At 48.7% G+C, this 140318-nt stretch overlaps 2 protein-coding genes and 1 non-coding gene across 6 annotated transcripts; 2 read left to right on the top strand and 1 right to left on the bottom strand.

The window, feature by feature from the left end:
* Nucleotides 1-4929: 4929 nt before the first annotated feature.
* On the bottom strand, nt 4930-5036 carry LOC131745680 (U6 spliceosomal RNA). Its single transcript, XR_009332413.1, has one exon. It is a non-coding gene; the product is annotated as a U6 spliceosomal RNA (small nuclear RNA).
* A 1123-nt stretch (nt 5037-6159) lies between these two features.
* Nucleotides 6160-24484, top strand: KLHL36 (kelch like family member 36). Of its 2 annotated transcripts, XR_010837674.1 has the most exons (6): nt 6160-6283; nt 8984-9062; nt 13524-14597; nt 16127-16284; nt 18359-19675; nt 24469-24484. XR_010837674.1 is itself a non-coding variant. In XM_059045503.2 (5 exons), exons 2-5 carry the CDS (start codon nt 9000-9002, stop codon nt 18912-18914), a joined length of 1851 nt encoding a protein of 616 aa, XP_058901486.1. In that variant the 5' UTR covers nt 6160-6283; nt 8984-8999; the 3' UTR covers nt 18915-20356. The 2 variants fall into 2 exon arrangements, 1 of the variants encoding a protein (XP_058901486.1); XM_059045503.2 differs by lacking the exon at nt 24469-24484 and having other exon boundaries at nt 18359-20356.
* Nucleotides 24485-46748: 22264 nt separating this feature from the next.
* Nucleotides 46749-116967, top strand: USP10 (ubiquitin specific peptidase 10). Of its 3 annotated transcripts, XM_067019807.1 has the most exons (15): nt 46749-46885; nt 53003-53585; nt 77376-77444; nt 84592-84652; nt 89436-90497; nt 99909-100000; nt 100502-100611; nt 101033-101088; nt 101332-101435; nt 103780-103879; nt 104670-104847; nt 108162-108327; nt 111219-111363; nt 112678-112743; nt 115940-116967. In XM_067019807.1, exons 2-15 carry the CDS (start codon nt 53571-53573, stop codon nt 116125-116127), a joined length of 2412 nt encoding a protein of 803 aa, XP_066875908.1. In that variant the 5' UTR covers nt 46749-46885; nt 53003-53570; the 3' UTR covers nt 116128-116967. The 3 variants fall into 3 exon arrangements, with proteins under 3 accessions (XP_066875908.1, XP_058899805.2, XP_066875909.1); XM_059043822.2 differs by lacking the exon at nt 53003-53585 and having other exon boundaries at nt 46755-46885; XM_067019808.1 differs by lacking the exons at nt 46749-46885; nt 53003-53585; nt 77376-77444 and adding an exon at nt 84062-84266.
* The last annotated feature ends 23351 nt before the right edge of the window (nt 116968-140318 follow it).

The following is a 140318-nucleotide window of genomic DNA, read 5'->3' on the forward strand; positions in this document are numbered from 1 at the left end:
AGTTCAGAGCCTCGGTTTTCTCATCTGTAAAGTGGGAATAACAGTAACATGGACCCACAAGGTACCAAGAGGATTCCACGGGTAATGGAGAGAGTGTTTAGCATGGGGCCTGTGCGTTTCCCACAATCAGCCTTGGCTCCCTCCCTCTCCCTCCTTTTGTTATTCTGTGTGTCCAGGTGATGCCTGTCTGTACTAGGGTGTTCCGCTGCGACATGTGCTTTGGAACTGAGGCTTGGAGAGTGAACATAACATTAGCCTCAAGGGTTCTTTGGTGACAGTCGCAACTGTTCCATCTAGGGCCAGCAGTCTCACAGGGCCCCGTGCTCAGAAAGGCCCCGCACTGGAGGTTTAATGCTCTACAATTGTTGTCTTGAAATTCTTAATAATTTTATCTTTTGATATTGTATTTTGTAAGCAAAGTCAAATGGGACAACGGAGCATGTTCTGGGGAACTTGGAACCTCGTTCACAGGCTCCATCTCTCCTCACCCTGCCCCCCAGGACCATTTCTTTCTTTCTTTCTTTTCTTTTCTTTTGTTTATTTTTTTTTTTGCGGTACGCGGGCCTCTCACTGTTGTGGCCTCTCCCTTCGCGGAGCACAGGCTCCGGATGCGCAGGCTCAGCGGCCATGGCTCACGGGCCCAGCCGCTCCGCGGCACGTGGGATCCTCCCGGACCGGGGCACGAACCCGTGTCCCCTGCATCGGCAGGCGGACTCTCAACCACTGCGCCACCTGGGAAGCCCCTCTTTTTTTCTTTTTTCTTTTCTTTTCTTTTTTATTTTTTTAAATATAATTTTGTTTACTTATTTTTGGCCGTGTTGGGTCTTTGTTGCTGCACGTGGGCTTTCTCTAGTTGCGGGGAGCGGGGGCTACTCTTCATTGTGGTGCGCGGGCTTCTCATTGCAGTGGCTTCTCTTGTTGCGGAGCACGGGCTCTAGGCGCACGGGCTTCAGTAGTTGTGGCACACGGGCTCAGTAGCTGTGGCTCGCGAGCTCTAGAGCGCAGGCTCAGTAGTTGTGGCGCATGGGCTTAGTTGCTCCACAACATGTGGGATCTTCCCGGACCGGGGCTTGAACCCGTGTCCCCTGCATCGACCGGCGGACCCTCAACCACTGTGCCACCAGGGAAGCCCTGGCAGATGGATTCTTAACCACTGTGCCACCAGGGAACCCCTGTTTCTTTTTTTAAATTGCAATATAGTTGATTTACAATGTTGTGTTAATTTCAGGTGTACTACATAATGATTCAGTTATACATATATAATGTATATATTCTTTTACAGATTATTTTTCCTTTTAGGTTATTACAAAATATGGAGTATAGTTCCTTGTGCTATACAGTAGGTCCTCGTTGGTTATCTGTGTCATACATAGTCCAGAACAGTTTTTGACCAGGCATCTTTGCCCCTGCCCGGCAATCACTGTCACCCACCGGGGGCCTGGGTACTGCAAGAAGGCTTGGGGCAGCCTCTGCCCTGCCCACCAGCTCACATGGCCCTAGGTGCCTGTGAGGGTCTGTCTGCACAAGTCCCACAAGTACTCCTGTGTCCAGAGGAGCAAGGCATGAAACAGCAAATAAGAAGCACCACAACGGGTCACAGGAGAGACTGCAGAAGAAAGGAAAAAGCTTTTTTCCTGCTTTATGAACAAACAGGGAACCACCTGGCCCTGGTTCCACTTGATGGGGCTGAAGCTCAGAAATGATGGGGTGCTGAGCCACTGACTAGGGGTACTTACCGAGACAGCCTTTGCGGGGATGTCAGAGCCTTACAAACTGGCGCTCCTCTGACGCAGCAACTTCGTTTTACCATCAGGCGTGGGTGCAAGAATGTTCACCTGTGTTATCATAATAGTGAAGGCAGCTGGGTGCGCAAAAATAAGGGAGGGTCAAGTCCACAATCCAATAGAAGAGAACTTACTGACACTTGGAAAGCTCCTGATATTTGCAAAAGGGGGGGGGGGCAGTTTCCAAAGGGCCTGGGCCACATGGAGTCACATGCATGGATGCATGGGGAACACTGGGCCAATCTACGCTTAAGTACTGACAGCTGTGCTCCTCGGGTGGGTAATGTTTTCCCATTTGTGCTTGTCTGTGTGTTCCAAGTTCTCTGCATGGAGCGCGCCTCACTTTTATCACGGCACAAAGGCAGGATGGTGCAGAAGGCAAGGTTAGGACTGCAGACGGGGGTGCCCAGTTCTGACCAAATTTAGAACCAAAACAAGTCTGATCATTGAAATTTGAATATTGGGAAACACTCGTCTTTTCTTTTCTTTTCTTTTTTTTTTTTTTGCGGTACGCAGGCCTCTCACTGTTGTGGCCTCTCCCGCTGCGGAGCACAGGCTCGGCGGCCATGGCTCACGGGCCCAGCCGCTCCGCGGCACGTGGGATCCTCCCGGACCGGGGCACGAACCCGCGTCCCCTGCATCGGCAGGCGGACCCTCAACCACTGCGCCACCAGGGAAGCCCCCACTCGTCTTTTCTAAGCCAGTTTGTCTCTGGCATGGGAACAAATACACACAGGACTGCCTAGGTTCCAAGCTCAGCTCTGCTCCTTATGAGCTCTGTGACCTTGGACACAGAGTTAACTTTTCCAGGCCTCAGTTTCCCCTTGTGTAAACAGAGGAAGTAAACAGTACATCCCTCAAAGAGTCCAGAAGATTAGATGAGTGAATATGTACAGGGAGCTCAGAGCAACGTGTAGCACATGTGAACTGTACAGGGGTTGTGGTGGTAGTGGTGATATTATTGTGAAAAACTACATAAGGGGAAAATATGGAGAGACAACAGTATTAATAATTATTTTTGGACAGTGCAGGAGTGAGTGGTTTATTTTTCCTTTTGGACTTTTCTGTATTTTCCAGATTAACTTAAACATGCACGACTTTTCTAATTTGAGAGAAAATGAGATGTAAAGGGAAAAAAAGTGAAAGGATGGTTCACCAGGTGGTGACAGGGAAAACAGGACAAAGTCAGCTTAGCCAAGCCTGCATATCTTTCAGGTCAGTGTCACGTGGGGATTCCTGAGCATGTCCCAGGCCCTTACTACAGGCAGTCCCTTCAGTTTGACCATCTTCTCATTCATATAGAACCCATCACCAGGAAGACAGACATCCATGCCAAGTTATAGGCTGCTAAAATATCGAGGGACTTCCCTGGCAGTCCAGTGGTTAGGACTCCACACTTCCACTGCAGGGAGCGTGGGTTCTTAGATCCCTGGTCAGGGAACTAAGATCCCGCATGCCATGTGGCACGGCCAAAATAAATAAATAAATACAATAAAAAATCTATAGCTAAATCTCTCTAGATAGATAGATAGATCCATGTATGCGTAGAGATCCATATATATCTTTATCTATATCTACCTGTCCTTATCCATATCTTTCTATATAGAATCTTTAAGTATAGCTATAAAAAAGAATACGTTCCACCCATAGCACTCTGAATATATCCCTAACACAGGACTGACCCGGATACAGTAATTGCTCATTTATTTGTTTGTCTCTCTCCCTAAAATCCTTGAAACTATCTTCTTTCTATCCCTGGCAACTACCACAGTGCCTGGCACATAGTAGGAATTCCTTAAAAGTCTGCTGAGTGAATTAATGAATGAAGAAATACATGAATTCATGTAACAGTGGAGATTTGCACGTCAAGATACAGACATAGAACAAGATGTGAGATTAGCTTTGTTGGGGTGGGAAAGGGTCAAGGAGGGGTAAAAGATGGGCAAGTAAGACTTTAAAGAGATACCTGAGGGCTTCCCTGGTGGCACAGTGGTTAAGAATCAGCCTTCCAATGCAGGGGACACAGGTTCGAGCCCTGGTCTGGGAAGATCCCACATGCCGCGGAGCAGCTAAGCCCATGTGCCACAATTACTAAGCCTGCGCTCTGGAGCCCGCGAAGCACAACTACTGAGCCCGCGTGCCGCAGCTACTGAAGCCTGTGCGCCTAGAGCCCGTGCTCACCAACAAGAGAAGCCTACCAGAGTGAGAAGCCCGCGCCCTGCAACAAAGGGTAACGCCCGCTCGCCGGAACTGGAGAAGACCCACGAGCAGCAGCAAAGATCCAACGCAGCCAAAAATAAATAAATAATTTTTTTTTTTTAAGAAAAAGGTACTTCCCTGTACCACGAAGAGAGCATTCTTTATTAAAAAAAAAAAAAAAAGAAACACTCTCAATCCTTGCCAGAGAAGGCAGGGAATAGAAAAACAAGGACAGAGATAAATAATTTTTTAAAAAAGAAAAAGGTACTTCCCTGTACCACGAAGAGAGCATTCTTTATTTAAAAAAAAAAAAAAAAAAAAAAAAGACGCTCTCAATCCTTCCCAGAGAAGGCAGGGAATAGAAAAACAAGGACAGAGAGAAGTGTTTTTGTTTGGTTTTGTAACAGCTTTATTTATTTTTTTAAACATCTTTTTTTTTTTTTTTTTTTTTGGTACGCAGGCCTCTCACTGTTGTGGCCTCTCCGGTTGCAGAGCACAGGCTCCGGACGCATGGGCTCAGCGGCCATGGCTCACGGGCCCATGTGGGATCTTTCCCAGACTGGGGCACGAATCCTCATTCCCTGCATCGGCAGGCGGACTCTCAACCACTGCGCCACCAAGGAAGCCCCTCATTTAACGTCTTTATTGGAGTATAATTGCTCTACAATGGTGTGTTAGTTTCTGCTTTATAACAAAGTGAATCAGCCATACAAAAACATGGAACGGGGCTTCCCTGGTGGCGCAGTGGTTGAGAGTCTGCCTGACGATGCAGGGGACACGGGTTCGTGCCCCGGTCCGGGAAGATCCCACATGCCGTGGAGCAGCTGGGCCCGTGAGCCGTGGCCGCTGAGCCTGCGCGTCCGGAGCCTGTGCTCCGCAATGGGAGAGGCCACAACAGTGAGAGGCCCAGGTACCGGGAGAAAAAAAAAAAAAAAAAAAAAAAAAAAAAAACATGGAACGCTTCACGAATTGGCGTGTCATCCCTGCGCAGGGGCCATGCTCATATTTTCTGTATCGTTCCGATTTTAGTATATGTGCTGGCGAAGCGAGCACAACAGCTTTACTGAGATACAGCTCATACCATATATTTTTTTTGGTTCTGGCGGCGCCGCGTGGCTTGTAGGATCTTAGTTCCTTGACCAAGGATTGAACCCAGGCCACAGCAGTGAAAACGCCACGTCCTAACCACTGGACCGTCAGGGAAATCCCAAATTCACCCTTTTGAATAGTACATTTCAATGTTTTTTTTTGTATATTCAGAGTTGTGCAATCATCAATACCACCTAATTTCAGAACATTTTTATCACCCTCCCCCACCAAAATCTCTTAACAGCAACCCACTCCGTTTCCCCCCAGCTGGTTAGCCCTGGGAAACCACTAATCTTTCTGTCTCTATGGACTTGCCAGTTCTGGACACTTCATATAAATGGACTCATACAATATGTGTCCTGTGTCTGACTTCTTTTACTTAGCATAATGTTCTCAAGGTTTATCCAGGCTGTAGCATCAGTTTGACAAGGATAGATCCGTGATGGTTAAACTCTTTCATTCCTCGAAAATTTATTGAGCGGCTACTAGGTGCCAGCCCTGGGGGCCCAGCCAGGAATAAAACCGACAGTAAACCTTGCCCTGGAGGGTTTTTAGTGGGGGAGAGAGACAATAAGTCAAATGAACAAGGAAATGATTCAGAAGATTAGACGGTGGTAAAAGCTAAGTGCAGCGGAAAGCTGGAAACGGGGTGAGGAGAGAGGGATGGTGACTTTAATCACGGGGTCCGCGAAAGCCTCACCGTAGGGTGAACGCAGAGGCCGACCGAGCTAAGGCTGGAAGGAGGTTTGGGTGCGACGGTGCCACCGCGATGGCCCCTCCCAGCACTCCGGTCCCCCAGGGCCGGGACCACGCCTGTCCCTCCACGCCGTGTCCCCGCGCCTAAGACGGCGGGCGACACCCAGTAGGCATTTCGCGGTGCGTGACTGTGAGTGGCCCGCCTGGGCCGCAAGCGAGTCCGGTGGCCGGGGGGACAGCGGGGCGAGGCGGGGCGAGGACGCCGCGCCCCCCGCACTCCCCGCACAGGCCCCGCCCGCCTGGGGCAGGCCCCGCCCCCGCGCCGCCAGAGCCCACCCCCTCCCGGCCGCCGCCATTGGCCGCGCGCGCCTCCGCCCTCGGCCTCGCACTTCCTGGCGGAGCCATGGCCGCGCACCCGGCTGGCGCACGGGCTCCGACGCCCGGGCCCCGCCGCCCCGCCCGCCCGGCCCCGCTGCTCGGGATCCCCGCGCCGCGCCCGTAGCGCGCCCTCCCAGGTGGGCCTCCGCGCGCGCCCCGCTCTTGCCCGGGTCGAGAGCCGCGCGCCGTCCGGGGGCCGGGGCGGGGGGCGGGCCTGCCTCGGGAGGGTCCCTGGCCCCGCGAGCTGCGACCCGGTACCGCCCCCGGGATCTCTTTGTGCTCGGGGGGCGGGGGGCGGACCGCGGGGCCGGCGGCGAGCGGAGGGGCCGCCGTGGGGCCGGGGTGGGTGGGGGGGAAGGGGGCCGCCGCCCCCGCAGGTGAGACAGGTGCGGCCTGTGCGGCCGGCCCGCGCGGCCCAGGTGAGGGAGCGTCTCCGCGTTCCGCCGCGGGCGCACCAGCTCCGCCTCCTCGCAGTCGGCTGGAGCCCGCCCGGGCGGCCGTTGTGCTGGCGGTTCCGCCAGGGGGTGCTGGGTCCGAGCGAGCGCCAGCGGCCTCCCCGGAGACCCTGCCGGCGAGACCCGGGACGGGTAGGTGGGTGCCGGCGGGCGTCCGCGTCCACCTCCACGACACTGTTCCCCCGAGCGCTGCGGTCGGGCACGTTCAGGGTCGAAACCCGGGGAAGGAGCCGGGAGAGGAGGCTCCCTGGGGACCCTCCCGTACGGAGACGCGGCCTCGGTTCCTAAAAGACCTTTTACGCCTCACTGGGGATCGCCACCGTCCCTGCGTGTGGCCTTGACCCCTCACCTGCTTGCAGAAAGCACAGGAGGCAGCTGATACCCACACTCCTGTAGCAGTGAGCCCCAGACCACTTGCCCGCAGACAAAAGGGAGCCTCCGCAAGGGGATACTCTCTCTAGAAATCTTGGCCTAGAAAAGAAAGCTCTTAGCACTGAAGGCAGACCTGAGCCCTGGCTGGCTGCCTGCGGTGGTGCAGACTGTCTGCTGTGTGACCTTGGGCGGGGCCGCACGGCCACCTGAGCCTGGGTGTCAGAAATGATGGTGGCTCCTGTCTCAGAGGGTGGACGTGAAACAAGAAAGTCAGAGGTGAACAGTAGGATGGCTGCTGGTGTCCTTCTCTTCCCTCTCTGAGACCCCCAGCGTCCTAGGAGCAGACAGAAAGGACAGGGGTGGGGACAGCTGGTCTTTGTCACGAAGTTGCTAGTTTGTCGAGAGAAATCGAGTTGTCCCTTCCTTCCCCCCAGGGAGCTGGCAGGGTGGACTGTGCCTGGATTTGTCCCCCCACCCTCCGTGGGAGCGCTGGAGCCCCCTCTGTGTGTCCCTGATTATCTTGACACAGAGCTGACTCCTTGTCACGTTGTGCTTTATTAGCAGAGGCTGTGTGTTCAGTAGGTAACAAATTGACTCTTTTCATCTCCGCTGGCAGGGAGAAGAATTCCTCCTCTGTCCCAGTATGTGACTTGTGCCCATATTGCTAGCTTAATCCTTCCTCTGTGTGCCCCCCATCCCCGAGGTCCCCCAAAGCCTGGCTCTGTGCTGTTAATGGGTTGCTTGACTTTTCAAAGCTGGAAGAAACCTTAACATCCCCTGATACACCAGCCCAGTCCATAGATTAAACCATGAAGTCTACAGAGGTTAACTTGCTTGTTCAAGTTTATCCTGCATGTTCCAGCCGGGGCATGGGCGCCCCCTGCAGAGGTTTCCTGCCTGTGGGCATTTTTTTAAATGGTCAAGTGAAATAGCCCAGGGATTGAGAGCAGGAAAGCCTCCTTAGGTCTGCTTCTTCCTGTGTGTGGTGCTGGGCAAGCGACTTCCCCTCATTGCTATCAGCTTCTTCCTTTATAAACTGAGGATAATAATAGTGCTGGCCTTGGGCTTCCCTGGTGGCGCAGTGGTTGAGAGTCCACCTGCCGATGCAGGGGACGCAGGTTCGTGTCCCTGTCCGGGAAGATCCCACATGCCGCGGAGCGGCTGGGCCCGTGAGCCACGGCCGCTGAGCCTGCGCGTCCGGAGCCCGTGCTCCGCAACGGGAGAGGCCACAACAGTGAGAGGCCCGCGTACCGCAAAAAAATAATAAATAATAAAATAAAATAATAATAGTGCTGGCCTGGTGGGCTTGTTGTGGGGATTAAATCAGTGAGACACAGAAAACACTTAAGACGGTGCCTGTGTCTAGAACGTATTTTATACTTGGTAGTCATCATTGTATCATATCCTTAACTTCATGAAATTTTAAAAGTATGAGATTCTTAAAGATTAGGCCACATTCAACCAAGCATCCCAGTGAAGGGCCCATGTCTGTCCAGTTTTGAAGCTGGACAGACTCCGGTTTGATTCCCAGCCATTCACTAGCTTTGTGACCTTGAGCTCAATACCCTCATCGATAATATGGGTTAAGTGACATCAGCCCTGCCAAATAGTTGTGGGAGTTTAATGAGATAGCACATGTCAACTTGGTTCCAGGGTCATAGTCTGAGTTCTGAAATGATAACTGTTGTCATTATAATCTTGATCTCTCAAAAAGGCCTAATTCAGCTCAAGCATCCAAAGGTAGGTACTTGTAGGAGGTGGGCTAAAAGACATGATGTTTTCGGATTTTAGGTGAAAAAGCAACACTTATTAAATGTTTTATCTGATTCTAACCCTCTGATTTTTCCAGCTCTCAGAGTAAGGGAGTTCTTTGTAGCACAGTTTTTTCTCCCTCTTTCCTCCATGTGACTGTTTCGCTCTTGCTGTCACTGATACCTGCCAGCAGAGCCTGCGATTCCTGAATGACCTCGAGTTATTACTACACGCTCAGAAGTCCTGTTCTTGTCGTAGGGCTGCGATCTTGTTTATGATGGAGGGAAGCCGGCAGACGCGAGTGTCTCGGCCGTACAAGATCAGCGAATCCTCAAAGGTCTGTGAATGGGTCGCTCACCACCTGTGCACGTTGCCAAAGAAGCGTGAGATTTTTCTAATGAGCTCATTCTTATTGCACAGACTGATTTTTTTGTTCTGGGGTTGGTGTTGGTCTCCTTAACAATGACTAGAGGTGGCACAGGCAAGGAGTGGAAAAATCAGAAAATCAGAAAGAGCCGGGGTGGGGGGTGCGCGGGGTGTTAAAAACACAACTTGACTCGCTTATCCCTCGCCTGGTATCTACAGGGCAGGGTGGACGCCGTGCGATTTGTGTTTCCACTGGGGCTCAAAACCTCCAAGGCTGTGTCCATGGAGAAGCCAGTCCCCAGCCCTATAGTGGGGGCAACACTGTGTATACCTGGATGTTAAGGGCTCAGAGTCTCCCCCGGACATGACCTTCTGAGACCCTAGGAGCCAGTGAGGGTGGGTTCTCCATGGCGAGGCTACCTACCTGTGGCCCACTGACTACATGAGACTCACCCTGGGAGACGGGGAGGGGGCAGGTGTCTCCTGAGAAGTGCATATGCCCGGCCCCACCGCAGAGCTGCTAAATTAAAATCTCAGGGCAGGACCTGCAAATCTGTTCCTTTAGCAAACTCCTCAGGTGACTTGGAGCGGCCCCTTTCCCCACAGCTGATGTAGATAAGGTTTGGGGGACCAGTTGGTGAGACAGCCCCAATTTACACCTGTCTCTTTATGAATATTAATAACACCCTTTTCTTTCTTTATTTTTTATTTACTTTTTCGGCCACACCGCAGCTTGTGGGATCTTAGTTCCCCGACCAGGCATTGAACCCTGGCCCTCGGCAGCGAAAGTGCCGAGTCCTAACCGCCGGACCGCCAGGGAATTCTTTAAGAGTGTCGTTTTTTGAAGATTAAATGTCATGTTTACCTTAGATGATGCATTCTCCACGGGGCTGGTATTGCTCACAGGGAGATGAAATGGGTTCTTAGGGGTCTGGAAAGAATTTTAGTCTTTTAAAGTATAAAGCTATACATATAATACACGCACAGATATATAGAATATATATTATGTGTTAAAATGACATGGCGAGCTATTAGAAAAAAATATCTTAAAAGCAGACTGAAAAAAAGACGAAGAAATACCATTTTAGATAAAGGGAGTTGGGAGCAGCCTATAGATAAGAGGAGAAGAAGACAGAACGAGGTTCTACAGATGTGTAAAAAAGAAAAACGGGGTGTAACTTTCCGGGGAGGTTGGTCCTCCTGAGAAATGCTCTCCTATTTCCATTTGAGTTGACTGAGAAGAGTCTTGCCAAAACCTGGCTTTATCTGCTGCGAAACCCCAGAAGGGTCTTGCTGCTGACTCAAAGGGGCTTTGTCTGGGAGCTTGGCTGCAGAGACAGCGTAGCTTTCTAAGTTTGACAGCACTAGAAATCTTTGTCCTTTCAAGCCAGATTCTGAGCTTGTCTCTCTCTGAATTGAAGCTTGTAGGAATAGGCTTCTCTGTCCCTTGGTTCGTTGTATTTATGTTCCTAACTATTTATATTTAAAAAGTGCCCAAATCATAATGTGCCCTTGATTTTCTAGACATTCAACACACCCAGTTAAAGAACATTACCAAACCCTTCCAGCCCCTACAAGCAAGACAGCCACTCGCCCACCTTTCAGCCCTGCAGTTTTGCCTGCCCTTGAACTTATATAAATGGAGTCAGGGGTGGGACCCCTGGGTGCCTGGCTCCTTATTCTTGTCACCTGCTTCTGAGGTTCACCCTGGTTGCTGCATGTGGTGGCAGATCGTGCCCTTCTCAGAGCGGTGGAATTGTGTGGCTGCTGCTGTTCATTTATCTGCTCTAAAATGTGTTGATCCACTTTGATGCTGAATTCTTTTTTATTTTTTTATTTTTTATTTATTTATTTAGTTAATTTATTTATTTGGCCGTGACGCGCAGCTTGCAGGATCTTGCCCCCTATAGTAGAATCACGGAGTCCTAACCACTGGACCACCAGGGAATTCCCTGAGTTCTTTTTTAATATAAGATACCCCATACCTGCTTTCTGCCCAGTGTTAGATCCTGAGTTTCTTCACCCAATTAAGGTGCTAAAGTAAGAAACCAAGGAATGAGCAGGGTTAATAACCACTGCAGAATGTTGCAGGTCGGAGTTTCTAAATTATATGAAATGTTGCAACTCAGTTACTGATGCCTGTTTAATGTTGGGAAGGCACGTTTGTCTGTTTTTAGTTCTGGTCTCTGCTGCTGTACTAAATAACCAGAAACGGGCTGTAGTCAAGACCCAGGTAAAGAATTAAACGTGCCTACTGAGCCTGGAGACCCAGCTGTAGAAACAGTGGCCGCCCTCACCCCTGGCCTGGCTCACTGCAGCAGGTGGCTCCCCTGGTAGCTGTCATCTGGGGCTCTCCCCAGTCCCTGCCCCTCCCCAGGGCTGTTTCCCTTTTCACACCATAGCCTGGGGGCGTGTGTGCCCCTATTTAAGCGGGGTAATTCCGGCACCCTCACCAGCTTGGAAACAACCAGGAGCCCGGGGTGGGCTGATAGCCCACCCGACGCCCCTCACTTGCTTCCCTGGGACACTAGCCTTCACTGTTCCTCGGCAGCTTGCCGCTGTAGTGCCTTTTTCATTTCCTTCCTTCAGTCCGCACCCAAGAGGGGCCCCAAGCCAATATGTGTTGAAGCCCAGACCAGGCCAGCCTGGCTCTCTCTCTGAATAAGCAGGATAGACGGAGATATCTGTGTATGGACCTACAAGAAACCATCCTGTAATGTAAGGTAGGAGAGCCTGGCTCTGTAAACTTGGAAGGGAAGGAAGCTTTAGGGAACGTCTGTTTGGTACCCTCGGAATGTGAGGACATTGCCCGAGACTGTTGAACAGCCAGAGCGACTGATGTGGGAATTGGCCGGCCCGGGAAGAACCACGGGAAATAAAGTGCCCCAATTACTAATGCATCGGAGGTGGAAAGGAACAGATTTGGAAGGGAAGAAAAAACCACCCCCCTGCCGTAGGACACATGTTGAGAAGTCACCCAGAAGGACCTGTGCACCAGTCACCCAGCTGCTCACACCTGCTGAGCCCTCACCCACCTGTCTTCCTTTCCACCACCACTTCCCCTCGGGCTTAACGCCCGCCCTGCCCCTTTCCCCAAACGGCCCTGAATCGCCCTGCTCCCTAGTTGATATTTCTGAATGGTCTGTTTTTCCATATGTTGAATTTTCTTGTTGTTTCTATAGGGAATAAATAAAGCAGTATGAAATATCCTAATTAGTTCTTCCAGGGTTTAGAAACCGTTGCCTGGGTCTGATTTTTCTTTGCATCTTCAAAAGCCCAGGGCAGGCAGGTAACAGTCAAGCATTGTCCACCACCCTGAATCTATTGAATGAATTCCGATGAACTCTTCACGTCAACTGATGCGTTAATTCCAGCGTAACGTGGTGATTCAAGGTTCGGGCTCTGGGGTCAGACCTAGGTTGAAATCCCAGCCCTGAGCCTCAGTCCCTGTGGGACTTGGGGCAAGTTTCTTAGTCTCTCTGAACCTCGCTTTTCCTCATCTGGAATAAGGGGTTATGAGTGACGTTCCGTTGGAGGGTTCCTGTGACGCTCAAATGAGAGTATGCAGGCCAGTGCACGGTGCGGGGTCTGCGGCACGTACAGCTCCCGGGAAAAGACGGCGTTCCTGCAATTCACGTACATTTTCTGGCAATGACTGTTGAAGCCGTGTTTCTGAAAGTAAGATTCCACAGAGCACGTTAGTCTGGATATATTGCAGAGTCTCTGGGACCCTCTGCCTCCCCGGGCTGGTCTCTCTCTGTAGCATCACCGTCGGCACGGTGACTCTGTGGCAACTGACGGTCACAGCTGCTGACTTTGCTCCCGCTGTTCTCGGGCCAGCTCTGTGCCATGTTCCGTCTCATGACCCCTCCCCCGCACCAGACCTGGGTGAGGCCACGAACCGAGGCTCATCTTCCCTTGTGAGGCCAGGGCCCGAGGCTCAGAGGCTCCTCGTGACTCACCCAGATCACGCAGCTGCAGAGCAGTGGAGCTGGGGTTGCACCAGCTTCGGTCCGACTTGAGAGGCTACAGCCCAGGCAACTTCACCCTCCCGATAGGACAGCGTTTTTGAACCTATGTGCCATGACCCACACACACTAAGAAGGAAAGAGAGACAGGGAAGGAGAGAAGGAAGGAAACTTTGGGGAATTCTGTTTACAAAGAAGGAGGAGAGAGGGAAAACGAAACAAAGGGAAAAAGAAAGATTGAGTTAAAATTTTTATTTGTAAAGAAGGCACGAAAGGAAATGTACAAGTACACGTGGCGCACGTACAGGGAAACAGCCTGATTTTCTGCGAGGTGCCCTGACACCTTGTTTCCTGTTCTCTCTCGTTCCACTGTACGTAGCGCTAGCTGGGCGGGCCCCTGCGGTGTGGGGGCGGGTTGGCGGCCCCCCGCCCCTCCTGACACGCCCTCTCCACCGCCGCCGCAGGTGTACCGCTGGGCCGACCACTCGAGCACGGTGCTTCAGCGGCTGAACGAGCAGCGCCTGCGCGGCCTCTTCTGCGACGTGGTCCTGGTGGCCGACGAGCAGCGCGTGCCAGCCCACCGCAACCTGCTGGCCGTGTGCAGCGACTACTTCAACTCCATGTTCACCCTCGGCATGCGCGAGGCCTTCCAGAAGGAGGTGGAGCTGGTCGGCGCCTCCTACATTGGGCTCAAGGCTGTGGTGGACTTCCTGTACGGCGGGGAGCTGGTGCTGGACGGCGGCAACATCGACTACGTCCTGGAGACGGCCCACCTGCTGCAGATGTGGACGGTGGTGGACTTCTGTTGCGAGTACCTGGAGCAGGAGGTGAGCGAGGACAACTACCTGTACCTGCAGGAGCTGGCCTCCATCTACAGCCTCAAGCGGCTGGACGCCTTCGTTGACGGCTTCGTCCTCCGCCGCTTCGGCACGCTGTCCTTCACGCCCGGCTTCCTGCAGAACGTCTCCACGCAGAAGCTGTGCGCCTACCTGGGCAGCAGCGAGGTGCAGCGGGAGTGCGAGCACGACCTGCTGCAGGCCGCCCTGCAGTGGCTGACGCAGCAGCCCGAGCGCGAGGCCCACGCCTACCAGGTGCTGGAGAACATCCACTTCCCGCTCATCCCCAAGAACGACCTGCTGCACCGCGTCAAGCCGGCCGTGTGCTCCCTGCTGCCCCGCGAGGCCAACTGCGAGGGCTTCATCGAGGAGGCCGTGCGCTACCACAACAGCCTGGCGGCCCAGCCGGTCATGCAGACCAAGCGCACGGCCCTCCGCACCACCCAGGAGTGCCTGCTGTTTGTGGGCGGCGAGGTCTCCGAGCGGTGTCTGGAGCTCAGCGACGACACCTGCTACCTGGACGCCCGGAGCGAGCAGTGGGTCAAGGAGACGCCCCTGCCGGCCCGGCGGAGCCACCACTGCGTCGCCGTGCTGGGGGGGTTCATCTTCATCGCCGGCGGCAGCTTCTCGCGGGACAACGGAGGGGATGCGGCATCCAATCTTCTTTATAGGTATGACCCCCGCTGTAAACAGTGGATCAAGGTGAGACTAAAGCCACATTATTTCTTTACTCTTGAGGACTTCTGATCTCCTTAACCTTAGCCCTGACTGCCCCCACCCCCTCCTCTCGGGCACTGACCACCACCCCGCTTCTGAACGGGGTGTGGCGACAGAGCGGCAGGCCGCGTCGTTCCCCTCCCCCGGTTGGGGGCGGTGAGGGCTGACCGGCCACCTTCTGCAGCGACGGTCGGCGTCCAGAGCGCCGCCGTGCAGTAGAACGTTCTTCACCTGCGCCATCCGGTCCGGTAGCCGCCAGCCACGCGTGGCAGCTGAGCACTGGAAACGTGGCCCGTGCGACCGAAGGACTGAGTTCTCCACTTTATTTCATGTTCACTAATTTACACCTGAGTGTAAGTGGCCACAGGAGGCTGGTGGCTGCCGTGCTGGATGACAGCGGTCTGGGAGGTTGACCCGTTGACCTGACACCCTCCCCGCGTCTCAGAGTCTCCGCTGAGCTCCTCTTTGGGACAGGTTTGGAGCTCGTCAAGGAGGCCACGAAGGCTCACACCTGGTAGGAGTCGTGGCCCTTCGGCAGGTGTGGCAGCTGATTCCGGGACAGGCCTGGGTCTTGATGTCAGACCCCGGTTCGCGCCCCAGCTTGGCTAAATCGTAGCCAGGGGTTTCAGACCGCTTCCTTGCCCGCTCCAAATTTCAGCTTCTCCCTCTGGAAACGGGTGGGGGGGATGCTGACCTTCCAGGGTCGGTGGTTGTAGCTCACGTTGATTGGCACATGTGCTCCTTTCCTCCCAAGAACCGGAGGGCCACCCGTGAAAGTCTTTCTCAATCTTTATATTCACACCTCAGTCTTCTTACTTAACTCAGTGCTTTTCTGAGCTCAAGGCTCAGAAGGGACTTGGATGACCTTTTGACTTTATTCTCAAAACTCTAAAACCAAGGTGTAAGTCTTGCACTTGCGCTAGAAGGAGGCTCCCAGCTTTGAAGCCCGTCCTTCAAACCTTCATAGCGGTGGCAGCCTGACATGCTCTCCTGCGGGACCATGTTCATTCGTGTGTTCTGCCTGGATGATTTAGAAAAGAAAGAAAAACACTTGGGTCTTCCATTGCTAATTTTCTGTGGAGCACCACTTTCTGCGCAGCAACACAGATGACAGTCAGCATTAATTTTTAAAATATCTGATTGTGGGCGGGGGGGGGGTGAGGGGAAAGATGAACTTTTATTTCAGGAAACCACTACATCAGCAGTTCTGACCTGTGTGTGCTGCAGAATTCCAGTCTACAAGGTCGGCCACGTGGCCAGACAGGTTTGGGGGAATGAATTCTCCATCCCCCTCTTGGGGATTCACGAGGTCTCGAGGGTCCTGGGGGCTCTGAGAAATCCCACCTACAGAGCCCCCCTTTCTTCAAGTTTGGCTCCCTTCCCCAGGCTCACGTGGCCACCACCTCCCCTTCCGGGGCTGTGCCTTCCATGGAGCATGTCTGGGGAGGCGGTGCGGGATGTTGACGCTGACCCGAGTTTGGGGAAGGGAAGGTACAGCTGTCTCGCCTCCGCAGGTGGCCTCCATGAATCAGCGCCGCGTGGATTTCTACTTGGCCTCCATCGAAGACATGCTGGTGGCCGTCGGCGGCCGGAATGAGAATGGAGCTCTCTCGTCGGTAGAGACCTACAGTCCCAAGACCGACTCCTGGTCCTATGTGGCCGGCTTGCCAAGGTGATTGGGGTTTTGTGGCAGACCCTACAGACCTGGAGGCTTTGGGGTTACAGTTGAGCCCACCTCCCTTTCTGGATATTTTGGCCTTCCAATTCCAGGAAGAATCTCCTGGCTTGTAAATAACAGCGTGGGGAGCAGAGGGCGTGGTTGTCAGGGCGCCTGTTCTGGGCCGTCGGAGTGCAAGTGTCAGCTCTGCCACTGAGACAAACATCCCTCTGTTTTTGAATCTCTTCACTTCCTGAGTTTCGGGGAAATGAGCGTCGAGTTCAGGGCGTGAGAGATTTACTGAAAATCCCTCTGGCTTTGGGCAGGAGGGGTGCAGAGGGTGAGGCTTCTCTGTCCTCCATCTGACCCCAGCAAGTGTCTTCACCCCACACTCTCTCTTTTCCCTTATCTGTAAAGGGGATGTGATGTCCGTACCGCTGTGTCAAGGTGTCCATTCACTGCATTTGTTATCGTCACGGGCTTAGCAGAGGTGCCTGCCATTTATTTGAGCAGCTCCCTGTAGGAGAAGCTGCATGGCTCCTCCAGTCCCCGCCCCTGTCCCCCACCCCACAGTAACCACCACCTTCAGGTAAAGGTTCCAAGAAGCCGATGAAGTAACACCCGGACACCTGCGGATAAGATGATTGGACAATCACGATAGTAGCTGTTGATCACCACGTGCCAGCCTGGGCCATGTGCTTGACGTGATGAGTCCCTTGATATCCCCAGTGATCCGGTGGGGTGGCTAATAACCCATGTAATTGATTACCCAAACCCGAATGACCGTGAACGGAGAGCTCAACCGTATAAATCCTGACCCTGTCCTAGGCCAACCAAGATCTGTGTTCTCCCAGGCTCAGGTCTTGTGTACCGTCCCACTTTACAGGTGGAGAAGTGAGGCTCAGTTACATAAGGATACCTGCCACTGTCACTTCCTCTCGGCCAGCCGGGGTGGTTTGTGTACCTTAAGTGCGACAACAGCCCCGTCGTTATTTTTTTCTAAGTGGGCCGTCGACATCCAGAGTTGGAATAAACATAATCCATGATGCTGCCGCCATTGGGGCACGCATGCCCCACCTTTGTTGCGTTTGTTTACTCATACCTTTTTTCATTCATTGACGTATTTGTATAACGAGACCTCCACGAACCCACAGCCCAACCCAAGAGCCGAAGACGTTGGACGGTAGCCCAGCCGCCTGGGACCCGTTTGCCCCCTGTGCTCGCCTCCCACCCGCTTGCTTCCCGCCTCCAGCTGAGGACTCACCGTCCTGAACGTCGTGACGCCATTCCCTTTCGGTTCCACCTTTGTGTGCACTTTGTTTGCTGTTGGTACTTTCTTTGTCGTCTTTATATAGATCTCATTTTTTAGAGCGATTCTTAGGTGTAGAGAAAATTGAGCAGAAAGTACAGAGGTTCCCGAGCGCACCCAGCTTCCCCCGTTGCAGTCGTAACTGGTACGTTATTTCCAGCTAAGGCACCAAAGTCGATACAGGAGCATTAACTAAGCTCTCTAGTTTACATTAGGCTCCCTCCCGGGCTTGTGCATCCTGCGGGTTTTGACACGTGCGTGACGGTGTGTATCCGCGCTGACGGTGTCGTACGGAACAGCCCCAGTGCCGGAAGAAGCCCTCGAGCTCCGTCTTTTCATCCCTCCCTGCTTCCCCTGGACCGCTGGCAGCCACTGATATTTACTGTCCCTTTAGGGCCGACTCTTCCAGACTGCCGTGTAATTGGAGCTGCACTTTGTCGCAGGCCCTGCTTGATGTGTGGTGGGACCGGGGCCACACGTGTGCCTCAGTAGCGTGGCGTTTCTAGTTCTCATGAGACAGATGCCGTCTTGTGCTGCTGTCTCCGCCCCGCTTCTCAGAGGGGCAGAGACAGGGCAGAGCTGGGATTCTGGCCCAGGCGGTCCGGCCTCAGAGCTGCCCGTGTGTCCCCCGCTCCCATCCTCACCACCCCCTCAGAGGGCAGCTTGTCGCCATTTTGCTGAGGAGAAGACCGGGTCCCCGGCTCACAGAGGCCCAGCCTGTGCGGCACGGAGCTCCCCCTCTGTCTCTGTCGGTCCGTCCATCCATCTGTCTCTCCACAGGTTCACGTACGGCCACGCGGGCACCATCTACAAAGACTTCGTGTACATCTCGGGGGGCCACGACTACCAGATCGGCCCCTACCGCAAGAACCTGCTGTGCTACGACCACCGGACAGACGTGTGGGAGGAGCGGCGGCCCATGACCACGGCGCGCGGCTGGCACAGCATGTGCAGCCTGGGGGACAGCATCTACTCCATCGGCGGCAGCGACGACAGCCTCGAGTCCATGGAGCGCTTCGACGTGCTGGGCGTGGAGGCCTACAGCCCGCAGTGCAACCAGTGGACCCGCGTGGCACCACTGCTGCACGCCAACAGCGAGTCGGGCGTGGCCGTGTGGGAGGGCCGCATCTACATCCTGGGCGGCTACAGCTGGGAGAACACGGCCTTCTCCAAGACGGTGCAGGTCTACGACCGCGAGAAGGACAAGTGGAGCAAGGGCACCGACCTGCCCAAGGCCATCGCCGGCGTGTCCGCCTGCGTGTGCGCCCTGAAGCCACGGCTGGAGGACAAGAAGAAGAAGGGCAAGGGCAAGAGGCCCCAGGACCGCGGCCAGTGACGCCGCCGCCGCCACCACCACCGCCTGCGGCGCGTCTGCAGACCAGCAGCCACTTGGTAGAATCCCGGAACCATTACTGACAACTTAGCAGCTTTTTTTACTTTTATGATTCTTGGTATTTCTATGACATCACCGTAACCGACTAAATATTCTGTATGACTTGACATATTATCTTGCTTGAAGAATTAAAGCGGGGCCCAGGCAGGGGCGACCCCTGTGTCTGTGCAGGGCTGCTTCCCACATCGCGAACCCCCATGGGTGACGACGCGCCCCCCCCGCGACCGTCCCGCAGAGAACAGCCAGGGCAGGGGTGACGCAGACGTTTTCCCAGCGAAACGAAGGGCTGCGGTGGGACATTGCAGAGTCCCGCGTCCACGCCTCCCCGAACCTGGCTGAGCCTTGAAGAAAACGGGTTCCTGAGCCCCGCCTCAGAATTATCGAGTCTGAAGCTACCGGGAGTGGTGTCGGGGGGCCTGGAAACTCCTTCAGCCGGTCCCCGGAATGCCTGAGCGTCGGCCGTGTGCGGAAGTCACCGGCAAGGGCGTCTTTACGGGCGGAGCACGGAGAGCCGTGCGTGACCGAGAGCGCCGCCGGCAGCCCGGCAGCCCGGCAGCCCGGCGGGCCCTGGGACTCCCCCCCACCGGGGACGTCTCCCCTCCGCGATTTCTCGCTCAGGTGGCTGCTGCTTCTGAACAACCCCGTTTCTCCTGGTTGCTCGTCTTCCCGAATTCTAAAAGGGGGCAGATAATCAAGGCAGAAAGGTAAAAAAGGGCGTCTTATTCTGTGGTCTGTGCTCTCGTCTTTTTACTGTTTTCTTTTTCCTGGAACCCGCTGTTGCTCAGATGACTGACGTGCTGAGCCCCACAGATCTCCATTTATCACTCAGGAAAGAAGAAGGGAGCCCGCAGAATGTGCCGTTGGTTTCTGTGACTGCAGCTCTGAGAAGCCGCAGGGAGCTCCCGCGCGAGTGAGCGAGGGCCCGTGGGTCCCCAGCATCTCCCTGGGCTCCAGCGCCAGAGCCTGGTCCTGGCCGTCCGCGGCCCAGCACTTCTGTGCTGGGGGCGGATTCCTTTCACAAGTCATGAGCTGTTTCCCCCTTCATTAAGTGACAGATGAGATAATGGCCAGGTCTCCTCCCAGGGGTTAAGCTCTCAGTCTGTATAAGCTGTGAAAGTGGACTCCGCACCTCCTCATGAGATCCGTGACCGGCCCGCAGTTACCGGAACTCAAAACAGGGGCGTGTGCCGTTTAAGGAGAGTTCCAGACTCGTGCCCAAGCCGCTGTGTCACACCAGGACGATGGGCGCTGGGGTGGGTTTTAATCACGAGCCAAGGGAGGCCTTAGTGATCTATACTGCGGCAGAGATCTGACTGCAGAGACGAGAACGCTTCAAGACTTACCGTTGACACTGCTGTTAGAATAAGAATCTCAGTTAACTTCTTTTTCCCTTTTGCGTTCCTCTTTACTACACTTCCTTTCCTTTCTCGCAAAGGTTTACTGTGATTTTGATTGGCCTCTTTCTCTAGTAACCAGGAGAGCTGAGAGCCACTTGGGAGTTGAAAGCTTCGGTTACCCAAACGATTGCCCCCTCTCGTGAGGCGGGCAACCTGTCTGCATATTTAGCCGGTTCCTTGCCTGTGGAAGTCGCTAAAGGCTTCCAGACTCTTGAGAGGTTCTGCAAGGCATACAAACAGTCAAACCCCAAAACCGCCCATCTTCCTGGAGCTCTTTAAAACAACATTTAGGTGTAGTAAAGGCTCTGAGGAGTCCTGCATTAACTGCTAACCCTCCATCAACCCAGCATTTCCAAACTTCATGGAGCCCGAGACCCTTCTTTTACCTCAAACCTAGTCCAGCCCTCCTCGGAACATGTTTTGCAGAACTACTGCCAATTTTGGGATAAGCTTGCCCCCTTCCTGTTCCAGGAAGGGTTTCGTCATTTGAAGCCCCTTTAGAAAGCACAGAACCTGTGCTCTGTTCTCCCCACCTCAGCCCAGGTCACGCGCGAAGAGGGTGGTCGTTTCGTCAGAGTCCAGGGGCGGGTTGGGCTGAGCACGTGTGGGAAGACCAGGCGTGCTCTGGGGAGCGGGGACGGCTTTGACCTTGGGAAGCGGACAGGCACGAGTTTTTAGCCTAAGCCAGTTGTACTTTTGACTTCCAGGACGCGTCCCAGGATAAGGGTGCAGAGCTGGCCTCTATTCTGATTTCCTTGTGCCTTGAGGGTTAACGACATACCATGTCCTGCACCCACTATTCCGTGATGTCTCCCTTGCCACCGTGAAGGATGTTTATGATTTACACGCCTTAGAATCTAATACGATCGAGGCGGTGTGTGCTCCCTTAAAGGTAGGGTTGATGAGGAAGTTTCCCTTTGGAGACCAACTTCAGATGATCGGCAGTGGCTCCACTGCGCTGAGGAAGGCTTTCGAGTTCACTGGGGTCCGTGGAGCGGAGCGTCGTGCCCTGTGAGCAACGCCCGCCTGGATGAGGGAGAGCAGAGCGGTAGGACTGTGGCGGGTCTCTGCTGTCTGTGGTCTTAAGAGGGAAATCACCGTGCTGTGCAGCGCCGCTAAGATCGGCAGAAAATGGTTTCTAGCCCAGGCGGGCAGGGCTTGGGGACGTACTTATGCAGGTGGCCATTAGAGCTGCAAAATCACGATAGTGTGATTTCAAACCGTGGTGATGAAGCCTTGGGTTCTCCTCCTGGCTGCCACGTTGAGACAGAAACAGCAACTTTTTCCATTATTTTGTCAAACTCAACGCTCCGAGCTGTTCTGCTAGAACTTCCACAATGCTTGGGTCATCTTACTTTGATCTTTCAGAATGAGCCTGGTGGGCTTTTATTCAGGTTCTGAGTTTTTTCTTTTAAAGAACCAGAGTTTTAACTTCATATGAGTGGTAGGTTTCGCGTTTGATCCTCACCCAAGTTGGAACCCCGTTTGCTCAAGCAGAGCGGAAAAGCTGAAGAATCCCCGTTACTTGCAGTGGTCTTTCCGCTGTTGAAAATACACAGAGATTATCTTAGCACCTTGCTTGGGTGTATGGCTCAATTCGTATTTTTAACATCCTGCTGCTTTAGAAATCGAGGGTACCAGGTAGGACTCCTTCTAGATCTTGATCTGAGCAGAAAACCTCATGTGTGTATTTATATTCTGAATGCCCCTCCCCTTGACCCTGAATGATAAGTCGGCCTGAATGATAGGAACCCCAGAAGCCAACCCTAAAGGGTGTTCCGTTTGGGATGGGAACCCGAACGCCAAAGGGGAGTGGAGTCCCTCCCAGGTCCCACTCTGAGTTCAGGTGGGTTCACCTGTGGCTCAAAGTGCCTGGCCCCTAAGCCAGGAGTGACCTTTGGGTGATTTGCAGCCGTGGGGGAAGGGAAAGGACGGCACCCCGCCACCCCAACCCCCCTGTAGACTTAGCAGCCTCCTCCTCCTCTTACCCTGGTCCTCCGTGCACGTGGCTCTGCCAGCATCTCACTTAGCTTTTGGCGCTCAGAACTTCTGGCTAGAATCTCAGACCACTGGTCCCAAACCTGGAGGGGTGGTTCCAGCCCTGTGGCGTGGACATCCTTGCCGTCTCCGTGGAGATCCCGAGCGTCTTCAGAGGGAAAGGGGCGGAGTCCCCACCTCCAGGATAAACCTCTGTCGTGTAGGGCAGCCCTCCGGGTGCTTAAGAGAGCCTGCCCTGTGTGTCCGCCAAGCCTGGCAGTTTTTAAAGTTTTTTGAAATGTTTTGATACTTTTTGATACCATTTGCTAATAACCTTTTGTAGTTGCCTGCCGGGGGTTCTCCACCTCCCCCGCACCCCTCGAGCTTGCGCTAGAGCGCTAGACAGCGGCAGGCGTCCCCGCGTCAGCGCCAGGGTCTCGCCCACCTCCCCGTGGCTGTGACTCTCCTCCGTGGCTGCGATCCGATCGATACAAGCTCTCGAATTGTGTAAGGGCCCACGTGGCCCGGGCGTGTGACTGTCCTGGGCCCCCCAGCTGAGCAGAAGAGCAGTGCTTAATGATGAGGACGCTCTAACGCCCGGAGATGTTGCGCATTTCTTCCCAAGGTCCTACCTCAGCAGAGTGTGCAGTTGAAAAGACACCTGAGGGCTGATCCATACATCACCCGTCCAGTACAGGTCGCTCCTCAACCCAGGGTGTGGCTGGGTCTTGATTCACTCCCGTCCATGCCTCCTTTTAAAGAGATATTTTAACATGAAATCCCCAGAAGCTGTAGCGGTGAACCATCCTGCACTTTGCAGAGTGACTGCCCTTAGTTTTGGAGGTCGTTCATTTCTTTTTCTTTTTCTTTTTTTTTCCCTTTTAACATGGGTAGAATTTGTGGCTTCTCAGGGTGTTTGGGGGTCTCAAGAAATTGTCTTTTGGTTGCCTTAGTTAAAAGAGTTGAATGAATGTACAAATTTTGGTGGTAGAGGGGGGCGGAGGAGAAGAGCCCTCCCGTGTCAGTTTTCTTGGAGAAAAGGAACTCCACTTTTCCGAGTTACTTGAGCCGTCATTACAGGTTTGCTTACGATGGAAGGAAAAGTCTTTTGGATCAACTGAAATCCATCATCACCACCAGCCCCCTTGCAAAATGAGTAAGATCTTTGATGATTAAGTATTGATAATTCATTGGGTATGTTCTGGCTACTCATGTTACTGAAATCTGTAATTACGTGTGTGCTCTTTTTTTAATTTGTTGCTTTTGTATTTGTAGTTGTATGACACCCACAGCTTTTCTGTGTCTTACCTCTTGTTTAATTAATTTTCTGCACGTTGATTTTTTTCCCCCCTCTGTTTTTAATGCCATAAAGAATATTCAATTCTCAAAACACATTAAACATGATTTGCCTGCTAGGGTCTGGCTTATTTTATAATTATATCCCTAGTCTTGTGTGGTTATTGTAATAATCTTCAGTCCTATGTTCTCTGCCGAAATGAAAAATAACCCCTTGCAAGTTGAGCCCAGATATAATTTGGAAATTAACCAGACTGCCTTTCAGTGTCGCTGCAGGCTGGGACTTTTCGATTCTGCTCTCAACTGTGCTTCTAATTACTGTATTTTACCAGGAATTTCATTCAGATCCTTGATTGCAGCCCCAAGTCCTGTGACCGGAACTGAAACTATTTGCTCAAATTTGTGTCAATTGGGGTAATTTGATAAGAAAAGAAAAACAGACAAAGAATGGGTTCCGTGTATCAGAAAGATACAATAACATTTCTGTAAGAACCGAGTCCCTTTACTGCCCTTAGGACCCAAGAAGAGGAAGATGGCTCCCTGCAGGCCCACCAGCAAGCAGACAAGCCCAGGCACGTTCCGGCGTGTCTTCCCCTAGCATTTGGCAGTTCAGCTTTTCACACCTGGAAACTGGATTCGAATTTGCCTCTGAGCCAGTGAGCTGCCCCGAATGGGACACCGGCTACCAGATGCTAAATTCGCCTGGATTCTTTCATTTCCAGAAGAATCTTAGGTTAGAAGCGATACTCCTCCCCTTTTCTGGATGAAGCACCCAGAGCTCGAGCTAATTATCTCACCCAAGTGCAGTTACCTTACCTCCCCGGCAGGTCCGCATTCGTCTTGGTTCGGGTCCTCTTGAACAGAGAGCCTTAGATGAGGACTTGGAGCTGGTCCTCACGTTCCCAGGAAGGAGGAAAAGCTGCTAATCAGGTGCTTTATCTACGGCTGAGTAGCAGGCTCCCGCCACGCCGTGGCTTAAAGCCATAGCATCAGTTATTTCTGCTGACAAATCTGAGAGCTGCCTGGGCTCAGGTAAGCAGCTCTCACCTGGGTCTCACACAGTCCCGGCCAGGTGGCGGCTCCTGGAGGCTCACTGCCCCTCCCCCTCCCCCTGCCCCTGCCCCAAACCACTGGTGTCTCTCCCTCCCTCCCTCCCTCCCTCCCTCCCTCTCTCTCTCTCTCTCTCCCTCCCTCCCTCCCTCCCTCTCTCTGTCTGTCTCTCTCTCTCTCTCTCTCTCTCTCTCTCTCTCTCTCTCTCTCTCTCACGGAGGGGGATGCTGTCAGCTTGAGGCCAGCGGGGCCCACCCTGTAGTGGAATCAGAGGAGGGCAGAGCGTCTGTGTCGGATCCCAGAGGCTCCCGCTACATCTGGAGCTGGATTTTAACCCGAGTCTGCCAGCTCAGACCCAGCTCTTTCAACTACCTGAAAATGATCACCATGTAAGTTCCCTGCATGGGATATTATGTCCCCAGAAGGCCCTGGTGAGATGCAAATATGTGAGCTGAGAGGCTAAGGAGGGAAGCCGTTACCTTTCACTCAACCACTGGCACAGGTGCCGTCCCTAACGCAGAATTAGCAGAGAGGCGGTCGGTGCAGGACAGGCAAGTCTGCAGGGGTCCGGGGCAGGGGAGAGTGAGGACCCAAGCCCATCTTTTCAGGCCCACCTACAGCTGTCCACACCGCGTGTCGGCCGAGGCCAAGGCCATCGTCTCAAGGACCTGCCTACGTCCTCCGTGGAGCTTGACGACTCTGTGCCCACAAAGCTGCCGCAGAGTCACTAGGTGTTCGCGTTGTGCCGGGCAGGCTCCGAGGGGGGTGAGGGGGGGATACGGTGGTGAACAGACAGCAAGACGTCCTCCCCGAGGACTTACATCCCAGTGGGAGAAACAGACCAACAAACCCAGGTCAGGTAGGGATAGAGACAGAACGCACTGAAACCCATCGAACTGTACCCTTAGATGGGCAGATGTTATGTGTGTGAATTATATCTCAGCAAAGCTTTTTTTTTTTTTTTTTTTTCAAACTCTGCACGGGGAGTTCACATGGCAGGTCGGGGGAACAAAAGGCGCTGAATGAGAGAGAGCTGCGGGCAAATGGCAGAGCGTCTGAGCAGAGGAGGGGGAAAAGGGACACAGGGCAGGAGAGCCATCCGGAGGCCTCTGCCATCACCGCCATGCGCTCCAGTGTTGGGGGCTGGGAGCAGAGACTCCCCGATAAACCCCCGTGGGAACACACCCCAGCTGTCCCAGCCCCCTGTTGCTGGCGTTCAAAACAACTGAATTATATTTTACAATATTGTAGGTCAGGAATTGGTGTGGGGCTCAACTAGGAGATATGCTACTGTCCCACGTGGCTTCAGCCGGGGCCCCTCGGTATCACAACCTCGCTTGTGTGGCTGCTTTGGAGGGGAAGGCTGGCTTCACCTGGGACCCATAACTTCACCCCTGGCCTTTCCCACAGGGTGGTCTCAGAGAAGGCTGAGGCGTTCCCGCCTGCTGGCTCTAGGCAGCCCTGTTCTAAGAGATAAGAGGTAGAAGCCGCCGATGTCCTTTTTCTAAAAATAACCTGCAGTAAAATGTACTCTGTGTGTGTGTATAGTTCTATGAATTTAAACAAATAACCAATCAACTATTCACTGCAAAAATTAAAGCCCAACAATGGGTGAATGGATAAACAAAATGTGGTCTAGCGAGATGATGGAATATTACTTGGCCATGAACAGGAATGGAGCACTGCCGGATGAACCTTGAAAGCACTATGCTAAGCTGAAGAAGCCAGGCACAAAGGACAACGTATTGTAGAATTCTGTTTATATGCACCGGCCAGAACAGGCAAATTTAGAAACAGAAAGTAGATTAGTATTTGCTTAGGGCCGGGGTGGGGATGAGACAGGATAGGGGTGCAGGAACTAAAGGGTATGGGTTTCTTTCTGTGGTGATGAAAATGCCCTAAGACTGACAAGGGTTGTAGTTGCACCCATCTGTGACTATATGAAAAGTTTTTGCATTGTATGATGTGTGAATTACATATCATTAAATGTGTTTAAAATATGAAAGCAGTAATTCACCCTGTTCTCTGAGTTTCCCGTGTTAGTCTCCGAGATAGCTACAGGTTGAGCGCCAGGATAGAAACCTCCCTAGCTGGGTTCTAAAACTGGGGATAAAATGGTAAGCATAGAGGTAAGTGTCGATTTCAGGCCCACCAGGGAGCAATTCTGTGTGTGCAGACCTCGTGGTCTGCACAGGGGTCCTCAAACAGCGGTGCCTGGATCAGCAGCACCTGCGTCCCAGGGAGTTTGGGAATGCAGATTCTCAGGCCCCGGCCCCGATCGGCTGACTCAGCCACGTGTGTTTTTCTGCAAGCCCCCCTGGAGAGCCTCACACCTGCTCGGTTGGGAATCGCTGCTCTCCAGAGGGTTGTCTCCTTTCTGCACCCAAAGGCTGTCCTGAGCTGTGAGTCGGCCAGATCCCCAGCGGCTGAGCCTGGTTTGCACCGGCCAAACCTGAACCAGGGGGCTTCCCTCTGGTTAAATACAAGCCAGCCCAGGGCTAGCTGAAGCTTTGAGCTTGAGAAGGCTGGCGCGGTCTTGGAGCAAACCCCTGCAGGGGCCACACACCTGCTGCATCCCAGGGAAAGTGAACCTCATCTGTGGACTTCCTGTTGGTGGGGGAGAGGGGAGGAGGCAGGAAGCCCTGGGGTGGGGCCCAACCCTTTGAATGGTCTCCAGCATCCGCTGGCTCTGGGACTTCATGCTCGGCTCAATGGAATCCCAACAGTGATGATTCATCTTCTCAGGGGTCACCTAAAGGCGCTAAAAATATATCACTCCTGCATGTAGTTCTGAACTTCTAAGTGCCCCAATGCTGCGGGCTTTCTTTTTTCTGTTCCAGGCTGAAATGCAAGAGACCAGGATTCCAGTCTGATCTTTGTAACTCATTAGCTTCGAAGAAGGCTGTGCTTGGTGCCTCCTCCTTTCAGAACGGGGACTAGATCCCACCTGTGTGACACGGCTGGGGCACGGGGCTGTGCATCACGAATGTGGGGTATTTCGTGGGTTTGTTGGTGGTGGTGTTTTTTAAGATTCTGGCCACATCCCACAGCATGTGGGCTCTTAGTTCCCTGACCAGGGATCGAACCCATGCCGCCTGCATTGGAAGGCAGAGCCTTAACCACTAGACCAGCGGGGAAGTGCCAGGAATGTGGGTTTTAGCTATGGCTCTGTCACATGCCACCTGGACAAGACATTTTATCTCTTAAATCTCAGTTCCTTACACTGTGGGATGAGATGTCCCTCAGGGTGTGACCTGCATCACCCTTGTCCCCTAAGCAGCTGCCTGAAGGAGCTCTGGCCAGGAAATTGGGGGGGGGGGGGGCTGTGGAGGTGAAGTCCCACTCTTGGAGATTCACATCAGGCTCCACGTTTGTATATTACAGCCTCTGAAAATCCCATTAAAGACATCTACCTTGGGAATTCCCTGACGATCCAATGGTTTGGACTCCACACTTTCACTGCTGAGGCCGTGGGTTTGATCCATGGTCGGGGTACTAAGATCCCACAAGCCGCGCAGTCAAAAAAAAAAAAAAAAGTTGCTTACCTGACTATAGATAACCCAGGATTTCTTGAGCTTGTTTGCCCCCGGCCCCTTCCCTGCTTTTCCCTCTGTTAATAACTTTAGAGACTTTATGTCATCATAACACCTCTTGGGGAATAGGAAGCTACAAGATTTCTGTGCCCCATCAATTCTGACAGTCAAAGATTCAGCGATTGTCCCATCACCCACTTGGAAAGATGCCACACCAAAGTCAAAGAAGATGGTCAGCTGATTTTTTAGGATTCCCCATGGAGGACGTTGGCTTGATGTGGTTAACTGTGTTTTAAGGTCTGGCTTTTAATTTTGCATATCTAGAATCTTGATCTGGTTAATGCATCTGTGATGGTTAATATTTTGTGTCAACTTGGCTGGGCCCCAGTGCCCAGATATTTAGTCAAACATGACTCTCAGTGTTCCTGTGAAGGTGTTTGAGCGTTCAGATCCGTGGACTTTGAGTAAAGCAGAATGCCCTCCGTTACGTGGGTGGGCCTCCTCCAACCAGGTGAAGGCCTTAAAAACACAGAGCCCAACCTCCCCAGAGCAAGAGGGAATTCTGCCAGCAGGCGGCCTTCAGACTTGAACTTCAGCACTGGCTCCTCCCAGGGTCTCCAGCCTGCTGGCTAACCCTGCAGATTTTGGACTTGCCAGCCTCCGTAACTGTGTGAGCCAACACCTTAAAATAAATGTCTCTCTCTATATATAGGTACACATCCCATTCTTTCTTTTTCTCTGGAGAACCCTGACTGACACGGCACCCGTAAAAGAACAGACTCAAGGAACTCGCTACGTGAGCCAGACTCTGAAAGAACTCAGCAAGGGGAACTCCTTCCAAGAGCAGACTTTTGCCGATGCGATGCAGCTGGTCACCCGCTTTACGGGAAAGAGAAGTAACCTGAGATAAGAATATATATAGATTCACAGACAGTGATAAATAGCTTCACTGGTTGGTCAGAGACCTGGAAGAAAAAGAGGACTAAAACCAAGCGTGTAGGTTTTTGTATCACGTGCGGTGTTCACTAGAGAGCATTCACCATGGAAGAGGCCACCCCAGTACTGACACAACAGGCATATGACCAGAGTAGCCATGGCAACAGTGACGAAGGCTGTGCATGGGCTCCATTTACCAAGACTCATCTAGCTGTTGCCACCAACACAGACCAGTGTCAAGCCCCACATATGGTACCATCCCTCAAGGAGACCCACATACCGCTCGGCGGCCGGTTGGTTACATCGGACCCCTTCTACCCTGGAAGGCTCAGCAATTCATCTAGACTGAAATTAATGATAATCCAGGTATAGGTTTGCTTTTTCTGTCCAAAGGATCTCTGCTAGCGTCACCATCTGATGGCCTACAGAATGCTTGATCTGCTGACATGGAATCCAACACAACATCCCCTTGAACCGGAAGATGCATTTTATAGGAAAGGAGGTAAGGAGGTGAGCATAGAGCCATAGGATTCCTGGTCCTATCACCTATACCAGAAGCTTCCAGCATGATAACATGACAGAAAGATCTTCTGAAAGCACAGTCAAGGTGCCAGCTTAGAGATGATTCCCTGAGAGTTTGGCATACCATCTCCCCAAATGCAATCTACTCCTCAACTCAACTACCAATAGAGTATGATGTGTCCCCAAAAGGTAGAGTACATTGGTCCTGGAAGCAAGGGACAGAGAAGCACATTTGGTCCTGGTTGGTACCACTCCCAGCGACCCTGTAAGAGGTGTGCTTCTCATCCCTCCAATTTTTGGCTCTGTGGGTCTAGAGGTCCAAGTTCTCAGAGGAGTTAACGTTTCCACCTAGGGACACGGAACAGTCCCCATTAGACTTTAGGCTCTGACTTCTGCCTGGTGGAAAACTTTAAAGGTGTGGGTTTTATGGTATGTCACTTATATCTCAATAAAGCTGTTATAAAATAAATGAGTAGGGCTTCCCTCGTGGCGCAGAGATTAAGAATCCGCCTGCCAATGCAGGGGACACGGGTTCGAGCCTTGGTCCAGGAAGATCCCACATGCTGCGGAGCAACTAAGCCCGTGCGCCACAACTACTGAGCCTGCGCTCTAGAGCCCGCGCTCCGCCACGAGAGAAGCCACCGCCATGAGAAGCCCGCGCACCCCAACGAAGAGCAGCCCCCGCTCACCGCGGCTAGAGAAAAGCCCGCGTGCAGCAAGGAGGACCCACCACAGCCAGAGATAAATAAATAAATAAATTTATTTTAAAAAAAAGAAAGTGATACATCAAGAAGCCAACAGTGTTTGTCTTTGAAAAGAAATGAGTTTTTCTTCTTTCTACTTTGCTTTACTCTCTTTAACACTTTGAGCTTGTGTTGCCTTCATAATTGGAAAGAACTAAACGAAACTGGCATCTCGCAAGTAGGATGGAGCCTCAATCTCCTGCCTCCGACCCTTCATCCCATTTGTTTGAGGTCATGGTCCTAATGGGGGTAATGATGACAGGTGGTTGGGAGCCCCTCCCCCTCTCCCAGGAGGCTACCCTCCCCAGAATCTGCTCATGAAGTTAACTTCAAAATCATTGTATAACGAATGTATCCATACTGCTAACAGCGGCCACACTATCTTATATGCAAAACACTTTTATTTAATCACAGAGCAAGCGCAGCATAGTAATTACCTAACAAACGGTAATTACGGTTTTATTATTTTTTTAAACTTCCACGAAAAGAAAGCCTCTTAAATTGGAAAGAAACAATCCATGTCACACAAGCCAGTTAGTCAAAAAATGTTTGTCTGTTTGGAGGGCCCAGAATGATCATGGTAACATCCACCCTTTATGAAATGCTTATCATGGACCAGGCATCACGGAGAACCCTTGGGGTGTGATGTCTCTTCACTTGCATGATGGAGATGCATCTCGTAAATCACGAGATTAGAGATGAAGACACAAAGACAGAAAATTTAAATCTCTTGTCGAGGGGGCAGAGCTGGAATTTAAGCCTTGGAGCATGTAGCTCAGAAGTGGGGTAATGTTAGCCAGCATGCTGCGTTGTCAGTACAGGTGTGTTCTTAACCTCTGTTCACAAAGGTACGTTGATGCAAACAAAGGAAAAAATGAGGCACTATGCCTCTAGCGGAGAACTGTCACTCCCTTGGTTTGCGTTTCTCTCTCCCATCAGACTGAGAGCAATCGGAGAGGTTCCGTTACCGAACACAAGCTTGTGTGTCCGACGCACAGTGAGGCCAAACAAACTGAAAGGCGTGAGTTTGGAGCAGAGAAAGGTTTATTGCAGGGTTAAGCAAGGAGAACGGCTAGCTCATGCTCAGAAAAACCCAAACTCACCAATCGTTTTCGGGGAGATGTTCATATAGGCAAAATTTGGGGGAAGGGCTGCAGGGCTTGTGACTTTCATCTGATTGGTTGGTGGTGAGGTAACAGGGCGGTGCTTCAGGACTCCTGGGCTCAGCCTGAAGTTACCATCCTCCACCTGGACCGGGACCTTAGTTCCGCAGAAGAGCTCAAAGACATTGTTATGGGGAATTCCCTGGCGATCCAGTGGTTAGGACTTGGCACTCTCACTGTCATGGCCTGGGTTCAATCCCTGGTGTGGGATTCCACAAGCCATATGGCAAGCACAAAAAGAAGAAAAAAAAATTGTTTATGTATATCCCTTGAGGAGGAACCAGGACCCTGCCCCATGGCTGCACTATTGTTTCTTGACGGCTCCTCCTTTGTTTCTGCATCCCCTCCCTTCCCTGATTAGCAACCATTTGGATTTGCCCTCTGCAACTCAGGGAAGGTCAAGGAGGCTGAATAAAGCCTATTTCCTACAACCAAGAAACAAGGGACACAGAAAGGGCTTATACCCGGGACGGCCCCACAGGATCCTGCTCCATGTCCTAGACTGTCCCATCTACCCAGCCCAGCAAAACAGAAATCCGTATGCCGTTCGGATAACATTGCCTCTCTCTCACCTTCCACAACAGTTGATGAGTTCCATTACGTCAGTATCTTTCAATTCTTTCCCCCGTGAACCAGCTCCTCTGCAGCATTCTGTTCAGGATGGCTTCATTGGGAAGTCTATGAATTTTCTCTAGCTTCAGGTATGGCTGTATCCAGGAGTTCACAAAGTGTCTCCAGCCTGGGATTCAGCTGCGGGCTCTCAACTAGCACCAAGTCCTCCTATCTGTTTGTGCTCCAACAGCTTCACCACCTTCCCAGCCCAACCCCATCCGTTTACCTGCCAATCCCTGAGATGTCTTTCTAAAATGAAAATGTGATCACCAAAAGCTTTCAGGGGCAGGATATCTTAACTCCTCTCTTGGCAAAACCTGTCATATGTCGAGCTCCCCAATCTCACCTCCCACTCTTTTTCCCCACGTGCCATATAAAGAAAAATTACCCCCAGTTTGGAACACCGGACGCCCTCAGGATCTCAAGTCTGCTCCAGGGTCATCTGACTCTCAAGGCGTCAGGAGCCCCCAGAAGGAGTCACAACCCAGATTGCTGGCCTGCCCGCTCCTGGAATTTCTGATTTGGTGGGCCTGAATTTGGGTGGGGCCTGAGCATTACATTTCTAACAATTCCCTGGGGCTGATGCAACTAGTCCAGGGACCACACTTTAAGAACCTCAGCTCTAGGGCAAATTTTTCCTGGAAAGAGCCAGATAGTAAAGATTTCCTGGGCCAGATGATCTGTGTTGCAACTGTTCAACTCTGCTGTTGCAGCAGGAAAGCAGCCAGAGGGGATATGTAAATGCATGGGCTTGAACGTGTTCTGTTAAAACTTTGTTTACATAAACAAGCAGCCAGCGGGCCTTATCGGACCCAGAGTTTGCCTCTCCAAGGAATGGTCATTCTGTTTGACTTCTTATTTATCATTAGGACCTACATTCTGTCAATTTAGATGTTAACTTGTAGGAGTATTAGTAAGTTACAAATGACTTTTGTCCCACAGAGATGAAAATGATTTACTTCTGGAAGAAAAGATAACCCCAAATGCTACCATTTTATCGCCTTGCAGGGCATTAACCTTTCTGCTTTGGACTTTATCATTTTTTTCCAGCATTCTTTCTCTCATTAACTATACAGACTCAGTGTCTTGTGTTCTCCTTTGAACCCACCCCCCGACCCTGCTGCTTTCCCTGAGCTGAGCGAACCTCTGACATGGGCTCACTATTTTATTTTCATGTCATGTTTTAACTTTTGGAAAATGACACTTGCACACCGACAATAATCATGTATTTATGGCACTCATTTGGTGGTACGTGACAAAATTCCAGTCCAAAGTAGCAGAAGTTTGAAGGGAGTGGGAGGTCTCAGTTCACGTGGAAATCTGAGTTGTCTCCAGTTTCAAGCTGCTGTACCCAAGGGCTCAAGAAATATTGTCAGCTCTCTCTCACCTGTGTCTCTGCCTCTGTCTTTCTCTCCCTCTCTCCATCTTGTCTCTGCTGAAATCTGCTTGGCTTCTTTTTTTTTTTTTTTTTTTAATTGAAGTCTAGTTGCTTTACAATATTGTGTTAGTTTCAGGTGTACAGCAAAGTGATTCAGTTATACGTGTATACATATTCTTTTCCATTATGGTTTAGTGCAGGGTATTGCATACAGTTCCTGCTTCGCTTCTAAAGAGGTGATTCTCACGTGACCACAGGTTGCCCACCCACTGGAAGCCTGGCATGCAGTGTGTGGCGCCATTGCAGTGCTGGTCTTTGTCTCATGGGCTCTGATATATCCTGGGAGCAATTCGATGGACCCAGCTTGGGTCAGGTGCCCTCGAGGAGCCAAACACTGAGCTCAGTTGATGAGAAGCATCCTCTGATTAGCTGGGTCCAGGTCAGGGCCTGACCCTGGGGTAGGGGAGCGCGGGAGCGGCCCGCCCCCAGGAGGAACAAGATGATTCTGGAGTAGGAGTGGGGTGCCGCCGGGCAGACCAGCATAATTCTTCTGTTACTACAGACGATTACTGTAGTCTGCTACTACTACTGCTGTTTCTACTGTGCCTGCGACAACAAAAAATAAAAATAATAATAATAATAGGGCTTCCCTGGTGGCGCAGTGGTTGAGAGTCCGCCTGCCGATGCAGGGGACGACGGTTCGTGCCACGGTCCGGGAAGATCCCACATCCGGGAACCGTGAGCCATGGCCGCTGTGCCTGCACGTCTGGAGCCTGTGCTCCGCAACGGGAGAGGCCACAGCAGTGAGAGGCCCGCGTACCACCAAAAAAAAAAAAAAAAAAAAAAAAAAAAATATATATATATATATATATATATATATATATATAATAAGAATAACAATACCTTGTATTTATGATTGAGTCCATGCTAAGGAGCCAGCACTGTGCCAAATGCTTGACCTTCCTAACCTGCTTCCCATCTCAAACAGCTCCGCATTCTTCCTACCGGCATTAGCTCCATTTCACAGAAGAAGACACCGAGGCTTGGAAAAGCTAAGTACCTCACCCAAGTTTACACAGCTGATAAGTGACAGGGATTGTGACCCAAGTCCATCCAAATCCGAAGCTTGTGTGGTTTCCAGTAGTGCTTGTGCTGGGGCTTGCAAGATGAATAAATTAGGAGTCTGCCAGGTTAGACTGGAGGGATTAGGGAACGGGGTTTTAGACAGAGGGAAGGGCACCGCTGAGCCATGGAGCAGTGGGAGACTGTGTGGAGACTGGGAACGCAACCCAGTAAGGCCATGGCCAGGCCAGAGAGCCTCACGGTAGTTCTCTGTCCAGGCTGCGTGTTAACACGCCTGGGGGGAGGGGGACTCTCCTGGTGGCCCAGTGGTTAAGAATCCGCCTGCCAGTGCGGGGGACACGGGTTCGAGCCCTGGTCCGGGAAGATCCCACATGCCGCGGGGCACCTAAGCCCATGCGCCGCAACTGCTGAGCCCGTGCGCCACAACTACTGAGCCTGCGCTCTAGAGCCCGCGTGCCACAACTACGGAGCCCGTGCGCCACAACCACTGAAGCCCGGGCACCTAGAGCCCGTGCTCCACAACAAGAGAAGCCACCGCATGAGATGCCCGCGCGCAGCAACGAAGAGAAGCCCCTGCTCGCCGCAACTAGAGAAAGCCCGCGTGCAGCAACGAAGACACGATAAGGACAAAAAAAAAAAAAACAAAAAAAAACAGCTGGGGGGATGGGGTGTTCATTAAACACACCCAGAGATTTTGATTGAATTGGTCTAGGATTGGGTCCCAGTGTCAGTATTTTAAAACTAGAAATAAAAGCAAAAGCAAAAACTCCTCAAGAAGTTTTCACGTAACGGCACGAGCGTGGTAGCAAAGTCCAGATTCTGCAGGCAGATGACTCTTGTTACCAAAGAGACAAGGACCAACACCAGTGTCAGAGACACTCTGGGACCCAGGTCACCTGGGGCCCTGTTATAGTGACAGATGGTAGCGTAAGCAGATACGTTAGGGGGGTCCCTTAAAGGAACGGCTTTCTTGACATACGAGAAGCCATTTTGGCCTAAGCCATTTTGTGAGCTAAGCCCGGCCACCATGCTTGCCCTTGACCAGGTCTCAGTCGTCAATGATCTTAAAAGAACACAGGAATGCTGGAATAGAGAAAAGGCAGTGACCAGCAGAGCCTTAGTTCCTCCATAAGGGATATACATAAAAAATATATCTTTGAGTTCTGCAGGAACGAAGGCCTCCACCCAGGTGGGGGATGGAAGCGGGATGTCGACCCACTTGACTTCAGTCGACCAAGACTTGGACTCTGTCGTCCTTGGCCCCAATTCTATGCCAAATCCTCCTCTGCTTATGGCCCTGCATGAATTGGCATATTCCCTTAGCTTCAAACTTCCCCACTTCGGCTCTTGGGGAGACACTGCTTTGGGAAAGATCCCTGGTGTTCTCCTTACTTGCTGCAAGTGATAATAAATACTTCCTTCTCTCCATCTTTGTCTTGGTTGTGTCTATTGACCTGACACCCACCAAGAGAAGAACCCGGGTTTCAGGTAACAGGAGGAGAGCTACAGAGCCCGACAAGGTGCTTGTGGGGGAGGTGGGAGCAGTTTTATTGCTCAGCACACGGGAACTATCCCCGAAACTCAATGGCTTTTCAGAGAGTAAAGGTGCAGACGCAGTGAAACTTGAGATATTTGAAGGCAGTGAGGGTAGAAGTTACGGCCAAGGTCTCAGGCATCCGACAGACCTGGGTTCAAATCCTGACTTGACCAGGGAGCTAGGGTAGGCAAATTCACAATTTACTCATCTGTAAAATGGGGCTAATGATAAGAGCTCCTCTTTCATAAGGTTGTGGTGAGTGTTACATAGGCCTATAGACACAAAATATCAACCCAGAGCCTAAGTAGTGAGTGTCATCAGGGATTACCACCCCTATACATGACTTCATATCCATCCCCTGGGCGATGAGGTCCTGGGGACTCAGGAGAAACACAAGATTATTTGCCCGGTGTCTCCACAAAGTCTCCTGCAGGTGAAAAGGCTAATCTTCTAGGCTCTGCATTTTATTTTATTTTGTTGGCCGTGCCACGCAGCTTATGGGATCTTGGCTCCCCACACAGGGACTGAACCCACGCCCTCGACAGTGGAAGCGAGCGCAGAGTCCTAACCATTGGACTACCAGGGAAGTCCCTAGGATCTGAATTTTAGTCCTTCAAAACATAAGTGCGGGGCTTCCTGGTGGCGGAGTGGTTAAGAGTCCGTCTGCCGATGCAGGGGACACGGGTTCGTGCCCCGATCCGGGAAGATCCCACATGCTGCGGAGCGGCTGGGCCCGTGAGCCATGGCCGCTGAGCCTGTGTGTGCGGAGCCTGTGCTCCGCAACGGGAGAGGCCACAACAGTGAGAGGCCCGCGTACCACAAAAAAACAAAAAAAAAAACATAAGTGCGTAAAATTCAACTAAATACAGAGTTGGCTAGATATCTCCATTTGCCATTAGGCAATCTTATTAAGGGACAGGAATCCTAGGAATATGTCTGTATCTGTGTTTTGCAGGTTGTTTGGTGCCACAGACAAAATGTTTGTGGCCCCCACACCACCCCCCAAATTTGTATGTTGAAATCTGTCCCCCAACATCATGGTATTAGAAGCTGGGGCTGGGGAATTCTCTGGCTGTCCACTGGTTAGAGCTCTGCACTTCTACTGCAGGGGCACAGGTTCGATCCCTGGTCAGGGAACTAAGATCCTGCATGCTGCGTGGCTGCAGCCAAAAAATTTTAAAAATTAAAAAAAAAAAAGGAAGGAGCTGGGGCCTTTGGGAGTTGATGAGGTCATGAGGGTGGAACCCTCACGAGTGACATTAGTGCCCTTATAACAAGAGCCCAGAGAGCTCCCTCCTGCTTCTGCTGTGTGAGGACACAGGGTAAAGACACCACCTATGAACCAGGAAGCAGGCCCTCACCAGACACGGGTTGGGACGTCCCGGGGGGCCTCCCTCACGTGGCTGGCAGTGAGTGCTGGCTGTCAGCTGGGAGCCCAGCCAGGGTGAGGACAGGGATTCTTTTTTTGTTTTTTTTTTTTTTTTAATTAATTAATTAATTATTTATTTTTTGGACAGAGATTCTTGATTCTCCTCCACAGGGTCTCTCTGTCACTTGGGCTTCTCACACCATGGAGGCTGGTTTCCAAGGAAACGCTCCAAGTGCTCAAGAGAAAGGCTCAGCTTAGGAATCTACACGGCATCATTTCCACGGGCTTCTGTTGGTCAAAGCAAGTCCCAGGGCCAGCTCAGGTCCAAGGGGAGAAAAGGAGACTCCATCTCTCTACGTGGAGTGCCGAGGATTGGCTGCCATCTTTAATCTTCCACACAGGTGGCTCTGAGGTGTCCACTCAGGAAGAAATCCCCATGGTGACTTTGAACGTGGCGGAGCTACAGGCTAGCATGCTTTCGAGCACATTTCAAGAGGGGGTGTGGCGGGAAGGAATGTTTTGGAACCAATGTATGAAGAGTCAAAATCTTGATGTTTGGAAGTAACAGTTTTCAGAGATAAAAGAGATCTTGGAAATTTGAGGCCATCCTCCCTGTGTTGCTAGAAAAGACCCCAGATACAGAAAGTGACTTGTACTGACTCTCAGGAGACCTGCATTCTGGTTCGTTAACTAACTGCTTCACGGATTCGGCATTTGGCATGTATTCACGGAACACTTTATGTGTCAGGCTGCTGCTCTATGCGCTGAGGATATTACAGTGAACAAAACGAATAAATATCTCTGCTTTTTGAGGAGGTCCCATTTCAGGGAGCAAGACAGACATGAAAGGAAATGAATGAATTAAATATATGGCTTGTGAGTGATAAGTTCTAAGGGGAAAAATGAAACAAGAGGATAAGCAGCATTGGGAAGGACGTTCCTGTTTTATCGGGGGCGGCCAGAGAAGTTGTCACGAGAGGGTGACCCTGGAGAAAAGGGAGGAGTGGCCACTAGGAAGTGGGGAGGGCATCCCAGCCAGGGGGAGCAGCTAGTGCACGTGTCCTGGGGCAGGAGCATCCTGGCCTGTTTGAGGAATGGCAAGGAGACCAGTGGGCTGGAGCAGAGAGAATATGGGGGAGAGGAACAGGAGATGAAGTGAGGCTGGACCAGCTCTCCTAGGGTCTCATAGGTCACCGTATGGACTTGTCCTCAGAGCGATGGGGACCAGCGTAGGGCTCTGATCTGCGGGGGAACAGGGTCCAGTCTGAGTGTTAACAGGATCCCTCTGGCTGCTGCGCGGACGGTAACGGAAAGAGACCGGGGTGAGACTGTAGCATATTCTATTAGTAGAGAATTGCCATCGTCCAGGCAAGGAGAGAGGGGCTAATTTTTCCTCTGCCTCTAACTAGCTGGGTGAGCTTGCCAAGTTTGCCAAACCTAGATTGTCCTGGAATGGGAAAAAGAGAATCTCTACTCAGGAAAAGACAGGAAGGTGGTTTTTGAAGGCTTGAAGCTGTCACCTCCCTGTCTGGAGAGGCTGGAGCTACCATTCAAATGTTCTCTGGGGCCCGAATTCTTCACGAAGTCATCAGGAGCTCGTGGAGGACTCACCACGTGTTAGAGATTCTGCCTCGTGTTGAGACTACAGTGGAAGGCAAGGTGAGCGTGGTCCCCACCTCCCCAGAGCAGAATCGTGATTGCTGGGGCTGAACCGGAAACCGGTGTGTGCTGGGACAAAACCATCGCCTACTCTCCTGCTCAATCCCATCAGCAGGAAGTGGCCTCCTTAAGAGGAGTCACTGCTGGGCTTCGTTGGTGCCGCAGTGGGTGAGAGTCCGCCTGCCGATGCAGGGGACGCGGGTTCGTGCCCCGGTCCGGGAGGATCCCACATCCGGGAACCCGTGAGCCACGGCCGCTGCGCCTGCGCGTCCGGAGCCTGTGCTCCGCGACGGGAGAGGCCACGGCGGTGAGAGGCCCGCGTACCGCAAAAAAAAAAAAAAAGAAAAAAAGAAAAGAAATTCTTTGATGAATGTGAAAGGGGAAGGTTTTGTAGGGGTGACTGAATCAAGAAACATGAAAGGGTATTAAATAGTGATGTCGCCACTTTAACTAATTAGTAATATGAATGTGTTGCAGTTAATGGATTAATCTACACGGTACAAGCTGCCTTTCGTCGTCCCAGTTGATCTCAGTATCTAACCCAAGAGGCAGGCAGGACGCACTGGCCTTTCCTGCTTATGTAGGAACCTAGTTACAGAAAATCAATGATTCCTTTGAGTTCTCAAAGTGACCTGAGGCCAGAATTAATGCACCCCAGACCAATGGTGCATCTTACCTTGTCTTATTCCTTTTCTTGAGCGCTTTTCCCCCTGGCCGAGGTCCTCTGGGATAGTGGCACCTGTTCTGTTATCTGGGGACAGTGGCAGAGACAAGGAAATAAGTACAACGGAGAAGGGAGGAAGAATGGTGCTGGCACTGTGCGGCTATTTTACTCAAGAAGAGACATCAACTATACGAGTTCTGCCACCAAGAATAGAAGAGCAAAATAAGGAGAAGAAATAAATGGGTGAACACACCGTTCAGGGAGCTGAGATGAGAGGCAGCAACCTGTGTTCCCTCCTCGGGCAGGTTGCTGGGCTGAATTTGATGTTGATGTTTAAAGATTTAACATATTTGAGATAACAAGCCGTGATGAGGGCCTCAGGGGGACAACCTGAGGTTCCCTTCCTTTCGCCTCTGGATGAAAAACCCTCAGAGTTGGTTTTATGAAGTGACACGGAGGGGAGAAGAATGTGTGACAATGGAAGCAGAGATTGGAGTGCTGAAGCTCTAAGCCAAGGATCTCCAGCAGCACCAGAGGCCGGATGCTTCCGCAGAGCATCTATTTGTTACAGCAGCCCTAGGAAACTCATACAGGCAGTATGAGCAGTGTGCCCTACTAGGCAGGTCCTTTCCCCAGGGAATGGGATTGCTCTGATGAGCAAATTTGGCTCAAGGACTTTTTACCCAGCCCTTCCCCATCCCCGCTCCTGCCCAGGGGACAGCCAGGCACCAGTCCAGGTCTCTCCCCACCGCCCCCCAGCTCCCTCCCATGATCCCTTTTGCTTCTCAGAGGACCTGACCGGACACCCTCATATCTCAATGGTTTTCAAGATTTCACCTTTCTTGCTTCATCTATTCCTTTTTCCTTTCTCTTTCTGTCTCAAATCTTTTGAAGCAAATCCCATACATCCTGTCATTTCACCTGTACGTATTTCAGCGTATATCCCTTAAAACAGGAAGTAGTGTTTTCTAGCATAATCTCAAAGCCACTAGCACACTCAACACATTTGCTGGTGAATAATTCTCTAGTCTCCTCTAGGCCTTACGTACACTACTAGGTTGTCTCAGAAATGTCTTTTTGAATGAAATAATGCCATGCCATTTGCGGCAACATGGATGGACCTAGAGATTCTCATGCTGAGTGAAGTAAGTTAGAAAGAGAAACAAATATCATATTGTATCGCTGATATGTGGAATCTGAAATATGACACAAATGACCTTATCGGCAGGATAGAAACAAACCCACAGACAGAGAACAGCCTGTGGTTGCCAAGAGGGAGGGGGCTAGGGGAAGGATGGGTTGGGATTTGGGGTGAGCAGATGTAAACTATTATATTATATATAGGATGGATAAACAACGTCTCACTGTATAGCATAGGGAACTATCAATATAGTCAATATCCTGTGACAAACCACAATGGAAAGAAATGTAAAAAACAATGTATATATATGTGTCAGTGATTGCTTTGCTATACAGCAGAAATTAACACAACATTTGAAATCAACTATACTTCAGTAAAATAAATTTGTGTGTGTGTGTGTGGCTGCCTTGGGTCTTTGTTGCTGCTCATGGGCTCTAGTTGCAGCAAGCAGGGGCTACTATTCATTGCAGTGCACGGGTTTCTCATTGCAGTGGCTTCTCTTGTTGCGGAGCGCGGTCCTCAGTAGTTGTGGCTCGCAAGCTCAGTAGTTGTGGCGCACAGGCTTAGTTGCTCTGTGGCATGTGGGATCTTCCCAGACCAGGGCTTGAACCCGTGTCCCCTGCATTGGCAGGCAGATTTTTAACCACTGGACCACCAGGGAGGTCCTCAGATTTCCTTTCACCTGCAAAATTATTGCTGACCCCCAGACTCTTTTGTATTTGTGTGTTCTATCTTATTGCTATTTACCACTTAGGAATGAAAACGAAGACATTTACAAATACGTATGGCCCTTTTTTTCTCATAAACTCATTGCATGCCAATGTAAAAAATAACATATTTTTAGTGAAACATTTTCAAAACAAAACATGTTGGTGAGAAGAGTGGCGTTATTTTGTATTTTTTTAAAGCTTTTTCATGTCAGCTGCATTCTCATACCTGCTTGTGACTTCAGCTGGTTGTGATATATTGCTTTGATTGAAGTGTGAAGAAAATCCAGCCTCACACAGAGCATGGAGTTGGGAAAGGGAGAGAAGAGTATTTTCCTGAAAAGTATAGTCCTCATAAGGAATGGCCTTTTTGAAGAAAAAAAAAGAAGAAAAAAGGAATGAATATTTTTCTCTGTTGCTCTGTGAAAAGCAGACAAATTTTTTTTTTTTTTTTTTTTTTTTTTTTTTTTTTTTTTTTTGCGGTATGCGGGCCTCTCACTGTTGTGGCCTCTCCCATTGCGGAGCACAGGCTCCGGACGCACAGACCTAGCGGCCATGGCTCACGGGCTTAGTTGCTCCACGGCATGTGGGATCTTCCCGGACCAGGGCACGAACCCGCGTCTCCTGCATCTGCAGGCGGATTCTCAACCACTGCGCCACCAGGGAAGCCCCAGACAAATTTTTTAAAGGAAAATGGAAAGTGGAATGTGAAATCATCTCTGAATTTTTCGTACACTGTTAGATTAAAGTACATTGGTCTATCTTGTACTTTGAATAGATCTTTTATTCATGCATGATTTTATAACATCCTACATGGGTCATTTGGAAAATATTGATTCAGTGAGTTATACACATCTTCCAAATGTTGAAATGTTCCATTAGTCAATATATTAAAAAAAAAAATCTCATTTGTTACTTTCACCACCAATCTCATCAGAAAAGTCCTTCAGTGTTGGGAAGCTGCCCAGCTCACAATGGTGGATACATTTCCTCAAATTCTAATTTTTGTTTGAAAGCTTGAATTCTATCATTGGCAATAAATCCTGTCAAATGCACTGAGCCTGTGCAAACATCACCTTCCTTTCCAAAAAGTCTGGGAATCATAATGATAATTTCCATCATTCATCGAGCCCTTGTTCTATGCTGAACGTCTTATTAAGCAATTTACATACCTTTTCTTGTCATTATATTCATTTCTACTACATTCCTGAAAGGTATTATTCCTCCTATTTTACCGATGAGGAAACTGAGGTCCAGAGAGGTAGGTACTCGCCCATGGTCACACAGCTAGTGGTACTCTTCTATACCATCAGAGTTTCAGAAAAGAATTTTCCAGGTAGGACAGGTCTAACTGAAATACTCTGACCCCTTGGGCCCAAGAGTTAACTCCTGCTTGTCAGAACATGTATCCATTGGTTCAGATGGGGAAATATGGGTGCCCTCTCAGGACATAGCCATCCAGGCTTAGCTCAAATGTTACCTCCTTGGAGAAAACTTACAGCCTCCTGGGATACAATAAAAAGTCCCTTATCACGTATTGATTGATAGTTAAAAACTGCTCAGCACCATACTCCATGTGCTAGATCCATTACTTTGTTTCCTCCTGGCAACAGACTTGCAAAGGAAGTGGTATTCTCCCCTATGTTAATTTCCTGTTGTAACAAATGACCACACATGGACTGGTTTACAAATTATTATTTTATAGTTCTGTAGGTCAGAAGACTCACTGGGCTAAAATCAAGGTGTAGGCAAGGCTTTGTTCCTCCTGGAGGCTTTAGGAGAGAGTCTGTTTCTTTTCTAACTTCTGGAACCTCCAGCATTCCCTGGCTCATAACCCTGCCTTCATCTTCAAAGCCAGCTGCTTAACATCTTGAAATTCACACCCCACCCTCTCTTACTTCTCTGATTGTCTGACCTTCTGAAGCGGCTTCCTCCCTCCTTTCTTTAAGGATCTTTGTGTTTATATGGGTCCCACCCACATAATCCAGAATTATCTCTTCATCTCAAAGTCCTCAATTTAATCCCATCTGCAAAGTCCCTGTTACCGTGTAAAGTCCCATCTGCACGGGTTCTGAAGATTAGGAAGTGAACTTTTTGGGATGAGGTTATTCCGCCTACCACACCACCTTTTACAAAAGAGTCATAGAAAGTTTAAGTAACCTGCTGAAATTCATGCAACCCAGTGAGTGAGGGACTCAGGATTTTATTTCTGGCCTGTCTCGACTCTGGGTTCCTTCCTTGGCTCTTAGTGCAAGTATGAGGGTTTGCTAAGGACTGCAGGGCCCACAGTGTTTGTTCATATTTTCCTTTTCACATTTATCTCCTTGTATTGAAATTATGTGGTGCCACCATGAAAAACAAACAGACAAACAACATACTGTTGGAATTCCCTGGCAGTCCAGTGGTGAGAGGACTCCATTGTAGGGGGCATGCTACGAGTCCAATCCCTGGTTAGGGAACTAACATCCTGCAAGCTACCCAGCGCGGCCAAAAACCCCCCAAAAAACAACCAACCAAAAAAAACCCAAGAGTGTTAACATTAAACAAACAAACAAAATTTGTGGTAATATCTCTGTAAGTGATTTGAAAATTAGAACTGGGTCTCATTGATCATAATTTTGACTTTTTTTTTTGGCTGACTTGGGTGTTTGTTGCTGCGCGCGGGGTGGGGGCTACTCTTCGTTTTGGTGCGCGGGCTTCTTATTGTGGTGGCTTCTCTCATTGCGGAGCACGGCTTCTAGGTGCGCGGGCTCAGTAGTTGTGGGACGTGGGCTTAGTTGCTCTGTGGGATCTTCCTGGACCAGGGAAGTCCCATCATTTTGAATTTTTGTTCAAGAACCTTTATGATGAAAATCAGATATCAACCATTATGTCACCAATGTGTTTTCATATCCCTCCCTGTCTTTCTCTATATGTAGGCAGAATTTTTCTGTGGTTTTAATCACAGCTTGGATACAGTATTGTATTATGTTTCCCAGATTCATTTTTTAATTTTTTTTATGGCCGAGCCTTGGGGCTTGTGGGATCATATTGCCCTGACTGGGGATCGAACCCAGGCCATCGCAGTGAGAGCGCGGAGTCCTAACCACTGGACCGCCAGGGAATTCCCTTCCCTAGCTTTTTTTTTTTTTTTTTTTTTTGCGGTACGCGGGCCTCTCACTCTTGTGGCCTCTTCCGTTGCGGAGCACAGGCTCCGGACGCGCAGGCTCAGCGGCCATGGCTCACGGGCCCAGCCGCTGCGCGCCATGTGGGATCTTCCCGGACCGGGGCACGAACTCGCGTCCCCTGCATCGGCAGGCGGATTCTCAACCACTGCGCCACCAGGGAATTCCCTTCCCTAGCTTTTTGTTAAAATTTTTTTCAAGCATACAGAAAAGTTGATGGTACCACTTGGATCCAACAACTGTTAACATTTTGCATTATTTACTTTCTCTCCCTCTATGTGTATTTGTGTGTGCTTATATAATTTTATTTTTTGTTGCACCATTAAAAAATAACTCAGGTATTATGACATCCACCCCTAAATTCTTCAGATGCCTATCCTGACAAAAGAACATTCTCTCATATGAGCGTGATATCATTATTATATTATGGAAGCTACCAATAATTCACTAAAATCATCTACATCCAAGCCATACTCAACTTTTTCCAACTGTCAAAAAATATTTACCAGGTTAAAAAACACCAGTAACCAATCAAGATTCACACCTTGTATTCGGTTAAGTTTTTTTTTTAAGCTCTTTTATTTTATTTTTAGAATTTCGTGTTGAAGTATAGTTGATTTAAAATGTGTTAATTTCTGCTGTACAGAGAAGTGATTCAGTTATACGTATATATGTTCTTTTTCATATTCTTTCCCATTGTGGTTTATCGCAGGCTATTGAATATAGTTCCCTGTGCTATACAGTAGGACCTTGTTTTTTATCTATTTTATATATAGTAGTTTGTATCAGTTTAGCTCTTTTATTTTAGACAATCCCTTCCCCTTCTTATATTTTTCATGGCATCCCATTTTTGAAAAGACCAGGCCCTCTGCCTTATGGAATGTGGCAATGGATCTTACTATTGATCCCCTCTTCTCAGCACAGGGTCTGGTAAGAGTAGCTTCTCTGTTCGCTGAGCACTTGAAAACAGCGATCATGGTTATGAATAATAATCACAGAAGCTAATCTTTATTGAGGGCTGGTGTGTTCACACTCATCTAATTTGATCCTCACAGAAATCTTGGGAGTTAAGAAATTTTATTAGCCTCATTCACAGGTGAGGAAACCAAAGACTTAGGAAACGGAATTAACTTGCTCCAATTACTCAGCTAGAAGGGCCGAAGTAGGTGATAAACTGCATGGTCAGGTAGGGGGTTCACTGTTTTCTTGAACCAATGACCCGAAAGCTGATCTGTCTGTATGCGTGCATGTATGCGTGTGATAGGCAACGCTGAGTGCTTACTATTTGCCAGGCCCCAATCCTAAACGCTTTACCGGTGCGTTTTCATTTTTATTTTTTCAAAATATTCTCCAATGCCTAGCTAAAAGCGTGGTACAGAGTAGACGCTCAGATAGTGTTTGTGGAATGAATGAAAAGTGAATAAAGTAATGAATGGACGGATGTGACCTCCATAAATCGGGACTCCTCTGAGATCTTCAGCGCGCACTTCGGAGACCCCGGCCCAGGACGACCCAGGGGTTCGGGGGCGCGGGCGGACTTCAGGCCGCTGCTCCCTGGCTCCGGACATCGCGAGTCCCGCCCAGCACCCAGGTGGCCTCCCGGCTGGTGAGAAACCCAGGCCGACCGGGCGCTTTGGCGTTATCACCTCCGTCCACTGCCCTTTCCCCTCCGGAGCTGCAGCCGGACCCGGGAGCTCCCGGTCCGCGGCGGGCCCGCATCCGCCGAGGGCCGCGAGCTCACGGTCGGCCTCGGGCCGAGTCCAGCCGCGCACGCCCACCTGTCGACCGCGCATGCGCAGCGCGCGCTCGGCGCGCCCGGCCTCCCCGCGCCCCGCGCCCCGCGGCCAGTGCGCAGGCGCGGCGGCCGATGCGAGTGTGTATGTGCGGGCGAGAAGATGGCGGCGGCGGGGGAAGCAGCGTGAGGAGTCGGACGAGCGCCGAGGCTCATTGAAACGGGCCGCCATGGCCCTCCGCAACCCGCAGGTAGCAGCCGGCCGGCGCCCTCGGCGGGAAGGGGCCCCGGGTCGCGGGCGGGTGGGCGCCGGGGCGGACGGGCGGGCGGGCTCACCCCGGCCCCGAGCGAGCGTGTGGGAGTGGGGGAGGGCGCCGGGACACGCTGCCCGGGACTAGGCCCCGAGCCTCCCGCCGCCTCCGCGCCTCGGCCGCCTGCAGCCCGGCCCGCCCTGCGCCAGAGCCCACCGGGCCCCGCTTCAGAGGGGCGGCGGAGAGGGGGCACCCGGAGAGGGCGTGGGGTGCGCGAAGGGGTTAACCTCGGGGCTGGACCGCGGGGCGAGCCGGCGGTGCAGATGGGGCCCTGGCTGTCCCGGGAGGCAGCCGGGAATCTTTGGGAGGCCTCGGGGCGGCACAGCCTTCCACGCCTTGTGGTCGCCTCTCTGCCCGCAACGAGCCAACCAAGATTTGGGGTGCCCCGTTTTCCCCATGGCCCCAAAGGTTGCTTTCGCAGTTTGATTGACCCGGGGCGGGGCGGCGGCTTGCCGGTGTTCTGACTTTTAGACTCAAGTCACTAAGAAGCAGCCTAAGGTTACTGGTGCAAAGAAAACTCGAAATAACTCGCCAGGACCATACTTGTACCTGCCTTTGAGTGACATCTTTTGCACGAATCCGCCTCACCCTGTCAGAGCGGTATCTTAGGGGTCGTTTGTGATAATCCCGTAGTGGAAAGAAAGTAAAACGCACGCTTTTAGGGAGGTATGAGTGTAGAGTTGAACTCATCTTCCCTCTCCCCACTCCCTCAAATACAATTGGTCTGGATAAAAATCGGCATGTGGTATTATTTGTCAGGCTTGCTGTGCACCGCTGATGTGTTGACTTCTAAGCCCTAGAAGTTATTGCGCGTTTTTATATCATCTCAATGTGCTGTTGTATTAAATAAGGGAAAATGAAACAAAGTAGCTGTTGGAAAACTGGTGGCCGGTAAATTGTAACCCTTGCAAAGCAATTGGTTTTTCTTGCCCTTTTGGACATGGAGTCGGTTTTAGTAACTATTGGAATTAACGCATGTCGCGGAATTTGAGACTCGATAACTTAAAAAAAAAAAAAGAGATCTTTCAGGAAGCAGCAATTTTGTTAAACTTTTGGCACTTTAGTTTGCGCTACAACTTTCCCCTTTAAACTTCTGTTCACTTGTACATCTGCGTTTTAAAGTAACTCAGTATAGTTCTTTGCACAAAAAAAAGGGCCTAGTAGCGGTTGAATAAGTTTTACAAGTATGCAATTCAAAGATTTCTTTCCTTAAGAGATTTCGTGTTTGCCTTTTTCTCAACTTAAATTTTTTTAAAAATTAAGCCTTGCTCTAATTTAAAAAAAATTTTTAATTTTATCATTTTTGGCTGCGTTGGGTCTTTGTTGCTGCGCACAGGCTTTCTCTAATTGTGGCGAGCGGGGGCTGCACATCGTTGCGGTGCGCAGGCTTCTCATGGCGGTGGCTCCTTTTGTTGCGGAGCATGGGCTCTAGGTGCGCGGGCTTCCGTAGTTGTGGCTCGCGGGCTCAGTACTTGTGGCTCGCAGGCTCAGTACTTGTGGCTCGCGGGCTTAGTTTCTCCGTGGCATGTGGGATCTTCCCGGACCAGGGCTCGAACCCGTGTCCTCTGCATTGGCAGGTGGATTCTTAACCACTGCGCCACCAGGGAAGTCCCCACTTCCATTATCAGAAGCACCAATCGCAATGCAAACTGAAATGTTAGTGAGTGGTGATAATAGGTAAAAGTGATTGTAATTTATTTTACTTTCCTAAATGTCCTAGTATTTATGTTTTATACAGCAATATTGCCTATACACATCTTCAGAAAATTGGAGTGGCAACAGTTAGCTGAACATAAATGTTAGCAGCACTTTGGGTTTATTCTTTTAAAGTTTGATTAGGGCTTCCCTGGTGGCGCAGTGGTTAAGAATCTGCCTGCCTATGCAGGGGTGGACACGGGTTCGAGCCCCCTGGTCCGGGAAGATCCCACATGCCGTGGAGCAAGTAAGCCCGTGCGCCACAGCTATTGAGCCCACGTGCCACAACTACGGAAGCCCGCGTGCCTAGGGCCCGTGCTCTGCAACAAGAGAAGCCACCGCAGTGAGAAGCCCAGGCGCCCGTGCACCGCAGCTAGAGGAAGCCCGTGTACAGCAACAAAGACCCAATGCAGCCAAAAATAAAAAAATTTGTAAAAAAAATTAAAGTATGATTAAAATGCTTTTAAGTTGTAGCTTGCAGAAGGTAGGAAAGGAAATAGTATGAGTTCTCATATTTTTCTTTCTTTTCTTTTCATAATTTTCTTTTTAGACGAATAGTAATGAAAACAAGTAATGAGATCATATGTGATAGGATTTAATGATTGGATCCTGCTTGAGTCAGGCTAAGCATTTTAATAATTTTGTTTTATTCAGTTACCTGCTGTCCTGAAGGTCCTGCCATAGTCAAGGACATTCATTAATTCAGCAAATATTGGTTGGGCTCTCGTGCTCTGCTAAGCACTGTTATTTGTTATTATGTGTGTTACTTGTTTATTATTGGGGATATCAATCACAAATGAACAGTAAGGGTCCTATTTTCATTTCTTTTTTCTTTTATTAAGTTTTTATAAGGGTCCTATTTTAAAATTGGATTTTTAAGGTTACAATCTAAAACATTTATGTAGTTTATAGCCTATTTCCATACCACTGATTGAACCCTTTCCCCTGGGTTGACATGAAACAGTGCAAAACTTAGAAACATTTCTAATGCCAGTAGCTTTCAACACATTTTAAAAATACAACGAACTTTGACAGTTGAAGTGAAAGTACATCTCTGACATTTGTTTGCATGAGGGAACTGATTAAAATGATTAGGGGTAATTAATTTGAACTGACCAATTCTGCCGTAAACCAGAAGAGATTTTTGTGATCATTGCAGTCATTTATAGTGAAATCTCTACGGTAATGCTTCGTACACCCTATTTGGACGTCGTGTGGCTGCTCCCGTCCTGGTCCTGTGCGGTGGGGCTCACCCTCATCTTTTCACTGCCTCACATACAGCATTGTGGCACCCACATTTTACACTGGAATTTCTTTGATCCAGTTTACAGCATATGGTAGAGTGTTGCCGTATCGTTGAATATCTTTGTAACTGACAGCTGTGTTAGTAGTTTTCCAAAGGGATACATTTTTATTGGAGTTTCATACTGAGCAACTGAAGTAAATAAAATTATTTGAAATATGGGGTATTTGGAGATACCGGTTTTCCTTTGCATAGTGACAGCAAAATCTTGAAACATGTCCTAAGACTAGATAAGCCATTTAAAGCTTGTGCGTTGATGCTCGCCTCAGAGGTTTCTGCACGGGAGCAGTGGAGACGAGCCTTATCCAGGGCCTCACCCTCACCCTCTGGAGCCCGTCTTGTGGGGACCAGTGTCCTGAAATGAGCAAATAGTAAGTGGACCGCCTCATTCCAAATTCCTCTTTAGAGCAACAGTTAGGACATAGATTCGAGAGCTTTTTTATGTGGAACTGAAGTGATTTGAATAGTGGTTTGCATAGGAAAACTTAAAGGAGAAAAGAATTCCAAAGCTTAATGATTATTTAATGCCAGGCCTAGTGGCACATTTACTTTGTGCTGTGTTCAGAATATAATATTGAAGCAATTGAGAAAAGTTGTATCATCTCTACTTGAATTATAGTTCATCGAGGTTATTTTTTGTTTGTTCTTGTGTTTTTACAAATTTCAGACGGGCAAGTACTTGCTGTTAATGGATCTGGTTTTTCAAGTGGCATATTAAGGGTGGGTGCTGAGGACACTTCTTACTGATAATATACTAAATATGAAAACAGTGGGAAGCACTTGCTTTTGAATTTGTAATTACGCTGTTACAGTTGTCTTTACTGCCACACATGCAAGAATCACTGTGGCACAAGACAGATAAATCTGTTTGCAATGGAATTTACTGGCCTTGGGCCACTGGATTACTGTCATTTGTCACTTTAGTGCTACTTCAGCAGTGTAGATGTTCATTTCCAAAGACTTACATGTGCTTGGACTGCAGTTTTCCTGTTTATTGAAGTGATCTCCCAATAGGTCTTTCTGTGACCGTTTCTGTCAGTGCAGTCTGTACTAAGAACAATAGGCAAAATGAAGGTAGCCCGTGGGGTAGGTTTATAGTACTGTTGGTTTCAAGAATCAGAAATTGTAGAATCTGTCGTAAACCTAGATGTGGAGTCTTCAGAATGTAGACTTTTCATGAGTGGGCTACTTTTTGACTGTTTAAGAAGCTCCTCAGACGTGACCCCATTTTCCGCAGGAGACCCAAGAAACCAATAGCTCCCTGCTGCTCCCTGTTGTGAAAGGCACTGTGCTCGGGTTGCCCTCTCCTGGGAACAGGGTCAGGGAGGTGTGGAGTGGAAGTGTGGTTTGGGGCAGGGAGTGAGAGAATACAGCGTGTCTTCCCGGACTCTCCCTTTCTCGCTCACCTGAGAACTGAGAGATGACCGCGTGCCTGGAGAGAGTGTCAGCCCGGGTCTGCACCAAGGGTGCGCCCACTGAGGGCGCCTGCTCCTGTCCCTCCTCCAGCCCCTCCCTCCGGGGCTTCGTCCGCAGCTTTACTGGTTGTCCTTCTTCAGATCCGCGCTCTCTCTTTGTCTGGTATCAGCTCAAGGGCCATCTCATAAGACTACACTCGCTGATTTAAGAGTCTCGCAAGTAGTGCGTTCGAAAGGAAAGTATCTCCCAAGAGAGAGGCTGGTGCCTCACTCTTGTGCCTTTGGTACCTGAGTTTCACATATAGCTGCCTGCCTTTCTCTTTCTCTCCCCCTCTCTCTCTTTCTCTGATGGTACAATTTTGTTTCCCCATTTGTACTTGTTTTATGAAGAAATGCTGGCATGCCCGTGCTCTTTTGCAGCAAGTAGTCTTTAAAGTTTCAAGATTCACCATGACAGCTGCAAACTTATGTTGTCATTGGAGCTACTGTGAAAAAAAAACACTTAAATGTTAATTGAATAATATTAGAGGTATTCCTGCTGTAAGAAACCGAATGTAGGAAAAAACGCGCATTTAAGACCGCACAAAATAGAGGGGCTCATGTTACAGGCCTGTTACTGTGAACGAGCTGGCTGGGGTGGGAAGGGAGGGGTCCCATGAATAGCACGTGCGCCCCTCCCCCTTGCTCCTGGGGCTTTAGTCCCGTGAGGTGCATTGGTTGCACGGGAAGTGGTGGGGACAGCTTTTCAGACCATTTTCTCAACTTACTCTCCTCACTGTTCACAAAAATAGAAGTTTATCATTATTGTGAGTACAAGTCAAAAATACTCATCTCTGTGTTTTAAAATATGTTGAGTAAAGCTGGATATCTGTATAAATTACATGTTGCAAGCCGTGGGCCGTGTGAACTAGAGCTAGCACTGTGCAAGAACGTTTAATACGTGGCTCAGGGGGAAATTTTGATTTGTCTTTTGGTCTAATGAGTTAGTCTGCATTGTTTAATTGTTCTTGCATAAACATGATGGTATCCTTTACTCTGCATATAAGCAATACATTTTAAATTTTATTATGTTCATTTAAATTTAGTCTGGGCCAGTCAACTTGTGAATTTATTTGATATTCTGATAATTGTCAAGAGGAATTCTAGTGTTCCTCTTCTTTTGTGTCTCTCCTATTTTAGACAGTTCATAACTCCAGAGGAGTGAAGCAGTTGCCTGTTTTGAGAGACTTTCATCCTTAAAATATATACCCTTTCTATTTTTTTTTTTTTGAAAACATCAATTTTTTTTCTTGTGATAGGACTTGGGGGGGGAATAGAAGAGAATTTGAAAATGGCATTTAATTCTGGAGTTTTCAGAGATTCTTGCCTGATGTTATAAAAAACTTCTCTTGATATTTAAGTAGTAATTCCCCTTAAGTGGCTGCCAAGATGTGTATATTTATTTGAGACCCTGGAGAGTAGGCCTTCTGGGTAGATCTGATAATTGGATAAGGAAGAACATACTTATTATAAAATTAAGCATTGCAGCAATCAGCATGTGGAGAAAGTTGTGCAGTGCGTAAGCTGCATGGTTTATGAAGTGCCGTGACTGGTTTGATCCTTACGGCAACTCTGTAATGTATTGTTATTATCACCATTTTACAGATGAATAAAGTGAGACTCAAGAGGTTGTGGGACTTCCCTGGTGTTGTTAAGAATCCGCCTGCCAATACAGGGGACACAGGTTCGAGCCCTGGTCCAGGAAGATCCCACATGCCGCGGATCAACTAAGCTCGTGCACCACAACTACTGAGCCTGCGCTCTAGAGCCCGTGAGCCACAACAACTGAGCCCGCGTGCCACAACTACTGAAGCCCGTGCACCTAGAGCCTGTGCTCCACAACAAGAGAAGCCACCACAATGAGAAGCCCGCGCACCGTAACGAAGAGTAGCCCCCGCTCACCGCAACTAGAGAAAGGCCGTGTGCAGCAACAAAGACCCAATGCAGCCAAAAATAAATGAATCAGTAGATAAATTAAAAAAAAAAAAAGTTAAAAAAAAGAGGTTGTGATGTGAAGTCGCATGGCTCTTAAATGAGCTATCAGGGACTTAAGAGCAGGTCTTTGGACTTCTATCCTTTGCCTTTTCTACTTGGCCGAACTGATAAAGGCCTGATGTTTCACAGTGTGACTTCCCCATGGTAGTTCCTCAGTGAAGATTCATGGAATGGCCAAATGAATGAAATAAAGGTTTACATGTTTAAAGACATTAATGTGTTAGTAATTACTAAGGGTTGCTAATCTGCTACTAATTATTAATTACAAGATTTTGCGTAGAGTGCATTTTGGTGAAAGTTCTTACTGATTTTATTTTTAATTAATTAATTATTTTTGGCTGTGTTGGGTCTTCGTTTCTGCGCGCAGGCTTTCGCTAGTTGCGGCGAGCGCGGGCTACTCTTCGTTGCGATGCACGGGCTTCTCATTGCTGTGGCTTCTCACTGTGGAGCATGGGCTCTATAGAGGCGTGAGGGCTTCAGTCATTGTGGCATGCGGGCTCAGTAGTTGTGGCTCGCGGGCTCTGGAGCGCAGGCTCAGTAGCTGTGGCGCACAGGCTTAGTTGCTCCGAGGCATGTGGGAACTTTCCAGACCAGGGCTTGAACCCGTGTCCCTTGCATTGGCAGGCGGATTCTTAGCCACTGCGCCACCAGGGAAGTCCCACTGATTTTATTTTTAAATACAAAATAAAGACTTGCAATTTCTGAAACAGAAATATTTAAAGTAAAAAGTATGTCACTCTCTTTCTTCCTCCCTGATCCTTGGTCCTCACCTGATGTCTGTCTTATGTGCCTTTTTGTGTTTGGGCATTGTTGTTTTGTTCCCTTGTCTCATAATGCAGTCGCTTCTAACCAGGTAGTCACTGAGCTGGATTTTTTGGAGCTAGTCTTGTTTCTAAAACTATTGAAGCCATCTATTCAAGTATAGGAAGGGTTCTTATTTCTACCAAATTTTGCCAGGGGATGGAGCAGATGTTCTGGAGCTTAAAGTGGTTCCCTGGGACCCAGTATACTGAGAACTGTGGAAGTGCTGTAGAAAAATTTATGACTATTAAAATGCCCAAACCATTTGTTTAAAAAGAAATGATACTTTGAAGATGTTCAACCCCTTAATTATAGCAGCCATGCTGTTCAGTTTCTGTATTGTAAAAAAAATGTCTGATTCAAAGTTAAATTCTTGTCTCTTGGTCACCTCTGCGCTAAAGAAGATTACTGAGAGGACAAACCTTTTGTTAGTTGCAGAGGTTGATAGGTCATCAACCCTAGTGAATAGTGGGGAATTGGGTAATGAACCTGGGTTTTCCCCATCTTCTCCAAAATAAGGCTTTGTTCACCTCCCCTTTTGTGTTTTTGTTTATTTATTTATCATTATTTATCTTTTTTTTTTTTTTTTTTGCCACGCTGTGATCTCAGTTCCCTTACCAGGGATTGAATCTATGCCCCCTGCAGTGGAAGTGTGGAGTCTTAACCACTGGACTGCCAGGGAAGTCCCTCCCACTTTGTTTTTATCAAAGTACTGCAATGGCAAAAGAAAGAAAAAAATCCAAAAAAACTCTCCCATATCTCATGTCAGGTCCTCTCCCCAGAAACCATATTCAACTACTTCTAATAAAATGCAAAATAGGGTCTTTTAGGGGTAGCATTCTGTGTCCTTTGGAATTAATTTGTAGGATACCAGACACCTTTATTCAGAACTACATATAAAGGACTTTATATCTTTTGTAATTGTTCAAACAAAAAATTTTGGTGGCCAGGCATTAGGATAGAGCTGAAAAGCGTTTCTGTGCTTTAGAAGTTCACAGGGTAGTGGGAGAGGGAAACAGGCTGATTGGTATATACTGTTTTAGGGTGTTAATTCCTGTAACAGAGGTGTGAACAATACGGTCAAAAACTTTCATTCATGCATGCACGCACGCATGCACGCACGCACGCATGCACGCACGCATGCACGCACGCATTTGGCGAGTAGTTATTGAGTGGCTGCTGTGTACCAGGCACTGAGGATGGAGTGGTGAGCAGAGACGGGCGTTGTCCCTCTCCAGGGAGCTTACTGTCTGGTGAGGGAGACCGACGCTAATCAGATAGTCACAGTAATGCCTGTGTCATCCCGAACCGAGGACTGTGTCGGGAGGGAGGGCACAAGGTCTGTCGGCGTGGCCCTGGATGGGCTCCCGGAAGCGGCGCCTTGGCTGGTACCCAGCCGAGGACGGCTCTGCAGCTGGAGGGTGTGGGGAGCCCCTGAGAACTGGGAACGCTGGGTGCCGAGGTGCGGGCGGCCAGCCTTACCCCGGGGAGAGTGTGGAGGAGGGCGGCACGCGCTCACACTCTGCCTGCCCTGCAGAACCGTCCCAGTGGGCTCACGGCGGCCTCCCACGAGCCACCGTGCCGAGGGTGCCGTGGAGGTGGGGAGGAGTGGCAGCGTCACGTGCACTGGACAAGGGGGAGCATCGGGGGAAGCTGGGAAGACGACTCTCCTAGAAAGGCGACATTTGGGCAGAGAAGCGCCAGGACAGGGTGTGGGGGGAAAGCATGTGGAGGAACAGGGTCTCAAAGCCTGCGGGTACGCCGGGGCACGTGGGCTCGATGGGGGACTGGTGGGTAGGGTGAGGGGCCGGACCGAAGTCAGGAGGGGCGAGGGACCTGGGGAGTCCAGCCTGGATGGCGTCTGCCCCTGTCAGCAGGTGGGCGCCTGTGGGAAAGCATGGGTTCCAGGAAGGGGGTCGTCCTGCTCTGTGTTGGCATTGCTGAGGGGGATGGCTGTGCAGGGGCCCGCCTGGGGTCCTGCGTGGGGTGGCAGGGTGTGTCCCTCCTCTGGCTCCTCAGATCTCCTCCAGAGTGTTCGCTCCGCTCACCGCGGCGCCTCAGGCATCTTAAACCTCGGAACTTTGAGGGGGGAAAAGCTAGGACATTCCTTTGGGGGTCATCTGAGGCAGGTTAATGCAAGGCAAATAGCCCTTGAATGTCCTCACTGGTAGTTGGATAGAGTCGTTAGGGAAGGTCATTTGGGGACATTATTCCCTGTATGTTTTTGGGGGGCACCTTTAAAACAAGCATTAGGTACTTGATTATGCTCCTAGAAAATAAAGAAAATATTAGCAAAGACATCACCCCTAATATCTCACGACTCTGAGATGACTTCTGTTAATATTTCGAAATGCTTCCCTTTGGTACTCTTTGTGGTAAATTTTAGACATTTGGGATCCTTTTATATAATAGTATGTTTTAAGTTGTCATCCTTGGTCATGGTCTTCTCTCATCAGGTCACCTGGCATCCTGGTGGCCATCCAGACACACTAAGTAGGGACTCCTAATTAGGCCCCCAAGTCTGTGTTTCCCTCAGCCACACGCAGGTGTCAGAGCTTCCACAGAGTTTTTTTAAAAATTAATCAATTAATTAAGTTTTGGGGCTGTGTTGGGTCTTCGTTGGTGCACACTGGCTTTCTCTAGTTGTGGCGAGTGGGGCTGCTCTTTGTTGCGGTGCGCGGGCTTCTCATTGCGGTGGCTTCTCTTGTTGCAGAGCACGGACTCTAGGTGTCCGGGCTTCAGTAGTTGTGGCATATGGGCTTCAGTAGTTGTGGCTCGCGGGCTCTAGGCATGCGGGCTCAGTAGTTGCGGCGTACGGGCTTAGTTGCTCCACGGCATGTGGGATCTTCCCAGACCAGGGATCGAACCCGTGTCCCCTGCATTGGCCGGCGGATTCTTAACCACTGCGCCACCAGGGAAGTCCCCCTCCACATAGTTTTGTTTACAGCCTTTTCCCTTAACCTGCTGAGCACTTTTCCATGAATAGGATTAACTAAATCATATTTTGGACATTTTAAAACTTTTCCAGTCTAGGTTAGGTATGAACAACAACAAAAGATACAGGTTTGTGGCTCTCTGAGGGAGAATATTAATTTTAGCACTGAGTGGAGTGAATTGGGAACAGAACCAACTGAGGAGCCTGAAAATGTTGCTATTTGAAGACCTGCGGCACTGGGTCTTCAGAATGAGAGTTCAGTTTTGTTTGAAGTTCAGTAACTGACTCATTGACTAATTCCTTCTCAACAAACATGTATCCAGCTCTTGCTCTATGTTGAGGCCTGTGTTGGGATTCATAAGCTATGAAACACAATTACAAATAAATACATATATGCACATGAACATTATGTTCCCCATAGCCACTAGAACCTGCTGTGCTCTGTGCGGTGAGATGGGGCCCTTGTGGATGGTGTGCGGGCAGCACAGACTAGGCCACAGCTCGATTTAACTGTGACCGTCTGATGTTCCAGCGAGATGGAACAAAATTCCTAATTCATCCCGAAGCCCATTTGTGGTGCAGATCTCTTTGGGGATTTGTGCAGAGCATTAAGCCAGTTTGCCGTCGGAAATTCTTGCTGCCTTCTTTTGGTTGCTGTTCATGGATTTGTCAGCTTAGAAGTTCTTGTCTCCAGTTTGTCACAAATTGGTGTTGAAATAATCACTCTTGGTTCCGTCTTGGTTCTTACTGAATTCTTGGCTTTTCCATGCCACACTGCACAGTATGAGTTAAGTGCCAGGAGCACAAACTTCCTTTTTCATCTGTGACTAGAGTTCTGTTCAGTGAGAACGAGCTAAGAGATAGCTTTACAAAAAAAAAATCTTTAAAAGCGTTCTCTTCAGTTTTGGCTGGAAGTTTAGCTGGTTATAAATTGAACTTCACAAGCAATGACACTGTAGCAATACCCTAGCCATGACTAGTCCTGGACACAGTTGCTGCACCTCAGTTTGCAAAGAGTTTGCCTCTCATCCCCTGACACATATTGAAAAATGAGTTTCTTTTCTTTTTGAGGTGTTGAAAAATGAGTTTCTTTTCTTTTTAAGGTGGACAGAAAGTAAAATACGTTGCCATTTTGTTTCTTTGCCATTGATTTCTTTTTGGTTGAAAACAGAGATCTGAGTTAGCTTCCTCCCTTTTCTGTGAAGAAGGGAAGGATGCCCACGTATGTTGTGCACAGCGAGCCTAGAGGGTCCTGTGGACTTTGATTCTGGGAGTGCCGTGTCTTTCCTCCCTGGTCACTCAGCCCTTCCCGGAGGCCTGCAGCCTGCTGGCCCCGAATGGGGCAAGTGCCTGAGTGGTGGAAGGACAGCATGGCCCTGCCTCGCGGAGGGCACAGTACGCAGACGGTCGTCTGGCAGGTGGTCCAAGGTATGAGCACAGGGGCCCGGGAGCGGCCTGGGGCTCAGGAAGGCTTTCTTGAGCTCTGAGGGGTCTGCTTCCCCTCCAGTGGCCCCACTGTCGGGCGCAGCATCCTGTCCTGCATGTGGGAGCAGCTGGCTGGCTGTCAGGTTCGGGACTGCGCGAGGGTTTGTTTTGGTGTTTCCAGTTCTAGTAATGAAGATCAGGATGAGGGTGTGCAGAGCCCCACGGGACAGCTTTGCCCTCCCTAGAAATACCTTTATAGTAATGAGAGCTGCTGAAGAAGAGGTGGGCTGCTCCTGAGGTATTCAGATCGGTTGTAATTCTTGCATTAAGAATGCAGGTGACCTCTAAGTTTTCTTTAAGGGTTTCACGACTCTCTTTATCTCTGTGTAGTTTCTTGGATCCAGGTGACTGATCTGTGTATCAGCTAATAAGCTGTTTTGTTTCGTTCTTTGGGCTGTTTCTCAACAGGTATAGCTGAGATCAGAGGACCCTTACTGATGTAAATAAGATGTCTTCACCATAGCCTTCCCAGTCCCAGTTAGTCGTCCATAGCATTGATCCTTTGTTGACCTGCTCTGAACAAATGCTGCTATCCCCAAATTCAAGAGCCACAGAGCTGTCTGCCTTCCAAGGTGGAGAGCCCAAATGTGTGTCAGTGGTGAGTGTGGAAAGAACTTGGCTTGCCAGAGTTATTTTTTGTATTTGCCACCTTTGTCACCTCAGATGTCTCAGCCAGTGTCATCATTTATCCACTGGTTATTTATATATTTACTTTTAATAAATATTTATTTTATTATTTTGTTTTATTTACTTATTTTTGGCTGCCTTGGGTCTTCATTGCTGCCATGGGCTTTCTCTCGTTTCAGCAAGCGGGGGCTACTCTTCACTGTGGTGCACGCGCTTCTCATTGCGGTGGCTTCTCGTTGCGGAGCGCGGGCTTCGGTAGTTGTGGCACGTGGGCTCTTAGAGAGCAGGCTCAGTAGTTGTGGTGCACGGGCTTAGTTGCTCCACGGCATATGGGATCTTCTCAGACCAGGGCTTGAAACTGTGTCCCCTGCGTTGGCAGGTGGATTCTCAACCACTACGCCACCAGGGAAGCCCCATCCACTGGTTATTTTTTGAGCTCAGCTAAGTGCCACAGAAATGAGTACAAATAAGTCCTCTCTACCCAAGACCCTCTGCTGCAGCATGCCCGGCCTCTGTCCTCGAGCTTGCTGCCTGGCCCTGGGCAGCTTTCGGTGTGGGTGATGTCTTCTCAGGACGGCCTGCCTCCCTGGCCTCTTTAAAATCCAGCCTCCTGCCTCCTGAACCCTCACCACCTTCTTGCCTTGCTTTCTCTTCAGAGCACCTGCCACCTTCTGATACCCTGTATCTAATATCCTAACATAATTTTGTTCATTTCCTCTCTCCCTACTAGAATGTAAGATTAACAAGGGCAAGGATTTCTTTTGTTCACTGATACGTTCCCCTAGAATGTAGTAAGTGCTCAAAAATATTTATTGATAAATAAATTAATGCAAGATATAACACTGTCAGTATATTCAGGAAGTCCATGGTTGAATGTGGGAAAGAGTCTCATCAGCTGTTGAAATCCAGAGTGAGTAACTCATCAGCTTGTTAGGAAAGTCGTTCCCAAAGAGGAGACTTTGGAACTGAGTTCTGTAATGTGAGGAGAAGCCGGTGGCGCCCCTCCTGGCGGGCGAGAAGGCGCTGTGGGTAAGAGACCCTGTGTGGATGGCCCTGAGCCTGCGGTTCTGGGCGGTGGGGCGCAGCCCTGGGGGCTCTGCGTGCTCTGCTGTAGCCTCTTGTCGTGAGAGGCCTCCGGGGCCTTGCCAGCCTCTTCCTAGGGACCAAAATAATCAGGTTCACGTTTTGGAGAAAGCAGTGTGGTGGCTGCATGTGGTTTGGAGGGTGAAGGATGAGTCCGGGGGCGGGAAGACCAGTTAGGCACTCAGTGATCCAGGTGAGAAGTGCTGAAGGCCTCAGCTCAGCCTGGGGCAGGGGGTGGAGGAAGCGAAGGCTCTGGGGTGACCGCTTGGAACTGGGATGCCTGGGGAGCAAGGCAGCTCCTTTGCCATGTATTTGTGATAATGTATTTTCCTTTTTCATAACCTAGGACTGTGCTCCGTGTTGTTTAGTATTTTTTCCCCATTTCTTGTCTTGTAAACACTCCTGATTATTAAACATTTTTCTTCAATGTTATTTTTAAGTACTGTGGAGTATCCACAAGTTATATTTTATGCATAGTAAAAGCAGTGATGTTTGGCGTTTTTGGATCCATTTATTAGCTGTTTCTCATTGTGAGGGGATGATCTTATTTCCCAGAGATAATTAAAGAGCAGTATTGTAAACTGAAAGATGACCATCTTTAATCATTGGTTACTTGGAGGCAGAATGGGAGATAAATTTTGTTTAGTAATACTAAGGAAATAATTAGTGGTAAATTAAAACATGAAGTTTTTTTATGTTTTTATTTTAAAACTACATACTAATTTGATCAAAAGCAAGTTACACTGTGAAATATTTGAAAAAGATTGAGAAAGATCTTTTTATATAATATTTGTCAGCCCGCTGGCTCCTGTTTGCTGCGGGCTGTTTGAGCTAATGCTTGTAGCTGCTCAGGAGGGTAACTAAAGCGTGCTTACCCTGTGCAGGTAGCGGGTGACTCAGCAGCTGACTGAGGCAGAGAGAACCACTGGGGCAGGTTCTGAGGTGTGTAATGTGTTGAACTAGGTGGTGCACATGTCACGTGCTGCAGGGGGGATTCAGGGAGTGAAAGAAGTGGGCAATGAGTGACGTTGAAAATGAATAGGATTTGGGCAAATGGAGAGAAGGGGGGAGGGCATTCCATGTGGGAGAGTGAGTAGGACTTAGGTTTCAGGTTAACTTTTTTTTTTTTTTTGCTTTTTGAGTGATCTTACTTGGTATGAATCTTCTGGATCGCTCACCCTCCATTTCTGTCTCAGGATGCTTTTGATAACAGGTAAAAGAAAGCTCAGCTCTAACTGGCTTACACCGTAAACTAGAGATTTACTGGCCCACGGCACTAGAAATTCTGTAGGTAGGTCAGGCTTCAAGGTTGGTTTGATGCATCAGTTCAGTGACATCTTTGAAGACCTGGTTTCTCTTCACTTGTGTTGTATTACTATTATCCTAAGGCTAGTTTTCCCCCCAGTGGCAAAATGGCTACAGTAGTTGCGGGCTTCACATCTGTGCCCAGCACGCAAACCGGCGCAAGAAAGTGTGTCCGGAATTCTTGGCAGTGCCCTGAGCTTTGTGCCCTCTGGGTCACCCTGAACCAAGTGCTCTGGGCTAGAGGGGTGGCATGCCGTGCTGGCTCCCCTGTGGAGTGGGGGGTGTCAGCCTTCTGAACTGGGTGACCATTGTCCAACAGGGGAGAAAGAGAATGAGCATTGGGAGGGTGGCTGCAAAGGACTTTACCTGACGCTTCATCCCTCCCCACTCTTTTTCTTCTTTTCTTTTTTTTTTTTGCGGTACGCGGGCCTCTCACTGCCTCGGCCTCTCTTTTGAGGAGCACAGGCTCCAAACGCGCAGGCTCAGCGGCCGTGGCTCACGGGCCCAGCCGCTCCGTGGCACGTGGGATCTTCCTGGACCGGGGCACGAACCCATGTCCCCTGCATCGGCAGGCGGACTCTCAACCACTGCGCCACCAGGGAAGCCCCCTAAGATATCTTTTTTTAATATCTTCTGTGCCATTGGTGTTCAATAAAAATGTTTAGTTTGGTGACAGACTGTTTTAGGACTGTTGGCCATTCTGTCAACATTTGAGGGTCTTTTATGTGCCAAGAATTTTATTAGGTATTGAGATGCTGAAGTCTAATCTTGGTTATTGCAGATACCCTGGCATGGAGGGGTTGTGGGTTGTAAGGACTTGGGCTGGATAGTAACACTAGGATCGAAGAGGAGATGCTTCAAAAAAAAAAAATTGTTTTTTTTTTTTGGCCGTGCCCTGTGGCTTGTGGATCTTAGTTCCCCAACCAGGGATTGAACCTGGGCCCTCAGCAGGGAGAGCGCAGAGTCCTAACCACTGGACCACCAGGGAATTCCCCTAATTTTTTTTTAGTAATCTTATTATTGAGGTATATTCTGTGTTCCGAAAGGTTCTGCTCTTGCGTTTGACTTAACTGAGATCCTGTTCTCTGAATCTCAGGTGTAGGTGTATGGGATGTCAGGATGCATCACTTAATTGGAATGCTTATTTCAGTTCATGCAGTTGCTACTGTTTTTACCAAATAAAAATTTTTGAACATTTTGATGAGATTGTGCCAGGAATTGGGGTATAATAATTCAAGATAATCTTCAAGGTTTCTCATCTAGAAGATTGGAAGAACAGTGAAGTTTGCTATTGGTAGAAGTGTAACACCTGGTTTTGAGAAAATAATGGACCTTTTGATTTTAAGGTTAAACTAGAACATAACAGTGGAAGGAAGAGCCTAGGGGCTAGCAGCTTGAAATATGGAACTGGAGTATGGTTGGGCAGTCCAAGTTGAAGATGTGGGTTTGGAGTTCAGCAGCATACTTGAAGCTGAGCACAGGGGAGCTGCTTAGTGGGGGAATATCCAGGTGCCATCCCAGGGGAGAGAGAATGGTTAAAGAAACAGAACCGAGTCTTTTGAAGTTACGGAATCCCCTGAAGGTAAAATTATTATGAAAAGTGTGCGTGAGAGAGGTCTTATTACTAATCAAGTGCTTGATAAATTGACTAGCTTAAGGAGGTAAAATGATCTTGGTTTAGATTGGGAGGTTATTTTTGAAAAAGCAGAATGTTGGAGGTGAAGAATTTCACTGAGTCAAAAGAGGAAATGGGAAATGAGTTCAGTTACAAAGAATTGTCTCTGTGGGAAAGACATTTCTGAAAAGTTGCATTGGAGTGGAATTTTTCTATCAAATTATTTCTAGCTTAGTTGCATTATAGTTTTTCTTCTGCTTGTTTGCCTTTAACTTGTTAATGATAAATAAATCCTTAAAAGCACTAAAATAGCTCCCATTTTAAAAACATTTGCTCTGGTTGTTGTTCATCCAGCAGTGGGTCCTCCTATGGAGCGGACAGTCACCTCAAATTGTTTTATAGTTTCTTCTGTCCGGTCTGGGGGCACACTTGAGTGTCGCAATAGATTTCCTGGCCCTCCCTGCGGTTTTCTGCTTCGTTCTTCCCGTCCGGAATCGCTGGCTTGTGGGGATGCCCCTGTGCTCAGTGATTCTGAACCCCGACCGCACAGCAGAGTCACACAGGAAGCCTGCCTCCCGCCATTGAACCCCGAATTGTGGCCTGAGGATCCTCAGATGATTCTAAGGTCTTGCACAGCTGACCCTGTTCCCCTGCTTGGTGAGCTCTTCCTGGGGTTGGTTTTCTGCCTTAGTATGAAAAGCAGAGTATTGTGAGTTGATTGGCGGAAAAAAAATTCTTTTCTAGGATACTGAAGTCCTGAGCTTCACATATTTACCATAAGGGAGGCTTTCTGGAAAGTCTTGAGTTTCATTTTTCTTTTTTTAAATTAAATTTATTTACTTATTTATTCGGTTGTGCTGGGTCTTAGTTGTGGCTCTCGGGCTTCGTAGCTGTGACATGTGAACTCTTAGTTGTGGCACGTGTGTGGGATCTAGTTCCTTGAGCAGGGATTGAACCTGGGCCCCCTGCCTTGGGAGCGGAGAGTCTTAACCACTGTACCACCAGGGAAGTCCTGAGTTTCATTCTTCTAATAAAAGATTTTTAATCATAACAGTGAACTTACATAATTCAAGAATGGAGTGCAGTCTCTTGTTTTGCTGGTAGAGTAAACTGTACCTCCGTAATTACAGTCTTCGGAGGCTGTTTTTCAACAGGCCATTAGGTGGAAGTGAAACTGAGAAAAGTAAGCAGTGGACTGCTTCCTCAGTAGGCATGGTGGTCCTCAAGCCCTCAGCACCTGATTTTGCATTCTTTTATTTTCAGCAGATAGTAATTTTGCAGCTTTTACTTCTTCGACCGACTCTTCTAACTTTGGTTTTCATTAACAACCAAAGTAATTCATGAAAGGGAACATTCTATATACTTCCTCCTTAAAATTGGAAGGAGAGGGGTGTGTGTAACAGCTAACACGAGTCCTTTTTCTTAGGCATCTCTAGATTTTCCAAGGTGTTTGAAGAGACCATTGGCAGTGACTATTAGATTAGAAGAAAATAATCGAGGTAGCCACACTTCTTTTTTCCTGAATGTCTTCTAACGTGGAGCCTCTGGTTTAGTGGTGCCCTTTCCTTTCCGGCAGGTGGCCTTCGGTGGCCAAGCTTTTGTTGGTTTGGTTCCAGCATATTTCTCATTAAGTGGAAAATCCTGCAGGACACATGGATTTAGCGAGTTTCCGCTCATGGGCACTGCGTTCAATGCAGCACAAGTTTTGGCTGAGTGTTGTTGGCACTTATTGTCTGTATGTGGTGTGGACTTTGAGTAGGTGGTCAGGGGATCTCAGCAGTTAGTTATAAAGCCAAGCCAGGCACGAACAATCTGAGGTTGGAGGCTTAAAGAAGTCTGTTACCATGAAACAGGTAGCAGAATATACATGCATACTAGTTTAGGTGGTGTTGTGTAGCACTAGTTAGTCTTTGAACCAAGGAACATGAAATCTTAAAAAAAAAAGTCCTGATGTGTGAATATTTATAGAGCGCTTAAGAATTCTACTTGGGTAAACGAAAAATCAATATTGTGGTCTTTGGTCTTCAAGAGTTGTTTTTATAATACAGCTGCCTCATCCACCTTATTTATAGGTGTGTGTCTAATTAGTCAACCATAGTGAGGTATAATTTAATACAATAAATGTACCAATTTTAAGCTTGCAGTTTGAGTTTTGACAAATGTGTATACCAGGCTGTCACCATGATAAAGATATAGAACATTTTCATTGCCCAGAAATTTCCCTCATGCCCCTTCACCATGAATCCCCATCCCTTAGCCAGGCAATTACTGATCTGCTTTCTGTCACTATAGGCTAAGTTTCTGTTTTCTAGAATTTTCTTTATGTGGAATTATATAGAGAGTACCCTTCTATCTGCCTTCTTTCACTCAGCGTAACATTTTTGACATTTGCCCATGATGTAGGAGTTCTTTCCTTTTCAGTGCTGGGTAATAGTCCACTGTATGGATGGAGCAGTTTATCTCTTCACCTCTCACGGACATTTGTTGTTCGAGCGTTGACTACTATGAATGAAGCTGTCGACTGCTTTCACGTGCAAGTCTTTGTGTGGACATGCGTTTTCATTTCTCGTGGTTAAAATACCGAGCAGTACAGTGGCTCTATGCCATAAGGTAGGAATATGTTTTGTTTTGTAAGAAGCTGCCGAGCTTTTCCAAAGTGGCGATATCCTTTTATGTCTGCGCCAGCCGTGCCTAATTCCCCTTCTGCAGCCTCATTGACACTTGGTACTGTCAGTCTTCTTAATTTTACTGTGCCTCAGGTTTTTTGTTTTTTGTTTTGTTTTTGCAGTATGTGGGCCTCTCACTGCTGTGGCCTCTCCCGCTGCGGAGTGCAGGGTCCGGACGCGCAGGCTCAGCGGCCATGGCTCACGGGCCCAGCCGCTCTGCGGCATGTGGGATCTTCCCGGACCGGGGCACGAACCCGTGTCCCCTGCATCGGCAGGCAGACTCTCAACCACTGCGCCACCAGGGAAGCCCTAAATGTTACTTTTAAAAATTAAATGTTATATCGTGACTATATTAAAAGTTTATATTTAAAAATGAAAATTGTGCCCCTGCTGGTGCATCTCTGGCGATAGTAAAAACAGGAGCATAAGAAATAATGAGTAGTTCAGTTGGAGTTTTGTTGTCAGCCTGCTGACATCTGGGAGTGGAACTATTGCTGTAGAGTAGGGAGAGGTCATCGTTCCTTAGCCCTGGAACTTGTATTTGTCGTAGGCTTTGCTTTTCTTCCTCCTCTACCTGAATTCATTTTTTCAACAGAACTCGACCACCTGCTATAAGCCAAGTACTGCATTAACTGCAGGCGATGGAAAGATGAATTGAACTTGGTGTCTGTTCCCTTTTTTTTTGCAATATACAGGCCTCTCACTGCTGTGGCCTCTCCCGTTGCGGAGCACGGGCTCCGGACGCGCAGGCTCAGCGGCCATGGCCCATGCCCAGCTGCTCCGCGGCACGTGGGAACTTCCCGGACCGGGGCACGAGCCCGTGTCCCCTGCATCGGTAGGCGGACTTTCAACCACTGCGCCACCAGGGAAGCCCCTGTTCCTTTTTTAAAACCAGCTTTATGGAGGTGTTATATATGTGCAGTGAATTTCATTCATTTAATGTATATAGTTTGATGAGTTTTGACAAATGTTTCTTTTTTATTGGTGTTCTGCTTTTCCCCTTCCCATCCCTTCCCTTTCCTTCCTAGATTAGCACCAAGGTGATTGTAATGGATATGAAAATAGGTGGAATTTTGAACTTCTGTCTACTAGGGCCATCCCACATAACAAGCACTGACTCCCTAATTTATCAGCTCTGTTGCATGTGATAAAAAGTCTGTATACCAAGTTATTGTATAATGAGGGCTGTTTAGTAATAGTTTAGAGCAAAACAAGTTAAAATTTAACTGGCATTGTGTAATGTACAGTAGGCCTTGAAAGTTGGTAAAAGTGGACTTCTGTTAAGTGAATCATGTTTTCTAATTTGGAGAATGCAGTCTGTGCAAACAAGTTTTAGCTTAGACTCTCCACGAGGGCACTTAAAGAAATACATCCAACCTGTCAAAAATCCTACTTGGAAAAGTGAGAGAATAACTTTTTTTTTTTTTTTTTTTTTTTTGGTTTTTGTGGTACACGGACCTCTCACTGTTGTGGCCTCTCCCGTTGCGGAGCACAGGCTCAGCACCCATGGTTCACGGGCCCAGCCGCTCCGCGGCATGTGGGATCTTCCCGGACCGGGGCACGAACCCGTGTCCCCTGCATCGGCAGGCGGATTCTCAACCACTGCGCCACCAGGGAAGCCCGAGAATAACTTTTGATAGGACTTTAGTAGTCAGAATGAAATACACAAACCACATGAAGCTAACACTAAACTGTAGTAGGTTGAAATTTGAATCCTAAGGAGGGATGCTCTCTGTGGGAGTGGCTTTGTCACAGTTTGGACTCCTTGGCCCCAAGGAAGTAAGCAGAATCCTGCTGCTACCCAGTCAGTGGAGGAATAAGCCTTTCTTTGCGCCCCTCTTCCTTTGTCTGCTTCTGCTACTTGTAACGCTCTTTGCAACTTGCAGTCCAGTTGCACTGTGACAAAACTGTAATTGCCATGATGTCCCAAACCTTATGTCTGTCTTATTCAAAATTTATTCTCACAATCGAGCACAGTTCAGTGTGGAGAGTAGGTGCTCAATCCATCCTGTTAAATCAGTGAAATTTCTGCTGTGCGTTCACTGAACAGTGTCATCTCCAGGTGTTCCCTAGGCCACCCACACCACTTTCCAAAGTTAAGAGCACACACTGACTGTTCAGTAGATGTCAGCTAGCGTCCTCAAGTACTGGGTCCTGATCAAAACAAAAAAAGTTTAGTGAAGAAATCTAAATGTTTTCTTATGCAAGTACTTACCTGCTTTTTTTTTTACTTCATTTATTTAGTTGAAGTAATTTCATGCCATAGAATTCTCCCATTTAAATAGCTGTACATTTTGGTGGTTTTTAGTATATTCACAGAGTTGTGCAACTATCACCACAGTCAATTTTAGAACATTTCATCATTGCAGAAAGATTGTACAACAGAAACTAGCACAGCATTGTGAAGCAATTATACTTCAGTTAAAGATGTATTAAAAAAAAAAAAAAGAAACTTCATATTCATCAGTGGTGACTCCCTAATCCCCTCCCCACCCAGCCTCTGGCAACCACCATCTACTTTCTGTCCCTAGGGGTTTGCCTCTTCTGGACATTTCACAGGAAGGGAATCATACAACGTGTGGCCCTTTGAGTCTGTCCTCTTTCAGTCAGCATGATATGTGCAGGGCCCAGCCACCTGGTAGCCATACTAGTCTGAGAGCATTTCCAAACATGTGTTTCTCCTGGTTATATCCAGGAGATCCTTTTGGAGCTGGGAAGAACTTTGGAGGTTGTTTAGTCTGGCATACCCTTATTTTAGAGGTGAAATTAAAGTTTTTTTTTTTTTTAAATAAATTTATTTATTTACTTTTTTTTTTTTTTCTTTTTTCTTTGTGGTACTTGGGCCTCTCACCGCTGTGGCCTCTCCCGTTGTGGCCTCTCCCGTTGCGGAGCACAGGCTGCGGACGCACAGGCTCAGTGGCCATGGCTCACGGGTCCAGCCGCTCCGCGGCACGTGGGATCTTCCCGGACCGGGGCACGAACCCGCGTCCCCTGCATCGGCAGGCGGACTCTCAACCACTGAGCCACCAGGGAAGCCCGAAATTAATTTTTATTGCTAGAAACAGTTTCCTAAAAATGTTTCCTCCTATCTCCCAAATTCAGTTTCCTTGGGTTGGGAAGAGAGAAGACTTTGTACTTTTTGTGCTTGGTTCTGTCATTGAACCCTGCGAGGCTTGGCTTTGCGTCTGTTCTTGGGACATTGTCCCGGGGGCTGAGTTCACAGTGGTTCCAGTGATTGCCTTGGAACCTGTACAGTGTGTACAGTGCACACGCAGCAATGTGTTTATTGATCATGCCTTTGTATCCTAATTTTTTTTACCTCAAAGGCTGACGTCTTATTTTCCTGAGTCCTTTTGAAGGCAGAGGACATGGATTTGGTGGCAGTCTTTAATTACTCGTGTTTCTGGAGATGGAGCTTGGGAAGCTGTGCTCCAGCGCCCCCTAGTGCTGCATTGTGGTGGTCGTCCTCCGGGTCCCCTGCTTTCTGTAGAAAGCAAGAAAGTGCTGTTTCCTGGGACTGCATGAGATCCGTGGAGAACCAACTGTAGGTCATGCGGGCGACTGGCAAATGTCTTTCCTTCTTCTTACCTCCCTTGGGCAGAGACTGTGTCTTTGCTTTCCTTTAGGAGGAACACGGGTATTTCCAGTTCGGCCTGCCCCTTCCCCAGGCTGTATAGCCCTAGGCCCTCTGGGGCCAGGCTCGGAAGATGAAGACACAACCCAGAGCAGCCATTTCCCTGGGGCTGGGCTGCAGTGAAGTGGCTTGTTTCTACCCTAAATGTGCTGTGGGCGTGCCCCTTTTCCTGATGTGTTTCTTTTCTTTCTTTTTCTTTTTTAAATAAATTAATTAGTTTATTTATTTTACTTTTGGCTGTGTTGGGTCTTCGTTGCTACACGCTGGTTCTTCTCTAGTTGCGGCCAGTGGGGGCTACTCTTCGTTGCGGTGCGCGGGCTTCTCATTGCGGTGGCTTCTCTTGTTGCGGAGCACGGGCTCTAGGCGCGCGGGCTTCAGTCCACTCACTGGGGTTTGCAGTTGAATAAATACTTGGCCTTTTCTTGCTTTTGTAGCTTTAACTTTGTAATTTAACTTTTTTTTCTTCCTTACTTAAGGTAAATTTTACTGTACAAGCAGTATTTCTGTTTGCCTTTTTGGAACAGTGTGGTTAAAAAATGCTTCTTCATAGTAATGCTTCCTGTAATTGTTTTTTGAATGGTGCAGATGATTTTGATAAGCACTGAAATGATGTCATAGCCTCCAGATTTATGTGGGGTATTTTATTATATCACTTCCCACAAATGTTTGAGTGGTTACCAAAGAAACATGACCTTCTTTGCCTGTGAAAGAACTATTTACCTTTTTTTCACATGCACTGTGATGGCAGGAAATTGTCTTTTATTCTTTATCTCCCCTTGAGACCTCAGTGACTTGACCTTTGAGAATGAACTCCCCAACTATTAGGCCTTTCTTTATCTGCAGTTACTATGTTTCATTTGAATTCCTGTTTGAGTCTAAGAAATATGTGTACCGATACATAGGAAAAAGATACATGTAGTTTATCTGCAATGAGCATATGGGAAATACTCATTGTACAGGAAATAGAAATCCTAACCAAAACTCTGGGCAGTGAGTACCTTGCAGAGACGCTGATAATACCAGCTTCTTAGCAACCTCCTCTGTTATCTCAGTCGCAAAGCTGAAAGGACTATTTTTTATATTGTTGAAATGTAACTACTTATTTTAAACAACTCATGCATTTTAAAGATAGAAAATAGGTCCGATTAGGGCAAGAGGATGTGATTCATGTGTGTTTTGTTGGAGTTGTTTATTGATATATGTAGGCTGGTGTTACAGGAATTACATTGGAGTTCAGAGCAGCTCTGGCTAGCAGTTTGTCAGGTGTTAAATGATGTTTTAGCGTTGCATATTTGATAGTTGGCAATTGCTTATGGTATCTTTTTTGGATTAAATGTTTTCATCAAGTCCTAGTCTCTGTTGTCAGGGAGATCTTGAAACTAACATAGGTGCAAACACGTCTTTGCAAAATGCATGTATTTGAATAGTTGTACAATGATTTGTTTACATTGACTTTTTGCAGTTAATATTTTGAATAGATAGTTATTTATATAGTTCAGAACTAAGAACTCTGAAAAGATACACGCTAAGAAATCTCACTCCCTGCTCCAGTAGCTCCACAGGGATCCACCCCATCCCCGACTCTGTATAGTCAAGGGTTTTACTCCTTTCTTGGTTCCCTCTCTGATATCTATCTCTTTATGCAAACACAAATCAATATTTCTGTTTTCCTCCTTTTTTTTTTTACCTGAAGAATGTTTTCTACTTAACAGTGTCTTGGAAAGTTCTTTTTTTTTTTTTTTTTTTTTTTTGCCATGAAAATTTCTTAAAAAAAAAAAAACAGCTTTGTTGGAGTATAATTGCTTTCTAATGGTGTGATAGTTTCTGGTGTATACAAAGTGAATCAGCTGTATGTATACATATATCCCCGTATCCCCTCCCTCTTGCATCTCCCTCGTCCCACCCTCCCTGGGTCTGGAGATTTCTGCTCTCTGTACTTGCTCCTTCCTCAGCCCCACCCCCACCCCACCCCCTCAGTGAGTTTGGTGTGTGTGATGTTTTGTTTTGGCCTCACCACACGGCATGCAGGATCTTAGTTCCCTGTGACCAGGGGTTGCACCCGTGCCCCCTGCAGTGGAGTCCTCACCCCTGGACTGCTGGGGAATCCGTGCCCTGCCACCCCCCACTCCACCGTGGCCCCACGTGGATTTTGTAATCAGGTTAAAGGTGCATATCCTTGAAGTTGTTAACATGAAATTGTAATGAGAAAGCACATTTAAAATCTATAGCAAAGTTTTTCAAATAATACTTTAGAAATAAAGAATTAAGTAAAAATAGTAAAATTGAAAATAATAGAAAAAGGCTTTCCCTGGAACCTTTCTAAGCATTCTGACTGTTGACCTTGACGTTGCTCCCAGCAGACTGGCGCAGGGACTTGACAAAGGCTTGTGGGGGGTGGGGGTGTGTCATGGTTCTATCCCCCCTCCCCCTCCATTGACAAGATTGTATTAAATCTTTTGGAATTTTAATTCTCTTATTGGATTGGCCAATTTATTTCTCTTTTTAAAAAGACTTTATATAGGAACTCAAATAAAGAAATTTACTTAGAAATGTGATTTAAATGAGCATTTCATTTATTTTTATTTTTCCAAGAGAAAACCAGCCTAGGGACTTCGCTGATGGCGCAGTGGTTAAGAATGTGCCTGCCAGTGCTGGGGACACGGGTTCAAGCCCTGGTCCGGGAAGATCCCACATGCCACGGAGCAACTAAGCCCGTGCACCACAACTACTAAGCCTGCGCTCTAGAGCCTGCGAGGCACAACTACTGAGCCTACGTGCCACAACTACTGAAGCCCGTGAGCCTAGAGCCCATTCTCTGCAACAAGAGAAGCCACCGCAATGAGAAGCCTGGGAACGTCAATGAAGAGTAGCGTGCGCACAGCAACAAGGACCCAAGGCAGCCAGAAATAAAAATAAATACAAATTAAAAAAACAAAAAGACCACCCTAAAGAGAATAACTTAGACCCAGCAATCCCACTACTTGGCATATACCCAGAGAAAACCATAATTCAAAAAGACACATGCACCCCAGTGTTCACTGCAGCACACTGTTTACAATAGCCAGGTCATGCAAGCAGCCTAAATGCCCATCAACAGACGAATGGATAGAGAAGATGTGGCTCCCAGTGGAATATTACTCAGCCATTAAACGGAATGAAATTGGGTCATTTGTAGAGACGTGGATGGACCTAGAGACTGTCATACAGACTGAAGTCAGTCAGAAAGAAAAAAACAAATATCGTATATTAACGCATACATGTGGAATCTAGAACAACGGTACAGATGAGCCGGTTTGCAAGGCAGAAATAGAGACAGATGTAGAGAACAAACGTATGGACATCAAGGGGTGAATTGGGAGATTGAGATTGAGATATATACACTAATATGTATAAAATTGATAACTAATAAGAACCTGCTGTATAAAAAATAAATAAATTAAATTTTAAAAGAAAGAATAGGGCTTCCCTGGTGGCGCAGTGGTTGAGAGTCCGCCTGCCGATGCAGGGGACACGGGTTCGTGCTCCGGTCCGGGAGGATCCCACATGCCGTGGAGTGGCTGGGCCTGTGAGCCATGGCTGCTGAGCCTGCGCATCCGGAGCCTGTGCTCTGCAACGGGAGAGGCCACAGCAGTGAGAGGCCCGCGTACCACACACACACACACACAAAAAGAATAATTTAGCAATCCTATAGAACATTCAGTTCTCATCCTAATGTCTTCCCCACATTCTGAATTAAAGTAGCCACTCAGAAGGTAGAGTGGACATCTTTTACGTGGACAACATTTCTACTGTTGGTATTAAATAAAACAACATGAGTCTTCATGTTTGCATTGGGCTTCACAGCTACAGTGTCAATCATCTTTTGGTTCCTCTTTGTTACTGCTCATGTATCTCCTGAATTCATTTTCTGGAATTATTAAGCAGCCCATCCCACCCATCCCAAGGGTGTATGAGTGTCAGAGAATTATTTTGCCTTTTGCACTTGAGTAATAAACTATAGAATAAATTTCTATGGAAACAAAAAATACTTTTTTCTTGGAAATTTCAAGGCATTGCTGTCTTGCTTTGTATTTGTTGATTCTACTATAAGATCTGTTGAGCTTATAAATTTAGTAATTTAAATTTAATAATCTTCTGATTTCTGTGAATACTTTCTGGTTCTGTAATTGGTCCCCCCCTCTTTTTTAAAATAAATTTATTTATTTATTTATATTTTTGGCAGCGTTGGGTCTTCCTTGCTGTTCATGGGCTTTCTCTAGTTGTGGCGAGTGGGGGCTACTCCTTGTTGTGGTGCGCGGGCTTCTCACTGCGTTGGCTTCTCTTGTTGTGGAGCACGGGCTCTAGGTGCACCGGCTTCAGTAGTTGTGGCATGCAGGCTCTGTAGTTGTGGCTTGTGGGCTCTAGAGCACAGGCTCAGTAGTTGTGGTGTGCAGGCTTAGTTGTTCCGCAGAATGTGGGATCTTCCTGGACCAGGACTCGAACCTGTATCCCCTGCATTGGCAGGTGGATTCTTAACCATTGCTCCACTGGGGAAGTCCCCCGGTCCCTTTTTTTAAATAAAAAAAATTTTTTTATTTGCCTGTACCCGGTCTTCGTTTCAGCATGCAGGATCTTCATTGCAGCATGCAGGATCTTCATTGCAGCATGTGGGATCTAGTTCCCTGACCAGGGATTGACCCTGGGCCCCCTTCATTGGGAGCATGGAGTCTTAACTACTGGACCACCAGGGAGGTCCCTAATACGTCCTTTTTTCATGGCAATGTGCTTATTTTACCTGCTAGAATTTCTTTCAGGATACAGATGAGAATTTTAAGTTCTTTTCTGTTTCCTATGTTTTGTTTACTCAGTTTCATTTCACCCTGATTTTAATCATGACTCTCTTTATTGCTGTTGATTGCTCCCTCACGTGTCTTGTGAGTTTTTCTTGTCAAGGGCTGAAATCATTAGTATTGTCGCGGGTGTGTTCCCTTGGCAGGTAGGAAGTTTACTGTTTCTCTGACAGGCTTGCCCTGTGAATATTTCCATTCCCCCTAAAAGTTCTTGTGTGCCTTTCTGTAATCATTTCTTCCCCAGACCTTGACAACCACAGGGCTGTTTTCTGTCCTTAGAGTTTAGACCTAGAATGCTATATACATTCAGTCATGTAGCTTGTGGCCTTTTAAGTCTAATTCTTCACTTAGCGTGATGCTTTTGAGAGTCATTGAGTAGTAGTTCATCATGTAGATGTATCACATCTACCTCTTGATAGACATTTGGGTTCTTTTCAGTTTTTGGTAGTTATGAATAGAGCTGCTGTAAACTTCAGCATACAGGGTTTTGTTTTGTTTTGTTGTGTGGACATAGGTGTTCATTTCTCTTTGGTAAGTACTTAAGAGTGGGCTTCCTGGGTTGTATGGTAAGTAACTTTATAAGAAAGTGCCGAACTCTTTTCCTGAGTGGCTGTTATCGTTCCGCATCCCTAGTTGCTTCACATCCTTGCCAGCAGTTGGCATTGTCTGCAATATTTTCTCCCATTGTGTCGCTCATCTTTTTATTTTCTTCTGAGTAAATTTTAAGGTTTATATCTAGACTTAAAGATCTCTCTGCTGTGGGACTATAAAGGAATGCCAAGCAGCAGTGTCATTTCTTCCCCCACCCCACCTTTCTTTCTTCTCATTGCTTTGTGTTGTGCTGGAGTGAAATTAAAATCAGCTTTTCCCCAGTTTTGGTGATAAGTCTAATTAAACTCACAATGACAGTATTTCAGAAGAAGACTGTTTCTAAGTTGTTTCTGGGACTCTGCATTTTCACTATTACTGTCAGTGCACAATTTCTTTGTGGACTTTTGCAAGTATACGTAAATATTATGTCAAGATGTTTTTGTTTTTAATACATATTCTGGGTCTTGGTAGCTACTGTGAAAGAGCCCTCCAAAAAAATGTTTTCCCTAGAAATACTGGTGCATTCCCTTTAAAAAAAAATAAATTTATTTATTTAATTTATTTATTTGGCTGTGTTGGGTCTTCGTTGATTTGCACGGGCTTTCTCTAGTTGCGGCGAGCGGGGGCTACTCTTCGTTGCAGTGTGCAGGCTTCTCATTGCGGTGGCTTCTCTTGTTGCGGAGCCCAGGCTTTAGGTGCACAGGCTTCGTAGTTGTGATGCATGGGCTTAGTTGCTCTGAGGCACGTGGCATCTTCCCGGACCAGGGATTGAACCCCTGGTCCTCTGCATTGGCAGGCGGATTCTTAACCACTGCGCCACCAGGGAAGTCCCTACTGGTGCATTCTTACCAACAGATTTTGAGACTTAGTTTCCATTTACTCAGTTACAGTAATAATGGTTATTATCTATTTATATATGTTTAGATACTGTAAATTTCCCCACAAGTTGTTAGACTGCAGTTCTGTTAAGAGTAGAGAAACCACAGCTCTGCTTTTGCCATTTTTATATCTAATACCGATTGTTGTGCATGACACTTAATAGGCTCTAAATAATTATTGGTGAAGTGAGTGATTGTTGTAGAAATCACGTCACACTGATTCTTATCAGTGACTTGTTTCTTGAAGCTTCAGGGAGAATATGAACTGCTTGGCACTCGTCAAACTTACTTCCGTGCGGGTTAACCAGTTTTTCAGAAAGTAATGTTCAGAATTCTATGAAGGGAGAGTTCACAGCGAGGTTTGTGTCTGTCGAACAATATGTTTATCTGTGTATCATGTTCCAGTGTACTTTTAAGGTTAAAAAATTTACACATATCTTTTTAAGTTCATCCATCAGAGTCATTCACATTTCCCTTTTTTGGATTTCCCTATCTTCCCGTTGGAACCACGTTTTCTGCTTTTCTTTAGTATGTATGGTAGGGAAAGCTGAAATGGAGGTAGTGACGTGAGTCAGCTGAAAGGTAAATGGAACAACTAGAAATGTTTGTGAACCAAAAACATTCTCCTGCAAGCAGGAGTCTACTTACAAGTTTGATGTACAGAGTTGACCTGTTTCAAAGTGTTGCCAAGCTGTGGTCCTAAGCCCTGGCTGAGGCCACCTATCTCTGCCAGGGAGGTTCTTTTTCTGATCAGATTTGTGCAGCCAATAACAAAACCGATGCTGAGACTGGAACGGCACAAGCTTTATTCAATGGCCAAAGAATGGAGAAGCACGAACCTAGTTCCAAATCAACTTCTCAACCCAATTTGGGCAGAGATACCAAATACATAGGAGGGTCAAGGTGAAAGAGAGGGGTTTGGAAAGAGTGGGCGGAATGGTCACGACTCACTGGAGAGCAGGGGTGTGCTGTGGGCCTGGGACTGTTGCGCTTCTCCTTTTCAGTCCTTGTGCGGGCTTTCTCAATTGTTGTCATGGCCCCCCTCCGTGGTGCCGTGCCGGTGGTGCTGTGCCGGTGGGTGGGTCATTTAGCACGTGCTAACGTATTACAGTGAGAATGCAATGAGACTCGACTTCTGCTGGAAGTCACGTCTTACACTGTCTTGGGCCTTGTTGGTTCTAACCAGTTGTTTTTTCCTCTTTGCAGTTTCCTCCTGAAACTTCGATAAGAATAAGGTTTCTATTTGAGGGAGGGGCAGGGGTGTGATTCTGGGGCAACAGCCTTGGTAACAGAAGTAAGCTCTATTAACCTTAGGCTGTTCTTTGACAATTTATGGAAAACCCTAAGTATTTTCTTATTTGTAGTTGGAAAACACTCCATCTAGAAATCTGTTTGCAGATCCTTCATTTGTTTAAATGGAGAAAGGGTCTTGGGGGTTCTGGCCCAGTTATTCATAGGATTGAGATATAACACTTTTTTCCTGAAACTGTATGATTTGTGTATTTTATGTGATCAGTAATTCTCTTTTTTTCAGTATATTTTTGGAGATTTTAGCCCTGATGAATTCAATCAGTTCTTTGTGACTCCTCGCTCTTCAGTTGAGGTAAGACACAACTTTGTTTTATTGAGTACGTGCATAGATTTAATTGACAGTTACGTTTTAGTTCTTGTTTTTTAATTTATGCCTTTTGATTAAGAGTTCCAGTGTACAGAAGAGTGTAGAGACTAACATGAGAAATGACTGAACCCACCAATCAGATTTGACTACTGTTAACATTTTGCTATATTTATATAAATAGCAAAGCATTACACGGTGGAAGCCCCCATTGTATCCTCTCATTCTTCTTCTCCAGGAATGCTGACTCTGCTGAAATTGCGCACCATTGTTTCCTGACTGGTTTTTGCCTTGTACTACATACATATGTATTGATAGATAGTACAGCGTATTGTTTTTGTGGTTAAAAATGTCACATAAGTGGTTTCGTACTGTATTCATCATTTTGTAGTTTGCTTATTTTAAGTTAAATATTCTTTACATTTATCGGTACATTTTGTTCTTGGTCTTTGATTTTAATTGTTAAATTGTTTTGTTTGTCTGTTGTTTTTTTGGCCGCGCCCTGCGTGGTTTGTGGGATCTCACTTCCCTGAGCAGAGGATGATCCCGGGCCCACCGCAGTGAAAGCACCGAGTCCTGACCACTGGGCCGCCAGGGAACTCCCTGTTAATTGTTAAATATTGAACATACACCTTTTCCCCTGTTGAGGACTACTTAAGTCTTCATTTCTTCCACTCGTACGAAAATGTGGCCGTAAGCATATTTTGTCATGTCTCCTCATGCTCCTGTGGGTTTCTCCAGGAAATATTCCTAGGAGTGGAGTTGCGAGGCTCTGCAAGGCATAAGAATCTTTAGTTTTACTAGAGACTGTGCGTTCTGCCTTCTAAGTGGCTTTAACGGTCTCCCTTCCCATCAGCAGTGCATGAGGGTTTTTAGATCTCATTTTTTAAAACAATTCTTCTCTTCTCTTTGGAGCTGCTTTGGCTCTTTGTTGCCGTGCACGGACTTCTCATTGCGGTGGCTTCTCTTGTTGCGGAGCACGGGCTCTAGGCGTGCGGGCTTCAGTTGTCGTGGCTCGCGGGCTCTACAGCGCAGGCTCAGTAGTTGTGGTGCACGGGCTTAGTTGCTCCACGGCACGTGGGATCTTCCTGGACCCGGGAGTGAACTCGTGTCCGCTTGCATTGGCAGGTGGATTCTTAACCACTGTGCCACCAGGGAAGCCCCTAAAAAAATTCTTTTATTAATCTGATGAGTAATAAATGGATTTTCATTATTTTAATTTGCATTTTCGAGATTACAAACAATTGAGCACCATTACATTACTCATATGTCTGTTGGCAGTGTAGATTTCTACTCTTCTGATAATTACCTGGTCTATATCCCTTGTCCATATTTTTATCAAATGGCTTGTCTTTTTTAAAATTGATTTATAGGATTAATAATCTTTGGGAGTACATTTTTAAGTTTTAATGTTAAATGTATTGATTTTTTTCCTCATGATTTGTGGATTTTGGGTTTTTTAAAAAACACCTTTAAGAAATTCTTCTTTTCCTGGAGGTAACAAAGACATTGAAAAAGTTTTAAAGATTTTGTTTTCAGTTTAGTATGTAATGAAACTGAGATTGTGATGTTGATCGTGTGTGTATCTGGGATGTTACCCTCCCCCCTCCATGGCAATAGCACGTTGTCCCAGCACCATTTACCCTTTGCTGCGGTGCCACAGGCAGGCCGTACATCTCCACATGGGCTCAGTGGGTTCTGGTTCCCCTGTTTTATTTTTATTTTATTTTATTTTTAAAAATTTATTTATTTATTTTTGGCTGTGTTGGGTCTTCGTTGCTCTGCGAGGGCTTTTTCCAGTTGCGGCGAGCGGGGGCCACTCTTCATCGCGGTGCGCGGGCCTCTCACTATCACGGCCTCTCCTGTTGCGGAGCACGGGCTCCGGACGTGCAGGCTCAGCAGTTGTGGCACATGGGCTTAGTTGTTCTGCGGCATGTGGGATCTTCCCGGACCAGGGCTCGAACCCGTGTCCCCTGCATTGGCAGGCAGATTCCCAACCACTGCGCCATCAGGGAAGGCCCCCCCTGTTTTAATTGCAGCAGCTTTATAATCAGTCTTATGATAGGACAGGTGCCTTTTTATACTTACAGGTATTTTGTCTCTTATTCATCCATAACTCTTCCCTAGGAATTTATGATCAGCACTTGAGGTTCCGTGAAAAATCCTATTGAAATTTCAATTGGAATTGTGTTTAAAATTATGCATTAATTTGTAGGAGAGTTAACACCTCTATGATAGTTTCCTGAACAGGATTGTGCTGTATCTCCATCCACGTCCTCTTTTATGTCCACTCTTCATGTGATTGATGGTTGCTGTTTTCGTTTAATAGAAACTTATCTGGAACATTTTTTCAGATTGATGTGTTAAATATGAAGACTGTTGAAATTTCATTGAAAAGGAGAAAAGGGAGAAGTAAGTTTATATATTAAGTAAAATCTTAGTTAACTTTTTTTTTTTTTTTTTTTTTTTTCATTACGCGGGCCTCTCACCGTTGTGGCCTCTCCCGTTGCGGAGCACAGGCTCCAGACGTGCAGGCGCAGTGGCCATGGCTCACGGGTTCCCGGATGTGGGATCTTCCCGGACCGGGGCACGAACCCGCGTCCCCTGCATCGGCAGGCGGACTCTCAACCACTGCGCCACCAGGGAAGCCCCTTAGTTAACTTTTAATGAAATCTAACTAGCCTTTTAGATTCCTTAATTTTGGATATTTGCATGCATATTAGCTATTCATGTATGGAGGAGTTCTTTTGTTTGTTAAAATGGGGCAGGAGAAGTTAAGTGCTTAAAATAGGGTTAGGGTCTGGGTGGGCCACCTACATGTGACCTTGGCAAGTCCTTGGCTCTTCACCTTGGCTTCTTGAATTATAAAATTTTTTAGGAATGTGGAAGTAGGATTAAATGAGAACATATTGAAAGCATTATGTAGGCTATGCAGATATAAGAAAGATTTATTACTTGTTTTCTCCACTTTAGGAAAAAGAAACATATCAGAGAAGATAAAGCTTATATCAGGTTTTATTTTAGAAATTGAATGAATTCAGCTCAGTGCCATCTCTGTCTCTTATGTTTGTTGATGTTAGCAGTTACAATTTTAAGAAATCTAAGGGGGCTTCCTTGGTGGCGCAGTGGTTAAGAATCTGCCTGCCATTGCAGGGGACATGGGTTTGAGCCCTGGCCCGGGAAGATCCCACATGCCGCAGAGCAGCTAAGCCCGTGCGCCACAACTACTGAGCCTGTGTGTCACAGCTCCTGAAGCCCACGTGCCTAGAGCCCGTGCTCCTTAACAATAGAAGCCACCGCAATGAGAAGCCTGTGCACTGCACTGAAGAATAGCCAAAGAAGTGCATAGCAATGAAGAACCAAAGCAGCCAAAAATAAATAAAGTAAATAAATTTCTATAAATAAATAAAATGGTTAATTGTATATCCTAAATTTTCAAAAAAAAAAAAAGAAATCTAAGGATATGAGCTGGGAAATAGTGAAAGCTAGATTGTATATTGTATTTCCTCAGGCAAAATGTATCTATGTATTTTAGAATTCTGTGGAGTAAGGATTGAAGTTTAGTCTTTAATGATTTAAAAAAACAGTTAATTAGGACAAACATAATCAAATCCTGTATTCCCCACGTGTTAGTGTTAATTGAGGTTGTACTCTGTGTACTATACTAATGATTCAGATTTTAAACAATTTCTGTCTTGACTCACGCTAAAATATGGTGGTACTTGCTGGGAACACCACAGTCTAGCTGTAACTGTGCTCTTTGTGATTAAGAGTTTAAAAAAACAATAAAAGCCCAATTCTCTACCTTATAGCTTGTCTCAAGTGAGTGCGTGCGTGCGTGCGTGCGTGTGTGTGTGTGTGTGTGGGGAGTTTCTGTTTGCGAGTAAGTGTCAGAATAAAAACTTGGGCTTTCCTGTGGTACGAAAATGGAGAATGTACCATATATCAAGTCTAAAGAGCTGCGTTCCTTTCCCTCTTTGCTACTTAAACAGGCTTGATGGTCTTGGGCAGTTTCCTCCATCTCATTGTGCCTTTTTTTGTTGTTGTTGGGGTACACGGGCCTCTCACTGTTGTGGCCTCTCCCGTTGCGGAGCACAGGCTCCGGACGCGCAGGCTCAGCGGCCGTGGCTCACGGGCCCAGCCACTCCGCGGCATGTGGGATCTTCCCGGACCGGGGCACGAACCCGTGTCCCCTGCATCGGCAGGCGGATTCTCAACCACTGCGCCACCAGGGAAGCCCGTCCCCAGACTTTTTATTTGTGGAAGCTATAGTTGTGTGTCATCAGTGTTTGGGGGGAGGTATGACAAGTGTTGTCTATCAAAATCACATATGGTCCAGTAACCTGCAAAAGAGAAACACAGGCTAATTAACATGATTAGGCTGAGTTGTTTCTCACTGTATAATTATTATAACACAGGGGGCTGGGTTATAACAGTAATATCATCACCTGGGGCATGGACTGCTTAATGGGGGTGGTGTGTGGTTGCATTGGCGGGTGAGGAACGGTAATCTCATTCCACTGCATAATCATTTGTCTGACCTTTCATCTCAAAGGTAAAATAATTGCACCTCATACCTTCACGATTCCTTCCATGTGGCCATGGCACAAATTAGAACCGTGTGGTATATTTTTTTGGCTATTAGGAACTTTAAAGTATTTTTTCTCTGCTTGGGACCAAGGACTAAGAAACCAAATTTGAGAAATACAGGGTGTTAAAATGTAAAAGTAGTCTAACTTCCTACAAAAGCATCATCCCTCTCAACTGAGAGTTTTGGTATCTTTTCTAAAGCTGTCTTGCAGTTGATCAGCCAGGGCAATTTAAACATGAATTTCTCCAGCTGGAAAATATATACAGGATACTTCCTGAATAAGGGTGTTTTGAGCTCCAGTCATAATCCTGTTATATTGGTGTTCAAAACTAAGGAGAGAATGCTTATTGTTCTTGAAACTTTCCAGAAACTCCACATTGGGCAACTCGTACACCTCAAGCAGCCGTGGAATGAACAAGCCCGGGATAGCATAGCCCAAGCTGAGAGGTGTGTGTGTGGGGGGGGCGGTATGGATAGTGATGCAGAGTGAAGACGGCTATTCTCAGTGGTTTGGTGTCTCACCGGGATTTCAGAGGGGAGATTCAAGGTTTGTGAGGGTCTTACAGAGAGAGCACAATAACTAGTGGCAGCACCAAAAAGATTTTAAAATATTACCTTCTTATTGACGGGCCCAAGTATTGACCTCACAGTGTGGTAGCGCTATTTTCAGACGGAGTCAGTTTGATTTTGAATCTAATTTAATTAGATTTCCATTTTGTACACTGCTCAGTTTGCATTTGTGTGTGAGATTTTACATTTTTCCTGTGCTTTTAAAATTCTTTATTCTTATAAGTAACTATGAGAACTTTGAACACGTCTTACACTTTTATTCCGCTGTATGTTTATTATATCCACTTAGCACAGACTAAGGGGCATCTTACAAGCGACAGAGGTTCATTGAATTAGAGGCGCCATGTATGAGGCTATAGAGTAAAAATAAAACACATTTTTTCTGGGCCTGAACTCACTCCAACATTCAGTAATTCGCACAATTTTGCACTTACCAGATTAGTAAATCAAAGTAAGTGTTTTAAACACACTGACAGAAAGTGGTAGTATTGCCCGGGAGTGCCAGGTGCTCTGTTTTCAGGCCCTGCCTCTGCCACTCCCTAGATTTTGTGGAAGTGCAGTGTGATTTTAAAAAACAAAGTAAAATACTTTGAGCACCTTACAACTGTGTAATTTCTTCACCAGGGGGCACCCCAGTATCACTGATGGAAACAAAAAGGCAGTTCTGTGTATGGGCGTTTGCTAAACATCCTTCGTGACTGCCGAGGGACACCACCCTGATTTGTGGCTTCCCCACACTCACCTTTCTGCTCCGTGTGTCCATACCAGAGGCGAATGCTGGGGCACCGGGTGTGAGCGTTTGGGTGTGTGGGTTGGTCTTGCGCTGCAGGTGCCAGGCCGAGGGCAGCCCACCTGGGCTTTGCCGTGATGAATGCTGGGGTGCCCCCGTGTGGTGGAAGCTTGCGCTGCTCTCACGTCCAGAAAGCGGTCAGTTCCTTTCAAATCTGCCTTTGTTTTCTTAGCTTCTTATTTGTCATTAATTCTCGCAGGGGAGAACTTTTATGTCTGTGGTTGTTGAATTGACTTAGTAAGGCGGTTGCAGAAAGCAGCCGAGGAAGCCGCTTGAGTAGCTCCCGGACGGTCGTGAGCTTGAGATTTCGTGGGTGCCTCTGAGCATCGCAGACGCTGGCACCCCGTCCAGGCCCCCGAGGCCATTGTACTGTGTGAGCTGCAGTGTGCAGACTTCGAGAAGTTCTGCGTTAGGGTGTATCGACAATTGTTGTGTTCTTTTGTTCTGCTTTCAGGTAGCACTTATACGTCCACTTACCTTACCCCTTCCCATCCTAAACTTTCTCATCTCAGACATATCCATTTGAAACATTTCTGACTCCTCTAAGGATTATGGAATAGCTAGGAAGGAAAATTTGGGTATATTCATGATACCTTCCTGCATTTACAAGGAGCTCAAGACACCTGCTATTTTGCTTTCTCTCTTCCAAACAAGGAATGTGATCACTGGCCGTTAATTCAGTTATCTACGGCACCCTGTTAAAAAGGGAGCCACGATTCCCAGGCTTTGTCCACTCTCTGCCCCTGGGCCTGGTTCCTGCGTCTGGCTGAGTGGACGTATGGTGATGGTGAACGTCAAGCGCAGATGGTCACGGAGACTCTCTACTAGCGGACGGAGAAAGACAGGCCCTGTTGCATTCGTGGGCAGTCTGCACCTCCTGTGAAATGAAGGGTGTGTCGTGAGCCTTTTATTGTACTGGATTGACATGTCCATTGGAGCCCATTTTTATTTTTTGCTTTCATTTTTGGATCTGTTTATTAACAATGAATGTTTGAAAGCATTCCAATGGTGTTTTAAAATGAAGATGTTTAATCTTACTGTCTCTCCGTCTGTGTTATTTTGTTAAAATGTCACGAGAAGTTGCATGGATAAAGTGCTTTAATGAAGGTTGCTTTAATGAAATTGCATGTTTTGTGTTTTAACAATTTGTTGAATTAAAATTTGTTTTCCGATTCCCTGTGCAGCTTCCTCCGTACGGTGGAGCAGTTCTGTGTGGCGCACAGGCCGCTGGTGAGCTGCCCGATGGTAAGCTTGTGCTCTCCTTCATTCCCTGACGTGTGTGCTGGGTGGGCAGGCTTCCTGGAAGCGGTGTTCTGTTGGTCCATACCTTTTGGATAAGCATTCCCTTATTGCCTGGTGTTTTTGCCGTAAGCTATAGCAGATTCAATCACCGAACCACTTTGACGGATGAATTAAAGTTTGTTCTGTGCTTCAGAGAGCCAGACGTGCAAAGGTGAGTTAAGGAAATAGTTGCTCATTTCTGTTTTTTCCTGACAGTCCTCAGTGACACAGATATATATTCCTTCACAGCCAAAGCTCTTTGTAAAGGTTCTGAGGTGAGCTTCCTCTCTGGATGCGCTGGCTGCTGGGTCCAGAGCTGGCGATTCTCTGAGCACGTGCTTTCTGCCTGGTTCAGCTCGGGTCTGTTGTCCTGCAGTTTGTGTTTATGTTCCCGTCTGTCACCAAGGCTCTTGGGAATTCAGGTGACCTCTTCACCTCTTGGCCTGTTATTATTGATTGACTCTTGGCCTGTTATGATTGATTGATTGATTGCCTCTGTCGCAGACACTGAGCCGGTCGGTGGAGATGGCGCAGCCCTTTCGTATTCTTTAAGTGCCCAGTGTTACTGACGGCAGGGGCCTTGCGCACGTCAAACCCGTTAGACCATTTTTCAGTTTGCATTGTGTTAAAGGTCCCTGCTGGCCTTGGAGAAGCTAAAAGCCTAACCTTTTCTTTGAGAGCAGGGATTTGGTTCCCTGTTTCTTTAGCCCTGTCTGACCTGTGAAAGGGTTTTATTATAGTTTAGATTTAAATATAAACCCAGGAAAGACTCTGTAAACTTTCTGTCTATAATAAAATGAGAAAGTGATTACATCTAAAGTTATCAGCAACTTTGTAAGGAACGTAAGGGAGAGAACAGTTCCAAGGACGACTTAGGACGGCAGTAAACTCAGCGATGCAACAGGGACCCACGTGCCCTTGCAGGGCCGCCCAGCCTCCAGAGTGGCTTTGTTACCTGTGGGTCGAGGTTCTCCCTGTCTTCGTGTACTTGGCGCATAGGAGGTGAGCCACAGGTGTTCACTCAGTGCTTAACAGATGTCTCTTTATTCTCCCTGTCAGAATAGTCCTTCCGTCCTCGTCCAGGTACTGGCCTCACCATCCTCCCAGTCGCTGAGGCTGGAGGTGGGGCTGCACCTCCCCCTCCTCCCCTCGTCTGACCCCCCCCCCCTCCCGCCCTGTTCCAGTGTCACTCACCTCTAATCCACTTCCTTCTCTCTCGCCACAGCCCTCCTCCTAGGCTGGCATCCCTGCTCAGTTACGCTTCTTGCTCTTTTTTTAAAAATTATTTTTGGCCACGTTGGGTCTTTGTTGCTGCGCGTGGGCTTTCTCTAGTTGCGCTGAGCGGGGCTGCTCTTCATTGCCGTGTGCGGGCTTCTTGTTATGGTGGCTTCTCTTGCCGTGGGGCTTGGGCTCTAGGTGCACGGGCTCCAGTATTTGTGGCGTGTGGGCTCAGTAGTTGTGGCTCGCGGGCTCTAGAACGCAGGCTCAGTAGTTGTGGCACACGGGCTTAGTTGCTCCACGGCATGTAGGATCTTCCCAGACCAGGGCTCGAACCCGTGTCCCCTGCATTGGCAGGTGCATTCTTTTTTTTTTTTTAAACATCTTTATTGGAGTATAACTGTTTTACAATGGTGTGTTAATTTCTGCTTTACAACAAAGTGAATCAGTTATACGTATACATATGTTCCCATAAAAAGCAGGTTTTTATTTTTATTTATTTTTTTGCGGTACGCGGGCCTCTCGCTGTTGTGGCCTCTCCCGTTGCGGAGCACAGGCTCCGGACGCGCAGGCTCAGCGGCCATGGCTCACGGGCCCAGCCGCTCCGCGGCACGTGGGATCTTCCCGGACCGGGGCACGAACCCGCGCCCCCTGCATCGGCAGGCGGACTCTCAACCACTGCGCCACCAGGGAAGCCCCTTCTTGGCTCTTTTTCTCCATTCTCTCCTCTCTCTTCTCAAGTCCACCTTTTAATCCTCCAAAAACACTGCTGCTCACACTGTTAGTGACAGGCCAGCTTAAAGGCCCCTTTTCTCCAAGGCCTCTTCTGCTCTGTTTCCGTCACTTTTGTTTCTCCTGCAGTGCTGGCTCACTCTGCCTCGGTCTGTAGGTGGAGGTCAGCTGTGGGTGGCAGAGAGCACAGCTCAGCCGTTTCTGTGTTTAGCAGCTGCACAGTGTAGTGTCTGCCGTGCTGTAGGCCCTCAGGGTGGTTTTGGATGAACGCTAGAGGGATTTGTTCTGCGGCCCACCGTAGCCAGCGACGCACGCTCTTGGCGGGGACTCCTGCGCGGCGTGCCTTTTATACTGCTGTCCTTTTAAGTCACTTCCCAAAGCGGGAAATAGCCCCTACTTCTCACCACCCACCCCATCCAATTATCCTGTCGATTCTACTGACCTGTCTCTAGCTTCTCTGATCGAAGTAGGTCTCTTTTTCCCTGTGTCAGGAAGCATTCTTTTTGTAAAGCTGTTGAGGCCTCATCTTACCCACCCTCTGCATTGTCATGTCCCGTCTTAAATGTTTGTCTCCCTCGTAGATGTAACTCCTTGAGACAGAGACCTTGCCTTAGCTTTGTACCACACCTCCCTCCCCAATAATAAGAGCTTTGCACATAGCTAGGTGCTCCATGATTGTTGAATTGACTCACTAAGAGTTGATCGGAGAAATCAGCCGAGGAAGCCACTTAAGCAGTAGCTCTGAGACAGTCCTGGGCATGAGAATCACCTGGGGGCCTCAGAACATTGCAGACTCCGGGACCCCATCCGGGCCCCCCAGGCCACCGTACCGTGTGTGCTCCAGTGCGCAGACTTTGAGCAGTGCCGTGTTAGGGTGGAGTTGTTTTACTTGAGCTGGTTCTCCTTCCCTCGGCAAATCCACTGCCTGCGCGACCCGGTGCTCGGGAGCCTCCAGGCCTCCCTCCGCTCTTCTGGCCTGACTCCTCTGCCCTGGAGTGCATTGCACATGTGTGCCCGCGGCCAGTGTTCCTGAGTAGGAAAAGGAGCTGTTCTGGGTGGGGATGGGACTTGCAGGGACTTGATCAGATACTTTGTTGGGTAAATGTTTTGAGGACAGCTGTAGCGTATTGAAATGGCTCCGTTAATGTCACATCACATTCTAGAATGTTGTATGATAACGATAAGATTAAGAATTGAGATGTGGAAGGCACTGTGTCTATCAGAAATAATCAAAATCTGGCACGCACTGCATGATACAGCGCATACTAATTTTTAGTGATTCACGAGCAGTCTCCACAGGGCAGCCTCCTCATGCCGATGCCCTTCCCTTCTTCAGGGACACCCATTTCAGTCCACTGTACCCTTGAAACCTCACAGGATAGGGGACACCTGGAAGCAGACTGGACAGTTCACTTTTAGGTATAATAATAGAGAAATCAATTTCTCCGTGGTGATTGTTCTCAAAATAAGGAAACAACCGACCAGCTCTCAGGGACCAAAGGATTCAAATTGTCCTATCGGTGGCTTTATAGTAAAGCCTGCTGTTAGGCATAACCATGATTAGTATTCTTTTTTCGGGAACTTTTTGTTTGTCAGGCTGTTGTATTCCCCCCACCTGCAGGGCGTGTGATATCAAAACAGATGGAGAATTAGGAAACTGTTTAGGGACCTGGCCCCTCTGTGGGGCTGTTTTTTCTTCTCTAAAAACACTTCCAAAGTAAAATATATTCAGTTTTGTTAATAGAATATGATTATTTTGGTATGGTGATTTTTTGTTTGTTTGTTTCCTTGAAATACGTACCTTGGGAAGAAGAAAGTGGGGCTCTTGTGCTAGACTTGGAGAAATCTTCAGTTATGCACGAAAAATGAGTGACAAAGCACGTGTCCTTCCCTTAGCTTCCAAGTGTATTAACTACTTCGTCAGGTACAAGATGACATTGGTGCTCGGGGTCCACTGAAAGGCTCAGTTGATTCTAAAACTCAACCTAGTTTCTGAGATGTTACCTATGGAAAAATGTCCATGTTAGAATGGATAGAACGTGTCGATGGTTGTCAGTGGGGAGAAAGTAATTGAAGGATTGCAAGGAGATTTTTAAAGGTTTGCAGTCCTAACTTTATCTTTTTGGGATTTTGGGAAGTACCTTTGTTACCCATGGAGTTAGTCCAGTATGAATTAATTTAGTAGAATTCACATGCACTCATGTAAGGCCATTTTTGGACTTCAGTTAAGGTTGTCAGTAGAGAAGATCCGGGAGATGGATAATTTGAAAGAGTGCTTTTGTGTAATTGATATTTTGGGGATTAGTAAATTCCATGAATTAGAGGAGCCGTGTATAGATATATGGCGTTGCTTTTTAAGTCCCCGTGTTGGTCTTCTTGGTTTTTTAAAATTAAGTTTTCCAAGATACATATGCCCTTGTCTCAGGCTTACAGAGTCAGCTAATAAAGTCAGATATCATTATGGAGGGATGTGTTTAGGTAGGCAGAATATTATTTGTTTTCTGTTATAATTCTGTTTTAATTTCTACCTTCTGAAAGTCTCCCTTAGCTACCCTGAAAGTGGAAAATAAATACAGGCTTCTGTATTTCATATCCCCAGGTTAAATATAATTTTGTGGTTATTATTTATTTCAGCAGATTATTTATTCAGCACAGAAATGAAATGTCCTAGCTTCGTTAATTACTACAAGACTCTAGGTTTCATTTTCAAAAAGACATAATTACTGAGACTTTTATAGTCTGTATAGCTGTGTTCTTAACTAATGGGATGTTTACTGATCATTTTCTTTCTAAACAGGGCAGGACTGTCAGAGAATTGAATTTGGTGTTAATGAAGTAATTGAACCCAATGATGCTTTGCTGAGAACTCCCACCTACAGTATTTCAAGCACATTGAATCCTCAGGCCCCGGAATTTATCCTTAGTTGCACGACTTCCAGAAAGATCCCCAGTGACATCGATAAAGAAGTGAACTACAGCTCAGCTGACTGCCAGTACCCAGGCTCTGCCCTCGCCCTGGATGGCAGCTCTAACGTGGAGGCGGAAGTTTTAGAGAATGATGGCGTCTCGGGTGGTCTTGGACAAAGGGAGCGTAAAAAGAAGAAAAAACGCCCCCCTGGATATTACAGTTACTTGAAAGACGGCGGCGAGGGTGGTCCTTCCACAGAAGCCCTGGTCAATGGCCACGCCGGCCCAGCAGTCCCCAACAGTGTCGGCACGGAGGATGTGGACTCGATGGGTGACGTGCCCCCCGTGGGGACACCCAGGACTTGGGGCAGCCCCCAGGACACCACGGACTTCGTCAGCGACGCAGTGCCTGCTGGTTCTTTCCCCGGAGCCCTTGACAGCGGGGCCAGGACTGCAGGGCAGCCTGAGGGCTGCCCCGGGGCCAACTTGGAGCCCTCTCACCTCCCTGCAGAGGCCAGCAGGGACACCCTGTTGAGGACAGCTGTGGCTCAGCCTGCCGTTGGGACCGATACTACTGAGAACCTTGGAGTCACTAACGGACAAATACTTGAATCCTTGGGTGAGGGCACAGCTGCCAACGGGGTGGAGTTGCACACTGTGGAGAGCTCGGACTCGGACCCCGCCAAGGCCGAGAGCGGCCCCCCTCCCGCGGACACCCCGGCCTCTGCGGCAGCCACCGCCCCTGCCGGTCAGAGTCAGCCCGCCAAGTCGTGGGCCAGTCTTTTTCATGATTCTAAGCCCTCTGCCTCCTGCTCCTCCTCCTTGCCTGTGGTTTCCATGGAAACTAAGTATTCCCCTCCTGCCACATCTTCCCTGGTCTCTGAAAAGCAGGCCGAAGTCAAGGAAGGGCTGGTTCCAGTTTCAGAAGATCCTGTAGCCATGAAGATTGCAGGTATAGTTCAAAAGACACAAGTGTGAAGCCAAGGTGGGAGCTGACAGTCTGGGCTAAAAACTTTGGTGGTATGTTGTTACCCAGAGCCGTAGTTGATTGATCACCCGTGTGTTAAGAGGAATTTCTGAATAATGCCTGTACCTTAAATGTTACTAAAAGTATAATGGTATATGAGCAAAATGGGGTGGGGAGGGGGGTGTCATACCTCTATGTTAAGTGGAAAATCCATGTCCTAGACACCACTTTTTTACCAGTCCTTTTCTATTGACAAACTACATTCTCATTTCTTGCCTTTTGATCAAGTGATTGTACTCCATTGTGTGACTGTGTAATAGGCAGTCCCATCTGTGTTCCAGCTGTTGTATACCTTTGGTGTCATAACCCCTGATTTGGACTCACTTTGCATTGTTTCTTTATTCCTCAGGATATGAGAAAGTATTTGGGGTTTTTCCTTTTCAATGCCTATTTTGGATTGAGTAGATGGATTTTACTCAGTTTCAGCACACCAAGGCCAACTCTTGACAAGATGAGAGAAACGGTAACAGTTTGGCCTAAAGTTAATGTTTTATTCGACGTGCTGAGGCTCAAAAGTAGGACCAGTTCACAGTAAAACTATAAAGCTGCATGACTTGCGATTTTTAAAGTTAAAGTAGTAAGTCAGAAGCAGAGGCGCCGTGTCTGTTTATATACGTCTGAGAAGCCGGGGCTGCTCTTCAGGTTTCCTTCTACCGAGCAGTTTACTAGTAACCACCTTTTCAGGGTTTTGCCCCTTAGCCGAGTTAAAGTTAGCTGTCTTATTTAGGCTTTATGTGGTGTTTGCTGATTTAACATTTTGGTATGCGTGACGGCATTCATTACCAGGGTGAGGGTGAAAGCGGTAGCAAGACGCCAAGTGCATACCCTTTTCTGAGTGGTCAGAACTCCCTCAGACAGAAAACACATCCTTCTGATGGCAGGAAGCTGACGGCAAGCAACACTAACATTTTTTGAAATGAGCATATTATTCCTTATACAGAGTACATTATTTTGAATAATCTAAGTGTCTGGAGTTCTCTTAAAATGAAGTTAATTGATAGATGAATCACCATTTTGGGCTTTAAAGTGATAACTTTTAGGTTATTTGGGTGAATTTTTCATTATAAATATTAAAATGCTAGTAATGTTTTATTATTATTAAAATGTGTGCATTGCAAGGGAAAGCTGTCAAGGTCAGGAAAGGGAAGTAAAAGCCTTTGAGTAGCTCATTAAGTTAAAAGTTTATTTTTAGTCTGTAATGAGAGATACATGGTGCGACGCTTTTGAAAATGTGCATTCTGAGTTTAAAGTCAGAAGGCATTGTAATTGTCTTTCTGTTCCTAAAACTTGCTTCACAAAGGAAAAACCTCCCATTCCTGGGAAATTTTCTCAGTCTTCATTTAAAATAAGAAAGAAAAGATACATTTTAAATGTTTTAAAGCGTTCTAGTCATATGACTTTCAATGTGGTTTGATACGTAGTTTGCTGTGTATGTTAAAATCTTGTTGACCTGCTAAAATCTAATGTTAACCTGCTTTCTAAAACACTGTGAAGGGAATTCCCTGGTGGTCCAGTGGTTAGGTGCTTTCACTGCTGGGGCCTGGTCTCCCCCCCCCCCCCCACCACCACCCCGGTCGGGGAACTAAGACCCTGCAAGCCCCACGGCACGGCCAACAACAACAGAAAAAGAAAAGTAAATTAAAATGATGTACAAGTAGAGGCTCTTAGTTATTTGTATTCGTGGAGAGTGTTGCCGCAGTCTGAGCATCGTTGAGTTCATGCAGTGTGCTCTTCCATTGCCGTGCGGGACCCCCATTTATTTTCTTAATTCTCTTTTTGATTCGGTCAGTTGTAAAGGTGTTTTAATTGTCTGAGCAGAAGTGTGGTTCCTTTTAAAATACTTCGTTCTTGGGCTTCCCTGGTGGCGCAGTGGTTGAGAGTCCGCCTGCCGATGCAGGGGACGCGGGTTCGTGCCCCGGTCTGGGAAGATCCCACGTGCCGCGGAGCAGCTGGGCCCGTGAGCCGTGGCCGCTGAGCCTGCGCGTCCGGAGCCTGTGCTTCGCAACGGGAGAGGCCACAACAGTGAGAGGCCCACGTACTGAAAAAAAAAAAAAAAAAAAAAAACTTCGTTCTTTTGAGACTGCGTATTGAACCTTAGAAATACACAATGTAGCTGCTGACAGTTTTCAGTATCTCATGTTGTAAAATAATGCAGTGATGGTCGCCACTCTTCGAATCATACTGAGCTTAGGCGAAGAGGATTGTTTGGAATTTTTTCTTCTGTCATATTCTCCTCCTGAGAGGTTTTACTTAATAAAAACGATAAGGTAGGTTCAGTTTATTGTAGGTCAGGTCACTACCACCGACTTCCCCTTTGCATTTTCTCTTTGCTGCCCATTTAGGGTCCCGCTTTTAAGCATAGGCCCACTTATTTTAAGCAGTATTTAACTGTGTGAAATTCTAGCTCCATTAAAAGATCTGTTGATGTGGGTTATCATAGAATTTAACTTGCATTAGTGTCTAAGTGGTTCTACTGAGAGAATAATTTTTGTGTTTATCATTATATCTATTAACTTTTGGGAAAGAAAGAAGAGGGAACAACAGTTCAGATAAGTTTATTCTTTTTTGAGTTCTTAGAATAATATACATATCCACAGCCAGTTTTTGACCCCAGGGTCATTTATTCTGGATGTCTGCATTTCTGGATCATCTGCCCTGTCATTAGGTCTGTGCTTAACAAATGCCAAGTAGTTTTTGTATAACCACAAGTGAGACACAAACTAGAAAGACAAATCAACTGTAAACAAAGAATAAGAATCACATAAAGCCTTTTGAAATGAAATATAGCCAGCTTTCAATCACCCATGGTCTGTTTACCCATTGCTGTAATAGCTTCTGCTTTTACCTTTTTGGTGGCAAGGCCGTCTTCTTGGTGTCTTTTGTCAACATTTGCTGTTTTTCTTAAGTGTAAACTCTTCCTTAAGAAGGAGATGGAAGGGAAGAGCACTTACACTGAAACACCAAATGTCTCCCCTTACGTCGCAGGGAGTGTGAACCTGCACAAGGGGCCTGCGGGGTCCGCGTTTCAGTGAGTGGTTTGTGTCTGCGAGGGGTTATGTGCCATTTTTTTCTGTAGGAGTAACTGAGCTAGGAGGTGAGCAAAAGAAACTTGAAAATCTTAATTCTTATAGCTTGTATTGAAAGCAGTTGCAAAACTTGAGGCACCACCCCTGTTGGAGAGTAAGTATGACAAATACCAGAAAAGTAGGCGTGATCTCTGCCTGTCCTCCCTCCATTAGCTCAGGGTCAGAGTCGGAGACGTAACATATCCTTGTCCCGAACATTACAGTCTTCCTGGCTTTTTACTGAGGATCACTTGTCCTGTCTCAAACCTAAATTGTATCAAATGCTTTCAAATCACAAATAGAGCTTTTTTGTATTTTATGTTTTGCGTCAGTGTATTTTGTTTTAAAGGAGTGTAAATAATGGTGGGCGAGGAGACAGACTAGGCCAAATGCCCAAATAGGAGTTAAAATGCCGGTGTAAGAGAACTAGGTAGGGCTTCCCTGGTGGCGCAGTGGTTGAGAGTCCGCCTGCCGATGCAGGAGACACGGGTTCGTGCCCCGGTCCGGGAAGATCCCACATGCCGCGGAGCAACTAAGCCCGTGAGCCGTGGCCGCTGAGCCTGCGCGTCCGGAGCCTGTGCTCCGCAACGGGAGAGGCCACAGCAGTGAGAGGCCCGCATACCGCCAAAAAAAAAAAAAAAAAAGAGAGAGAACTAGGTAAACTGAGGTCTTAGAAAACTTTAAAAAAATTCTATTCTGTGGGGGAATTGAGGTATCTAGTAATGTCATTTATTATGAATTTTAGTAAAACACACTTAATACATGATTTTGCACTGTTTTATACCTAAAAATTGTTGCTGGAGAGAGCAACAAAATCACTACAATTGGGATCTGCTCAGAAAAATGAATTCCTGGGTCTCTGTTTATTGTAAACAAAAATATACCCCGATTGATCTTTGTTTTAGTGATTTATAAATCACGTTTATATTTAGTACTTTCCCTGTCCTTGGGAAATAATTCTCCAACATTTTGTATTTTCTCTTCAAATTCTCCGAAGCAACACAGGCAGTGATCATGCAGCAGGCCCTGAGCTGAGGAGGTCCAGCACCTGTTTGCAGAAATCACACTTGTGGGGTGAGAGTTCAGTCCATATCTAACCCGACAGGTGTATGTCCTTGCTAATATTTCTGTCATGTCTCTTTTAAAGAACTAAATGGACACTCCTCCGCTTACAAAACGTTAAGTTGATCTGTAGCCAACGGGTCGCGGTACATTTTGGTCACTTTGCTGCCCTCCACCTGATTAGGTAACCAAGACAGCATGTGTTCTTCCAAAGTGATGTGATGAGGAAAAGAAAAACACTTGGAGAATGTTCTGGACAGTTAGGAAGACGACAGAAAAGCAGGTCAGCAGCATCAGAATGTCAATTACGAGCCAGTTATTGAGCCTTAAGAATCAGTGAAAGTTCTGCAGCTTGCATTTTCATGGATTTTAAATGGTAATATGACCTAAATGCTAATTTTAGGAAAACAGAATTTGATGCATAAAAATCTAAGAATAGGGCTTCCCTGGTGGCGCAGCGGTTGAGAGTCCGCCCGCCTATGCAGGGGACACGGGTTCGAGCCCCGGTCTGGGAAGATCCCACGTGCCGCGGAGCGGCTGGGCCCGTGAGCCACGGCCGCTGAGCCTGTGCGTCTGGAGCCTGCGCTCTGCAATGGGAGAGGCCACAGCAGTGAGAGGCCCGCGTACCACAAAAAAAAAAAAAAAAAAAAAAAATCTAAGAATAGTCACAGTTAATACGGACTTAAAAGTTTACGATGCCAGTATTGCTACTGAGCTTATGGATCGTTTCATTTGAGTGCCTTGTGGTATGTGTGTGGGCTACTATACATGTCAGTGTTTGAGCTGCTGCGGAGGTGAAGGTAACGGTTTCAGGTTCATCTCTTGTATGTGATATGCAGTCATTCTGGCATTTTGTGCCGTGCCTGTAACATCATTCCTGGGCAGCCCTGCCAACTCCTGTGGAAAAGATGGCTTGAGGAGGCCACCTTCCTAAAGTTACTCTCTAAACAGATCTGAGTAGTAAATTATACCAACAATGGATAGAAAAGAAGGCCTCTGCGGGGAAAGTGTGTTACTACAGTCGACTTCTGATAATTTGCCCTAAAAGAAAGTAAAATAGAAAACCAACAGTGATGACTTGGGACCATAGGTGAGATTTAAAGGTTCAACCTCAGGAAATACCCCACTCCCTCTCGTCTTTGGTTGCCCTTCAGTGCTCATTGGACTTGAGCAAAATCTAAATGGAAACGGTGATGTTGCTGTTATAAAAGGAACTTAATTAAATAGAGCCACCTCTTACACCAAAAAATTAAAAGCAGTATTCATACTCGCTTGTCTGCGTTCATGAGTATTGACTTGTGAAATATAGCAGTAAGATTCATTTATTTTCGGACCACTCAGTAACAGGCATGGAGGTTGTTTACAGGAATTGGCGCTGTCTTTGCACCGGTGCCGCTTGACTGGCTGGCAGGAGACGAGCAGAGCACGATGGGCCCCATCAGACGTTAGCGTCTGGCTCAGCTTGTGGTCATTGAAGCCGTTCAGGGGGAGGAACGCTCGATGTACAGTGTGTTATAAAACGGAACATTTAAATTGGGTGGATGTTTGGCTTTTAAGAGAAAATCTTCGGCAATGAGAGATTTAACCGTAATTTTTTACAACCTTTCATTCCTTTTGAAATGTGACTTTATTAATATACTGTATACTCACAAAATATCCAACACTTAATTTTAAGGAATTGAAGCAAACATTGCTTTTTGGAGAACTGAAAAGTGTTGGTTCTCTCAAACTCTTTTTTAAAATATAAATTTATTTATTTATGTATTTATTTTTGGCTGTGTTGGGTCTCCGTTGCTGTGCGCGGGCTTTCTCTAGTTGCGGGTGAGTGGGGGCTACTCGTCGTTGCGGTGCGCGGGCTTCTCGTCGCGGTGGCTTCTCTTGTTGCGGAGCGCGGGCTCTAGGCATGTGGGCTTCAGTAGTTGTGGCTTGTGGGCTGTAGGGCGCAGGCTCAGTAGTTGTGGCGCATGGGCCTAGTTGCTCTGTAGCATGTGGGATCTTCCTGGACCAGGGCTCGAACCCACGTCTGCTGCACTGGCAGGTGCATTCTTAACCACTGCGCCACCAGGGAAGCCCCTTGCTTCCCCTTTGAGAGTGGAGTTGGCCTGTCATAAATGATTGTTTTTAGTTTAACAAGATATGCATCCAAAGCACTTTTGACTACGTATAAACTTATTTTTGAGTCTGTTAAAACAGATGCATGGAAGGGAATTTTCAGATAGATCTTGCATGCCTGCCCCTGATCATTTTCTTTCTGTTTTCCTTCAGTGTCTGTATTGAACAGGAATTGATATTGTCAAGCCACTTCCCCTCCCATCTTCACCCCTGCCCCCCAACCCCGGGAGACTTTGCTTCCAGTATCATCCAGAAAATTGAGGTTGCTATTTCATTTCTTTCCCCACCGTAAACTGTGGTGAGTCTGCCTTTCCCTAGCTCCTTCCCTCCTGCGATCCTGGGAGCCCCTTTAGTGACCCCCTTCTTACTCCTCAGCCAGGCTTCTGGCCAGGGGAGCCTGCACAAGTGGTCTCCACTCTTGCTTTCCTCCTTGAGGCCCCTCGAACTTGCTTCTGCTTCCGCTACTGATTCCAGCTGTCCTATCATTCTAATCACCGTTACGGATTCCCCTCAGCCTGTCACTTGGTGCGTAGGGTTCCAAGGGTTCCGCTTCTAACCCACTGCTGTCAGAATGTACAGTTCAGGCCCCGAGCTGCAGGGTCCCGTGTGTGTGTGTGTGTGTGTGTGTGTGTGTGTGTGTGTGTGTGTGAGAGAGAGAGAGAGAGAGAGAGAGAGAGAGAGAGAGAGAGAGAGAGAGAGAGAGAGGAGGGAGGGAGGGAGGGAGGGGGAGGAGATATGTTACTGGCTGGTCTGTGAGTGTCAGTGTACTGTTTACTGGTGTCTTCCACATACCTTTTTATCTGAGCCTCTAAAACTCTTAAAACTGAACTCATTTCATCACTGCCCAAAACAGGAAAGAACCCGCTTGTCCTGTTGCATCTCTCCTCTGGGTAGAAGGCACCATCACCCCAAGCTGGAGACGTTCTCCTGGTACCATTTGCTGTCACAGGCCCCGGGCCACCTCAGGTTTCTCCAGTTCTTGGATAGGGCGGGGCATCCCCGCCACTGCCCCCGCCCAGCTTAGCCTGCACTGTGTGGTCCCCGCCTCCCTGGTCTTCGGGCCCTGCTGCAGCGGGGCCACCGCTCAGTCGCCTCTGCACCTGCAGGTCCTGGTGCCCAGGCAAGACTTAGCCAACTGCAGCGTGCCGTTTATCAGAGGTCCTTGTGTTAGGAAGGCAGTTGGTTTTGAGTTGTATGATTATGTGAAAGCTTAATATTGTTTTTAGATGTAAAAATACTATGGCAAAGATTCACAGGTGTCTTGATGGAGCGTTCATTTCCGACTGATGCTTGTTTGCAAACGCACAGATATTTTGCAGAGTAACTATGTGAAATGATTGCCGTTCTGTGGTACGCTTTGGAAATTATGGGCTGTCGTGATAAAATGGCTCAAAGACGGATGTAAAAATCCCCTGTGAGAAGAAGATCTTCAGCTTCTGGGGAAAAGTTAGTATCAGGAACCTTAGAGTAAAGGATCTTAAAGCAGAGTCCGTTGTCTACTGAGAGCAAAGAGCCCGGCTTCTGGGATCCAGGCTCGCGTGTCAGCTCAGTCATGTGCCCTGCACCAGTTCCCTAACCCCCCTGGACCTCAGTTTTGTCACCTGTGAAATGGGGATGATAATGGTGTCTCTGTGACAGGGTTGTTAGGCTGGTTATGAATAATACCGATGGAGCCCCTAGCGGTTTCTGTGCTGGGTGTCAGTCACTGGGCATGTGGTTCACTTCTGTATCTGATCTGTTCCTCCGTGAAGGCCCAGCGCTGTGCCCCATAGTGAGAGAGACAAGAGGACCTTGGCAAGCTTAGTCTAACCGAACAGATTCCATGGGTTCTCTTGAGTCGCTTATGTTTCACTTTTTAATAAATGGGAAAATTTTTCTCTGTGCTTCCTCAGTTAGAGGCCAGAGGGCATTTACCCTCATAGGAGAGAGGGAGGGAGGGAGTGTGTGTGTTGACATTAGAATCTTGCAAATTAATTTCTTCATTTAATTCTTAAGTCTGGCATATGCCAGTGCAACTGTGTTTTTAGGAAAAAAAGGCTTCTTTCGTTTGTTTGAGTGATGCTTTGGCTGGGTGCTGATATCAAATGCGTGCTCCCTAGTACACAGTCTAAAAGTTACGGGAGGGGCTGTGTCGTGTGGCCGCGCGTCATGGATTTGGGTACCGACTGTGCTGCCTGGCTCCTGTGAGGTCACAGGCAGGCGCGTTAACCTTGAGCCTCGGTTTCCTTTTGATGAAAGCGGGATGGTTGGTGGTACTCTGGGATCCCTGAGGAATAAGTTCAGCGAGTTAACATTGTAAGTTGTAACACACTTGCCAAGAGTAGAAGGTGGCCAAAAATTGTGACTGTCACTGTTAAAGGATTCTTAAGGGACACGGGGAGACCTTGTTATAACACATTTCTAAAAAGAAAAGGGGCCAGTTACTTACCAATGTTTAAAGCATTCTTTTGTAAAGATGGCATTTACGGCTATTTTCAGACTGTGGGGAAGAGTGATGTCAAAAGGTGAATCTGAGGATAACGAAGCTTATTTCTAATGGAATGAGGGTTTTTAGTATTCTGAGTGGGACTTCGGATGAAAATACAGTTCAGTTCGTAGGAGATAATTGTCCCTAAAAGAGGGATCATCACTTGCTGAACAGTCACCGAACGCCCACTGTGATGTGCGGGGCATCCAGCCGTGAGTGAGACGGTCCTGCACGTAAACGCCTTGCTGGATGCTGTCTGAGGACCACACGCTTAAGGAGGCCTGCCCAGCTATCAGTGTTAAAAGAGCCTGTATCTTTTAAGTCTGTTTCCTAACACTGCCACGTTGTTTTTTAAGCCCTTTCTGCTTCTTATTAAAACAGTCCGTGTGCTCCCTCGTGATGTTATCACAGGAAGATAAATAAATGTCATCAGTGTCTGGGGGGAAATATTTCTGAAAATTTTAATCATTAAATAGTTACGTGATGTTGAACGGAACGAAGCTGTGACGCAGCCTGCCTTCCCTTTGGATGTGACGTGTGCTCTGTTGAAGGGGCTCCCCCTGCCAGAGCAGAGCGTGAGAATCGTTCACGAGGTGCCATTAACGTCTTCCCTGTGCTTCCCTCTTTCAGAGTTACTGGAGAACGTAACCCTGATTCATAAACCAGTGTCATTGCAACCCCGCGGGCTGGTCAATAAAGGAAACTGGTGCTACATTAACGCTGTATCCTTCTCAGAGGCCGTCCCCAGGGCCGCCTTTCTGCAGCTTTCTCTCGCTGGGGCACGTTCCACTTAGTTCCGCTTCTGTGGGGTGTCCGCCCCACATTTTGAATCCCAAACCTCGGTTCCTTACTGCTTATTAACTGGGCTACTCGTGGCCAAAAAGAGAGAGATGATTTGTTGACCTGTGACTGACAGAATCAGGCAAGTTTCTCATTAAAAGGGTCCTGAGTAACAGGGCAGAGTGACCCCTTAAGCGGGAAATCCTGTGTTGTTTGACTTGATTATCTTGGTTGAATCCAGTTCTTATTTATAAACTGCTTGGATATCACAAGGCAGTTATCCCCGGGATTATTTGGCTTATTCCCTTTTGTGTTTACATACCTAAGACGTTCAGTGTCCTTGGCTTGCGTAGCTTTATATGCTCTTGTGTTTTACGTGCCCTTCCACAATGTGGAGCCTCGGGTTTATTTCCTTTACACGCTTCCTTACTGCCGTCACGTAGACACTGCAGGCGTTGGTTGCTTGCCCTCCGATGTATCACCTGATGAAGTTCATCCCTCTGTTTTCAAAAGTGCAAAGGCCTTGTACGTCCACACCCATGATAGATAGCTTGTAAGTAAGCTGCCCAGAGTGTGTTAAGGGGTGGGCCTTTCCCCCCTCTGATAACTAGATTCAAATAGCAAAGTTCTTGATTTCCTGCAAAGGAATCCTGTAATTCTGTTTTTTTTAAAAATGTGCTATTCATGATTTTCTATGGAAGTTAACCAGAAATGGAATTGGAACATTGTTTATCTGTGTCCTTTAGATTCAACTGAATAAATTTTAGTGTTTACCGAATTATGTCACTTGAAATATGCCAAAAACTTATGTAGAAAAGATTTATGAGCTCACTAGCTATTATAGCATTGGTTATCTAAGGTTTGCTATCTTCATACTAGATAACCTTCTACTTAGCCATCAAGGCTTTTTAGTAATAGTATGTCTTTTTTAAAAAAAAAATGTACTAACATTTTATTCCCCCCTCCGTGTCTAGTGTTCGGCTAATGAATGAGTTTACTAATATGCCAGTACCTCCAAAACCCAGACAAGGTGAGTAAGAACAAGGGTTCTGGTGCCATTACACTTTGGGAGTTACGAAGTCAGGTTTTGAGTTTGAGAAATTTGAGTTTGAGAAATTCAGGCTTGCTGGAAAGAAAATGTCTCTTTACATGCAGGTTGCTACACTTGTACTGTTCTCAACATTGGGCGGGTGTTGGGGGGAGTTTTGGTGATAATGCCTTTTGTCATTTTAAGACTTCAGTCGTAAAGACCTGTGTCCTGTTTCCGTTGCAGCTCTTGGGGATAAAGTCGTGAGGGACATCCGCCCGGGAGCTGCCTTTGAGCCCACGTATATTTATAGACTCCTGACCGTCATCAAGTCGAGCCTGTCCGAAAAGGTTGGGACTGCCGTTCTGTAGCCAGTGCGACGCTTGTGCCTCACCCGTGGCGCATTCGCTGCTTGCCCTCTGCTTGCAGCGTGGCGATTAAGTGGGTGTTCGGTGGATCTAGGCTTGCTCTGGAGTCAGCTGCTAGGGTGAATTAGAGTATGGGATGGTAACGATGGTAATCAGAGACAGCTCGTGTCATTTACTGTGACCCACCACTGCTGTGAGTTCGTTCCATCCGTTAACTTACTTACCCCTGTGAATAAAGTGTGGTTATTGTCTGCTTGTTCCATGTGAGAAAAGTGAAGTCATTGTGCGAGGTCACAGCGAAGAAGTGGCAGAGCCTGGCAGCGGAATTAGCTCCTTCACTGCCACACGGACTGCCCAGCAGCAGGGGCGGGGCCGTGGGGCCGGGAGCCACGCCCTCTCCCTCGGGGCCTTCATTTCTAATCATCCTCTTGGCTGCTGGAGGCATGGGGCCAGGGGCCGCGGAGGTCTTGTAAAGGGCCCTGGCGGCATTCAGGGTAAATCAGGGGCACCCTTTGCACCGTTAACCGGAGCGTTTCTTTCCTCCCCGACAGAGTTTGTGATGAGTCAGTACAAGCAATTGAAATGATGCTGGAAAAGGGGAATTCTTTAGGAAATATTTGAGAAAATTGTGTTAAAACTGACTAAAGTAATGTTGTTTGCAGCCCCTTTGTTTCGAAGAAGCGGGGATACTCAGGGCACTGCAGCAGCATACCACCAGGGGCTCTTCATGTGCCCATGGCACAGCCTTTGGTGTTCAGCTCAGGATTTGGGGGCGTTGCTAGTGTTAGGAAGGCGGGCGCGGAGTGGACGGTGCCCTCTGCTTCAGAGAGCGCCTTGTCCAGTTGGGGGGTCAGGTCTGTCATCTGAGGCAGCAGACAAGACGAGTAGGAAGACAGATGAGTGAACAGATGCTTTAGAGGCCGGGGGCGGGCCCCCAGCTGAGGGGGAGCAGAAGTAAAGTTCAGGATGCTTCCTGTGGCTGAGCGGCGCTGAGATCCTGCAGCTTTCGAAGTTACATTACTTTCGGCTCGTTGGGGTCTGCGGGACCACCCTCAGGGTTGGGGGTTCGCTAGAAGGTCTCACGGGACTCAGGAGCCGTTACCCTCAGTTCGGATTCAGTACAGCCCAAGGACACAAAGCAAGATCAGCGCAGAGTAAAGACTCGGGCAACGTCTGCAGGAAACCTCGGGACTCCTCTCCGGGTGTACTCACACAGGACTCACTCAGTGCCTCCCACATCAGGCTGTGGCAGCCGTGTGGCGTGTGGTCCGCCAGGGAAGCCCCTCAGCAGCTCAGCGCCCTAGGGTTCTGCTAGGGGCTGGTCACATAGGCACCCTCTGCCTCACACAGACTCCAGTCCAGACTCCTGGGGGGAAAGCCAGTGCTCAGCACAAACCACACTGCACGATTTGGCTCCCTTTTCAGTTCCTGGAATGGTGGGGACCCTCCTGACATCCACGTTCCCGGGTGCCAGCCGAGGACCAGCCCCGCGAGCGGGCCTTCCCCAGCACTGTTAACTCTTTCCTGCGTCTTGGGCTGTGCCAGCCTCTGCCCTTTCCCACAGACACACTCGCAGCGCACAGCCCCGCCCCCAGCTGTCGCTCCGTTGGGGCAGACAGATGGACTCAGAGACTGCAAGCGGGAGAACGTGCAGGCCCTCGGGGCGCCCCTGCCGCTCTACCCCAAAGCCTGGAGTAGGAGCCAGTCGCGCTCCACGACATAATGGGATGGCGCCAGCGTGAGGTCACATGACTAGTGGGTGACCACATCGTGTGATTCACCGGCGGATGGTTGTGCCGACGTGTGTTTGTAAAGCAGGCAGCTCAGTCTTTAAATCAGTAGAGTTTTTCACATGTGATTTGGGTCCTTTCTCCTGTGGTTGCCCATCAGCAAAAATAAAAGGAGACGTACGTACCTGGCTGCTAATTTTACAGCTTGCAGTGGGAGCGGTAACCCCTGGGGTTGTGCATTCTGTTTCGTTCACACAAACAAGCAACTTATAAAATAACTTTTTTTATTATAAAGGTAACGTGTACTTATTGTAGAAAATTTCGAAAATACTGAAAAGCAAAATTAAAAAGAAATCGGTGATCCATTGCTTAGAGATAGATATTTAATCCTCCCCCACTCGCACACCCAGTCGGCCCCACTTCACACATCTTAACTGTCCAAAGAAAAATTCATGTGATTTTTTGGGAAACACTTTATGTTAAATCTTACTGAAAATTTAAGAGAAGGCATGGTTTGTATATGCAGGTAACACATTCCGTGCAGGCCTTGAAGACTAATTGGTTAAGATTAACGTGACCCTATTTGACCTTCTCAGGGCCGACAGGAAGATGCTGAGGAGTACTTAGGCTTCATTCTAAATGGACTTCACGAGGAGATGCTGAACCTGAAGAAACTTCTCTCACCAAATAATGAAAGTAGGTTATGGTGTGCTTGCTACAGAACTGTGTAGAACATTTTCTTAAGAATTACTCTTAAATGCTATGTATATGCTCATATAATAAGTTGCCTTTCCCCCCAACAGTCACTCGTCCTTCAAAAATCACTTATTTACTCATTAAGATAAGTAGTTATTTTTACATTGCTTATTATGTACCATTGAGAATGTTGTGTTTGTATATTTCAAATATATAAATGTATTTCCAGAACCTCTGCTTTTCCCCCTTCAGTTTGTCATTAGGAAAATGATTACACGTAGAGAAAAACTGAAAGAATAGGTTGGTTACCTGCATAACCACTGGATTCCACAGTTGCTACCGTGTCGTCCTTATTGATCTCTCTTTCTACTTCCCCAGCCCCCCACGACATTTTTCCCCAAGGGATTCAAAATCAAGTTGCAGATGGCAGTTGAGTTCACCCCAAATGGTAAATTAAAGCATGGGTCTCCTGAGGTACAGGGATGGCTCTCCCGTGTGACCTGAGTCCCTTCACAAACGATGGAGTCTGACTGTAGTTATGCAGTACAGTTGGCTTCCCCGTCCCACCTGAGTTCTCCAGGTGTCCTACGGCATCTTCTGTCGCCGGTCACACCAGCAGGGAGATGCTGTAGCATCGCACACATTGCGTTTGTCCTCAGTGTAGAATATACCCTGATCTCACTTTAAAGCTCCAGTTGACAATTCTGTGTAGGTGGTTTAGGTAGAACTTTTATTTTTATATTTTGCTCTTTGTGTAAATAGTAGCCTAAGCAGACTGTCTGCTTTTCAGAACTTACTGTTTCCAATGGACCCAGAAGCCACTCAGTGAACGAAGACGAGCAGGAAGAACCAGGCGAAGGAAGTGAGGACGAATGGGAGCAAGTGGGCCCCCGAAACAAGACTTCGGTCACTCGCCAGGCGGATTTTGTTCAGACCCCCATCACTGGCATTTTTGGTGGCCACATCAGGTTTTATGCTTTTCTGGAATAATTTAGCATTTGCCTTTTTCAGGGTTTTGCCATTTTGCTGCAGGGGGGAGGTGTAAGATTTGTCCTAAGAAATTTGGGACCGGATGGTTTGCCTTCGCACTCTGTGCCCACTCTGTTCTTGGACTTCCTGACGCTCATCCTGCCGGCCCCATGGCTCGCGCACGACCCACGGTGGGTTCCTGCAGAGGGCGCTGCCCCTGCCTGTCTGCCAGGGGCTCCTCACGCCTCAGCGACACTGACGTCCAGCTGTTCACAGCACAGCAGGGTAGGAAGAGAAAGACAAGTTAATGGAAATACATGTTTTGTCATGTATCTGATTGGAGGAATTGTAGGCACGGGAGCCAGGTGAGCTCGGAAGCTGAGAGAGTGCAGAGGGAGATGCTTTTACACAGAGGAGGACACGTGGCCTTCTGGAGTACCTGGGCACCTCCCCTGCCCCAGTTCCCTCAAACTAGCTGCCCTTTGCTCATTCATGGAGTCCTTCTAGAAGGTTTTTTTTTTTTTTTTTTTTTTTTTTTTTGTGCTATGCGGGCCTCTCACTGTTGTGGCCCCTCCCGCTGCGGAGCACAGGCTCCGGACGCGCAGGCTCAGCAGCCGTGGCTCACGGGCCCAGCCGCTCCGCGGCACGTGGGATCTTCCCAGACCGGGGCACGAACCCGTGTCCCCTGCATCGGCAGGCGGACTCTCAACCACTGTGCCACCAGGGAAGCCCTGTTTGTTTTTTAAAAAAATAATATTCTTTATTTTTAACCCCACATTTGTTTATTTATTTTTGTCTGTGTTGGGTCTTTGTTTCTGTGTGAGGGCTTTTCTCTAGTCGCTGCAAGCGGGGGCCACTCTTCATTGCGGTACATGGGCCTCTCATTGTTGTGGCCTCTCCCGTTGCGGAGCACAGGCTCCGGACGCGCAGGCTCAGTAGTTGTGGCGCACGGGCTTAGTTGCTCCGCGGCACGTGGGATCTTCCCACACCAGGGCTGGAACCCGTGTGCCCTGCATTGGCAGGCGAATTCTCAACCACTGTGCCACCAGGGAAGCCCTGGAAGGTTTTTACTTATTTACGTTAGAGCCGTTCAGTACCACCGTTATGTGGAATACAGTAGAACTTGCACTGACTCTGAGGACCTCCTTACTCATCCAGAGTCTGACAGGCCTGCATTATAGCATGATTTCCTTCTGAAGACCTTACAGCTTCACCTACAGGAGTGTGTTTTTGGTTTTTTTAGTGAGCCTCTTAGCCTTTCGTCGTCCCCAAACAAGAAGTAACACCCTTTTCAAGGCATCGAAAAGTCAGTTCGGTCTCTGCTCTAAAACAGCGTAGGCTGAGCACCTTTCAACAGGCTAATGAAAGTCTCAGAAATGTGCCCGACCCCTCCCAGCTGGTCACGTGACACCGAACACGGCATTCCTGTGCCCTCGCTGTGAGCTAGACTTCGCAGGCCCTTTTCTGTTTCGGAGTCTCGTGTCAGCCTCCCGACGCCCAGCCCCACCACTGTGGCTGCAACTTGTCGCCAGATGCAGATCCTCGGGAGGGGCCCTTTGGGGAGAGGGAAGCGGGGCTCCACTTTGGCGAGCAGCAGTGAGAGGAGGCTGCCTGTGCCCCTAACTGTCGGTCAGCCGAGCAGCCTGGTGCTGTCCCCCTTGGGGTGCGCACTGAGGGTGGGGGGGGAATGAGGGCTCCGTGTTTGTGGGGAGGCACAGCAACCGGATTGCAAGGCCACAAAGATCCCAAATGTGTTTGAGAGTAAGCAGTGAGAAAAGCCGGAATCCACTTTGGAGAACTTTCTAGCTTGCCCCAGATGACTCTTCATGGCCCTGTAGCCTCAGCCTCTCTGGGCTCTTTGCGTTGAAATTGGGTGTTGATTTTTTTTTTTTTTTAAACTACAGAGCAAAGATACAGAACTACTCCTTAACTTAGGAGCCGCTTTTGTGTGTGTAGTAGGCACCATTGAGCATGATTCTTTTTTTTTTTTTTTCCGTGGTACGCGGGCCTCTCACTGTTGTGGCCTCTCCTGTTGCGGAGCACAGGCTCCGGACGCGCAGGCTCAGCGGCCACGGCTCACGGGCCCAGCCGCTCCGCGGCACGTGGGATCCTCCCGGACCGGGGCACGAACCCGCGTCCCCCGCATCGGCAGGCGGACTCTCAGCCACTGCGCCACCAGGGAAGCCCAAGCATGATTCTTAATGGTGTGTGGCCTGCAGGATCTTAGTTCCCCAACCAGGGATCGAACCCAGGCCCCTGGCAGTGGAAGCACGGAATCCTAATCACTGGACCACCCGGGAACTCCCAAGCATTATTCTTTTTTCAGACCAACTGAAAGGTTTTCTCCTAAAATTCCTGCTCTTTTGGTGGTTTTCCAGTTTCCCCAGAAAGACCAGCACCTTTCTCCACCTTGTCCACCCTTTTGGTAAAGTCCAGGCCGCTTACTGCTGTTCCCACTATTCCTCTCTGGAACCAAGGGAACGGCCGCCCCCTCAAGGCTTCGTGCTCACAGGGAGCCTGGAGGTGCTTCGCGTGCTGTGTCGGGAAAGCAGCGTGCGCGACGGAAAGCTGGCGGGAGAGCCGCTCGCCTGCCCTTCGCAGCAGCCTGGCTCCCTGTCCACCCCTTTTATTCGTGTGTAAACGGGGGCACGCAGACTGCAGAGGGTGAATCCCACGTTAAACTCCTGGAACATCTCCTTGCTGAGGCTACGTGAGACGTGGGCCCAACACAAGTTTTTACTCAGGAAAACTTGGACAGAGAAAAACGAAATGAAAACCCAGCTAAGGAAGCAAGGCTCAGCTGTGGCCGCCTCCTCCTGGAGGGTGGTGGCCTCCTTTGTGTCGCACACACCCCGCTCCCCTTCCTTTGCAAAGTCGCTTTCATAGGGAAACGCTTTCCAAATCGTTCTGTTACTTCGAGGGTTTCCTCTTTTTTATTACAACAGGCTGTGACGCCTGAGAGAATAAAAAGCGTCAGCGGTTTGACTCTGGGAGGATCATCACCTTTGCTAACCTGTGCGTTAAATAAAGTGGAGGGGAGGCATTTGGAAGGTGAAATAGGTCTTCTTCCAGAGCTGTCAAGCTGGGAAAATTTTCAGCTGGTGGGTTGAGTTGCTAGAAATTCTTCCGAGGTGGTATTGAGTGGAATTATTTTAAAATTCTTCAGTGTATTTTTAGCATTTCTGTTCTCTCTGGTCTTCTGGCAGTGATATTGAATAATCTCGCTTGCAGTGTTTGTTCCCCTTGTCCTGCTGGGTAACCTCAGGGAGAGTGGGGAGGCGAGCTCTTAGATGTGGTGTGTTTCCACTTGCAGGTCTGTGGTTTACCAGCAGAGTTCAAAAGAATCTGCCACCCTGCAGCCGTTCTTCACGCTGCAGCTAGATATCCAGTCGGACAAGATACGCACCGTCCAGGATGCGTTGGAAAGCCTGGTGGCAAGAGAGTCTGTCCAGGGTTATACCACCAAAACCAAACAAGAGGTACGTCCACAGTTGGTCTCAGACCTTTATCCGGGGGCCCTCTGCGGTGGGCGAAAGAGCACAGACTCTGGAACGAGGAGAAGTGGGGTTGAGCTCTGCCTCTCAAATCGGTTGCTTAACTTTTTTTGGACTGAAAGCTTCCACATTCTGAGAATGAAATGGTTGAAACAGATGATCCTCCCAGCTCCCCTTGGCTCTAAGTCATGAGACACAGGTCACGATCTTGGGGGTTATTGATTCTGAGCTGCGTTTCAGTTGCTGGCCATCCAGTCACGGCACCGTAGAGTGAGCATCTCTGACAAAGGCCGGTCGCTCATTCACATTCCTGATACCATAGAGCACAACTTCATGAGATCGTTAGGATGTAAGAGATGTTCTAATCTGCTTTGCATTTGGTTGTAGATCTTCAAGGACGTTGAAAAGGTGAAAGTAATTGTTCTGGTGCCTGTTACTCTTTGATTTGATCTGAAAAAAAGATAAAGTCTTGAGTCTTCCAGTGTTCAGGAGTCAAGAGGAGGAAGCATGTGAGCTCCGTCGAGAGAGGCAGTAATTCTCTGCTCTCTGAGGGCCTGTTAGCTGCTGGCTGTCCGGATACGCCAGTTAGGCCCGACTTCTCCTCCGCGGTGGACTGTGCCTTCTCCGTTAGGTATCCTAGGTCGCGGCTGTGCGTTCCTAGAGGTGTGTTGGGGAGATGAATGTAGACTGGCCAGGGCGGTGCCTTATTGAACAGTTCAGAGTATTCCTGTGAGGCCTGATTTCAGTAGCCTTGTGTGATGGCTACGGGGTGAGCCGGCACGGCACGGCCCAGCGCAGGAAACCTGCCAGCACCTCATGGGGCCAATGGCCCTGCCCTTGCCTCGCGGCTCGGCCTCCATCCACGTGAAGAGGAGCAAAGGCAGGGTGTGGAGAGCTTCCGTCCGTCTGCTGTGGGTGGGTCAAGCCAATCTCTTGGGGTATCTGCAGAAGTTAGGCCTAGTTCTCCCCCGTGTTTTCTAATTGCTTCTCGTGGACAATTTTGTTCAAAAAGTAAAAGTGGCAGGAGCCGGAAGAGGATCCCGGCAGTTTTTCCTTAGAGAAACGGTGGAACTTAATGGGAGAGAGAGAGAGAGTGGGTACTTGTTCTTGGGAGGCCGGGTCATGTACTGGCTCTGGGACTGTCCACCTGCTCGTCTGGGGCAGCCGTGTCCACAGGTGGACTCGCCATCATGGCCCCTCCCCACTGGAGCCATGGATCCTGCTTGGGGGGGGGGCGGGCAGCCTTTCCCCGCGCTCCCAAGAGAGCCCTCGGGGGTATGTCTGTTTTCCTTGTTTGCTGCAGTTAAAGTGCTGTTTGGGCAGAGGTGGGTGGGGCGTGATGACTGAGGTAGCGGTGGCTGTGGTTGTTGGCCTGGGTGAGAGGAGGGTGAGGAAAAGGTGGTGGAATCTAGATGGCAGGTTTGGAGGAAGGAGTCACGGAGGAAGTGGCTTCTCGGTGGAGCCTTGAGGACGGCGGAGAAGGCTGCTGGCCATTCTCGCTCCGTGGCTGTGGAAGCAGGTGTCTGAGGAAGGAGCTTGTACAGCGTGTCTGTGAAGAGCAAGTAACACATTTTCTGGAATGTGATTTTTTAAATTTACTTTTCGAAGTACCTACTTTAATTTTTATTAGGTTTTTAGGTCAAAAGTTGTTTTTCTGTGGGAACACAGGAAGATCGTGGGAAAATATGATTATACGAAATACTAGCTAAATAAAAAAGGCCTGGTTTTGTTGGGTGTTAGAAAGTGTGGCTCAGTTTCTCTGGAAACCCGGAACAGTCAGTTAAGGGTTTGAGATCAGCCCCTTAACGAACAGGACTGCGGGTCTCTAGCACTGAGAAACCATCCCAGGGGCACTTTACTCTGACTGTCATTTTCCAAATGAGGAGGCTGGAGTCGTACGTCGCCATCGCTGGTTTTGACTGTGGAACTGGCGTCGTGCTTTTCTTCATTCACAATTCTTGTTGGATGTGAGACGCTGGACTGCAGAGACTCAATGGGAATGTCGAGGTGATCGGGCCGTTTCCATGCCTGGGACCTCAGTCTGGGTGGGAAGACAGGCCTGAAAGGGTCTGCAACCCTAATAAACCAGGTGGCGGTGACCGCTAGGCTCACTTCAGGTACCTTCCGCTAGATACACATGTAGTCCTCCGAAAGCTTTCTGGGCGTTTATTACATGCCGCTGTCTTTTTTTTTGTTTTGTTTTGTTGTTGTTTTTTGGTTTTTTTTTTTTTTTTTTTTTTTTTTTTCGCTGTCTTTTGGATTGTTACATGGACAAGTATTTCTGTTGAAAGCATTCTCTGTCTAAATACCGGAAGCATCTACGGATAACAGAGAACAGTACATAAAGGGGTTAAGTTTGCTTGTGAAGATGCATTTTAATAAAACGCAGCGTTCAGTGGACAGTGAAAGTTCACAAGGGGCATTTTGAATTGATAAAAGCGGAACTGTTATAAAACCAATGGTTATATACCAAATTCTTTAGACTTATTTAGAGCGTCTAATTCAAGAAACACATTGGCTTCAGCTTTATCAATACTGTGAGAGTTATTAAAAAATAAGTTAATACATATGTAAATCCAGGTATTACTAAGTAAGCTTCTAAATTTTTATGCCAATTTAATGCCTTAGGACAAAGGTTCTTAACTTGGCTCAGGGCCCTTTGGGTCCCCCTGCAGTTGTGTCTGTAGGTTATATGCATTTTTCTAAGAGGAAGGTCAGTACCTCTCAAAAGATCCCATTGGAGTCTCAGAAGACCCTGTGACTCAGGAAGCTTTGAGAAGCACTGCCCCGGAACATTGGAGTCTTGGAGCGAGAGGTGGGGTGGCGCCTGCCGCTCGGAGTAAGATGGCGTTTCCTGTGTGCTTTGTGTGTCCCAGGTTGAGATCAGTCGAAGGGTGACTCTGGAAAAGCTCCCTCCTGTCCTCGTGCTGCACCTGAAACGGTTTGTTTACGAGAAGACAGGTGGATGTCAGAAGCTTACCAAAAATATTGAATATCCTGTGGACTTGGAAATTAGTAAAGGTAATGACTCTGTAAGGCAGCAGCGTTTGTGACGTGACAGTGCTCTGCAGCTCAGCCGGCTTCTCGATGCGTCACCATTCTCTGTGCCGCGCCGGGATTCAGAAGCTCTCTTTCGTGACTTCTTTGTTTTAAACTTCTTGACTGTTAATAGACCTTTAGGCTAACGTTTCTCACTAAAATGGCCTTTTAAATATAAAGGCAAAAATAAACCATATGAAAATATTACTAGGTGAGAAGAATACTAAATGTGAAGAGTTTATGGATCAGTGGTAGAAAATACGTGTCCTTATGCTAAGTGTTAACAGCTCTGTGGAGCAGCCTGGCTAACTGGGCTTTGTAGTGGGTGGGGAGTGTTTCCCGTGGGCCCCGGGGCTTGCTCTGCCCTCCAGTGGCAGGGACCCCGGCCTTAGAGCTGCAGCCCCAGCCCCAGGTCTCTGCCGGGTCTCCGGGGCTCGGCAGCTGGGGCACATCGTGGTGAAAGCACCTAGTTGTCTTGCTAAAAGTGAGCTTGAAGGAAAACTTTCCTGGACAGCTTCAGAATTTGTGAGAAATAGTCTGTGCAAAAATGAAGTTCATTCAGGAGCATGACGAGCTAGAGGTGATTCTCAAAGCGTCCGGGTGCCTGGAGAACAGAAAAGAGGGCATGGGACGTCGTCCCTGGTGTCCTGGAGGCGGAGACTGCCATCCTCCTCCTCCTCCTCCTCCTCCTCCTCCCTCCCCCACGCTGCCCGGCACTGGGACCTGCCGGGCAGCGGGGCCTGGGGTCACCATCGATCCCCTGCACCCCAGGCACGTGGCATTTCCTTCCCCCTAAGGTTCGGGCCCTGGCTCTCAGCCCTGTTCTCACGAGTTGCCGCCTCCGGCTGATAGGTTTGCCTCCTGTGCCGGTTCGTGGTCCGCTTGAGGGTCGGAAAGGGGAAGAAACGCCAGCCGAAAATCATCTTCCTGTTCATTGGGGTTTTGTGGTCTGACTCCCGTGTAAAACATTGTAAACCTTCGGCATTCCAGGGCTGCTTTGCTTTTGTTTTTCTCGTTCCCGTTTGTTAGGACATCTGCTTGTAAGGGGTTTCTAGCAGGAGCTAGAGGCCCTGTATACGCCCCTGTCGCCCTGTCCTCTGATGGGGACGCCCCTGCCTACCCTGCAGCTGGTCTTCCTGCTGCTCAGCTTTTATGCAGATGAGGGGGTGGAGTTCTGCTTGGTCTCCCTGGTGCACTGGGTGGGTTACTTGAATGGAGGCTGCTGTCTGCCCCTTTCTGGGAGCTCTGTGTGTCAGCGCTTTTATAGATTAAAGCTCTTGATATTTTGTTTTTCAGAACTGCTCTCTCCAGGGGTTAAAAATAAGAATTTTAAATGCCACAGAACCTATAGGCTATTTGCAGGTAAGTGAATCTGTACGACATTTTCCTATTGAAGCGGTGATGCAAAGGTTTATACTGAGGCACAGTTTTGTTGTGATGCCGCGTAACGTAGAGAATAGGCGACTGGTATCCCTGTGCACTTTGTAAGTCCGGAAATCATTTGAAATGTGCGTTTTACCTAAAATTTGGTGTGTTTGGAATTTGACAGAATATTCTCTTGGCTCTAAAGCTCAGCCCAACCTGAGATGTCGTTTAATATGACTGTCTCTGTCTTGGAGCCAGAGGTGTGGGGTTGCCAGGCTGGGAACCCTCCCTGCTGCAGTCGTGGTGCCTGTAGGAGTGGGTGCTGAGGCGTGGCCCCAGCCAAGCTAGGGGAGCGCGGGCTCCTCAGCCGCCCACCACCTCCTGCCCCCACCCAGAGCTCCCCGCGGAGCCCGTCCGTCCTCTCCGCCTCCTGTCCTTCCATTCTTCTTTCTCTTTTACAGCCCGAGTCTTTTATGCCTTTGAGGCCTTATGGGTCTTTTAAGAGTTGCTGGTTGCAACAGTTGTGTTTGCTTTTCTGGCCGTTTCTATTAGAATTTTCTAGCTGCTCTCCCATCGCTCCTTTTGTGTTGCCTTTGGTGAGCCTGTCTGTAACGACTGCTGGTTATTGGCCCTCACACGTTCATTGAGCCTCTTCACTGGATGCTTTGTATGTAGTATCTCATTTAGTCCTTACAGTGTCCTGAGAGGTCTGTGGCGCTCTCCCCATTTTGTAAAAGGACAAACTGAAACTCGTGGAGGGACATTGGCCGCGCTGTGCCCTAAGTGGCAGAGCAGAGCTTCACACTCCTGCCCTCGGCCCACCCCTGAGCTTTTGGGATGTCGGGTGGGCCCTGGTCGTTGGGTGGGTCAGGTGCCAGGTTAGAAGGTGTTGGGCCCGGTTGGCCCTTCCCGCCGGGACGTGCTCGCTGTGAGCCACTCTTGTCCCCGGAGGTGGCTGATCACGGCGGTGGGCAACACACTCCCGGGGTGTACCCGCCCTCCCCGCGACCTGCCTTCGCCTGGCAGCTTGGGGGCCTCTCTGTGGTCTTCCTCTGCGACCAGAGGGCCCCCAGGGTCTGGCCTGGCTCCCTGGGGTTGGGCACTCAGGTCCCAGGGTGATGACGTGTTTCTCCGAGTCTCCCTGCAGCCTCCCTCGGGGCCCTGTCAGGGCGAGGTGATGGTCAGGGGCAGGGTTAGCAAGTCTTGTCTCCTGGTCAGGGGGCCCCGGTGTGAGTGCACCCCTACCCCTCCCGCCCACCCGCACCCGGGGCTCCTTCTGGAGTCGCTCTCGCCTGCACCCCGGAATCCTCATCTGAGCCTTCTAATCTCAGGAATACGGTCACCGGATTGGTTGCAGTTTTCTGTAAACTGTGAGTAAAGAGGCACTTTTAAAAATGGTTTTGATCGCGGGACAAAGAAAACGAGTTAGTGTAGTGCGTGAGCTTTTGGAAAACTCATTCTTAGCTCTGCTTCTGTGACGCAGGCTTGCTGGGTGTCTGTGACGCATCGCCACGTTAGGTACAGGTGTGCTGCTTGAGAAACCTGAACACGGGCAGAGCGCTGCTCTTTGAGTACTTAACATGAAGTGTCGCAGGGGAAACGCAGATCGGTTAAACCCACAGGTCGTGTAAATCCTGCTGACCTGGCCACTTTAAAAAAACCGAAACCAAGTCTGGTAGGTCTGAGAGGTGAAAATCCAGGACAGACGCCCCACAGCTGGATTTGGGGTCAGAGGGACACGCCGGTGTCGGGGCCTCCCTTGCCCTGCGGCAGGCTCTCCACCGCCGTGACCTGCAGTACTAGATGCAGCCGCGAGCTGGTGCTGGTTCCGTCGCGGCTTTCCCGCTTGATGGGCCAACAGTCTTGCTGTCCCCTCAGTGACCAGTCAAGTTCATCGCCGGCAGGCCAGGGCCCCAGTGTCCTCTGAGCCCCAGCAGAGTGGCCTCTGTGCAGAGCCCGGCTCGGAGCAGCCCAGGTCGCTGGCTCAGGGCGGATTTGGACGTCCCTACGAGTGGGAGCGCGCGCTGGCGTTCAGGCCGTGTATTGCTGAAATTTTGTACCAGCTGGCGCCCCTCTCTCCGCGTGACTGTCCTTCGTGGCACTCAGGGCCCTGCACAGCCCCCCCGGCCACGCTGCTGCCCCCTCCCCTCCCCACAACGTCACTGGAGGCCGTTTCCCTCACACAGGGTCAGGTCTGCTGGGGGCTGGGCCACCTCCCAGCCCCTTCTCTGCATAGAAGGGGGAGGATGTGCCCCTCCCCTGTCTTTAATGCCTTGTCAGCATCTTCTGACAGTTCTGTTTGTTTTAGACCTCTGACTAAGGCTTCCTGCGTGAATTACACAATTTTAATGAACAAGTACATGGCAGGTATTTTTTTCTGTTAAAACATGATTGTAGAAAAATTGGGAATTTGTTTTAAAAGAAAAAGAGAGCGACGACTGGTGTCTGCAGGGTGCTCCACAGCTGCCCACCCGGCCCCGCCAACCAACTGCGCTGGCGACCTTCCTGGGGCAGTGCTGTCCTTGTCACGGGCGACAGGCCACAGAAAACCTCACCTCAGATTCTTGATTTTTTCATGTAATGTAAGCATATTCCTATACCACCAGATACTTTTCTTCACCTGGTCTACGAAAAAATTCACCTTATTGTCATGTAATGCACTCAGCATTCCTTCTTGTGTGAATATAGGCTTTTCCATGTTTTCACTTTGTCCAAGATTCAGATACTCTGTTGAGAACAGTCTAAAAGTGGAATTGGCTGGGTCAGGGCCGGATGTTTGGGCCTTGGTGTGCGTTCCCAGAGGGCCATTGTCTGATGGCGGCTCTGCAGGGGGCGGCTCTGTGTCCTGCTTCCCAGGGGACTGTCTGCTGTATCAAGTGTTAAGGCGGCTGACGAGCCTGCCTACGGGGCTGACAGATGAGGCGACCCCATTAGTTGACATTTCTTTTATAGTCTGTGAGGTATTGAGCGTTTTAAATATATTATTAAGACGTAGATGTGTGACTTTGTATTGTAAATTGCCGACCGGTTTTGAGTTGAACCAGCATTGCTTTGTGTAATCCCGCTTCTCTGTCCCAGCTGCCTTGGTGCCAGGCCTTTCGTGGGACAGGCAGGTCTGTGGCGGGAGCAGGGGGGCCCCTTAGGCGCTGGTGTGCGGAGCCGCTCTCACGGGCGCGCGGGCCCTCTCTTGCAGTGGTCTACCACCACGGCAGCAGCGCCACGGGCGGCCACTACACCACGGACGTCTTCCAGATCGGCCTCAACGGCTGGCTGCGCATCGACGACCAGGCGGTCAAGGTGATTAGCCAGCACCAGGTGGTGAAGCCCGCTGCCGAGCGCACAGCCTACCTCCTGTACTACCGCCGCGTGGACCTGCTGTAGCCGCCGCTGTGCGCCCGGCGCCGCTTGTAGAGCACCGGCTCTCACCGACTCCCCTCCTCTCTTTAGTGGCTCTTTAGAGAGAAGCTCTTTCTTCCTGTTGCAAAAATGGGCTAGAATGAAAGGAGACGCCTGGGGTTTGTGCACAACATAGTTTATGTTGACTTCTAACTTCCAAATCAAAATCATCTGGCTGAAACAGACTGTCGCTCGATTTAAGCAAACACGCAAAAAACCCACATTTCCGAAATAATGCCGATTCCTGAGTAAAAAGGCGAACTTGCATTTGATTCCCAGTCTAACTGCATAGTAGAATAAATCCTGCACCAGCAACAACACTTGTAAATTTGTGAAAATGAATTTTATCTTTCCTTAAAAAAATAAATTTTTTAATCCATCACACTTTCTTCCCTCACCCTTTAGTTTTTGATAAATGATAAAAATGAGCCAGTTATAGGAGAAGAAATAGTTCTTACTTCAAAAGATAAACAAACACAAAAAATAAGTTGCTGGTTCCTAATAGGAAAAATACCTTTTAATAATTGTGCGATGAGAAGCTGCTTACGTACACATTGCAGATCAAGTATTTGGAGTTCAGGTGTCAGTCACATAGATGGGTGATTGTAACTTTATTGCCATTAAAAGATTTCAAATTGCATTCATGCTTCTGTGTACACGTAATGAAAACTGGGCAAAATAATGAAGATTGATAATTCCCTGCGTCTGCTGTCTAATTCTGCTGTCTGCTCCTCTACGATGCCGCGTCTCTAATTGTACACGGTTAGTGATAGCTAGAAGTATAAAGTTGTCGCCCATCAATAAAAATCACACAGTTGGTTTAAAGCTGCGTGTGTGGTGTTTCTTTGACGGCAAATACCTTTTCCAGTAACCGGAGTTCAAGTGGGCAAGACTGGGCTGCTGGAATTAAAATAAGCCCTTGGGGCAGCCTGACATGTTTGTGAAAGCTGACCCAAGCCCTCAGATGATTCTTGTTTACTATTTCCAAAGTTATTAACTCTAGTGATTTGGATAAATGAATTTCTTTAAATCTCCAAATAGCAGAAAAGAGGAGGTAAGCTCTCTCTCCATTGTTTTGTCCCCTGCATTGCTCTGTTCAAGGGGGGGACGGATGTGGGTCATGGCTAAGCATCCTTGTCATTGCCTGCTACCAAGCATCCTCCCTGCACCTCAGATGCCACCTCCAGACGTGGAAAGGAAGCTCTTCGAGATGGGCGAGATGGAGAGAAGAGCCCGTCATACATGTCAGGCCGCTCCCGGCAGCTCCTGTGTCCGTGGCACCCTGGTTCCAGAAGGCCCCGTGCGGGCTGCTGACGGTAGTGTGCTGGGGTCCCCAGAGGAGCGGGTTTCCGTGGTCCAAGCCTCTCCCGCAAGCTCTTCCTCTTACTGTCCGCTGTTCCCAATTGTAGCCATGTGCTGCTACAGGGTCGGAGCTTACCTTTAAAATTACAGTACTGTAGAGCATAGGGAACTGTACTCAATATTGTGTAATAACCTAAAGGGAAAACTATCCGAGAAAGAATATATACACATACATAACTGAATCACTGTGCTGTACACCTGAAACACAACATTGTAAATCAACTATGCTTCAATAAATATATATGTATAAAAATTTTAAAAAACGTGCAGTTCTAACGTTGCCCCCTTGGCCCGCCTGCCCTGCTGTAACCCTACTGTGATTTGCTTAGCTACTTACAAGTCATAATTAGCCTCTCGTTAAAATAATGTCCAATTCTTACGGAACACGTGGACTTCGAAAGCTAAATTAACTTTGGGACATGCAACCCACACCAGCAGTAGCCCAGCCACACGTGGAATAAGGAGGATGTTCTGAAGCCCAGTGTTGAGTTCTGCGTTGTGATCTGTGAGCCAGGTCAGGTCCGATCTGTACAAGTGGCTTATCTGTCCTGAGTATGCAGCCTCCATAAGCGATGTTGGCTAAAGTGTCCCCGTGAGGCGGTGAACGCCCCATCCAGAACAAGTCCTCTCTCAGGGATCTGTAACAAGAGCCCGGACACACGGTGCCGTCGTTGGTACACCAGCCTGCTTCCAGGTGTTAGAACACATCTGGTGGGTTTAGATGAGGAAATTTCCCCTCAAATGTCATTCGAGGGTCTCTACGTAATCATTAAATTGCTAAGTCACATATTCTGTCAAGCCCAAAATATGTTGGAAACTGAGATACTAAGGCCTTCCTTTGGAAGGTCTTGTCTCTGTCAAAAAGTGGTTAGAGGTGAATTAAGTGCAGTGGGGCATCCGGCGTCTCGGTGACCCTGTAACGTGTGGAGGTATTGCATTCGCTTTTTAAAATTTTATTTTTGGCTGTGTTGGGTCTTCATTGCTGTATATGGGCTTTCTCTAGTTGTGGCAAGCGGGGGCTACTCTTCCTTGCGGTGCACGGGCTTCTCGTTGCGGTGATTTCTCTCGTTGCAGAGCACGGGCTCTAGTTGCGTGGGCTTCAGTAGTTGTGGCACAGGGCTCAGTAGTTGTGGCTCGTGGGCTCTAGAGCACCGGCTCAGTAGTTGTGGCGCACGGGCTTAGTTGCTCCGCAGCATGTGGGATCTTCCCAGGCCAAGGATAGAACCCGTGTCCCCTGCATTGGCAGGTGGATTCTTGACCACTACGCCACCAGGCAAGTCCTGTATTCATTCACTCTTCAGGCTGCTGTCCCCTCTGGCACATCGGACTTTTAGATTGAGCTGTCTGGTAGCGCTCAGGTGGCTCCTCTGTTACCTTGTACGTGAGTGTGTCGTCTGAAAGAGCATGCATAATGCCACACCCACTAACAGCTCCAGTTGTATTTATGGCAGGTGACAGCTTCCCAATTTTCCTGTGCTTGAGTGGGATCGGCCCACCCAGCTGCAGACGAAGAGCAAAGCTCATAAAGGGGCCGAATATATAGCAAGGAGAGGCTAGTCTGGAGTTCACGATTAGCTGCATTTGGTCCCTGCAGTGATTGACTCGCCCTTGGATAGAATACCCGATCATTCTAGCACATCCAGTGCTTTCTCGGGTCCCGGGTGAATTGTGGGCCTATCCATGTCACGCGTTTTATGAGCATTTGGGGATTCTCTACACGATTTAAGAAAAAAAAAAAATCCCTCTGCTTAAAAAAAAAAAAAAAGATTGAAGGACTATTACGTAAGCGTGGATTTCCTGCCCGATCTGAACATTGACTCATCCTCATTTATTCCCTGTTGTCAGCAGTGGGCCCAGCTCTGGACTCTGATACCTGTTGGGTCAGATTTGCCTTGTGCTTATCTTAGCACCTGCCGCTGAAAGCCGAGCACAGGAGTGTTCGGTGGAGAATCAGCCGGTGCCTCCTGACCTTGCGGACACCCACTCTTCATATCCAAGGCCAGCAAGGGGGTGATGCACTGATGTGAAATTTGTTCTGTGTTCGTGAAGGTGTGAGTTACCCTTGCAGTGAGTAACATTCCCTTTCTAGGAAGATTTCTCCTGTTTCTTACGGCTGCAAACCCTCCCGGCTGCACTGGGACCACACCTCCCACTGCAAGACCACTGACTCCGGTGGAGCCCTCCACCAGGGCGCTTGGCGACGTGAGGCTCGTGACCTGGAGCAGATCCAGGGGTGTCGGGACCAGCGACTCACAGCAGCGTCCTCTGTGGTCACCCTTGGGGCGCTCCTGCTTGCCCCCCCCCAGGCACCTCCCTCCAGCTTCCCCACCTCCCTTCCCCTCTCCGGACAGCATATTTTTTTAAGGTGCTCATATTAGCTAAGGAGACGTGGGGCTTCCTACAGACCAGGCCCACAGGCTCCGGACGCGCAGGCTCCGCGGCCACGGCTCATGGGCCCAGCCGCTCCGCGGCACGTGGGATCCTCCCGGACCGGGGGCACGAACCCGTGTCCCCTGCATCGGCAGGCGGACTCTCAACCACTGCGCCACCAGGGGAGCCCTCATATAAGCTTTTATACATGCCTTAAGATTTTCTACATAGACAAAGATATATGTAAACAGTTCTGTTTCTTCCTTTCCAGTCTGTATCTGTGATTTCTTTTTCTTGCCATATTTCATTGGCTAAACCTTCCAGTAAGATGAAGCATAAGAATGTTAAGAATATGTTTACTTGGGCTTCCCTGGTGGCGCAGTGGTTGAGAGCCCGCCTGCCGATGCAGGGGACGCGGGTTCGTGCCCCGGTCCGGGAAGATCCCACATGCCGCGGAGCGGCTGGGCCCGTGAGCCATGGCCGCTGAGCCTGCGCGTCCGGAGCCTGTGCTCCGCAAAGGGAGAGGCCACAACAGTGAGAGGCCCGTGTACCGCAAAAAAAAAAAAAAAAAAAAAAGAATATGTTTACTTGCCTTGGGACTTCCCTGGTGGTCCAATGGTTAAGATTCCATGCTTCCACTGCAGGGAGCATGGGTTCAATCCCTGATAGGGGAAGTTTCACATGCCACATGATGTGACCCCCCCACCCCCCAAAAAAAAGAGTATATATACTTGCCTTGTGTCTGGTCCTAAGGGAAGGCAGTTCTTTCACCATTAAATATGCTAGCTGTGGGATTTTTGTAGATGTCTTTTACCAGATTAAGGAAGTTCCTTTCTACTCTGAGTTTTTTGAGCATTTTAAATCATGAATGGATGTTGAATTTTGTCAAATGTTTTCTTCTGTGCCAATTCATATGATTCTGTGTTTTTCCTTCTTTAGTCTATTAATATGATGGAGTGTGTTGATTGGTTTTTTTAATACTCCACCAACCTGCATTCCTGGGATAAACACCATTTGGTCATGGTGTAGTGTATTTTTTATACATTGCTGGACTCTGTTTGCTAATATTTGTTGAAGATTTTTGTGTCTGTGTTTGTGATGCACGCTGGTCCATACACATTTCTTGTATTGTCTTTGTACGGTTTGGGTGTCAGAATAGTACTGGCCTCTTAAAATTAATTGGTAAGTATTCTCTCCTTGGATAGGACTGGTGTTATTTCTACTTGAAACATTTGGTAGTTTTCACTAGTAAAACCATCTGGGCCTAAAGATTTCTTTTTTGGAAAGTTTTAAACTACAAGTTCAATTACTTTAATAGATATAGGACTCCTGGATAATCTGTTTCATCTTGGGTGAGTTTTGGTCATCTGTGGCTTTTCAGGAATAGTTCTAATTCATCTAAGTTTTTGAGTTTAAGTGCAACGAGATGCTCAAGGTGTTCTCTCATTATTCTGCTAGTGTCTCTGTGGTCTATCTATGGTGTTAACTCCTTTTTATTCTGCATATTGGCCATTTGTGTGTGTGTGTCTGTCTCTCTCTTTTGTCAGCCTTGTTAGAGATTTGTCACATTTACTGGCCTTTTAAAAGTTTTAGCTTTTGATTTCATTGATTTTTCTCATTGGTTTTCTGTCACTGATTTCAGTGTCATTAATTTTTGCTTTTTGTCTTTACTATTTTGTTTCTTGTGCTTGCTTTGGGTTTATTTTGCTTTTGTTTTCCCAGTTTCTTAGGGTGGGAGCTTAAATTGTGGATTTGAGATCTTTATTATTTTTTTCCTAGTATTTTCTAATGCTATAAATTTCCCTCTAAAGATGGCTTTAGTTGCATCCCACCAATTTTGATACTTTGTATTTTCATTTTCAGTTCAAAACATTTTCTAATATGTCTTTTGAGAGTTCCATGCATGTGCAGCACAGAGATGAGCCTAGGAATTCCTCTGCCACTTCATGGGGTTGCTTTCTTGAGTTCCCTCCTCCTCCCACCTCCCCTAACTCCAGTTCTCCTCCCCCCTCCCGTGGCCACAGAGCCTGGGCCTTAGTTCCTGGCTCTGCCGTGCTCTTCCCGCCCCTGTCTGCCTCCAGGACCAAGTGGCAAGAGGTCAGAGTGAGGGAAAAGCTACAGGGGTGCCTCCGCATTCTTGGGATCACAGTTTTTCTGGTTAGAGAGAAGCTTTTCAGATTTTGAAGTTCCAGGTGCCTGCCCAACTGCCTCCCTGCCGCAGACTCCCCGGGGGCCGGGACAGGAGACAACTGGAGAAACGGAACAAACGGAGAGTAACTCAGGGCACTCCCCACTCTCTCTAACTCTTCCGTTTGGTGTTGCCCAGTGCAGAAACAGAAGGGTTCTCTCGGAGCTCTCTCTGCCCTGCCTGGTGCACGGTCCCCTTCCAGCGCCTATGAGCTCAGGCCAGGAGATACCAGGAGAAGCGTGGAAACTCACCGCCGCCCCAGGATGCCTTGAGTTCTGGCTCCTCCCCCAGTCTGTCTGCCTCTGTTTACTTCCGAGTTGATTTCAGTGGGAGAGGGAGGAGGGACAGTGCTGGTTCATCTTGACAGCACCAGACCTCCATGGTTTGATTTTTAATACTGGTAATCACTGTGGGAGCCCATGGCAGCTGAGGGGGTCAGGGAACTCAGAGCACGTCCTGGCGTCGCAGGGACCCAGAAGTCAATCAGGTTTAAGCTTAGAAGCCTTTTTCCTCTACAGTAGCGTAAGGTTCACCCTGAATTCACCTCTCCTGGGCGCGTGTGCGTCCATCTCCATCCCGATTGTATGTGTTGAGCTGATTTTCGTTCCGCTTTTCATTGGAAAAGTGGAGAAGGTCAGAGTGGATCGTGTTCTTAGGGAGCTGGCCGAGGCCAGTCATGTTACAGATGGAGAGAAGTAAGCCACAGAGAGGACAGGGGTGGCAGAGTGAGGGTCCTTCCTGGTCTCCGCGTCCCAGGGCCAGGCTGTGACACCACTGGAGGGTGCTTGGGGGTCTCGGCTAACAGAGCACGATGCGTCTAGGCAGTGGAACACTTGGGTCAAACGCACGTGGCGCAGGGTCTGTATTTTAAATACTAATCGTAAGAGCTACCACTTAGTAAGCACTTAATGCGTCCTGACCATTACGTACTTCACAATCCTCTCATTTATCCCCACAGCAGCTCTTTGAGGTAGATCATGCTTACTGTCCTCGTTTAGAGAGGGGAGTGAGGGCCAGAGAAGGCAAGTGACTTTCTCAAGGGCACACAGCAGGGAAGCACTATGGCAGGGGTTCAAACCCAGGCCCATCTTTATGGTGCCTCTTAGCCAGGATAAGCTAAAAAAATCCAATTCTGAAGACACGTCTTCCTGGTAAAGACAGCGGGCTGGCTGGCTTATCTTTCAAGGGCGTACTTTTGCAAGCGTCCTGCTGATCACAACCTTTCTGATTCATAACCGGCAGATCAGCCCCTGTGTCACAGAGACCTCGTAAAGCAGCTAAGTCGTTAACCTCTCCGATGAGTTTTGTTTGCTGGCAGGAAGTATTGGTGAAAGAAGAGTCATCCTTGAAGAGTTTGTGCGTTGATGATGTTTTGTTTGGATTAAGAATTCTGGGAAGCCAGAGATGCCTTTCTCCGTAGAGAACTGCCCTTTCCGCGCCAGAGTTGGCTCTCTCTGCGGATGCAGCAAGATTCCGTCACTCACGGGAACTTTAGAACCTTCTCTTCCGCTGACCCATCCCTGTCCTGGTCAGCAAGACTGACTCAGCGGCCCGAACCCCGACCCGTCCCCTGGGGCTTGTCAAGAGGCGGAAGTAGGAATGTCCCTGACTCCTCATCATTTTGATCAATCTCAGAAACAGGCCCCAAGTGGGGCTACCCTGGGGCCCCCTCCACGCACCAAATCCCCGACACTTGTGCACCTGCACCTGCACAGATGCAGGAAGTGGATCTGGTTGCGTTCCCATTTAATAGGAAGGTAGCCGCGTGCCTCCAGCTGCCCTCAGTCCGTACTGAGGACAGACCACGGGGCTCCAGGTGTGAACTGTTTGACAGGCACGTGTCTCCTCCACGTTCACCGGATGCCCAGCTCTTGCAGGTACCCGGCAGGTCGTCGTACACTTGATGGCACCTTAGAGGGCGGGGAGGCCCTCCACCACCTGCTCTCCAGCATCCCTGGCTAAAGGTGGTCCTTGGTGCCCTCTGTTCCTCGATCTCTCCCTTCTCTCCTTGTTTTTTTCTTTCTCTTCCCTCCCTCCTCATATTTCTTTTTTTTTTAAACATCTTTATTGGAGTATAACTGTTTTACAATGGTGTGTTAGTTTCTGCTTTGCAACAAAGTGAATCAGTTATACATATACATATATCCCCATATGTTCCCATATGTCTTCCCTCTTACGTCTCCCTCCCTCCCACCCTCCTTATCCCACCCCTCTAGGTGGTCACAACCTCCTCATATTTCTTTCATTTTCCTGTTTTGCACATTTCCCCCTAAGGTAATACATGCTCACTGGAAACGTGTTTGTTAGTCATTGAACAGTAAGGAAAAAAAATCCCAAACCTCTGTAATCTCAACATTCATATGTGTGAATATTTCTTTTTGGCCTTTTTATATTCACACACACACACACACACACATATATATATATATATATGTATATATCTATATGTTTTTAGGCTTGTACTCTTTTTTTTTTTTTTTTTTTTGCAGTACGCGGGCCTCTCACTGTTGTGGCCTCTCCCACTGCGGAGCACAGGCTCCGGACGCGCAGGCTCAGCGGCCACGGCTCACGGGCCCAGCCGCTCCGTGGCACGTGGAATCTTCCCTGACCGGGGCACGAACCCGTGTCCCCTGCATCGGCAGGTGGACTCTCAACTACTGCGCCACCAGGGAAGCCCTAGGCTTGTACTCTTATATGATGCTCTTTTTCCCTGTTTTTGCTTAGTATGTTTTAGAAGCATTCCCTCTTGTCATGGAAACACCATTATTTTTAATGGTGGTTCTAGGGATTTCAATATGCATCTTTAACTGATCACAACCTACGTAGTGTTCACATTGAAGTACCCCAGGAGAATACCAGACCCTTGCGACGCTGTATTTTCACGTCCCCCTCCCCCATAGTGAACGCTCCTGTAGCCACGTATAGCGTTTCTATTCACGTTGTAAACCAAGAGCTCTGTGTCATCCCATTCATCGACTTGTTCTTTTATGGGTTGTGCTTTTGATATCGTATCTAAGAAATCGCCTCCTAGCCCAAGGTCTCAGAGAGTTTCCCCTATGTTTTCTTCTAGAAGTTTTATGGTTTTAGGTTTTACATGTAGGTCTCTGATTTGATTGAGTTCATTTCTGTATATGGTACAAGGTATAGATCAAAGTTAATTTTCTGCATCTAGACATTTAATTCTTCCAGCACCTTTTGTTGAAGGTACTCTCCTTCCTTCATCAAATTTTTTTTTTTTTTTTTTTTTTTTTTTGCGGTTCGCGGGCCTCTCACCCTTGTGGCCTCTACCGTTGCGGAGCACAGGCTCCGGACGCGCAGGCGCAGCGGCCATGGCTCACGGGTTCCCGGATGTGGGATCTTCCCGGACCAGGGCACGGACCCGCGTCCCCCGCATCGGCAGGCGGACTCTCAACCGCTGCGCCACCAGGGAAGCCCTCTTCATCAAATTTGCCTTTGCACTTTCGCAAACAAAAAATTGACCATACGTGTGTGGGTCTTGCTTTCTGATTTATGTCAACAATCTTGAATACGAATGTAAGCGTTCTAACTTTTACTCTTTTTTCAAATTCATTTTGACTATTTTATATTCTTTGTGTTTCCATATGTATTTTAGGATCAACTTGTTAATGTCTACCCAAAAGAACTTGCTGGGAGTATTATTTTTTGTTGTTATTATATGAGCGTTAGGTATCCAGCCTTATCGTTCAATGTCTGTACATACTACACAGTTGTCACCACCATGGGTCTAGTTACCATCCATCACCGTACAGTGGACCCCCTTCACCCTTTCCACCCACCCTCCAGCCCCTTTCCTCTCTGGTAACCACTAATCTGTTCTCTGTATCTATGAGTTTTTTTTTTTAATTGAAGTATAGTTGATTTATAATGTGCTAGTTTTAAGTGTACAGTCTATGAGTTTTTGTTTGTTGGTTTTGTTTTTTAGATTCCACATATGAGTGAAGTCACATGGTATTCGTTTTTCTCTGACTTATTTCACTTAGCGTAATACCCTCTAAATCCATCCATGTTGTTGCAAATGTCAGGATTTCATTCTTTTTAATGGCTGAGTAATATTCCATTGTATATATACACAGCATCTTCTTTATCCATTCATCCATCAGTGGACACTTAGGTTGTTTCCATACCTTACACTATTGTAAATAATGCTGCAGTGAACATAAGGGTGCAGGTGTTTTTTTAAAAAATCTTTTCTTTTTTAAAAATATTTTTAATTTTTTTTTGGCTGGGTTGGGTCTTCGTTGCTGCATGCGGGCTTTCTCTAGTTGCGGTGGGCGGGGGCTACTCTTTGTTGCGGTGCGTGTCTCGTTGCAGTGGCTTCTCTTGTTGTGGAGCACGGGCCCTAGGTGCACAGGTTTCAGTAGTTGTGGCGCATGGGCTCAGTAGTTGTGGCGTGCAGTGTCAGTAGTTGTGGCTCGTGGGCTCTAGAGCGCAGGCTCAGTGGTTGTGGTGCATGGGCTTAGTTGCTCCGCGGCGTGTGGGATCTTCCCGGACCGGGGCTCGAACCCGTGTCCCCTGCATTGGCAGGCGGATTCTTAACCACTGCGCCACCAGGAAAGCCCCCAGCACCTTGCTTTTTTATACAATCTGACAACCTCTGCCTTTTAATTGGAGTGTTGAGATCATTTATGTTTAAAATAAATAACATCGTTGGGTTAAAACCTGCCATCTTGCTCTTTGCTTTCCATTTGTCTTATCTCTTCTTTGTTACTTTTTTATCATTTTTCCTTCTCTTCTTTTAGATTAGTTGCATAGCTTGTCTGATTCTAATTTATCTCTTCTGTTTACTTGTGGATATTTAGAAAGTTGAAGTTTCATTAGGGATGTATAGAAAGTAGCCATTTTCCCTGAAATATTGAGACCAATCATGAGACAATTCATTGGTTAAGGAAAAGGCCAGTAATGATAAAAATGGATATTTGGGTTTGCCTCTGGTTACCAGTGGGAAACAGAGTAAACCTACCCTGGAAGCCAAGTGCGTTTTATTCCCTAGGCTCACAGGTGTGGTGTCTATGGTTTGAATTGTCCAAGGAGCAAGATGGAGAGTTCTGGAAATTTGGGAGAGATGAGGTGATGGCTCAAAGCCCAGCCCTCAGCAATGACGAGCTCACCTCAGCTCCCCTTTTCCCTGTGGTTCTCCTCCCTTCCCTGTGCTAAGGCTCCCTCTCCGGAGCTGCGTGTACCACGCTCCAAAACGTCCCTATAGCCAAAGCATACTTCTGACTAGTGTTTACCAGTAACTGCGAAGTCCAGCTCTTGGGTCAGCTGGCGTGCCTCTCCGGTGCGTCGATTTTAGGGCATATCTTGGTGAAGGGCGTGAGTGACAACGCCCCAGGAGCCACACTCAGAGCTTTATCTGCATTAGTTCATGTGCTCCTTCCAACAGCACGGGGAGGTCCCCGCTGTAATTAGCCCCACTTTGTGGGTGATGAAACTGAGGCTCCAGCCCTTTCAGCAGCGGCCGGAATTCATGTCTGGGCTGTCCACCCATCAGAACCCACGCTCTGAACCCCGGAGCTGTGCCCGGGAGGGCCCGTCGTGCTTGGATCTCCTATTTTTGTCTGTTCTTCCCCACGGCTGAGATGAACAATAAAATATTTAACAGGGCCTTCTGAAACGTCTTCCCCTTCAGGAATCAGCCCTGTGCTGGTGCTGAGCAGACAGAGGGAACGAGACATGGTCTTTGTCGTAGAGATGCTGTTGCTGACGTTACCTGGCGTCCACGTCTGCAGGTAGCTGGGGATGGGGGTGGGGGGTCACCTGATCTCTGCCAGGTTCCGCTGGGCTTGCCTCCAGGCTGCAGGTTGGATCCCATTCCAGCTCCCACATCTTTGTTCTGTGCCCAGTCCCCCAAGTGTGGCCTGTTCTCCTTGTGGCCATCATAGAAGCCCTTTGAACAAAGAAAGGGATCAAACATGGCCAAGTTCAAAGTCAAGAGATGGGAAGTACCCTCTGCCCACCAGCCACGCAAGCCCCCAGGCCATGGGGCCGCAGAACAGTCTTCCAGCCTAGTGACAAATCAGTAATTCAGTTGATTGCATTTACTTCCTCTGTTTTGACAGGTGAGTAAAGTAAATGGCATGATAAATGCAAAAAAAGAGGAAGCACAAGGTGCCGCTGAGGAAGAGAGTGACCTAAGCACCTGTGACCTGCCAACCATCTGTCTTCACAGAGGAGGTGGCATTTGTGCTGGGTCACGCGAGGCGGGAGCTCCCCAGGCGGAGCGGGTGGAGCATGTGCCAAGGCCCCGGGGCACGGAAGGCCCCTGTGGGTTCAGCGGCAGGAGGCGGAAGCGTGGGCCGCTGTGTGTGTGAGGGGAGGCGCAGGGAAGTGGGTGCGGTAGCGGGAGAGGACCCCAGAAGGCAGCCAGGGATGAAGCTGGAGTGTCTTGGTCAGGCTTGAACTTTCAGATGACAGTCTGGCCGCAAAGTGGAGAAGAGGGGAGGAGGCACAGCAATAATGACTGTTGCTTACAGGTTTTTAAAGAAGTGCCGGGCACTTTGCGTTTAAACCTCACAACCACCTCGTGACATCTGTATTATTATTGTTGCGGGGGGAGGGGTGTTAGTATTTAATTTTTTATGTTTTGGCCGCTCTGCTCAGCGTGTGGGATCTCACTTCCCCGACCAGGGATGGAACCCGCGCCCCCTGCGTTGGAAGCGCAGAGTCTTAACCACTGGACCTCCAGGGAAGTCCCCGATATTATTTTTTTTAAGCATACAAATCAGTGAGTTTTAGCTTCTTGTAAAGTCTTTCCTCGCTGGCCAGGCTTGACGAGCTGGAGGCTTGAAATGTGCTCACCTGTAGGGGAAGGGAAGGGTCATCTCTTAATGCACTGGATGATTGCATTTACAGAACCTTCTGGAACAGGCAAAGCTGGGGGAGGTGAGAGGGGGGTGGGAGGTGAGGGAGGGCCCAGGGCTGACTGGGGAGGGGCATGAGGTGGTGGAAACATTCTACCTGTGATTGTGGTTGTGCGGTATAGTTTGTTGGAACTGGTTGAGCTCTATTTGAAGTCGACCGCCTATAGGTTTGATTTTTTAAAACGCCTCTGAGGCCCCCTGCTGGTGAGTTTGGGTCATTGTGGGCGCCACTAGTCAGTGGACGGGGATCATGTGAGAACCCGCAGATGCCCCTTCCTCTTTCGTGTTTCGGGGTACCTGGCCTTTCCCCTTCTCAGCTGAGTCTTCTGTCTGCCTCTGGGGGACCAGGGATGCTTCAGGAGCTCAGCAGGAGAGAGGAGTCAGAGTCTAGCTTTTCGAGTTCTTACTGAGATCAGAGGCCTGGAAGCGGACACCAGTAAAGACAAAGGTTTTCTAAATCCCTTTAGCTCCCACTTATGCGTCAAGAGCCAGGCCTGTTATCACCAAAAATTCTACAAATAACAAATGCTGGAGAGGGTGTGGAGAGAAAGGAACCCTCCTACACTGTTGGTGGGAATGTAAGTTGGTACAGCCACTGTGGAGAACAGTATGGAGGTTCCTCAAAAAGCTAAAAATAGAGCTACCATATGATCCAGCAATCCCACTCCTGGGCATATATCCAGCAAAGGTGAAAATTCTAATTCAAAAAGATACATGTGGGCTTCCCTGGCGGCTCAGTGGTTAAGAATCCACCTGCCAATGCAGGGGACATGGGCTCAAGCCCTGGTCCGGGAAGATCCCACGTGCCGCAGAGCAACTAAGCCTGTGCGCCTCAACTACTGAGCCTGCATGCCACAACTACTGAAGCCCGTGTGCCTAGAGCCCGTGCTGTGCAACAAGAGAAGCCACCACAATGAGAAGCCCGCGCACCGCAACGAAGAGTAGCCCCCGCTCGCCGCAACTAGAGAAGGCTTGTGTGCAGCAGTGAAGACCCAATGCAGCCAAAAATAAATTAAAAAAAAAACACAACGATACATGCACCCCAGTGTTCATAGCAGCACTATTTACAAGAGCCAAGACATGGAAGGAACCTCTGTCCATCTACAGATGAATGGATAAAGGAGATGTGGTACGTATATACAATGGAATACTACTCAGCCATAAAAAAGAATGAAATAATGCCGTTTGCAGCAACATGGATGGATCTAGAGATTATCATACAAAGTGAAGTAAGCCAGACAAAGACAAATAGCATATGATATCACTTAATATGTGGCATCTTAAAAAAGTGATACAAATGAACTTATTTACGAAACAGAAACAGACTCACAGACGTAGAAAACAAACTTATGGTTACTAAAGGGGAAAGGGTAGGGGGAAGGGATAAATTAGGAGCTTAGGGTTAGCAAAGACACACTACTATATATAAAATAAACAAGAAAGGACCTACTGTACAGCACAGGGAACTATACTCAATATTTTTTAATAACCTATAATGGAAAAGAATCTGAAAAACAATATACATATAACTGAATCACTTTCCCGTACACCTGAAAGTAACACAACATTGTAAATCAACTGTACTGCAATTAAAAAAAAAAAAAAAAAAAAGCTCATTGAACTTGGCCTCCAAACTGATTATCAGCCATAGGGGAGTAAATTTCAGGGCTTCATGAAAGGGGCATCCTTGCAACACAAGAAGGTTGGAAATCCTTCCTTCCCAGCTCCAAGCCGGGTGAGGGGGGAATGAGAAAGAAATGGTGGCGAAGTGCCCTGGGATGTCCCTCTGGGTATCCCCCCCCCCCCCCACCGCCAGAGCGGAGGGAGGGAGGGAGATTAAATGGGAGGCTGAAAGCAGGAGTCAGAGCCACCCCCAGTGCGACGTGGAGGGGAGACCGCCGTGCACCGGGTGAGCTCCCGCATGGGGCAGCGCCGTGGGCCCAGGCTGCTGCAGTGGCCTGGTTAGGAGGGAGGGGCCAGAGATGAGCCCAGGCTTGCTGTAGCGCGTTGAAGGGGCTGCTAGAAAGCTGTGTCCACGCGCCAACCCCCAGAATGGCGAGTGTGAAAGAGTTTGGAGAAAGAGTCTGCAGATGTGATCAAGTGGTCGTGGAGCAGATCTCAAGATGAGATCATCCTGGATCACCCAGGTGGGCCCCTCAGTGCAATGACCAGTGTCCCTCTGAGAAGAGGAGAGGCTGTGTGAGGACGGAGGCAGAGATTGGGGTGCTGCAGCCACAGGAACGAACGCCTGAGACCCCAGCAGCTGGAAAGGTCAGGTAGGATTTTCTGCAGACCCTTTGCCCACACTTTGATTTCAGACTTCGGGTCTCGAGAACTGCAAGAAAATGAATTCCTGTTGTCTTAAGCCCCCCTGTCTGTGGGCATTTGTTCTGGCAGCCCCAGGACACGCATCTTGGCTCCTGTGTCTCGTAAATGGATCTGGGGGTTGGGTGGGTTCCCCTCCCCTCCCCTCCCCTCCCCTCCCCCTGGAAAACCACAAAGACCCTAAACTTTCCTCCCACCCCAGGAGGCATCACAGGAAGGAGAGAGTCAGGAAGAAGCAGCCGTGAGAGGCTCTGGGTGGCGCATCTCAGATTAGTGACCTGAGACTTTTCGAATGAGCACAGATGCTGTCAAGTGAGAGAAACTGGGGTACTGTGTATTGTCAAGTCCAAGTACCACTTCCCACACCACCTCCAACCGCCCCGTTATAGAAAATAGAGACACACCTCGGAGCACAGGTGTGAGCGTAGCTGTCTGTCCCACGGGGATGAGAAGTGCACGGAGGGGGAGGACGGCGAGGGGAGACGCCGAGGATGCCCACGGTCTCGGCCACGGTCACGTCCAGTCTGGTCCGAGCTTCCGCAGGCGTCCTGGGGCTCCCCCAGTGGTGGAGGGGGGCTGCTGCCCACGAGGATGAAGGCTGAGCCTGGCCCCTGTGTCCGATTTTTGCATCTGGAGAGTGTTACTTGATTGCTAGAAAAGTAACCAGGCGAAGCCGGGTCGTTTCCGGTGAAGAGGCTCTAGGGAGGCACCTCTGGAACCAGAGGAGTCGGGGCTGAGCCGAGCGCTGTGTGGTGTGCGAGCCGCGCTGCCTGGAAGCCGTTCCCTGCGTTGCAGCTGACTCACAGTTTCCCCTTTGAGGGGCAGCACGGGAGCCTGTGGCCCAGCTTCCTGATGCCCCGATGCCCTTTTGCAGTCACAGCGAATCACGGATCAGTGTTAGTGTCCTATGGCTGCTGTAATAAGTGAGCCAAACCTGAGAGACTTACAACAGCATAAATCAACATAAATCTGTGGTCTTGCAGGCCTGGAGGTCAGAAGACCAAAGTGGGTCTCACTGGGCTACAGTCACGGTGTCGCAGGGCTGGTTCCCTCTGGAGGTTCCAGGAGAGAATCTGTTTCCTGGCCTCTTCCTGCTTCTAGAGGCGCCTGCATCCCTTGGCTCGTGGCCCCTCCTCCAGCCTCAAAGTCAGCAATGTTGCGTCTCTCTGATCCTGCATGTGTCATCACAGCGCCTTCTCCGACTCTGACCCCCACCTCCCTTTTTTTTTTTTCGGTTGAATTTTTCTATTTCTGTCCAGTAACAATACCAAAAAATAATACCTTGAGATTTTTATATAATTTCTTTCTTCCGTGAACACATTTATCCTCACAACATCCCTGTGAGGTAGGGAGAAATCAGGTACTATTTTTGCCGATTTCAGGAAGGGAAACTGAGGCACACAGAGGTTAAATCACTTGCCTGGGACACGAAGAACACCAGCAGAGTAAAGTCGGGGGGTGAATCACTGCTGAACTTAGGAACCAAAACATTTTCAAATGTGGGGAAATTTGGCACAGATTCCAGAAAACTAGAAATGAACTACTTCCCAGTATTAAAGATTAGAATATTCGTTATTCTTTTAAAAGTGATATTAGAGGATTACTTCCTGAGTTTTTTTTTTTTTTTTTTTTTTGCGGTACGCGGGCCTCTCACCGCTGTGGCCTCTCCGGTTGCGGAGCGCAGGCTCCGGACGCGCAGGCGCAGCGGCCACGGCTCACGGGCCCAGCCGCTCCGCGGCACGTGGGATCTTCCCGGACCGGGGCACGAACCCGCGTCCCCCGCATCGGCAGGCGGACTCTCAACCACTGCGCCACCGGGGAAGGCCAGTGAGTTTTCCATTCTTACACCGAGAAACCATAATAAGTACTAATAAGGAAAAGGAGCTATAACTTCACCATTAGCATAATCAAAATAAGATTCACCTATCAACAATTTGAAGTGACTTACAAATAATAACGCAAGTCATAGAAAACTGAACTAGCATCAAGAAACCTAATCATACTGTGAAGTAAAAAAAGCAAGCAAACAAAAAATAAACAGATAAAAACTTATGGAAGATCTTCACTATCCGAAAGAAAGGGAAGAGAGAGAAGGGCGGATGGTAGGGGCAGAGTATCTCTGACAGACGAATGTGTCACGTAGTGACGCAATTTTTGTTTAGTTAGAGACCAGACATGTTTTGCTCTGCCAGTGCTGCTGCGAAATAGGCCATAGGTTGCAACACAGAGACATAGAATGCTGTCTTCCCTGGAAGGTAAGTGAGGTTTCCAGTGTCCCCAGCCGCTGTCAGCCTGGTTGCCACATTCTGTTAAAGTTTGAATCCCCTTGGAAATCCCCACGACAGTTTGGACCAGACTCCATTGTAGACATATCTTGTCCATTTGGCATCATTCCTGGTGGTGGTTCTGCCGTGCTTTGCTGTCCTAAAGCTTCTCTTTGGGCAATCCAAGCTTGAGCCAATGCAGCCCAGTCAACCTGGCTGGAGTGCATCCATTGTTATGGATGCAAGGGCCATTGCTAGCGGCAAGGTTACTTACGCCCCGCTCTGGTTCCGGAACACCGTGTCGCCCCCGTTCCTGTCATACCCCGCCTCCCTCTTACAAGGACGCTTGTGATCACACTGGACCCACAGGATGATTCAGGATAAGGTCCTCATTTCCAGATCCTTAATCACATTAACAAAGTCCCTTTTTCCATGTGTAGCGGGTTGACGAGTGTTCCCCCCAATTTCATCTCCACCCAGCCCTCAGAATGTGATCTTGTTTGGAAATAGGGCCTTTGCACATGTAATCAAGTTGGGGTCCTCCTGGAACAGGGTGGCTCCTCATCCAGTCACTGGTGTCTCCGTAAAAAGAGGGAAATTTGGACACAGACACACAGGGAAGACGGCCGCGAGGCAGTGGAGTCAGAGGTTGGAGGGAGGTAGAGCCTAGGAAGCCCACCTTGCTGGCGAGCAGCAGAAGCTGACAGAGACGTGGAACCCAACCTCTCCCAGAGCCTTGGAGGGGGCAAGGCCCTGCTGACACCTGGGTTTGGGACTTCCGGCCTCCAGAACTGTGAGAGCATAAGTTTCTGTTGTTTGAAGCCTTCCCGTTTTTGGTCCTCCGTAGTAGCCCTAGGAGACGAATGCATCATGTAAATCAGCCTTGACGGGCTTCAGGGGTCAGGGTGTGCACGTCTTAGGGGGCCATTATTCAGCCTGTCGCGGAGCCTTCGAGGTGAGGAGAAACCTCCATGCTGGGGAGGAGCTGGATCGCTGGAGACCGCAGTTAACCCAGGTGTGAAGTCTACGTTTGCTACCACGGGCTTTAGCGCAAGTGACGCCATTTCAGGCCTGCGGTTTTCTTTTTAACAGACTTCAGCATGCAGATTTGGGGGGCGGGGTACACAGTTCAGCCTATAAGAGAAATACAGACTATTCCCTGGGATTTTTCACTGGAATGTTGGCTGTTTGGAGGGGAAATGTATGGCTTTCCGGACATTCTGTCCTTGACCAGGTTACGTGGCCTGGTCTGTTTCGGTCAGCCTTTGCCACGCCACAAAGCATCCCACATCACAGGGGCTTCAAACAATGCAGGGTGGTATTCTCAGGTTCTGTGGGGTGGTCCTTCCGTGGTGTCACTGCAGGGGGCTGACAGCTTGGCTGGGGCTGAGGGTCCAAGGCCGCTCACTCATGTGCCTGGCAGTTGGGGTTGGCGGTCAGCTCAGGTCCTGGGGTCCTCCGCCCCCCCACTCCCCCTGCTCTCATCCTGCAGTGGGCCAGACTGGGCTTCTTTATAGCACAGCTGGCTCTGCGTGTGAGGGAGTGACAGCAGAAGCTGCAGGACCCCGTGGGTGCCAAGCTTGGAGCGGGTGCCCCCTCACCTCCAGCACCATCTGTCGTTCAAAGTAAAGCACACAGCCAAGCCAGGTATAAGGGCGGAAGGACAGACTCCACGTGGTGAGGAGCTGAGGGGCGGAGCCACGGCGGGGCGGGGACACGGGGAGGCGGGTGTCACTGGGAGCCGTCCTGCAGACCGTGGACCACGTGGCCATGAGTCTCCCGAGGAGACGATTCCAGCTTCGGCTTGGGTTGAAAGCAAGACCCAGTGAGCCACAGACCCAGGCCCTTCGGCTGACAACTGGCAACGCGTGCGCGCAGGGAGAGGCCGTCCTCACAGTTGCCCCCGGGTCAGAGACCCGCCAGGACTTGCACATCTGCACGAGTCCACTGCCTCCGCCCGCCGCGGCCCGCCGGGGACTCCAGAAGTCTGTCTTCCGTCGGGGCCAGTATTTAATAGGAGCACAGAGGCCACCCCATCATTTGGAAGTAAGAATCTCAATTTATCTTGGGTTAGGCAAGAAGGAGGACAGAGCCCTGTCACGTTCTGTTCAATAGGTCACGGGCTGTTCATGACTTCGGCGGTTGCCACTGCCGAGTGCTTTCTTGGGAGGCGGAGATGATTCTGTTAACAGTCAGCAAACATTGAGTGACCGCCTTCTGTGTGCGCCCGGCCCTGTGCTGTAAAAGCAAGGAGCAGATTGACCCTTCCTGTTCCTGTTTCCGTTGCTGCTGTACGAGAAACCAGCGCCAGACTTACACCTCAGAACAACACCGGTCACTGATTTCGCTCGTGCATCAGCTGGGTCTGGAGGACCCGCACTTGCAGCTGCACGTCGGTGCTGGCTGCCGGCTCTCCTCCCCGGCAGCTTGGGCTTCCTCAGGGCATGGCGGTGGGCTGCCAAGTACAAGCGTCCCATGAGGAAGAAGTGGAAGCCACCAGGTTCTTAAGGCCTGGTACAGCGTTACTTCTGCCATATTCTTGGTCACACAGTTCAGAGTCAAGGTAATAGGGTCCTTCCAAAACTCATGTCCGCTGGAACCTCAGAATGGGGCCTCGTTCGGAAAAAGGGTCTCTGCAGATGTAGCACCATGAGGTCATACTGAACTAGCGTGGCCCTAATGCGCTGTGACTAGTGTCCTTATATGGAGAGGAGGGGACACGGCAGATCAGAGGCTGGAAGAGGAGGGCAAGGACCCTCCCCTCCAGGTTCCAGGGGGAGCCTGGCCCTGCCGACACCTCGATTTCAGACTCTGGCCTCGGATAGTGGGAGAGAACCACTTTCTGTTGTTTTGAGGCGCCCAGTTTGTGGTCATTTGTTCTGGCACACCTGTGACGCGGGTATGCTCATTCACCCTGCTTTTCAAACTCTGACCGCAGACTCCATTTATTTGATAGTTTTCTGGGGTGGGGGAGATTAGGGAGGGTGTCCCATAGGCGATAGTGCTTGGGAGGTATGGTATTTATAGAAGCAGGAGTGGCAGGGCTTCCGTGGTTAAGAATCCAATGCAGGGGACACGGGTTCGAGCCCTGGCCCGGGAAGATCCCACACGCCGCAGAGCAACTAAGCCCGTGCGCCACAGCTACTGAGCCTGCGCCCTAGAGCCCGCGAGCCACAACTACTGAGCCCACGTGCCACAACTACTGAGCCTGCGCCTCTAGAGCCCGTGCTCCGCAGCAAGAGAAGCCACCGCAATGAGAAGCCCGCGCACCGCAACAAAGAGTAGCCCCTGCTCGCCACAAGTAGAGGAAGCCTGCGCGCAGCAATGAAGACCTAAGACAGCCATAAATAAATAAATATATTTAAAAAAAAGAAAGAAACAGCTGTGTTGACGACTCAGAGGACATGGATGAGAGGGACGATACTGAGAACTCTCGACAATTAACTCGTTCCTACAGCAGCTCTGTGAAGTGGGTCTGTTACTGTTCCCATCTCACAGATGGAGAGATCGAGGGACGGGGAAGTCAAAGCCCTTGCCCAGGGTCTCAAGCCAAGAGGGACGGAGCTTGGATTCAAGGTCCAGCAGGAGATCTGGAGGCTCAGGGCCCCTCCCTAGCAGGAGGGTGCGGTGCTGTGATTCCCTTGCTGGGGGCTGGAGGGGAGACCAGCTTTCATTCTTGTTCATCCCTCACCGCCCCCCCGACTGGTGTGCAGGGGTCCAGCTCACGTAAGGACCCAGCACCCACGCTGGGGGGGATGCCGTTCGTGAGAGAACAGGCAGCATTGGGATGCTTGGCTTCCCCCCGGGGTTAAAGAAAGGTTTAGAATCTTCCAGAAATGCCACACCCTGGGTGTGAAACCCAGGGCCCAGCCTCCTCTGGAAAAGCCTGACTGTCATCTGGGGAGAAAGCAATCACCGTTGTAGCGTTTTTGCCAAAAGAGCTACATTTCCTGAGGCGTTCCCGGCCAAGTCATCCGTGTTCTCTGGCTCTTCTCCTTGGATATGGGAGAGAAGAGAGGGGGGCAGAAACCCTGGTGATGGCGGGAACCCAGGCGTGTTTCAGGTTAATGATTTCAAAGCAGTGTGAGCAATGAGTCTCATGAAATTACAAAAATGGCAAGACCACGGAAGTATGATTATATCTTTACGAAAATGGCAAGACCACGTTTCACAAAGATATAATCATACTTCCATTTTGTTGTTTGCCTCCAAGAATGAAGAGGTTCCGGACGGATGATTCAAAAGAGAGAACACAGGGACTTCCCTGGCTGTCCAGTGGTTAAGACTCTGCACTTCCACCACAGGGGGCACAGGTTCGATCCCTGGTCTGGGAATGAAGATCCCACATGCCGCGCAGTGCGGCCAAAAAAACACCAAAAAAAGAAACCCAACCAACCAACCAAACAAACAAACAAAAAAACAAAAGAGAAAACAAAGAAACAATAACAGCAAAAAATAGATTCCCTTGTTCTAACATTAGATTTATTATCACTTTTTAACTAAAGACGTTATCAGGATTGGCTACTAGGGAGGAACAAAAACCCCACCCCTCCTCCCCACCTAAATAAGGATAGAAGTTTATTTCTCTTTTATATAAAAGAAGTCTGATGTAGGTGGTAGAACTGATATAGAGACCTATATCAGTCATGAGCCCAAGTGCCACCATTTATGGCTTCTGTTCCCAAGGTACCTCGTGGTCCAAAGTGGCTGCTGCACTCCAGCCATCGTACCCATATTCTAGGCAGGAAGGAAGAAGGAGAACGGCGAAGGGCAAACCTCCCCCTCCCTTTAGGGAGACTTCCTTGAAGCCACACAAAACTATTCCACTCACTCCTCTTTGACTTAGATGAAGTTCTACAGAAAGGAGAAGGCGCAAGTCTGGCTGAGAAGTATCATTTTTTTAGCTGAGTGACAGTGCACTCGATTAGAAATCAAGAATCTTCCTATTTTTAAGGAAGAAAGGAGTTGAGCTATCTGGAGGCAACTTGAGCATTCTGTGTTGCTGCTGGGGAATTTTGTGGTGAAAGGGATCTAGCCCTGGGATGGAGCATTGGGAAGCTGGCATTATTGTCCCAGGATGGCCACAAACTGTGTCACCCTGGGTGTTGATGATTTGGCGACCTTATCACTTTTCATAAGCTTTTCCTTGGTTGAGGAGGAAGGATTCATGAGTGTTCCAGGATAACTGTTTATACTTCAAAACCATTAAAGCGTTTCCATTCCAAATCCTGTAAAGAAAAGCTCCCTGAATGTTCCAGTACTTTCTAACCAAAGAATTTAATAGGTTACTCCCTTATGACCACCTCCTTGCTTCAGCAGGTATCCCTTGCTAGCTGGAAGCTCACAGTTGGATCTCAGGACCTGAATAGATTCAGAAAGAGAGGGAGGGATGGAGGGAGTGAAAGAAAGGCAGAGAGGGAGCCCTCCACTGGACCTATTAGTGATCAATTACCACATCACAGATGTGTTAAAAGCCCAGGTTTTGGAGTCCACTGGGTTCACACCCTCTGTATCTCTTGCTGTGAGGTCCTGGGCCACCTATTTATGCGTGAGAGCCTCAGTTTTCTTTTCAGTTTAATGGGGATGCTACAGATCCCACCTCACACTTACCAGCATGAGGATGGGAGACAGGATTCATGTAAAGCACTCCGTAGATGATGAGCTTGGGTTCCTAGTTCCCTCTTGTGGGCTCGGGGTTCACCCAGCACCCAGGTGCCCGGAGAGAAAGGGAGCTGTCTGGGGGGCTGTGGCTGACTGTCCTCTTTGGTGCCAGGAGCTCCCCCCGAGACATCCATCCCGGCTCCCCTGGCCCCAGGCCATCCTCCCCATGGCTGCCTCATGGTCGGCCCCAGATGGAAGTCTGCCTTTTGGGGGCTCCTAATTCTCTCGCCCCAGGTTCACATCTACATTGCTTAGCAGGCTCACTCAGGCTCCCCCCCCCAGCCTCGCCCCCCCAGTATGGGCCCTGTGTCTCCTGTTCATCCTTCTAGACCCATCTCTCTGGGCCATCTCTCTGCCCAGACCCCCTGCCTTGGATCCTCCCCCACTCGGATCAACAGCTCTGGCTGCCCCGGCCACTGGGGGGACACGTGAGCCGGGTCCTGTCCCCCGGCCACAGGCTTGTGGTGATGGCTGGGTGTATTAGTTTGGGTTCCCCCCAGACAGACTCTGAGACACGATGTGAGTGCAAGTAGTTTATTGGGGAGACGATCCCAGGAAATATCAGGAGGACGGGGGAAAAGGGAAAGAGCGAATGAAGAGTGGGCATCAATCACATCAGCTGTCCCTGGGGCACCTGCAGTGTAGTCCCCGGGGTTCTCTGGGAGCAAGTGTCATCCCCTGAGCGGTGAAGGAGCTGGGGTACCTATACTCCAGGTCTTATTCAATTATTGGTAGATGCTCCTCCAACGGGTGTGATTCCATGCCAGCTCTGACCTGCCATGGGCACCGTGCCCAGAGGCAAAGGAATGTCTGTGCCGACAGCTGAAAGGCAGGCAGGCAGGCAGGCAGGCACTGCAGCCGTCAGGGTTCAAGGACCAGGATGGGGCATGACAGCATCTGCCACAGCGGACATGTGGCCTGAGCCGGGCCAATCGTGTCTTTGCCTGGGATTTTACTTCTCAATTTGTAGCCAGGTGGAAGGTGTGGCCTGTTGAATCACAGCTGCCAGCGGCCACCTTCTCTGCCTCGTGGGGTGACCAGAGGAGCCAGGCAGAGCCCAGAGAGAAGGGGGGAGGTCAGGGGAGGGGAGGGGAATGTGACCATCTTCTTTGAGGCCCTGGTCCC

Source organism: Kogia breviceps, chromosome 18, assembly GCF_026419965.1.
Source record: "Kogia breviceps isolate mKogBre1 chromosome 18, mKogBre1 haplotype 1, whole genome shotgun sequence".
NCBI lineage: Eukaryota > Metazoa > Chordata > Mammalia > Artiodactyla > Physeteridae > Kogia > Kogia breviceps.

Excerpts from the sequence above, each read along its gene's own strand:
- KLHL36 (XM_059045503.2), top strand. The coding sequence starts at position 9,000 with ATGATGGAGGGAAGCCGGCAGACGCGAGTGTCTCGGCCGTACAAGATC. Across the intron at positions 9,063-13,523 it reads AGATCAGCGAATCCTCAAAG|GTGTACCGCTGGGCCGACCA; the intron begins GTCTGTGAATGG and ends CCGCCGCCGCAG. Across the intron at positions 14,598-16,126 it reads GCTGTAAACAGTGGATCAAG|GTGGCCTCCATGAATCAGCG; the intron begins GTGAGACTAAAG and ends TCGCCTCCGCAG.
- USP10 (XM_059043822.2), top strand. The coding sequence starts at position 46,865 with ATGGCCCTCCGCAACCCGCAG. Across the intron at positions 100,001-100,501 it reads ACTGGTGCTACATTAACGCT|ACACTGCAGGCGTTGGTTGC; the intron begins GTATCCTTCTCA and ends GCCGTCACGTAG. Across the intron at positions 101,436-103,779 it reads AGTCGAGCCTGTCCGAAAAG|GGCCGACAGGAAGATGCTGA; the intron begins GTTGGGACTGCC and ends TGACCTTCTCAG.